The sequence below is a fragment of the Mesocricetus auratus genome, unplaced genomic scaffold (genome assembly GCF_017639785.1).
Source record: "Mesocricetus auratus isolate SY011 unplaced genomic scaffold, BCM_Maur_2.0 Super-Scaffold_15014, whole genome shotgun sequence".
Taxonomy (NCBI): domain Eukaryota; kingdom Metazoa; phylum Chordata; class Mammalia; order Rodentia; family Cricetidae; genus Mesocricetus; species Mesocricetus auratus.
The window spans coordinates 32,931,571-33,040,197 of record NW_024429186.1 but is presented as its reverse complement, the minus strand read 5'-3'; the positions used below and the strand labels follow the sequence as shown (position 1 = coordinate 33,040,197).

The 108,627-nt window shown below is 47.3% G+C and overlaps 3 protein-coding genes and 2 long non-coding RNA genes across 8 annotated transcripts; 2 read left to right on the top strand and 3 right to left on the bottom strand.

Annotated features, from left to right (window-relative positions):
* Positions 1 to 2,212: 2,212 nt before the first annotated feature.
* LOC121139297 lies at positions 2,213 to 8,887 on the bottom strand. The gene is made up of 3 exons (XR_005876217.1): positions 6,942 to 8,887; positions 6,309 to 6,406; positions 2,213 to 2,266 (listed from the first exon to the last, which is right to left on the bottom strand). It is a non-coding gene; the product is annotated as an uncharacterized LOC121139297 (long non-coding RNA).
* Positions 8,888 to 10,446: 1,559 nt separating this feature from the next.
* On the top strand, positions 10,447 to 46,613 carry Dnal1 (dynein axonemal light chain 1). 4 transcript variants are annotated; one of them, XM_040742776.1, is made up of 9 exons: positions 10,457 to 11,106; positions 22,223 to 22,314; positions 28,281 to 28,319; positions 29,277 to 29,386; positions 31,791 to 31,846; positions 36,579 to 36,634; positions 38,243 to 38,369; positions 39,337 to 39,477; positions 42,366 to 46,613. In XM_040742776.1, the coding sequence occupies exons 1-9, from the start codon at positions 10,650 to 10,652 to the stop codon at positions 42,404 to 42,406; spliced, it is 1,119 nt and encodes a 372-aa protein (XP_040598710.1). In that variant the 5' UTR covers positions 10,457 to 10,649; the 3' UTR covers positions 42,407 to 46,613. The 4 variants fall into 4 exon arrangements, with proteins under 4 accessions (XP_040598709.1, XP_040598710.1, XP_005086455.1 ...); XM_005086398.4 differs by lacking the exons at positions 10,457 to 11,106; positions 22,223 to 22,314 and adding an exon at positions 22,885 to 22,999; XM_013125489.3 differs by lacking the exons at positions 10,457 to 11,106; positions 22,223 to 22,314 and adding an exon at positions 23,078 to 23,419.
* Positions 46,614 to 49,819: 3,206 nt separating this feature from the next.
* On the bottom strand, positions 49,820 to 52,155 carry Pnma1 (PNMA family member 1). Its single transcript, XM_005086397.4, has one exon. The coding sequence runs from the start codon at positions 51,602 to 51,604 to the stop codon at positions 50,543 to 50,545; it is 1,062 nt and encodes a 353-aa protein (XP_005086454.1). The 5' UTR covers positions 51,605 to 52,155; the 3' UTR covers positions 49,820 to 50,542.
* A 1,079-nt stretch (positions 52,156 to 53,234) lies between these two features.
* On the bottom strand, positions 53,235 to 95,160 carry Mideas (mitotic deacetylase associated SANT domain protein). Its single transcript, XM_005086394.4, is given in 14 exon segments — positions 53,235 to 56,612; positions 56,896 to 57,092; positions 58,558 to 58,767; positions 59,865 to 60,014; positions 62,398 to 62,486; positions 63,183 to 63,258; positions 63,881 to 63,984; positions 64,103 to 64,245; positions 64,727 to 64,793; positions 66,710 to 67,055; positions 74,012 to 74,308; positions 75,519 to 75,683; positions 75,685 to 77,153; positions 95,030 to 95,160. Coding segments are annotated over 13 exon segments (3,255 nt in total). The 5' UTR covers positions 76,933 to 77,153; positions 95,030 to 95,160; the 3' UTR covers positions 53,235 to 56,449.
* A 2,035-nt stretch (positions 95,161 to 97,195) lies between these two features.
* On the top strand, positions 97,196 to 101,244 carry LOC121139296. The gene is made up of 3 exons (XR_005876216.1): positions 97,196 to 98,056; positions 99,696 to 100,234; positions 100,686 to 101,244. It is a non-coding gene; the product is annotated as an uncharacterized LOC121139296 (long non-coding RNA).
* Positions 101,245 to 108,627: the final 7,383 nt, after the last annotated feature.

Below are 108,627 nucleotides of genomic sequence, written 5' to 3'. Positions count from 1 at the left end.
AAGCAGAAATATTAAACTACACAAATTTAGGGATGTCCTATGATATTTATTGAAAGAGAAATCACTTAAGTGAGAAGCCAATAAAGCTGGTCCACACACTGCCCTCCAGATTGAAACTGAAACCCAAAGAGAGAGAGTCCCCTCCCCCTAGCTCCATTTACTACAGTACATTCTACGTACCCATGAACACACCCACACGGGAGTGGTCAGCACTTACGGATATGTAAAATCACTCCCTACTATTACGCTTTTAGTCTAAAGAAAAGATCTGGACTTAAGACAAAACTAAATTGTGTCAATAAACAAAATTCTCAAACATACATAAAGCATATATACATAGAAGATGATAAACAAATTATAATCTACCCATATCCTAAGCATATCTATCCCATATAAACCTAAGCTTATTTGAAAGAGATGCCCAAGTCTGAATACCTCCTTCCAATCCCAACCCTAAAATAATTGAAAACTAACACTGACAGGTGTAAACTATTCTGTAATATCAACAGTAGGGAAAGGGGGTATAGTATTCTCAAAATTACTTTCTACTGAAATGGGACGATGACATTCTCATGGGAACATGTGGGAAGAAAATGTGAGTGTGACAAGAGTCTTAAATAAATGAAATAGTCTCTGTTCAGCAGGAGATGCTTGATTGAAGTTTTTGACTGAAGTTCTAATGTTGAGGGAAGCTCTTGTCTGAAGCTATGGCCAGATTGTAGAAAGTGCACTGTATCAGTTCCTTGGGCTGGAGTTGTGCAGAATGATGCAGTCCCAAACCAATTTCAGGATGGTGCTTGTCAGGTGTAGTCGATGATGTGGGGATTGCTGTTAAGAAATTCCTTGTTCTCTGGAAAACTAATGTTAACGAAGAAAAATTCAACTTTTATATGTATGCATACAGGGAAAGGCAATAAGGAAGACAGTAAACATGAAAGAGATTAGACTTTCAGAAAAGGAACCGAGTATAAACAGATGACAGTCCCTAGTTTTGTTTTCTTCTGTCTTATATCAATGGCTCCTTGATATAATATAGAAATTCTAAATCTTATTTTAACAATATGCCAATCCAACTCCAAAGCCAGCTTCAGTTAAATGAATTGGGACTAAAGTATATAAAAAGCAAGGAAAAATGGATATTATAAGAACAAAATAGAGAGATTTAGACATTGATACCACAGTGGATTATTGTTTGTTTGATGGTCCTCTCCTTTCTTCTTCAGGTATCCATACGTCCAGTATTTTTTCGCTGTTTGGAGCTGAGTTTTCCTGTGAAGACAACAACAAAACACTTCCCTTCCTTTGTGAGGTCACCTTACACATTGTAGAATATGGCTTTGTGGATGAGCTGTCAACTTTCCTCCTTCTGAGGTATCTTCTGTTCTAATTGAATCTTGATTAATTTTGATGGAATCCAAAACTTTTCTTCTGTGGAAACGAAGGCAATACCCCTTCCCCAAAGTAACACATATCCTGGTTTCCAGACTGATGTCATCACATCCTTGGTTTAGTTGAGAAGTTTTTTCTGTAGTTCAGTGTCTTTCTACAGGAGTTTGTCCTTTTTCATTAGCATTAAAAAAGTTCAACATTAGTAAAGCATTATGTAATCCGTGTTTGGGGGTCCTTGTTTCCCCTGGCTGTTTATGAGCATATCTTTTAAGGTGGGGTTAGATCTCTCAACCACTGCTTGTCCTGTAGGATTGTGAGGTATACCAGCTACATGTTTTATGTTATAATATTTGAAAAACTGTTCCAATTTGCTGGAGACATATGCTGGAGCATTGTCAGCTTTTATTTGTGCCCGTATACCCATAACAGCCATCACCTCTAAGAGGTGTGTTACAACAGAGTCAGCCTTTTCAGAGCTGAGGGCAGTAGCCCATTGGAAGCCTGAGTACGTGTCTATGGTCTGGTGTACATATTTCAAACTTCCAAATTCTGGAAAGTGAAATACATCCATTTGCCAAATTTTATTTCTATGAATACCTTTGGGATTACTGCCTGCTGGTAATGGAGTTTGATTGTAGAATGAACAGGTCGGGTAGTTTCTTACTTTTTCCTTGGCTTGTTGCCAAGTGATAGAAAAATCCTTCTTTAAGCCTTTGCTGTTGACATGGTGTTTCTTATGAAATTCTGAAGCTTCCAACACATTTCCTATTAATAAATGATCAATCTCGTCATTACCTTGTGCTAGAGGATCCAGCAGACCTGTATGGGATCTGATATGTGCTATATATATAGGATGAGTTCTATTTCTGATTGTTTCCTGAAATTGTAAAAACAATGAGGTTAATTCTGTATCATCAGGAATAAATTTTGCAGTCTCAATGTGTGAGATGACTCTCTCTGCATACTGAGAACCCATAACTATATTGAGAGGCTCTTTAAGTATAATGAGAATGGCATACAACTCTGCCTTTTGTACAGAGTTGGAAGGGATTTGAACTACTTTACTTATATTTCCTGATTTATAACCCGCCTTACCTGACTTGTTTGCATCAGTATAGAATGTATGAACTCCAGAGATTGGTGTTTTTCTTACAATACATGGAAGGATCCAAATTGTTTTCTTTATCAAATTGATTCTCTCTGTTTTGGGATAATTGTTACTGATGGTTCCTAAAAAGTCACTGCAAGCCCTTTGCTAATATTCATTATCCTTCTGTAGGGAGGAAATTTCCTCATTTGTTAAGGGTACAACAATTTCTGCTGGGTCCTTCCCAGTTAATTGACAAGGCCTTAACTTACCTTTTAATATCAAATTAGAGATCTTTTCTATATATGTCTTCAATTTTTTATTCTGTTTAAGTGGCAGAAATACCCATTCTAGTATTATGTCTTCCATCTGCATTAACATTCCAGAGGGGTATTCTTTGGATGGCAAAATAACCAGAATGCAGTCTAGTTTTTGACCCACACGGTCCACATGTGCTTCCAATATTCTCTGTTCTAATTCTTTTTCAGCCTCAGCTGATAATATTTTAGGACTATTTAAGTCCTTATCTCCTTTTAGGGCCATTTTCAGGTGTTTTAAATCATGCCCTTCTACTCCAATAATTATCTGTAGTTGAGAAATTTCTCCTAGTAATTTTTGAAGATCATTAGAGTCTGGTAACAATCTCTTCTGATCTGTGCCTTTTGTGGTCTAATTTTCTGTAAGTCTATTTTATAGCCCAAATAATTAATAGAATCTCCTCTTTGTATTTTTTCTGGGGCAATTTGTAATCCCCAGTGAGGCAAAGTTTCCTTTACTGCCTCAAACATCTTTTCCAACATTCCTTTTTTGAATCAGCCAACAATATATCATCCATATAATTGTAGAAATTGTTTATGAATCATTTCCAAGGGTTTTTGCACAAAATACTGGCACAAAGTCAGACTATTTAACATTACTTGTTGCAACACCTTCCACTGAAATCTCCGTACTGGGTGAGAATTGTTATAAGTAGGCACTGTGAAGGTGAATTTTTCCCTATCTTTTTCTTGTAAAGGTATAGTGAAGAAGCAATCTTTTAAATCTATAACTACAATTGGCCATCCTTTAGGTATTAGAGAAAGGCAGTGGCATACCAGGCTGTAGAGAGCCCATAGGCTGAATTACCTTGTTGATAGCTCTCAGATCAGTAACCATCATCCATTTTCCAGACTTCTTTTTGATAACAAATAAAGGGGAATTCCATGGATTTATAGATTCTTCAATATGTCCAGCATTAAGCTGTTCCTGAACTAACTTTTCTAAAGCCTCTAACTTCTCAGAGGTCATAGGCCATTGCCCTACCCAGACAGGTTCATCTATCTGTTAGCCATTTTAAGGGCACGGCTTTTGGTTCCTCTGTAAGTGTGTCACTAGCATCCTGTAACTGTACAGCCTGTATAATCTGCAAATGTTTACCACAGTTCCTTACAATATTCTTTCTACCACTAACAGTTTGCTTATGATTCATATCTGACACAGGAGGAATGTTAATCTGGGTGTTTCATTGCTGTAATAAATCACAATACCAGAGATTTATAGCAATATTTGCAACACATGGCCTCAATTTTCCTCTTGGTCTTTCTAGTCCAATACACTCTACCTATCTAGTATTTGTCTTACTTGAGATAGAGTCCTGATCCCTAACAATTGGATGTTTACAACTTGTAGAGGCCATTTTTTAGGTCATAATTCTTGAGTTATAATAGAAATATCTCTTCCAGTACCAACCAACCTTCCAGAATAATGTTATTTACTTGTATTTTTAATTTTGGCCTCCTGTCATTGAAAGAGATCTGCCAAAATACACATTTTTCATTTCCTCTAGTATCAGCTGGTTCATCCTTAATAAGTAATCTGTCATCCGCAGTGCCATTAGTCTTTACAATAGGCAGTGGATCTTCTAATTGTCCTGAGAGAAATCTACAGCGACTGGGAATGACTGGACCACTTTTGATATGGGAAACTTTGAGAGACCCCTTGAGGAGTTTCCCGATTGTAGAGGGTTACCTTGTTTGTCTGTGGTCAACCTACATTCATTGGTCCAGTGTTAGCCCTTGTCACATCTCCTACACAAACCAGGAGGCTGAGGCTATCTATTTGAATCATTTCTAGGAGAAGAATTATTTCTAGGAATGCTGTGTCTACAGTTCCTACTCAAACATCCTATTCTACCACAGTTAAAATGTTTATTATGATGTCTTTTTAAACTTCTGGAGATTGCCTCTCCAACCCAAGTCTGTATCTCCTCACAGTTAGGCCATTTGCCATCTTGGTGCCTCTTTAGGCCTTTAGAAATGGCCTCTCCTACCCAAGTTCCTGTCTCTGGAGCATTATACAATCATTATCAATATTAGCTGTATACAAGATCCATTGGGCCAATGGCGCTGATCTGATCTTTAATGGCCACAGGATCCATTTGCCTTGTGAATTTGCATTTTCATAAGCTAAAAATTTTATAAGGAGTCACCTAGTATTTGAATCAGTTACCTGTAAGTCTACTGCTCTGGATAATCTTTGTAAGAATTCAGGGAACCTTTCTCTAGAACCCTGTACCACTTTTGAATATGGTTCAACTTTTTCTCCTGGTTCATGAACCTTATTCAAAGCATTATGTATGACATAAAGAAAGTGGATGTTAATCAAATTCAGCTTGGGCCTGTGAATCAGCATATTCCCCATTTGCCAAGACTCTTATCTTGGGAAGCCTCAAAGTTTTGCTTCAAGCCTTGAAGTTTGAGGGCCTTGGCTTCCTGTCTCCACAAAGCCTTCTGTTGTATTTGGGAAGAATGGTCTAGCACCACTGATATTAAATTATCCCAATCTGTGGGTGTGATCTTATTTGTTCTTGCCCAAGAATTCAACAATTCCTTCACATAGGGGCTGTGAACCCAATAAGCTATGATAGCTTGCTTTTTCCTTTCAGATCTTTCATTGGAATAGGTTCCCATTGGTAAGTGGTGGACCCATTTTGATTCCTCCGTGATGTTGGCCTTTCTGTCACAGTTACTGGAAAGGCCACCTTAGGAAGGTCTTCTAGGCATCTAGTAGGTATACCTCTTTCATTGCCTGGTGGCCTAGTGGCTAGTGCCTGATATTTCAAATGGTGAATCTTCTAAAGATTGCAACCTTGTGACCATATCATCTCTGAGCGCTTGTATTTCCTAAATGAAAAAGTGTTCCAATGACTTGATACACTCCTTGGACTTGTCAGTCAAGCGTGATTCCAAACCTTTCATACCATCATCCCTAGAGGCTCTAAAGGCATCTACCTTGCCTTCTAGAAATATCATCCTGTCTGTTAGGTGGCCACTGTCTTCAGATATAGAGTGAATTGTCTTTGTTAATTTGGTAACTTCCTCCTGGCTGGACTCTTTTGGTCATAAATGCAGTGGACATTGAAATAAATGTATCTTGAAGGTTTTTCTGATTAATTTCCAAATTATCCATTTTGGTGGCTAAGTCCCCTTTTCCTGAGGATCCTGAATTTTTTACTCTAATTTTTAAATCATTTGTACAATTTCCCCATTTACCCGAAGAGTTTGCATTTTTGTCTCTAATTTACCAATAGTTTGCACAACTTCCCTGCTTTCTGCCCTATGATCAAGTCCTCTCTTCCAGGATATTATGTGGATTATGAAGCTAATTGTTAGCATTAGATATAAATATATTTGTGGGATGTTATAATCCTCTCCCATGATGTCATTCATGTAATAAGCAATGCACCGTGAGATTATCTGCCATGGTATAGAGTAGGTAACCTTATCACAAACTTAACTACCAGAATGCCTAATTTTACCTCTAATGATCTCCCAGTTGAGAAAAGGATGTTTACCTGCAATGACTATGCTTGGCCAGCGGGTGACATAGGTGTGCCACCAAACAGCTCCTCCGTGAAACCTCAGTATTTTTCCAAGTAACCGCTGCAAGAGTCTAAACAGTTTGTACAGAAAATTAGCAAACAGATTCGGGGAGGGAAAAGCCTGTGCAGATTGGGAGACTCAGGCGGAACAGGGAATGCAGGCTGGGAGTGGGTAGGTGCGCTCGCTTTCAGGTTGGGGAGAGGGAGGGCACAGCGCTAGCTGAGCAGCTCAAACGGGGCCAGCATGTGATGACAGGGAAAGTCCCCCGCAACCAACCAAGCATCGAGGCTTCCTAGTGCAGCAGGGAGGGGAGGGGCTAGAATGGCTCTGAAGGAGCGTGCAGAAAAAACCACAGCCTTGCTGCTTTTCGGGACGCCAAGGCGTCCTGGGGGCTTGCCTCACTGAACCTGAGTTTTGGGGGCTGAGTGAACCACTCTGACACCAGCTGAAGCAGAAATATTAAACTACACAAATTTAGAGATGTCCTATGATATTTATTGAAAGAGAAATCACATGAAAAGCCAGTAAAGCTGGTCCACATGCTGCTCTCCAGGTGGAAACCGAAACCCAAAGAGAGAGAGTCCCCTCCCCCTAGCTCCATTTACCTGTGAACACATCCACATGGGAGTTGTCAGCGCTTACGGATACGTAAAATCACTTCCTCCAAGTGGTATTTCAGGGTCTTGAGGTAGCCTGATCCCTAATTTTCTGAGAAATCGCCATACTGATTTCCACATAGGCTGTACAGGTTTGCACTCCCACCAGCAACAGAGAAATGTTCCCCTTTCTCCACATCCTCTCCAGAATAAGCTGTCATCGGTGTCCTTGACCGTAGTCATTCCGGTCAGTGGAAGCCATCAGATTCTTTCGGGATGGGGAACCAAAGGCAGTCGATCACAAAGATTCAGTCTGGCCTCTTTCCAGTTGACTGCCTCATCTCTCAGGTCGTCCTTTCCCTTCATTCCCCTTGCTCTGTGTAGCAAGGGAGGGTTTGCATGCACCAGTCACTGAGTTCCCAAGCCAATGTGTGGATGGTTAGATTTAATGTTGACTCAGAGGCAACAAGCCACCAACAGTGTATATGTGTACTGTGGGTGGGCAGATCCTCCCCACAGAATGAAGTGCAAATGTCTCCTGAAACAGAGAATATGAGGTGTCTAGTAAAATCCCATGCAAGTCAACAACTAGAAATTTAGTCTTTGTTTATAGGTATAAAAGACTATTAGGAAAACCAACACGGGAATCTGAAAAAGCACAGTGAGCAAACAGAGCCACAAACTTAACAGACAATGCTCACACTTGATATCTGAGAACACTGTATACCAGTTTAGAAGAAATAAGATAATCGTAGACTTTTTTCTAAAGAAAATATCTTTTAAAAAAATTCAAAATGTGGTCAATTACAAAGCACACCCTGTTCCACTTATAAATTCTGGTAGCTGCAGGTAGACAAACTCTGAGACACCATAAGGTTCATTTCATTTAAGAATTTAGGAAGAATGGAAACAATAAAAAGGGAATGGTTCGCCAAAGTTTCTAAGCCATTTGTGCTCAGGAGGCATGTGGACTGTGCTTCGACAGACTTGGTCCTGATGCGCCAACCAGAACTGAAGCCTAAAGTCATAGACACCAGGAGACCAGCAAAAGAAACAGACAGCTCCAGAGTTAAACAGGATAAAGTTTACTGGAGACTTACAGACGGAAATGTGACAGGGAAATTTTTGCATCCTGTCATAAGATAAAGCATTTTTGCCCTACATTTGGCAGAATTGGGCTATGAGAACTGATGTAGCTAGTCCCCTCTGATTTATTACTGTCAGTTAAAAAACCAATCTGAACAGCAGAGGTGGGCACAAATTGCTTAGCTGACTGTCTCTGTTCCTCCTAAGTGCTGGGGGTATGTAACAGAATAGCCTACAAGACAGTTATAACCAAGGTACCAATAATGAGTTCAAGTTGAATCCCCACATCATAACAAAGGATGACTCTGTTATGTACAGACAATTTTAGATTAAATGGCTTCGAAATGAGATGAAAAGAAGACTTTTAAAATTCCCAGTTGTAGCCAGGCAGTGGTGGCTCACACTTAATCCCAGGACTTGGGAGGCAGAGGCAGGGGGATCTCTGAGTAGGAGGTCAGCCTGGTCTACAGAGTAAGTTACACAAAAAAACCCTATCTCAGATAACCAAAAGAACAAGAATGAAAAAGAAAAAAACCCGAATCTTTAAAAGGTGATGACTTCTAGGAGATCTTTAGGCCACTGGGAATGTACCATGGATGGAGTTGTAGAATCCTAATGTGTTTCTAAGTTGTGATGTGTACATAGGATCTTATTTTGCTATCTGGTATGCCCACTAGGGACTCCAACAACAGAGCCCCCAGATCTTCCACAAAAACTTTAAACATTTTCCCTCATAAATTAATAATATCCTGGGATATCTCGTTGCAGTAATGCAAACCTGACTAAAACAATTATCTTTTCTTTAAGTTAAAAATTATATATTTTAAGCCAGGTGGTGGTGTCACACCCTTTTAGTCCCAGCACTCAGGAGGCAGAGGTAGGCAGATCTCTGTGAGTTCGATACCAGCCTGGTCTATAAGAGTTAGTTCCAGGACAGGCTCCAAAGCTACACACACACACACACACACACAAACAACAACAAAAAGGACATTTTATTATAATAAGTCTAATACATCAATCCAGAAATGCAAAACAACTTATTACTGTTACAAGATGCAACAGTGAATATCTTAACCCCAAATTCCAACCATTGGCAATCAGATGTGTAATTCAATATGTATACAGTCCAGTAGGGACAGCTCAATGGTTAATTTACAATAAAAAATGATGACTCCTGGGGGCTGGAGAGATGGCTCAGAGGTTAAGAGCACTGCATGTTCTTTCAGAGGTACTGAGTTCAATTCCCAGCAACCACATGGTGGCTCACAACCATCTATAATGAGGTCTGATGCCTTCTCCTGGGGTACAAGCATGTACACAGATAAAAAACAAAAACAAAAAATGATGACTCCCATATACTCTAAAACGATTATCTTTTGGAAAGGAAAAAAAGTCTGAATCAGAAGAGTGACTCCTAGGGTCTGGAAGTGAGAGATCTATTTCTGAATCTTGTCCTTATAAGGATATGCCTGCCTGGTCTTGTGTGTATAAACTATCTTCACACAACCAACCTATTCTTTTTGTATGTGAGTTTGCTATGTTTCAAAACTTGTGTCGTAGAAACTTAATAACTGTCCCAGTATGGGTAGGTGGAAACTTAAAGAAGACGCTACGCTGGTAAATGGAGTGGGTCACAGCAGGAGCGGATCATCTATAATTTTCTCTTTGAAGGATGTGTGGCCTTTTTTCTTGCATGCTTTGTCTATGAGTTTGTTTAAAACAGGGTCTCCCAGACTGGCTTTGAATTACAATGATCCTCTTTGTTGTAATTTAAGAAAAGCCACGACTGAGAGAAATATACTATGCCACAGGGTTCAAGCAGAGGGTTTTGTTTTGTTTTTAATTAGGGAAAGGGATCATAAAAAGGGGGGGGAGACCAACCTCTGGGACAGGAGCAGCAGGAGATAGGAAAGAGGGGCAGAGAGAGAGAGACAGAGAGACAGACATACAGACAGACAGGGAGAGGGAGGGAGGAGGATGGGAGGGGCAGGGCCCTTTTAAAAGGGAGCATAGTGAGTGTGCACAGGTGGGCTCTTAGTGGCTGCAGCTGAGGGGTATCCTGTCAGGACCCCAAGGGCAGGCCAGTACAGATGCCTGAATACTAACACTCTTGTCTCTGGGTCATTGCACCCCATTTGAGTGCTGTTTGCTTTCCACTACCAATGACTAAATATTGCCCAATCCCCAATTTGGATTTCACAGACTTCAAAGCCATAAGACATAAATCTCTGTTATTTATACATTATCCAACCTTACATATTTACCTACGTAGCAAAAAATGCTTAAAAGTAACAGTATTTAAAAGTTGTTTGTTTTTGCAAAAACAAACAAAAACCCCTGCTACTGAATCCACGCAAGGGCCGGACTCTGCCTTGATCTTATTCACTTAGTGTCACTACCCAGCCTCAACACCACGTGAGCAGAATCCTCTGGCTGGCTGGCTCGGCCCCACTGCACCTCTGACCTCCCCTGTCAGCTCGGGAGTCATCAACCCGGTTTCTGTCTGAGGTGCCCGACTCACGGGTCAAGAACTCCCAGAGACCCGCCAGGTCTGCTCCACAGCAGGCCAGGCTCCGCTCCGGACTCGCGTGGCGCTCCCTGCGGCTTCTGGCTCCGAGCTCCAGCCCTGACATGGCGGTGACGCTGAGCCTGGAGCCCGCGGGCCGCAGCTGCTGGGACGAGCCGCTGAGCATCGCCGTGCACGGCCTGGCCCCCGAGCAGCCCGTCACGCTGCACGCCGCCCTGCGAGACGAGAAAGGCGCGCTCTTCCGCGCCCACGCGCGCTACCGCGCCGACGCCCGCGGCGACCTGGACCTGGCGCGCGCGCCCGCGCTGGGCGGCAGCTTCTCCGGGATCGAGCCCATGGGGCTGCTCTGGGCCATGGAGCCCGAACGGCCCTTCTGGCGCCTGATCAAGCGCGACGTGCAGACGCCCTTCGTGGTGGAGCTGAAGGTGCTGGACGGCCACGATTCCGACGGCGGGCGGCTGCTGGCGCGGGCGGTGCACGAGCGTCACTTCATGGCCCCCGGGGTGCGGCGCGTGCCCGTGCGCGAGGGCCGCGTGCGCGCCACGCTCTTCCTGCCTCCAGGTGAGCGGCCCTCCCTCCTGTGCTGGCATCCTAGTCTAATTTCTGGTCCAGCGTAGACCTGGCAGGGCAATCACATAATTGTATAACTTCCACTCTCCAAAGCCTGCCAGTCGCTTTAAATGGAAACTTTTTTCTAAGTCTCATCCCCTTAAGGCAGTCAACTTTACATTATTGAAATCCACTAAGTGCCAGTCACATGGATGCATTTTACGTACTGATATAATCAATAACTTATGGCTGTATTAAAAGTGACTTTTGCCTCCTTTTACATCAAACTTTCAAAGAGCCTTAAACCCACAAATGTACACAATGTTCCCTAATCATTGAAACACAGACAAATATCCCTGGCAACCCCTCCCCCACCATAAACATGGTGATGATGGTTCTCAGCCTAGGGTGATTTTTGCCCGTCCATGAAGGCATTTGGCAATATCTGCCGAGATTTTTGTTTGTCAAAAATGAAGGTAGGAAGCCGGGCGGTGGTGGTGCACACCTTTAGTCCCAGCACTCAGGAGGCAGAGGCAAGCAGATCTCTGAGTTCAAGGCTGGGCTGGACCAGCAGCCTCCAAAACAATACAGAGAAACCCTGTCTTGTAAAACCAAAAAAAAAAAAAAGAAAGAAAAAAAAGAAGGTGGAAGATGCTGTTGCCATCACACACACACACACACACACACACACACACACACACACGCACGCACGCACGCACGCACGCACGCACTCACATGAAGATAGCACACACATTTGTGGTGGCTTGAATAAAAATGGCCACCAAGACTTTTCCTTGCTGATTGCCAAAATCTGAATCCCCCAATGTCTTTTGAGCAGCTAAGGCATTTTGTGATGTGATATGTGGTGCTCTGCAGGCAAGGGGAGGTTCCCTGGTGTCATGGATTTGTTTGGAAGTGGCGGTGGCCTGTGTGAATACAGAGCCAGCCTCCTGGCTGGGCACGGTTTTGCTGTACTCGCTCTGGCTTACTTCAGATTTGAAGACCTCCCTGAATACTTGAGCGATGTGCACCTGGAGTACTTTGAAGAAGCCTTGGTCTTTATGCTGCAGCATCCAAAGGTGGGTTCCAGTGCTGTCCTGAAGGCAAAGGGGGCGTGGATGGACTCAAGGCCAGAGCCCAAGCACTCCCTCAACAGCTGCCAAGATTATTCCTATTTCTGCCCATCTTTCTATCTTAACATTTGACTGTTCAGTTCCATTCCTGACTACCATAACTCTAAAGCACTGCACCAAGAAACTGTTAACCTTGAATTCTCCTCCCACAACTGCCCAAGCAAGGCATCTGGTATCTCGGAGGTTTGAGTTTCCTCGTTACTAACACTAATGTAAGTCGTTAGTGGGAAATGTTTGTCTGACAGGAGGTATCTTTGAGACTATAGGGATGGTGTTTTGATAGTATTAAGGATTCTCATCAGTGCTGTAAGTGTTATAAAAATTACTGTCCTGGCTAGTTTTATGTCAACTTGACACAGCTAGAGTTGAAAGAGAGGAGGGAACCTCAGTTGAGAAAATGCTTCTATACGATTGGACTATAACAGGGCTTGAGAGATGGCTCAGAGGTTAGGAGCACTGGTTGTTCTTCGAGAGGTCCTGAGTTCAATACCCAACAGTCACATGGTGGCTCACAACCGTCTACAATGAGATCTTGTGCCCTCTTCTGGCCTGCAGTTATACATGCAGACAGAAAACTGTATACATAATAAATATAAGTCTTTTTAAAAAATTGAGTTGTAGGTGAGCACATGAGGCTTTTTTTAAATTAGTGATTGATGGGGGAGGGCCCAGCCCCTTGTGGGTGGTGCCACCCCATCTGGTGTTCCTGGGTTCCATAAGAAAGTCGGCTGAGCAAACCCTGAGGAGCCAGTAAGCAGCTCTCCTCCAAGATGTCTGCATCAGCTCCTGCCTCTAGGATCTTGCTCTTTATGATGGACTGAGGTGTGAAAGTATAAGCCAAATAAACCCTTTCCTTCACAAGTTGCTTTGGTCATGGTATTTTATCATAGCAGTGATAACCCTAACACCATTATTATGCTTTTATGAAGTATCTGATAGCAGAAAATTTATTTTAAATATTTTTTGTGAATGTAAGAGGAATGACACAAACTTTTGTTGCCATCTAAACTTGGAGTCTGGAACATCTAATGTTAAGGGATAAGATGTTCTGTAAAGACTGTAGGATGCTCTAACTTTGTTGGAGTTCAGGGACAACTCTAAGCAGAGCTATTAAAACCTAAATGAGTTGGACATAGTAGCATGCACCTTTAATCCAGCATTTGGGAGGCAAAGGCAGGAGGACCTCTGTGAGTTCCAGGTCAGCCAGATGATCTGGAACTGTGATGGTTTTATTAAGGGGATAAATTAAGGCCTTAGAAAAATAAGAAGTCAAAATGCATTGTATATTGACCCCTTAGGCCCTGGCAAGAGTGGTTCCTGGCCTGGGTTCTTTGTTTCGCATTACCCTGCTATGGTCTGCCTTTGGCTGGACTCTCCCACAGACTGAGGAGTCTGAAGAGTCAAGCAAATTTGTTTCCTTGGAGCCCATATGCTCTTAGTCACACTCTTAGGGTGTGGAACTCCCACATTCTTTGCCTGGCATCTCTGACCATGTGTCCAAGCCCTGTGCCTCTTCCCTGTATTGACCAGAACATATGCACTAGACCTTAAACATGTAAGCTGTGTGTCCACACATAATGAAGGCCATTTAAGGTGCACAAAAGAAGCCGTGATGGAAAGAGAAGGAGGTAGGGTGGGTTGGGATCCAGGATCTGGGGTCCATGAGGATTTTCTTGCTACATCAATACATATGTGAGTTCTGAAATTTTTTTTTCAATGCCGGACAGGGTTTCTCTGTGTAGCCATGCTGTTCTGGAAGACCGAGTTAACTCCCAAGTGCTGAGATTGAAGGTGTGCTCCACCACCCAGCAAGTTCTAAGATTTTAAATTAAGCTTGATCACACACACACACACACACACACACACACACACACACACACACACACGCACTCGCGCGGGTGGTTTTTTGAGACAGGATTTCTCTGTGTAGCAGCTCTGGCTGTCCTGGAACTTGCTCTGTATACCAGGCTGGCCTTGAACTCACAGAGATCCACCTGCCTCTGCCTCCCAAGAGCTGGCATTAAGGGAGTGCACCACCATCCAACAGTCTTACATATATTTTTATGATGATATATTCATCAAGGTAAGGAAAATAATAATTTGTTTACTAATTTAGTTTATAAGTACCTTTATGTATACTCTTTTTTTTCTTTTGTTGTTTTGTTTTGCTTTTTCAAGGCAGGGTTTCTCTGTATTGTTTTGGAGCCTGTCCTGGAACTTGCTCGGTAGACCAAGCTGGCCTTGAACTTCCAGGGAATTGCCTCTGCCTCCCAAGTGCTGGGATTAAAGTCATGCGCCACTAACACTCGGCTATGTATACTCTTAACCTGTCTTTATAAACATTAGATGGTGTACATACTCAGAAATCAATTCATTTGCCTATTAGCAGGCATGCTTAAACTTTGTAGGTAATCATGTGAGCAGGACAAGAAGTTATATTGAGCAAGGTACTTGGAGGACCACACACTTTCCACTCATGAACTCCACACTTGTTGTCTCTCCTCTCCTTATCAGGTGAAAGGCCCAAATGTTGGCCTCCTTGGCTTCTCCAAAGGCGGTGACCTGTGCCTCTCGATGGCTGCTTTCCTAAAGAACATCACGGCCACTGTCCTTATCAACGCCTGTGTGGCCAACACAATAGCTCCTCTGTATTACAAAGATCTGCTTGTTCCAGATCTTGGCTGTGACCCAACAAAACAAAAGACCACGGAGTCAGGCCTGTTGGATTTGGTGGATATTTGGAACAACCCACTGGAGGAACCTAACCGCAAAAGTCTTATTCCACTGGAAAAAGCCCAGGGACCCTTCCTGTTTATTGTGGGAATGGATGATCATAACTGGAAGAGTGAATTCTATGCTCATATAGCCTGTGGACATCTACAAGCCCATGGAAAAGACAGACCCCAGATAATCTACTATCCAGAAACTGGTCACTGTATTGACCCACCGTATTTCCCTCCCTCCAGGGCTTCTGTTCATGCGGTGTTGGGTGAAGCAGTGTTCTATGGAGGTGAGCCAAGAGCTCAGGCAAGGGCACAGGTGGATGCCTGGCAACAAATTCAAACTTTCTTCCAAAAATATCTCAATGGTGAAAAACCTGTGAAGCCCAGCAAAATATAACGTTGCAATTGTATACCAAATGTCATTTGTGACGTTCTAATCATGCAAATTCCTTTGGAATTCCAGAGCGCTATGGAGGCTTTTTGTGTGTTGGTGTGTTTTCTCTCATGTCCCCCATTGAGTGTCACCCTGACTGTGCAGACTTGAACCTCTGATCCTCCTGCTTCCAGCTCTCCAGTGCTGATATTATAGTCATACACTATCATGCCTAGTTTCAGGCATTGTCAGGGACAAAACCCAGGGCTTTGTGTATGATAGGCAAGCATTCAGCCAACAGACCTGTATCCCCAGCCCCCTCAGAAGCTTTGTGTAGGAAGCTCTGCCTCCTTGTAAGGGTTCTGCTGGATGCTGAGCCTTTGAAACAAATCACCTTCTTTCAGTGCTGGGTCTACTCTCGCCCCTGAACTTTAACTAGTGGATCTGTTTAACTCTGTACAACCAACCTTAACCTTGGCAAAAAATGTAAGAAGTCCACCTCCCCAATACTCCCCATCACTCTGCTTCCGAGGACTGGTCTGCACTGCTCTGAGCTCTCACATCCCCTTTGGGCCCTAACTGATTGTATCTGAGCCTTCAGAACCTGTCTGCTGAAGTCACACTATAAATGGAGTCTGCCTTGTTCTTACCGGTTTTTCACATGCCTGAAATTTGCTCCAGGCTTCACCCTGACCCTTAGACACCTATCAGTATACTTCTTTCATGTTTCCCATCTGGTCTGGATTACCAGTCACTGTGTGGTATTTCCCTGCTTGGGAAAAAACATGTCTTGATGCCAAGGTTTTCGTGATTATGAAATGTGAGCCAGAGCCTATGACTTTGGGCACAAAGTTATGCCCACCGAGTCACACTTTCTCTCAGTACCATCTGCTCTTATTACAACCTCGAAGATAGCTGCTTCACCCTGCTGTAGTTAAAGCATTATCTACATATAGTCCTGAGATTCCAGAGCAGACGGTCTTCCCTAAGCACAAGAAGTTCTTCCAAGTCTTCCGTACAAATCCCATGACTTTCTGGGTATACACAAAACCTCTCACCAAGCCAATAGCCGAGCTATTCCAACATTAAAACAAAATGTTCCTCAGAGGTAACAGTTATGGTCAACTGTTCATTCACCTTATATTATAATTTTCTCTGATGTGAATCCTGGGAGTCTCTACTTCAACTCATTCCTAGGCAGACCTGCTGCTGTAGAGACAGATGCTAGGGATGGGTCACTCAAATAGTTATACAAAATTTCCAACATTTGTAAAAGAAGTGCAAAGCTTAGAAATCAGTTCTCCTAAATTCTTAGTCATATTAAAAGCATCAAGTGATATAAAAGTAGTATCTCAGAAGATGCCTCCATGTAACAAGTAGATCTCAGGCTCTGCCAGTCACTATGTGATTGATTTTGAGTGAGCTGTTAATCTCTCTAACCTTCTATTTCTTTATCTATACAGTGGAGAAATAATAAATACTTCATTGAGATGTTATGATTACATCAGACAGTCCCCATGAAGCATTTACATATTTTAACCTGAAAGTATTTTTTTCCTGATGAGGATATTGAAAGCAAGAGGCATTAAAAAGTTCATCTGGGGCCAGTGGGACAGTTTGGTGGATAAAGGTGCTTGCTGCTCAATAAGTAAGCTGGATGACCTGACTTCAATCACCAGAACCCGTGGAAAGGTGACAGGTGAGAAATTGCTCTACAGAGCTGTCCTTTTACCTCCCCACCTGTCACGGCGATGCCCCAACTAGATACACATCACACACACACACACACACACACACACACACACACACACAATCACTTTAACCCTTACTCCATGAATTTCATTAACTATTTGACTCTCTCTCTCCTGAGATATTACCTTCTAATAATGCTGATTGTGGGAACTACTGGCAAATTCAAGTCAAGTTACAGCCACAGAATGAAGGCTTTGAAAGCCAAGTTGGAGAGTTTAGATGGAAACATTTTTAAAAAGTAATCATTTTTTAAACTTGCTAATAATTTTCCTTGTGACACACAGATATCACAAACCTAAAGTGAGTTCTATGACACTTTTAAAAAGGAAAACACCAAAAGGCAAGTAGGGAGTGTAACCAAGTTGAGAGTATGATTAACAATCTGCAGGAGGAGAGAAGAGGCAGGGAGAAAGGGTGATGAATGGGTACAGAGTTACAGATGGATGAAAGGGACAGGGCGTGTGCCATTCACAGCAGGTGACTAGGTCAGTTCTTCACAGGTGGTCAGCAGCCCGGAATTGGCATTTTGTGGGTTTACAGCCCTTCTGCAATTAAGGTTGGTAAACCATACACTCCATTCTGTGGTTTGGCCAGTTCCTGGGATGGGGTCCTTTGTTCACTTCCCAAGTTCTCTAGTGGAGTGCCCTCCCTGTTTATGCTTATATTTTATTTCTATAAATTTGGAGTATTTCACATCCAAGCCTTGTTGCTGTTTGTACAGCCCTGTCAAACTTGGAAACCCCGGCCCCAGCCTTCATGATAAAGCCCCGATTTTAAAAACACCTGAGACAACAAATTACCTTAATGGATAATCATGCCATCAGTTGTGGACCTTGGGCTGTCCACAAAAGGCATTAGCTGCGAAACCGCCAAAAAGGCTACAGGAGCATCTGAGAGTTTGTTCTTTCTCCTGTGTGGCTTCGGGGGCGGGGTGGGGGTGGGACTTCAAACTCAGATCATCAGGCTTGGCGACAAGATATCTCCCAGCCCTCACCTTTCTTATTCCATCTTTGAAACTCTCTCACTAAATCTAGAGCTCATGTATTTGGCTAGACTGGCAGGCCATCCAACCCAGGGACCCTCCCCATCCCCTACTGCGCCTGCCAAACTCTAGGCACAGCAGAGTTCAAGTGAGTCACACCCTTTGCCGTCTAAGCTGAGGTCTCTTAGGCATCCCTCCAACACCAGCCAAGGGAATAAATCAATGAGATATACTTCGGGTTTATTGCGACTGCTGCTGTTCTCGTTTGTTTGTTCTCCTTATTTGCTTTGAATTGTTGTTGTGGTTAACATAGGTCATTATTTAGGAGAGATATATTGGCTTGGGGAGATAAACGATATACCCAATAGCTAGGAGACATAGTAATCAAGGAGCTCACTTTATTATTGTTGTTATTGTCATTAATGGAGATTTGAGTCAGGGTCTTATTATGAGCCTGGCCTGAAACTCTCTGTGTAGACCAGGTTGGGCTCAAACTAATAGAGATCCACTTGCATCTGTCTCCCAAATTCTACCAAAGGTATGCACCATCACACCTAGCAAGAGGTTTATTCTACAACAAACCAAAAATCCCATGAGGAAAAGATTAGCTTTTTAAAAATCAAATAACTATAATGGCAACCATAATCAGAATTGGAAACCAGACTATGAAAATAATCTGACTATGGGAATTTGGTAAAATGACAATTCTAATTTGAGCTAATAAATCTCTCACCTTTATAAAATATTAACAATGACTATTGCAACTAGTTTATACAAGTTGCTAATAGTGTGATACATGACAAATTTTCTTCTCTTTCCTTCAATACACACCTTTGCTTAAAGATTAGGATTTTTTAAAAGATATTCATTCCATTTTTTCATCATTTAACATTTTAGCTGCACTTATCAGAGTCCAGATTTTCTGAATTTTGGGAAACTATTTCAATACTATTTTAAACTTTTCTCTCAATCTTCTTTTACCCAGGCCTGAAATTATTACAAACTGACACAAAGCCACATTCTCTAGTGAATAACTTGTAGAATCAATCTATTTAATGATTTTGAAAGACTTTTGAAAAAAGCAAGAAAGAAGAAAAAGGAAAGGAAGGCTCTGTTACATAATTCTTTTGTGTCTTATGGGGATATTTTTAGTCTTAAAAAACTGGAAACCCAAAACATTCTTTTCAGTTTTGTTTTTACTTTTTTGAGACAGGGCCTCTCTGTACTCTTGGCTTTCCTGGGGCAAGGGTCGAAGTAAAGAAACCACTGACATAGTCATACCATGATTAAGGGAAAGGGTTTTTGCTATATTATTATTATTATTATTATTATTAGTAGTAGTAGTAGTAGTAGTAGTGTAGATAAGAGAAAGAGCATAGCCGGGGGCATATGGGGGTCTTCCATGGCTACCTCTCAGGGACAGAGAGAGAAGAGATAGGGAGAGGAGCAGACTCGCAGCTTCCAGGGCTGTGGGAGCAGAGAAGACAGCAAACTGTTGGGAGATCCCTGCCTGTTATAGGGGTTATGTTGGAGAGCCCTGCCTGTTATAGGGGTTATGTTGGAGAGCCCTGCCTATTATTGGGGTTATGTTGGAGATCCCTGCCTGTTATGGGGGGGTTATGTTGGAGAGCCCTGCCTGTTATAGGGGTTATGTTGGAGAGCCCTGCCTATTATTGGGGTTATGTTGGGAGAGCCCTGCCTGTTATAGGGGTTATGTTGGGAGAACCCTGCCTGTTATGGGGGTCGGGGGTAGGTTAGCAGGCACAGCCTGGGAACTACCATGGGGCTCTGGTCTGTTGGAGGCTTACTCAAGTTAATGGAGAATTAAATGCCTTCTGGAGGTTGGGAACCAGTAGTACCAGATCAGAAAGTAATGGCTTTTCAAGCCAGGTGGTGGTGACACTCACCTTTAATCCCAGCACTTGGGAGGCAGAGGCAGACAGATCTCTGTGAGTTCGAGGCCAGGCTAGTCCACAATGCTACACAAAGAAACCTGTCTCAAAAAAAAAAAAAAAAAAAAGAAAGAAAAGAAAGTAATGGTTTCCTGAGGAATGCTGAGTTCTTACAGGGTCAGAGTTCAGTCTTAGCTGAGCCCAGACTGCCATTCTGGGGGGTTAGGATCTGACACTTGCTATGTTGACCAGGCTGGCCTCAAACTCAGATATCTGCCTCCCAAGTGTTAGGAGTAAAGGTACAGGACACATACCTAGCGCTCAGTGTTCTTGATACGAAATGTGTCAAAATGTGCTGAATTAATTTGCAGAGACAAGTAAATGTCTGACAATATGAAGTTGGTATAGGGGTAAATGTTCAAAGTGGGGGTTTCAAAACCAGATGTATAAATGAGGACATGGCTGCTCCAAGATACGATTGAAGAGGTTTGTTTTGTGTTTGTTTGTTGTTGTTGTTTTAATTTTTGAGACAGGGTTTCTCTGTGTAGCTCTGTCTGTCCTGAAACTCACTCTGTAGACCAGGCTGGCCTCAAACTCAGATCCACCTGACTTTGCCTCCTGAGTACGGGGATTAAAGGTGTGAGCCACCATAGCCCGGCTGAAGAGAAGGTTTTTATTCTAGATACGAGGGAGGTACACACAGAGGCATCTGGAAGAGTCCAGAGGGAGAGGAGGTAGCAGACTACAGATGACCGGGCTATGTGAGCAGAGATGGGGGGGGGGGAGCGGGGAGAAGAGAGGAGGCGAGGAGGGAGAGAGAGAGAAAAGCATCAAAGAGAGGGGACCAAGAGAGCTGGGGGAGGGAAGTCCACGAGCTGGAGACATTCAGGGCAGGGCAAGGGTGAGAGCCTACAGGTCAGCATTGCACTGCGGTATGCTAACAGGCACCACAGCTAGCATCCATCCCCAGTTTCTTTTAGACCTGACAGGAAAACAGGACATGCTCATGGTCAGAGTTTACTACTGCAAGGACAAGAGGAAACACAGATGAGTATGCGGAAAAAGTTGATTTATTGATATTAAACTATGATTATTGATTCCATTGAGTATAATCCATAGGTTGTTTTTTTGTTGGTAAAGTGAATATTCTGGCCATCTAATATGTTTCAGGACTGGATTCTCACATAAACAAAATCAGTAAGGGATTTTTGACAGGCAAGGGGGAATTCTAGTTAGTAGGGATGGGCAACGTGATTGGTCTTTGGAAAAACAGAGATTGGATATGTTACAAATATATGTTTTTATTTTATTTAATAAATGTTTTGTCATTCTTTATTTTTAAATGCATTGCATTATCTTTTTCATACTGAAATTTGTTATTCTGAAATTAAAAAAAAACACAACAAAGAGCAATCAGGAAACACACAAGCAATAACATTTTATTAGTCAGCTTGAGCTGCTGTAATGAGGATCCACAAATTAAGTGGCTTCAACAATAGGAATTTATTTTCTCACACTTTGGAACCTTGAGCTAACGAGCAAGGCACTAGCCAAGAGGTTCTCGGATGCTGGTGGTCCTCTGAGTGTCTCTACTCTTTTATTTATTTATTTTTTTTTTGAGGCAGAGTTTCTCTGTGTAGCCTTGACTGTCCTGGAACTCACTCTGTAGACCAGGTTGGCCTGGAACTCACAGAGATCTGCCTGCCTCTGCACACATTAAAGGTGTGCACCACCACTGCTGGGCTGTGTCTCTTGCTCTTACAAGGACATGGGTCCTGGATTATGACCCACTTAACTCTAAAGCTGTGTCTAGATACGGTGACATGGACATTAAGACTTCAGCATATGAATCTTGAGGAGACACAGATCTGTGGATAACAACTCCCGAACCTTTATAATACCCTTTTAAAATGGTTTTTGAACCGTCCTGTGCACTATATAGATTTTAAAGAGGACCCTATCACTTATTTTGCTTAGCAGCTTGAATCTTTACTTAAAATACCAATACCTTTGGGTTTGGTAATAGCTTCGGGTCATGAGGAACAGAATAAAGATATGCTGGGCAACAGCTCCTGGCCATAAAGAATGACTTAGCTCCAACCTGACTATCCCACTCCACCCGCAGAAACAATAGGCCCTGGTATGGAAAACAACCAATAGATGTATTTCCACAATATTTTAATAGAACCGTTATTCCATCATTTGTATATTTAATACTACTTACCTAACCAACGCTTCTCTGTTGACATTTATGTTTTCTTTTTCCTATTAAGGTTTGAACGTGTGCATGTGCTGGGGCGATTACATTCGTGCTTCGTTGATTGTTCTTCTGGACGAAGACACAACTTCAGGCTTGGTCACGAAGGTACACACGTTTTTAAAGCTTTTAAACACATACCACCAACAGCCTTCCCAGAAAAGTGGCATCAGTTGTTCGCAGCTGTGTATTTATTTGTGCAGCTCTATTTTCCATGCCCCTAGCAACTCTATTAAAACTTGCGTCTGTTTAAATTTTCTAGGTGACTTCTTAGGGAAGGAAAAAGATACCTCGGTTGCACAAAAACCAGCATTTTGTAATACTGTAAGTGTGCAGCCGAGATTTCCGGCGCCTTGGAGGATCTAGGGTAAGGAAAAGAGAAGTTCATAGTGTAGCTCTGAGTTAGACGGCAAAGCGAATTGCAGAAGGCAGTTTAACCTCTCCCTTCGGTTTTCCAGAGAAGGACTTAAAAAAATCTTTTATAGCAGGAATGCAAATGTTATCAGGAGGTCTGAAAGTTTCAAGCTTAAGGCAACATTGGCACTGGGAAAGCACGGCGACTACTCCCCCGGGGAGTTGAGCTCTGGTCCATACCAGCACGGGTGCAGCAGAGCGGGATTGGAGGATCCGGGGGGCCGCCAGCCGTCCCACAATGCCCCGCTCGCGCCACCCTAAGGGCGGAGAGAAAGGACCGCTGCCAGTGCAGCAAGCGGTGCACTCCAGAGGTGCGCCTGCGCACTGACCCCGGCGGGCCCTAGCAACCAGAGCAGTGACGGTAGCAACCGCCGGAATGGTTAGTACCCTCCAGGCCTCGCCGCCAAACCTGAGAGGAGATTGGGAGTGGAAAAGGGGGTGACTGTGGCGTGTGGAGGGTGGCGGGGCGCTGGTCCCGCGGATGGGAGGAAGGCCGGAGCAGCCGGGGCGAGCGGTGGTCTGCGGAGAGGGAGGCCAGAGGCTGACAGGAAGTTGGGTTAAGCTGGAAGGGCTGTGACAGAAGAAAAGGAGAGACAGCTGGAAATTTTCGGGAAAGCGGATTCAAGAGGGAACCGTGATAGGATGGGGGCTGTGGTAAAGGGATCTCTTCGTGGAACCCCGATTTTGCCTCTCCTCACCCCCTGGCGGGATGGCGGGGCCCGGGCTGGTTACAGAGGGCTCCTGCTGCAGCTGCGTTGGTAGCCTGTGGTGTGCCCGGGTGCCCTCGGTGGCTGTGAGGGTGAGTCCTGTTATCGGGTGGCGCTGTTAAAGGTCTCTCAGATGAATCTATTAGGCCAATATTCCTCCGGTTCCAATATGAATAAGTATGAACTTCATTGCAATGCAAATTATTGGTTTTTAATATGATAGGGGGTTCAGGAATGTTTTGAGTATGCACCTCAAGTAATTCTGAAATTGGGGAGCACACACCACGCTTTGAGAGGCGTTGCTGGTTTAGGTTTGCATTCTACCAATGGTCTATGCAAAGTTCTCATGAAGTCACGATTTTAACTAATGATGCTTGTCAACATGGAAAATGCGCGCTCTTTTGCTTACATACTTGGCATTTCAAACTATTAGTTTGAAAACGATTTCAGATCCAGCCCAGCCAAAACTATTTAGCGAAGTATGAGGTTTACCTGCTGACTAGAGATGTTGATAAAGGATGAATATTGTAGCTCCGTTGATAAGAGTGTTTGCCTGGCATGCATGAAGCTACAGATTCAATCCCCAGCACCACGAATTGTCAGGCATAGTGGCACATACTTGTTATCCCAGTACGCAAAAGGTGGAAGCAGAAGAAGCAAAAGTTCAAGGTCATCCTCGGTCTGAGATAAATACATTGTGGGGGGTGGGGAGGAGGTATCCCTCACTGGTGGAACTAGAGTAGAGCACTTTCCTAGCATGTGTGAGACTCTAGGTTGGAACTCTAGCTCTGCACAAGAAAAGAAAATAGCAAAACAGTATAATCAGCAGGCGCGTGCCTGCGTGCGTGTGTATATATATGTGTGTGTGTGTGTATGTATTTTCAGTGCTATATCAATGCATGGAAATTAAGCCCCGTGTTAAAATCATGAAGTCATGTACTGCCTCATACCAACTGCATACTGGTAGGCCTGGTCCCTTCAGGAATGAAGGCCTACATAGCACTTGATTTTTTTTTTTGTTTTTTTTTTTGTTTTTTTGTTTTTCGAGACAGGGTTTCTCTGTAGCTTTGGAGGCTGTCCTGGAACTTACTTTGTAGACCAGGCTGGCCTCGAACTCACAGAGATCCGCCTGCCTCTGCCTCCCAAGTGCTGGGATTAAAGGCGTGGGCCACCAACGCCCGGCTGCACTTGAATTTTTTTAAGTATGCCATCAGACCCTGGGACCCACATGTTCTCAAAATTTGTCCTCTGACCTCCATACACTATTGCTCATGCATGCATATTATGCATGTATGCACGAGCGCGCGCGCGCGCACACACACACACACACACACACACACACACGTTAAAAAGTTAAAAACAAACTCAGGTTTCTGGCCTTTCTGAAAAATTAGAAGTGCCATGTTTCACCATGGACATAAGTTTTGTTCACATTTAATATTACCAAAATATGCTTTTAGGTAATTGATGCAATCTTTTATTTTCTGTTTTTGAAGACGAAGTCTTTCTGGGTAGTTTAGGTTTGCCTTGAGTTTGTTATGAATCATTGGCTGGTCTCGAACTTTTTATCCACAGCCTACAGAATCCTAGGATCACGGGCGTATGCCATCATGCTTAGCAATTCTTTATTAATGGTGTATGAAATAAGGATATTATTTAATTACTGGAGTTTTTCTATTTGAGGAAGTGTAGTATTAAGGTACCTCTTTTTCTGTAAGTCCCACCAGCCAGAAATTATATTGAGTAGAAATTTTATTTTTTGTTTTTCAAGACAGGGTTTCTCTGTGTAACAATTCTGCCTGTCCTGGAACTAACTCTGTAGACCAGGCTGGCCTCGAACTCACAGAGATCCTCCCATCTCTGCCTCCCAAGTGCTGGGGTTAAAGGTGTGCGCCACCACTGCCCAGCAAAATTATGTTCTTTACATGGACTTATAATGTTCACTTGGTCTTTTAGGAATTTTAGGCTCCTATCTGTAAGAGGAACCAGTATCCTACAGCAACTTATATTGCTAGAAGTAGCTACATTGCCTCTAACTCTGTTCCAACAATGTAGTGAAATGCTCTTTCATGTGTCACTTTTGTATGGGTCCAGGCAAGGATTTCCCTGGGAAATAAAAGTAGCAGTGTTTAGTCAGAGTCTGTGTGTACTTAATTTTCCCTTTCCAGGATGCACAGAGCAGTTTTCACTTCCTCCATCATTGCATAAGAGTTCCTCTCTCTTTGTATTGTCAACAACTTTTGCTAATCTAAAGATGTATATGTGTGTGTGATATTCTTTTATTTTACTTTGAATTTTTCTGATTTTCAATGAATACAAACATTTTTTTTCAGAGTCATATCAGTTTACTGGGTTTGACTACCTATGAATTGCTAATTCATAGTTTAGTTTTTGCTAGTTAAAAATTTTTATTTGTGAATTTTAGTAGATGTTGTCATAGTCTTTTATTGGTTTCGAAAGGAAAATATCTTCTTCCAATTTTGTTGTTAACTTTGTCATGGTGTGCTTCACTTATTGAAGCATTTGTGATAGCAGTGGTTTATTCTTTTCTATATAAACCATCATCTGCATTTGGTGACAGTTTAATTTCCTTCTTTAGATCATTCCAATTTGTAGTTCTTTTATTAAAACATTGACAAAGCAGTGATAATGGACATCCTTGATGTGTTTGGGATCCTAAAGAAAATTACTTTAACGTTAATGTCCAAGTTAGTCTATATTGTCCATCTTATTTAAAGTAAATGTCCTCTACACATACATGCATATAACCTGATACCATTTACTAACCTCAGTGTTAGTCTTTTAAAATAATGTTTGCCTTTTTTTTTTTTTGGTTTTTCAAGACAGGGTTTCTCTGTATTGTTTTGGAGCCTGTCCTGGAACTTGCTCTGTAGACCAGGCTGGCCTTGAATTCACAGAGATCCTCCTGCCTCTGCCTCCCAAGTGCTGGGATTAAAGGCGTGCACCACCAATGCCCAGCTAATGTTTGCCTTCTAATACATTACTTACTTTGCTTATATTTACTTATCTTTTTATATTTATTTATTTTATGTATGCATATGGTATACCTATGGTTACATATATATCATATTTATACGTATGTATGTACATATTTTATATACACACATCTATATCTACTTCTTTTAATAGATGTAAGTTCTAGAAAGGCAGGAATCTGTTTTGTTCATTGATATGTCAAAAGCAAATAGAAAGCCAGATGTGATGGTGCATACTTGCCATCTCAGAAAAATACAACATAGAGCAATGCTTGTCACATAGTAGACACAAAATGAACAGTTATTGAACTAAATGAATAAGGAATTCCCTCAGGTATGATATTTATTTCAGGCTTTTTGGCTTTTATCTAGTAGGGATTTCCTTTTAACTCTCAACTGACAGTTATTACTATCCAGTGTAGACATTTATGTCTTCCTACACTTACTCAAATAAACATGTCCCCCTTAATGCATTAGCTAATGATCGATGCTTACAGATTGGTCTGTTTTGTCTCCAGCCTTCTTGTATGTATTAATACAGCTTAATAGAGCTCATTATCATTTACAGTTCTAGACTCAATAGTTTTTTTTGGTCAGGTTATCCTTTGCAGACATGAAAAAGGAGTATTATATTAAATAAAATTAAAATCTTCTAAAATTTTACCACATCTATCTTGCCACAGTGACCATAAATTGTTCCTAATTTGAATATGCACTGACTTTCAATATTAAGACATAAAAGAGAGCTGGGCGTTGGTGGCGCACACCTTTAATCCCAGCACTTGGGAGGCAGAGGCAGGCGGATCTCTGTGAGTTCAAGGCCAGCCTGGTCTACTGAAGGAGTTCTAGGATAGCCTCCAAAACAATACAGAGAAACCCTGTCTTGAAAAACCAAAAAAAAAAAAAAGACATAAAAGAGATATAGAATCAGTGAAACAAGATTTATTTTACTACTCAGTGATAAGAAACAATGACATCCTAAAATTTGCAGGCAAATGGCCAGAACTAGAAAAAAAACAAACAAACATCCTAAGAGAAGGTAACCCTAAACCAGAAAGACAAATATAGTATGTACTCATTTGTAAGGGGATACTAGACATAAAGCAAAAGATGCCCAGCCTACAACAGTCCACAACCCCAGAGAAGCTAGAACCCTCCTCCAGAAACAGGTGGAAGCAGATGCAGAAATCCACAACTAACCAATGGGCCAAGCTCCTGGAGTACAATCGAAGTGAGGGAGGAGCGATAATATGAACAAAGGAGTCAAGAGCATGATGGGGAAACCCACAGAAACAGCTGACCTGAGCTAGTGAGAGATCACTGACTCAGGTCTGACAAATGGGGAACCTGCAAAAGACTGAACTAGACTCCCTTAATATAGGTGACAATGGTGTGACTGGGACAATATATGAGGCCACTGGAAGTGGGTCCAAGACCTAACACTAATGCACAAACTGACTTAGTGGAGCCCAGCCTAGACACAGGGGTATGGGAATGGAGAGGTGCCTTGTCCTGCCCCGAGGAGATGATGGGACAGACCTAGTAGACTTCCTTGGGGAGGCCTTACCCTTCCCGTGGAGCAGATGGGAGGAGGGGGCGAGTGGGGAGGAGCGGGAGGAGAGGAAGGAAGGGGAACTGGAATTGGAATGTAAAAAATAAATTAATGAAAAAGCAAAGAAAAAAGGATTTATGTTAATATTAGTACTGAAAGACGTACCTTTTTTATAGACTAACTTGGAGTGAAATGTTTGAATATCACACAGTAATTTCCGTATTTTCTCTAAAAGGTATTTAAAGAAATCACCTGGCTGTCAGGAGTTAGTCATGTTTATATCTTAGAGTTTCAGAGAGCGAATTGAGGCCTGTAATTATCACATTACAAGTGAGTCCACAATGGAGCGTAAAGATAGCTCTGCTTCTCCTACCTTCTCCCCACTTCGCTTTCTTTCTTTTCAAGGCAAAAGCAACAACAATCAAAGAAGCCCTGGCCAGATGGGTGAGTAGATGGGTTTGTCCTTCTTTCAGAAACTACAAGGAACATTTTAGGCTCTTGTTTACATCTGACCATTCAGCACAAGAGATTCTTTTGATTTGGGGACAATATAAATATGTACAAGTGCCTATATACCAATATGCCAGGCAGATTGGGGAAAAGATGCATACAGTGATGGGTTTTCAAATAACAACACCCCTGGTTGTGATAGAGTTCTGCTGAACATTACCACTGGGGAAAACTGGACGAATGATCTCTTTGAGGATTTGTGTATGTGTAGTACTGCGGGTGGATGGAACACAGAGCTTCACACATGCTAGGCAAGTGCACCACCGTGGTGTACACACCTAACTCCTGAATTACCATTTTCACCACTGACCCAAGCATCTCTCCTGCTCCATAGCTAGATGAGGATAAAAGTCTTTCAGTAGCTTAGGTATCTGGGGAAATAGCCAAAAGTGAGTAGAATCATGAAGTACTTGAATTTTATGTTGGTGCCTACCAGTTTCTGTGTTTATTCTAACTGCGTTTTAAAGAGTCATTCTTGGGGCTGAGGAAATGGCCCAGTTGTACAGTGTTTGCTGCAGGAGCACAAGAACCTGAGGTCAGCTCCCCAGCACCTACATAAAGCACTGGGTGCAGTAGCACCTATAAGTCCCAGGGTGGAGGAGATAGAGACAGGAGGATTCCCGGGGATTACCAGCCAGTCTAGCTCCATCTGGGAGCTCCAGGTTCAGTAGGGGACACTGTCTTAGAAATGAAGGTAGATGCCAGGGTATGTACAAATGTGGCTGTTAAGGCCAACAAGTACACATTCCAGTAAGTGAATGGTGAATAATAACCCAAGTTTAATAATAATAATTATTTTGAAACAGACATCGAAAGGCCTTGTGAAATTCTGACTTCTTTGGTTCCTCATTATTACCAAGGATCACTTTTGTGAAATTAATTTTTCCATAGGAAGAAAAGACTGGTCAGAGGCCGTCTGAGGCCAGAGAGATAAAGCTGTATGCCCAGATCCCCCCAATAGAGAAGATGGATGCGTCCTTATCCACACTTGCTAACTGCGAGTAAGTTCCCCTTTCTCATCCTCCGATTATTGCTGTTTTCCTTCCTTTTTGTACACAAACTCGTTTGCTTTCTGTAGTCTTTGTTGTTGTTGCTTATTGTAGTTTCTCCCCTGACAAAACCAAATGTGAAAATTTGTTGGTTTATGAAATTGTTGATAGAGTGACACTGAATAATACAACATTTTTCTGCACAGTTTTTATACAATGTTTATAGATAGAAGTTTCCTAGTCTTTTGAGAGAAACTCAATAGCACAATAACTTACTGCTTTGTTTTGCAGTCTACTTCCTAAGCAGGGGGGTGGAATTTAGCGTTACTCTGGGGAACTTATCAAGACTCTCAAAATAAGAACTAAAAATAAAAGGACTGGGGAAGGAGACTGGAGAGATGGGCCAGTAGTTGCCAAACATTAGTAACTGGAGTTCACATCTCCAGAACCCACATCAGTGCTGGCTAATTCCAATCTCAAAAGGAAGAGGCAAGGACTTCTCAGAGAAAGCTTGCTGAATCAGTGAGCTCGAAGTTTGATTGAGAGACCCTGCCTCAATGAATAAGGTGGAAGAGGGATGGAGGATGATTCAGACGCATGAGTCCTCAACATTAGGCTCCACCTGTGTGTACACCTGTACAACACACACACACACACACACACACACACACACACACACACACACAAATGGTGAAAAAGTGGGCTGAGGTCATCAAACTCGCTAGTACTTGCCTATGCAAGGCCTTGAGTTCCACCCCATGCAGCAATAAAATAATAAAACAAAACCTATCAATCTATTGATTTCTCTTGTAAAACTACCCAAGACCAAAGTGATGTTTATTTACTAGATGCTTGAGATGCCTCTTAAAAAAATAACTTTAAAATACACTTCAAAATATAATAAATATGAAAAAAGGAACTAACACCCACCTAAGTTGCAATATATTGTAAGACTAGTATTAGCCCTTTGAGAATACCCTAATTAGGCTGGGTATGGTGGCATATGCCTGTAACCTCAGCCCTTGGAAGGCTGAGGCAGGCGAATCATTAGCACAGGACCAGATAATGAGATCCTGTTTCATAAAAGCAAACAAAAAGTTCTAATTGGGATCAGATTATACTGTTTTTGTAATCTTATTTCCTAGGACTTTAACTGCCAAGTTGATATTGACACTATATATATATATATATATATATATATATTCAAGTTGATATTAATTCTCATAATTTATTTTCTAAACATTCTGTCAGTTTTTAGCAGGGTTCTATGGCTAACTTGAAAGTTGTACTCTGATACATCATACCCATATTTTCACACTTCCTTGTCTCTTGTCAAGGCTATAGAGTACTCTAGAGTTCCTGGGGCTCCTTCACTCTGTGCTTATCGAATTGTGATTCCTTCACTTGCCCTTTCTGTAGGAGATAAACCCAATCCCAATTTCACAGAAGCAGGGGGTCTCTTAATGAAACCTCAGTGTCTTATTTACAGTAAGCAAATTGGACCGTTCTTAGACACATCTGTGATCCTATTAGAGAGTTATCTTTGAATCAAAGGAAAAGCAAGCATGTTTAGTTACTGAGTACAACTTGTTCCTTGTGATGAACTAGAGAAAAAAATTGTTTGCTTCAACTATGACTTCAAAGTAATCAAATGTTTTTATCATGGAACTATCTGAAAGGCAGTGAGTTTGGGGCCTATGAACCACACAAAGCTCCTCATAAGCCACTTAGAGTCAGGCTGTTCACATTTTTTGCAGACATCTTTTGGACAGGCTGCCTAAAGAGAAATTAAAGAGTTCCTTCCAAGCCATAGCCTTAGGTTTAAAGGCATTCCTTTAACCACCAGTAGTGTTCAAGAGGGGGTGAGTGAGCAGAAAACATGCAGCGTTGGCCCTTGACTTACCTGGTATGTATATAGTAATTGCCTTTGCTTTTTCAAGCAGATTAAAAATGAATAATTCCTCCTCAAGTCAAATCACGAGGGTAAGATATATGTTCTAGGGTTTTAATTTTGACCCTGCCACCTTGTAACTATGTAATATTGGGAAAGTTGCTTAACAGCTTTACACCTCAATTTTATCTGTAAAATGCAATAAAAATAATATCTCAGAAGACTATGAAATATTCAATCAAAGAATACATATACTAAATATTTAATAGGTAACACCAAACTGCCCTTAAAAAGTTTGTTTTTAATTCTCTATAATGAGTATGTATTAACTTTTATAATCAATGGGGGGAAAGATTTCAAAATGAAGGAATAAATTCTGCAGATGAAGGGGAAAGTGGATTCAGTATAAAAAGAAACATGAATTAAAAATCTTCCATGGGCTATTACTGTTACTATTCAGAAATAATTTCTGACATTCCACTTAGGTTTTTAAATTGATTAATGTTTTTCTTTGTTCTTTTAAAGGAAGCTTTCCCTGTCTACAAACTGCATTGAAAAAATTGCCAACCTGAACGGCTTAAGTAAGTGACCCTCAGGAACAGATGGCTCTCAGCTTTCTAGTTATTGGAGCAAACATTCCAGAAACATGTGTCATTCCAGATGCTGGCACCTGTTTCAGTCACAGTACATGTCAGATGACAGAGACTAGATGTAACCATGTCTGAGTTTGGTTATCCAAAGAAAATAAGAGATGGCATGAAACCTGAATTTTTAAAGTTCCTTTAAAACTTACATGGAGTTAGAGTTGACTGACTGAGACAGCCAGATCTTCTGTTGTGTTCACATTTGTCTTGTTGGTGTTTTGAACTTGCTGTGTTTAAGCTGTCAGCCCCCACCATCCCTGTGTTCTCTCTGCTCCTTACTTCCTCAGGTAGTTCATGGCTGCTGCAATGTGGTGACCTAAACGACAGAGTGTGTTCTCTCAGTTTTACAAGTTGCAAATATGACACTAGTTTCACTGAGCCACAGACCAAGCCTTCCCTGAGGCTTTTAGGAACAATCTTTCTCTTACTTGTTCCATTGTCTGGCGGCCCCCACGTTCCTGACTTCTGACTTCATGGTGCCAATTTCAGCTTTTGTGATCAAAGGACCTTCTAATCTGTCTGTGCTAAGTCCTTGCCTTACTCCCGCCAGGACACAAGGACACTCGACACATCAGATAGTAAGGATGACCCCATCTCAAGATCATTGCTTCCTTTCTTTTTCTTTTTGTTTGATTTGTTGGTTTTTATTTTCCAAGACAGGGTCTTACTATGTGACTCTGGCTGTCCTGGAACTCACTCTGTAGACCAGGCTGGCCTCGAACTCACAGAGATCCTCCTGCCTCTGCCTCCCAAGTGCTGGCTCTATCACAAGATCTTTGGACACATCTACAAAGGACATTCCTGCCCTACAAAGTCACAGTCACGGGCTCCAGGGATTGGCGTGTAGGTATCTTTGAGGGAGCCATTGTTTAGTCTATGGCACTCCCTGCCACACCAAGCCCTGCTCCAATCTACCACCGAGTCCTGTTTGTTCTCTTCTGTGAGGGTCCTCTGAGGTGATTGCTGCTTTCCATTTCCAGGAGTGGAGTCTTTGATGTAGAGCCTCATTAGCTTCCTCCTAAGTCTTGCAGAAAAAGATTGAACTTATTATACTACCCTATAAATATACAAATCAAATGTGTATGTGTAAACTGGCATAGTTTGGAAAACAGCATATGACCTTGTAGCATAAATTCTAGTGTGAATTTTAAAACTTGATTTATTTTCTTTCTTTTTTCTTTTCTTTCTTTTCTTTGTTTTTTTTTTTTTTTTTTTTTTTGAGATAGGGTTCTCTGTATTGCTTTGGAGATTGTCCTGGAACTCACTCTGTAGACCAGGCTGGCCTAGAACTCACAAAGATCCACCTGCCTCTGCCTCCCATGTGCTGGGATTAAAGGCGTGCACCACCAATGCCTGGCTGATTTATTTTCTTAATGTCAACCATAACACAGTAAATTTGTGTGTCTCTATGTGTTTTGAGTGAGTGTCCATATGTGTCAGTCAGAGGCCAACATTGTATGTCATTCTTCAAAAGCCATCTACCTTGCTGTGAAAAAAACTTTCTTTTACTGGCCTGCACTGGCCTGGAGCTGGCCAAGTTGGCTAGGGTAGCTTGCCAGCCAGCCCCAAGGGTCTGCTGACTTCCCCTCACTAGATCTGGGATTACACATGTACAACACACCAGCTTTTTTTCCTGACTTTTGGGAACCAGACTCAGGTTTTTGTGCTAGCAATTAACTGTCCACCCAGCCTACAACACACTTAATCGATCTCACGACCTATTAAAGGCTCTTGCCTGTTTGCCCTGAAAAGCACTGCCTAGGACAGTATTTCTGTTCTTCAATTAACTGTCCTTACTGACGCCATACTTCTCATTCTGAAAATACCATTGTCCCAGATCAGAGACCGTTTAATCATTCATATTTGCCTAATAAAGATTTAATGCCTAATGTTGCAGTCAGTCATCTAAAAGCTTATACTGCCCTTGTCATTCTCAAACATAAACATATCATTCTTTTCTTGGCTTGTTTGTTGGTTTTCTTTGTTTGTTTGTTGTTGTTGTTGTTTGAGACAGGGTCTCACTATGTAGCCCTTTCTGGGTCAAACCTATAGAGATCCAGCTGGCCTCAAATAGAGATCCACCTGCCTCTGTTTCCTGGGTGCTGGGAGGAAAAGTGTGCACCACCATGCCTGGCCATACCATTCTTTTTTGTACATTTGCTTAGAAAGTGCTTCTCATGAGTACAGCCTCATCATCTCCCAAGAAAAACCCTGTAAGAAGTTAAGTCAGCCCGAGAAGCCAGGTAACAGAGGACCCTAAGAGAAATGTACATGGTTCTGCCTAGGAGGGAGAATTAGACAAGAGCTCCTGAGTAAATTAGGAGCATGGGGGGGAGAGGGGAGAGGGGAAGGGGAGAAGGGAGGAGGGAAGGGAAGTGGAGAGGAGAACATGAAGGAACGAGAAGGTCAAGTTGGGGGAAGGACAGAGAGGGAGAGCAAAGAAAGAAATATCTTGATATAAGGAACCATTACAGGATTATTGAGAAACCTGGTCCTAAGGAAATTCCCCAGAATACACAAGGATGACCCCAGATAAAACTCTAAGCAATAGTGGAGAGGTGGACTGGACTGGCCCTTCCCTGTAATCATATTAAGGACCATTGTAATTGTCAAACCTTCATCCAGTAACTGATGGAAGCAGATGCAGAGATCCACAGCCAAGCACTAGGTCAAGTTCCCGGACTCCAGTCAAAGAAAGGGAGAGTGATAATATGAACAAAGGTGTCAAGACCATGATGGGGAAACTCATAGAAATAACTGACCTGAGCTAATGAGAGCTCACCAACCTGGACTGACAGCAGCCGGACCTGCATAGAACTGAACTAGACCCCCTGAATGCAGGGGATGGTGGGTGGATTGGGCAGTCTATGAGGCCCTTGGCAGTGGGACCAGGATCTATCCCTAGTACATAATCTGACTTTTTGGAGCCCATTGCCTATGGAGAGATACCTTGCTCAGCCCAGTCACAGAGGGAAGGTCTTGGTCAGGCCTCAATGTGGTGATGGGACAGACTTTGTTGACTCCCTGTGGGAGACCTTACCCTCTCTGAGGAGCAGATGGGGGGTGGGGTGAAGGGAAGTTTTGGGGAGCGGGATGAGGGGAGAGAGGGAGAACTGGGATTGATATGTAAAATTAAAAATAAAATTAAGTTAAAGAAAATAAATTAAGGTCAGGATTAAGAATGCCACATTAAAGGCCTCCTCCTCCCTAGGGCTTCTCAGGTCTCCACCATCATGATCACTCCCTTGAGAATATTTATAATTTACCTTAGATTTTAATAATATTTACCTATTAATGCAGTCCATGTGAAGACCAGCTGAGTTAATCAATATAAAGTATAGAACTATATATCGTACATATAAAATGACGACTAAAGCTGGGTGTGGGAATGTACATATATAATTTGAGCTACTTGGGAGGTTGAGGAAGGAGTTTTGAGTTTGAGGCCACCATAAGCAGCCTTTACAGGACCCTGTCTCAAGAATGGGACTTTTTTAAAGAGAGGGGGACTGAAGCTAGGCATAGTGTCTCAAGCCTATAATCTCAATACTTGGGAGGCTCAGGCAGAATGATCACTGCAAGTTCAAGGCCAGCCTAGACTACATAATGAATTATAGGCCAGCCTGGGCTACAGAGTGAGACCTTGTTTCAAAATGGGGGGAGGCTGATGATGAGCTTCAATGGTGGGATGCTTGCCTGATGTATATGAGGCCCTGGGTTCAGTCCTGAGCACTAAAAATAAATCCCTTGCCCGGGTGAAGATTAGCGATGGCTTTAGTTGGGAACATGTTCTGTTGTGTGGAGCCCCCACAACTGGAAACACAGCGGCTGGGAAACCCTCCTGCCTTCATGTCAGTCAGACCCTTACCCCATGATGAATGCCAAGGGAGTCTGTAGCAAGGAAGATTGACTTTGACTAATGGTTTCAGTTTTCAGCCAAGCTCATCTAGGTTGTTGCTTTGGGCCTGAGACAAGGTGGTGACATGGGAGGATGTCACTGCAGACAAAAGTGGGCATGCTTCCCGAGAGAGAGGAAGGGGCCAGGAACAAGGCATATCTTCCCAGAGTACACCCACGTTGGCCTGTGTCTCCCCCTTAGTCCTCACTTCCTGTTTCCCACCACCTCCCACTGCTGCCGTGTAATGAGATCAAATTCATCATGACCCAGGCAGTTCCCCAAAAGTCCATCTCTGAACGCAGCTGCATTTGGAACTAAACCTTTAACGCGTGAGCCATTTAGGGGGCTGTCTCATATCCTAGCCATAGACAGCGTCTACCCCAGTCTACTCTGCACCCCCATCCCTCACTACCATCGAGTGTTCAGGGGAAGTGTTAATCATTACTGGGCTTGTGTCTAAGGTGGTGCCTTTGTTTCCCTTTTTACTGACTCATTAATAACTTAGGCTAATTCAGGTTTTTCCTCTCTTGGATTTCTCTGTAATTGAAGTAACCTGCACCGGTATGGAGATGAGAGGTCCTGCTTGTGGGGGCCTGCTCCAAAGCTTGGCAGCAAATATCTGCTGAGCCATCTTGCCGGCTCCGTTACCTGTTTTGTAGTAGAGCCTTGAAACTCACTGTGTAGAGACATTTATTCTGTAACATTTCTACTGACTTAGGATAGGTGTGTGTGTGTATTTCTCACAAACAAAATGCTTTCTTTCCACGACAGAAAACTTGAGGATTTTGTCCTTAGGAAGAAACAACATAAAGAACCTCAATGGACTGGTAGGTTATTGTTTAATTTTTTAAAAAGCATATGCTTTTTATTATAAAATAATGTTTTTATGTTGTAGAGACTTTACAAGTAGAAGGTCAAATATGACAAGTCAAAGCCCACTGGTGCTTGCTTGGCTGTGTTGAGGAGTCTGTAAGGTGACATTGTACCATACATGCTATTTTGTATCCCTTTTTATTTGTATTAATTTATTTTTGCATTGTATTTGTTGTATGTATGTGTGTGTGTGTGTGTGTGTGTGTGTGTTTATGCTTGTGCCATGGTATGAATGTGGATGTTGGAAGACAACTTGAGACCCACATGTGGGTCCTAGGACTTGAACTCAGGTCATCAAACTTGGCAGAAAGCATGTGTATGCTCTTAGTGGCTGCAGCTGAGGGCATATCCTGTCGAAACTCCAAAGACAGGCCCGAATTCTAACATACATGGCTCTATCATTAAGAGCACTGGCTGCTCTGGTAGAGGACCCAGATCTGATTCCCATTCGTATGTGTTAGCTCACAACAGTCTATAACTGTAGTCCCAGGTATCTGATGCCCTCTCCTGTCCGCTGCTGGTACTGACTGCCCATGCACAGGCACACATGCAGTCAAACACTCACACACATAAATAAAAATGAGGGTTTTCTCAAGTCCCCGGCCCACTGTGGAAATACTGTCCACCAAAGTCTTGTATGCGTGAGTGAGTTCCTGCTTGGTTATCTTTCTCTCGTTCCCTTCATAAATTCCTGCTACCTATCTGTTGCCTATCTGTTTTCTCCTTGGCAAAACATTTATGACTTTTCCTGAGTGGTTACTCTGGAGAAATTTGGGAATCACTGTGTTACATTCATGAGTATAATTCCCTTTGGAAATCTTAATAGAAATGCATTAAATATATAGATTGATTTGAAAAGAATTGATGGCTTCGTAGCAATGAAGCTTCTTACAGGAAGATTTACTCATTTTGTTTTTCTTCTTCATAAAGTTATATACGTTTTCATTCCTATAAGACCTTCTACATTTCTTGAACAAAAAAATGTATTCCTGAGAATTTATAATTTTCGTTGCTGCAATGAATGGGGTGACTTTTCTTCCATAAGTAGTGGTATATTCGCTAAAAGTCTATTTGTTTTAGCTGGGGCTGTAGCTCAGTGGTAGAACACTTACCTTACATGTGTAAGGCCCATTTAAGCCCCAGAGCTGCCTGGGGGGATGGGACTATTTATTTTATATAACTGGGTAATCAGTTACAAACAGTCTTAAGTATTTAGAAATCATGCATTCTAAAGTCTTATAAGAAATGTTATATTATTTTATTTTACTTTATTTTGGTATTTTGAGATAGGATTTCTCTGTGTGACAGCTTAGACTGTCCTGGAACTCACTCTGTAGTGATTTCAGTAGTTCTTGAATGTTTGTGAAGCAATCAGAGAACGGAGTTGAGATCTACTTAATAGGAGGAGGGAATGTTCTCTTCCATTCATTTCATGGACTAGAACTTCCACAGAGAACAGAGAGGTCTCGGGTCTCTTTAAAGCCATTCCATATGTTTGTAAGGAAAGAGATAGGCGCGGAGGGCTAAAATCAGGAATGTAAGTCAGATGCTTTCTTTTCCAGGAAGCAGTAGGAGACACCTTAGAAGAACTGTGGATCTCCTACAATTTTATAGAGAAGTTGAAAGGGATCCATGTAATGAAGAAACTGAAGATTCTCTACATGTCTAATAACCTGGTAAAAGACTGGGGTAAGCTGAGAGCAGTGATCGCTAGTCTCCCGCCTCCCGCTTATAGAAAACAGGCAGCAGGAGCTGGGCATGCCTTCCATGAGCCCCCACACTCAGGAGGCTGAGGCAGGACAGGGTTTGAGGTGGTGAGACTTACCTCACAACACTAAAAGAGAAAGCACCCACTTAGGGGAAAATGCATAAAACAGGAACCTTTGTTTCTAAACACAGAGGAAAACAGCTTTGGGAATAACTCTAGGAATTCCCAAGTTTTAAATACAAGAAGTATATATTTAACTATTTACACGCGCGCACGCACACACACACACACACGCACGCACAGTGACTTTACGGTGAATGTGACTGTGTAAGTCCTGGACCTGTGAGTCATGGAAAAATGTATCATCCAAAGGAAGTTCATTTAAATTCAGTAAGCATGGAAGACTGACTCAATGCCTACATTGCTTTGCTCTTTTAGCATGCTATTCTTTCAGCACGCTCTAACACTCCGCTGTATACGCCCTGAACTCTGCCAAAGACTTGGAAACATTCTGGATGGGAACATTGTTCCAACTTCTCAGTTCACAGCTGAGAGGGGAAATGTTTAGCTAAATATTTCTGCAACTGTTGTAAGTTCTGTAATAAGGATTTGAATGAGTTGCTTTGGGAATTCAGGGACAAAGGCCGGCTGGTGTAGCCTCCTCTGTGCAGTGCCTCAGAAATTGATTTGCTGTTCTTTTCAGCACTGACCCTTCTCTGTTCATCCCATCATTAGAGCAGCATTAAAGGTAGAAGAGAGGTCTGCATTTTCCCTCCTATCCCATAATTTCCTCAAAAGATGACTTGATAAAGTTTTCCTTCGTCTTCAAAATCTCAAAGCACTGTCCTGCATAGTCACAGATGGAGTCGGGATTGAGCTCTGTCTCCAAAACCCTATTAGTTTGACTCCCCAGTTTATCAGTGTGGACAGAGTTCTTTGTACTTGCAGCTGAATTTGTGAAGCTGGCAGAGCTGCCATGCCTGGAAGACCTGGTGTTCGTAGGCAACCCCCTGGAGGAGAAGCATTCTGCTGAGGGCAACTGGATCGACGAGGCAACCAAGAGAGTGTCTAGGCTGAAGAAGCTGGATGGTGAGTGGCTCTGGGCTAGCTGGGCACGTCCTGGGGACGAAACCTGAAAATCTGCCAGGGAGCAAAAGAGGAGCAAAACTGGAGAAAAGACAAGTTGTCTCTCATTGTTGAGGCCATTTCTGTCCTCTGTGATTTGATCTTACAGTTTTAGGCCAAGTATAATGAGAAATTCCTAGGAATTTTAGACTGGTACAAAGATCACCCTGCGCTTAAATCTTACAAGAAACTAGACTTATTCCCAAATTATAAAAATACTATTTGTGGAATATGTAGGCATAAATGACAAGTAGTTGATCTTCACAATTAAATCAGAATTACATTGTCCCCCTACTTCTTCCCCACATATGAAAATCTCAGTATAAATTCATTTTGACTTTGAACTCCACCTTCCTATCATCTGGGCAATCAAAATATTTAGTATAACATTCTTTCTTGTGTGCTGAGTTTTTGCTTGTCTTTTGAGACAGGGTCTTACATAGTCTGGGCAGGCCTAGAACTCCCAGCGCAGTTCTGGGCTAGCTGGAAACTCACAAGTTCTGGGACTAAGGGCACATACCCAGCTATCATAAGACATTCTTTTTTTTTTTTTTCCGAGACAGGGTTTCTCTGTGGCTTTGGAGGTTGTCCTGGAACTAGCTCTTATAGACCAGGCTGGTCTCGAACTCACAAAGATCCGCCTGTCTCTGTCTCCCGAGTGCTGGGATTAAAGGCGTGCGCCACCAATGCCCGGCTCATAAGACATTCTTAATATCTCTCTGGATGATGCCATCGTTATAGAACAAGTCATGAGGAAAACTTACAGGTCAGAAGCATCGATTGTCCCCATTCCCAAAACTCCTGTTGACTCCTCCAGACCGTTCCCTGCCACTGCCGTGCTGTACACCTGGCTTGCAGAAATGGTCTTTTTGTTGGTTTGTTTGGTTTGTGTTTTTGAATGAGATCTGTGATGATCTTAGGTGTTCATTCCCTCGCAGTAGTGTTAAACACCAGAGCCCGAGTTCCCCATCGCAGACCTTCTTAGCCGCCGTCCTCGGGATGTCTTGCACACTCCTTCCTGTTGTTCTGTGTCTTTCCACTAACTGGTCCTTCCAGCCTTCTTAAGCTATCCAGAGACAAAAGTAAGGCTGTGGTCTCTCCTGCTTTCTAGTCTGTCCCCACCCTAAAACAGTCATGCACACAGCTGACAAACCCAACTGACTGACTGGGAGAAAGAGTACCCAGTGACGGTGACTGCCATACTGTACCAAGGGCGCATAGGGACAGTCACACTCAAAATAAAGGACCTGACCACTCATCCCTCGTCACTCGTCTCTCCTCGCCATCCTTGCTTCACTGTGCTGGGTTCAGATCCTAGCACCCATGTAACAAGCTAGGGATCCCACAAACACCTATAACTTCAGCTCTGAGGGATCTGGCACTGTCTTCTGGTCTCTAGGGACACTATATTCATGTTCATAAACCCACAGGGTCTACATTAGGGGTTCTGTTTCATTCTTTTGTTTATTTTTTTGAGAAAGGATCATGCCATGTGTAAGTGGAGTTTCTCTGTGTCTTCACAGTCACAGAAACTTCTTGGTAATTATAAATGTTTGACCAATAGCTTAGGCTTGTTACTAGCTAACTCTTACAACTTAAATTATCCCATTTATATTAATCTACATTCTGCCACTTGACATTACCTCTCTTTCATCTTGCATTTCCTATTTCCTCGCCATTTCTGGCTGGCGACTCCTCTTCTTCTTCTTCCCAGTGTCCTTAGTGTGGCTTTCCCACCTAACCTTATCCTGTCCAGCTACTGGCCAGTCAGCTTCTTTATCACAGCCACATATATTTATACAGTGTAAAGGAATAGTCCACAGTCATGAAAAATAAAAAGTAGGGAAATTAATAACTTTAAAGAAAAAGCAAGGTGGAAAGCACCCAAGAAGCCATACCTAATGTTTTTCTCTAGCATCCACATGTGCATACACACGCATGTGCACCTGCACACACATGAACACACACACACACATACAGATGGACACAATAAACTAAGGTTTCTTGTGCTCTTTGCAGCCCTTCATTCCTTCTCCCCACCACCTAGTCTCTGCTGCTTTCTGCCTCTGGATCAGTCTGCTCCAGAGCTCTAGATGAACAATGCCAAATGTGTCCCATTCTTCTCTAGACACATACCTAGGCATAAAATAACACGATGCAAGAATAGTCATGAAGCAGACAGGCTCCCATGAAACTAGTGATACTCTAGTTCCCAGACTGTACGGGAGTGCACAGTTAGTCTTGTGACCCTTTAAATAATTCAGACTGCATTTGCATGAATGAACGAAGATGACCAAGAGTATAGTCCAGTGGTAGAGTGTTACTTAGCATGTGTGAGGCCCTGGGTTCAATCCCCAGCACCAAATAAAGAAGGGGGACAATGGAGAAAGGAAGAGGAAATAGAAGCTACATTAGAGGCTTGAATTTCAGCCATTCTCTGTTCATCTTTGCTTGAACTCTAGAGGCCCTCTGAGTTCATTTGTCTTCACTTCTTCTAGAGCTGTGTAGAGAAAGTGAAATCCTTCCCATAAGAATGAAACAAGCCAGGTGTGGTAGCACACACCTTTAGTCCCAGCACTCAGGAGGCCAAGGCAGACCCACCTCTGACTTCAGGGCCAGCTTGGTCTAGTGAGTTCCAGACATCCTGTCTCGAAAACAAACAAGCAAACAACAAAATAATACAAAACAAAAACAATCCAGTACTCTCAAAATGGAGATTGGAGGATCTCTGTGTTCAAGTTCAGCCTGATCTAAATAGCAGGTTCCAAAACAGCCAGGTCTGCACAGAGACACTCTGTCTCAAAAGACAAAAGAGAAAGGGACCAGAAATAATATTTTCTTTTTCATTCTAGGTACTCCAGTAATTAAGGAAGATGAGGAAGATGAAAGCTAAGGCCATACTTTAGACTTTATGTTAATTTATTTAAATGTTATGAGAACAATAGATGTTTTGTATAATTGTCTATTTTAAAGATTTTGTGAGGGTACAGTTCTTAAGATAAAACACATCTCTCACTTCCATATCCTTTAAAAACCCTATTCAGAGTTTCTCCCTCAAACCAGCAGCATTGACTGTGTCCAGTCCACCTTTGGAAACTACCAATTTCCTGGTTCTGTCCAGCTATGGACCATATCACCTGTCTCCTAAAATTTACACACCAGTCATTTCTAACAGCAGAGGGACTGTTTCTGTACTCAGTTGCTTAGCATTTTTTTAGGCCAGGCATTTTAAAGGTGTATTTCAAGTCTGTAAAGGTTCACGTCCTTATAAGCACAGAAGCGCAAATGCACCTCCCCACTGGCTCAGAAGGCAGCGTGGTGACGGAAGCATTCCTGTTAGAACACAGCTGTCCCTGCAACCAAGAGTCTGATGGAAACGCTGGTGAAAAAACAAGAGTGACTGGCCTGTGTCTTCTCAGCTCCTGCTATAGTTACTTCCTTACTGTCAACTGGAATTTAGGCTGTGCTACATGGTGGTCACTTGAGTCATTATGTACAACCCTATGATCCCCATCAGTGTCTAACGCAACTGGCACAATCAGTCCTTTGATAGTAATGTTAACTCTTGTAGACCTTGCCTTATGCAGATTTTAAAAAAGAATTTCTCATATGTTTAAAGCAGTAGTCAATAGTTCTAAGTATCTACCCCTGAGATTTATAAAAACTTTCCCCTAATGATTTAGCCCAATGCCCTTTGCTTTATGTCTATAAGGGTACAGACTTAAAGACTGAATTTGGTACCTCTAAATAAATGAAATAGTTTTTCTAAATATATTTTTGAGAGGATCTAAGATAAACAGTTCTTAAAGTGTATCATGTAAGTAGTGTCGAGGGAAGAGAGAGATGTTGTGAGGTGGATCCCAGGCAAATGGCAATGCGTTGGAGACTGTCTCTGGTGGAACGCTGTAGGTGTCTTAGCCTCGAGTCGGCAAAGCAATAGTTAGGTGTGGAGATTATGGTTTATCATGTGAGAAAAATATTCTGAAAAATGTCAGCCACCAGATGGAGTCTTTAGTGGGCTGTATGGAAGCATCAACTGCAGAAAAGAAGTCAGGACCCCGCCAAGTTGTGTCTAAAGTCTCAGCAGAGGCTACGCTTCCCGTTCCCGCCTCCCTGTGACTCCTTCATAAGCAACCGTGGAGAAAGAGGAAAGTCGTTCTTTTTAAAGATTGCATAAGTAGTCTTGATTTGAGCAATTGATCATTTCAGTAAGAATGACTTTATTCCTCTAAGAGTCACACTGATCCAAAGGGACCACTGCTTTGACAATCAGTCTAAATGCAAACAAGAGTGCCTCACCTTGGGCTGCAGATGGCTCAGAGGCGGAGAGCACCAGTGTGGAGGGTCACACCGCCTGCAGCCCCAGGGTTCTGTGCCCTTTTGGGCCTCTGGGGGATCGGGCACACACATTACACAGACACATGGAGGCTAAACACTCATACACAGGAAATAATGTATTTTTAAAAAGAATACCTAGTCTAATACCTTATATGCTTTTTTTAAGCTTTTCTGATGGGAAGAAACTTTATCCTGCCACCGAGCTTAAACATTCAAAACCATTGGCATTTCTATTGTGACACACAGGGGTGAGACTTCATTCTCCCTGGTGATGCAGAAGTCTTAGAAGCTGAGAGGGACACTGTTGTTACTTGTAGTTTGCACAAGGCAAGCCCTGTTGTTATGTACGGCCATACTTTCTGAAAGGTACCCTGGGAGTGAGTATGGGGAGTGGATGACTTCATGCTGGATCTGTGAAATGACTTACAGTAAACGTGGTTTTGGTTTTTTCCCCGAATTATGTAATTGGGAACCCCCCCATTTCTTAATGTCATTTAATCAGTGGATCTCAGAGATGTGTAAGGTGCTTTTCTGTGTCCATTTCTCACAAAAATCACTTTTGGCTCTTCTCCATAAATATTGGAATGATTTTGATACATCTGTTTCTGGAATTAAAGCCAAATGCACTCATTTAAGAAATGGAACGGAAGGCTGGATATACGAAAAAGTTCAGGATATTGTCTCAGATTATTCCTTAAGTCATCTGTTACTGTGAAAAATGTAGTTCATATAGGGTGCATTTGGCTTATGTTGTTCAGATTGGAGATTGGACCACCTTGGAATAGATGCTTCCTGTGTTCACCTGAACTTCTGCTGTTTTGTTAGTGGTAGAGTGCTGGAATCAGCCCAGTATTTTCATTTTTCACAGTCAATACGATGTTAGTAGACCAGAATTCTACTTTCTGTGTTTTCTAATGCTGAGCTAATGGCATATTCTCTAGCCAGCCCTTGGAAGGCTTTTGTTCTCTCTGCTACCTGCACCAGAGAGCCTCAGTATCGGCACTGTTTACATTGGATTGCATAGCCCACTGTTGTGGGCTGTGTATTGTAGGCTGTTTAGCCACAACCCTGTCTCCTACTCCCTAGATGCCTCCTCTCTAGTTATGATAGCAGAAGATGGCTCCAAACATTGCCCACTGTCCCCTGGAGTGGGGGAGGGGATGACAAGGACACAACCCCGTTTCTTGTTCTAATATTCCTCTGTCTAAGCCTTGTTCATTGTAACCCTGTAGTCCAGCACTGCTACAATTATTGTGAGAAAGTGACATCGTTTACCACCATGACTGGAGATGATCAGTAGTCTGCCCTCAATTTCAGTGGGCCACACAGTCTTAGAAACTCAGGCCTGGATGCTCCACCTTCTCTCCGAAGGGTTTCAAGTTCAGTTACGTGTCCTCTTCTGTGTTCCCTGCTCATCTTAGGACAGTGATTGATGGTTTAGGCTATCTCACGGTCAACAAAATCCAACTATATGATAGATTTTACTCTGTTTCCAAAGCTTAATGTTTGGAATATACTTTAGAAAATGTATCACCATGCACACATTCTTTTGCAGACTGTGTCAGTCTTTTATCTACACAGTGCTGCGTTCAGTTGCTCACGCATGGACATTAGCTGCTGCAGACGTCCAGTGCCACTGAGTACAAGGATGCTGTGCAACAGGTCAGTGACTTAGCAGCTTCCTGCAGGTGCCCTACATGTGGCTCTGGGGTGGAAATCTTTTATTGAATAGGTGTTCCTTCTGATACCTTTACCAGTGGTCTGAAAGCAAAATAAGGAACAATGAGAACTAAATCTGTCATTGGCTCAGAATTGGGATCTCTTACCTGGGCTTTTCTTAATGTTAAAATGAAAAGGCAGATGGCCTCCCAGAAAGTTTGGATTTAATCATTCACTTTGAAAATGGGGGGTGGGTGAGTGTTCTGAGTTGTTGTCTCTGCCTGAGGTTGTAGTTCATAGCTCCCTGAGGCTGTGAGCGGTAAAGCCGAGGTAAAGGGAGAAAACCGATTGCAAGCTGTTTTGCCACAGTCAGCCTGGGAGCTCACGCTCTATGTGGGCTGGCAGAGTCGAGAGTGATGAAGCCTGGCAGTGCAGCAGGGTGGAGCTGTTTCCTTATCCTTACCCAGTGCGACACACTCACCCACCCCAGCAAAGTACACGTGCTGAAATTTAAAGCTTAGGGTTACGTTAGAGTCGCTCAACTTTCAGAAGTCCATGGTTATGTATCTATCCCTGCCTTTATTCATCATTAGTTGTAAGAAAGGAAACTGAAAGGAAAAAGCTAGACTTCTAACCTAATATAAACTGGTTCACTTGACACGTGGAGAAATTATAATCAGATTCTCATTAATTTCCCATATTGGGCAGATTACAGAGACAACAAAATTATGATCTAACAAATTTAGCAAGGAGGTAGAAAGAATAAACTATTTTTTTAGTAGATTTGCACTTTAAAATTGTGAGTGTGGCTGATGGTGGAAACTACTTCCAAAGGAGAGGTGTGTGCTACCTAGCCTGCATACAGGTGTTCCAGGCTCAGACTTAAGGCCTTGCCTACTCAGCTGAAATTGCTGTCTGTCTTTATGGTCAGTTAAGGCTTCCTGCCTTTCCTGTTTGGGCTGCTGTGTCCAGGGTCATCCCTCTGGGAGGGTGTAAAATAGCATTCCTATTCAGAATAGAAACTGTGGGTATTTTCTGTCCATATCTAGATTTTTTTTCATTTGTTGTTGTTGTTTTGTTTGTTTGTTTTGGTTTTTTTCTTGGGTTTTTTTCAAGACAGGGTTTCTCTGTATTGTCTTGGAGGCTGTCCTGGAACTCGCTCTGTAGACCAGGCTGTCCTCTGACTCACAGAGATCCGCCTGCCTCTGCCTCCCAAGTGCTGGGATTAAAGGCGTGCACCACCAACGGCCGGACTTCATTTGGTTTTTCGAGGCAGGTTTTCCCTGGCTGTCCTGGAACTCACTCTGTAGACCAGGCTGCCCTTGGTAGATCCGCCTGCCTCTGCCAGTGGTAGAGTTAAAGGCACGCGCCACCATACCCAGCCCATATCTAGATTTTAAAAACTCATTGTGGTGTTGGCTACATTACATAGCTAAGAGCTTAGCTTCTGGATCACTGGGAGATCCTGTGGGAGGTCACTGTGATGCTGTTGCCCAGTGGGACCCTGGTGGCCCTCAGTGGTCAGGGGCGCCATTCCCAAAGCCTTGGCTTCTAGAACCACGTTCATTCTGAAGGACATTTTAACATCAGTTAAAGCTTTGGTAACAGTCTTTTATACACAGGACTTTTGTAGCATGAATTTATGGCTAAACTTATTGTGTGTTAAATTATTTAGTTAATATTGAGTTTCTGAATGTTCTTTTGTGAAACTTGTTTTAAAATAGTAATAAATCATGTTATTTTATAAAAAAAGAAGTTCTTTGGTTATTATGTTTTAGTTAACATAGAATGACTCCCATGATATTTGATCTTTGAAGCAATTCAGCTTTTGAATACCATGTGGTGATAGGTTCAGGGAAGAGACAGAGATGGTGGAGGAGAAGGAGGGAGACAGCAACGGGGGTGGGGTGAAGAGACGCTTAACTGTTATTTATTTAGTTTTTTGAGACAAGGCCTCCGTGTGCAGCCCGGGGTGTCTTAGAACTCAGTATATAGACCAGGCTGATCTCAGACTCAGAGATCTGCCTGCCTCCCAAGCGCTGGGATTAAAGACCTGCTTGTAACCCCGCTGAACTGATTTCTTTCTCACTTACTACCAGAGAGACTGCCCTTCCCCGACTTTCTAGCTCTCCCACATTGTGTCCACTGAAGGGTGCTTCCAGGGACAGCAAGTTCCTCCTACACCTGGCCAGCCCTGGTAAAGGTGAGCGGAGAGTCAGGGTGAAGCCAGCCGTATCAGCACCACACACTTTGCCACTGTATAGTCTGTGCTATCAGCCAAAACATATCTTGTTACAGACTCGAACTACCATGCAGTTTCTACTCTCCCACAGCTCTTTCTTAAAAACCAGAATTTAAAATTTCCTGAACTTACAGAGAGAAAACCTCCAATCAGGTCATAACTAGTTACTTTGAATTCACTGTTGCCTAGTACAAAGAATGTGTTCATCAGTATCTCAGGAGACTGAGGCAGGAGTTCAAGGATAGCCTAGGCTACAGAGGAAACTCACCTCAGAAAGGCTGGAGAAGAGGGAATGACATCTGCGATCCTGCCATTACTTTATGTATTAAATACGGATTATGCACATGTAGATACGCACAGCTGTCATGTCTAATAGTAAAAACACCTTTCCTCATGGATGTAATCAGTTCTTCAGCTATTAAAAAAGTATAGGCTAAGCATGGTGGTACAAGCCCATAATCCGAGCACGAGAGGATGAGGCAGGAGATTGTAATTTCAAAGCCAGCCTCAGCTATATAGCAAGTTGCAGGACAGCTTGCTTCCTCTATACAATGTGAAACTTGAGACTGTGTTAAAGAAAAAGGATGCGGCTGTAACACAGTGGAAGAGTGCTTGGCCCGCACACATGAGATCTTAGATTCAGTCCTTGCTACTGAACAAAACAATGTAGCAACCACCGAGTGGAGGTTGCAATGGCAGGATGGTGTGGGATGGTGAGATGCGGGAAGTGCTATGCCATCATGGCTGCCAGCTTGGGTTTGATCCTCACACCTGCGCGGTGGAAAGGAGAGCTGACTCCTCCGAGTCATCCTATGTCCTCCACATGTGCCCACACACAGAAAGTGCACCATGCCCCTGTGGGAAATATGCAGGATCCACATTTGTTTGAAGAATGTGTATCTAAGTACAGGAGTTGGGAGTGTGGTTGGTTAGCACATGAAAGCGAAGTGTATGTGTGTGTGTGTGTGTGTGTGTGTGTGTGCAAAGTTTAAGAAATAGAGCCTTATGTTGAGGGACCCTCGTGGTAGAAGGAGATAATGGATCCTGCAAGTTGTCCTCTGACCTCCACAGGCAAGCCATAACACTCACAGCCACATCATACACACTGTTTTAAAAAGAAAAGTCTGGGAAAACACATCAATATTAGCATCCATAAATTAATATTCACAGTTAACAAATGGCGCCAGTCTGTCACCCCTCCAGGGCCTCCATGCCGCAGCGCTTCGAGGACAGTCAGTCATGTGCTTTGAATTGTTGCCCGAGCTCTGATCTTAAAACCTATGAGAAAGCTGCACAGCACTTCCGGATTGATGCAGGAGCTCAGGGACAGCATCTTCAGTCACAGGATCTCTAGAGCCAAACAAACAGGTTTTTTAAGCCTTTCTCTTTTCCATGAAACAAATGCTCACTTTGAACATATGTGACTCAACCATATTTCTTCACTGAAACAAGGTGTTACAGTCACAAACTGAAAAGGGTTGCTAGAAAACCTAAGCCCCATTTCAATTTTTTTGTCAGATTTCATAGAAATATATTTTCATCTCTTCAACCATCATCACTTGCCTTGAAGTCTTGCAAAAACAGAACCCACTAAAAGGAATTGCAAAAGCCGGTTGTGACAGCACGTGCCTATGATCCCAGCATCCACTAGGAAGAGGCAGGGGGTCACAAGTTCACTACTAGCCTGAGCTAGATAGTGAGACTGTATCTAAAAGATAGCTGGGTGTGGTGGCTCACACCTCCAACCCTGGCACTGTGGAGGCTGGAGGCAGGAGGATTGCTACAAGCTTGAGGCTAGCCTGGGCTACAGAGTGAATTCCAGGCCAGCCTCGGCTAGCTACAGAGTGAGACTGTGAAAAAGAAACAAAACAACAGCCAAGGAACCAACAACACAAGAATGTGTAGCTGATGTTGCAATTTAAGCTCACATATCAAGGAGATTAAAAAAATTTTTTGACATGAGCAAAAATCCTTGTAAGAGAAAAAGTATACAGAGCTGAGTTACACCAAAAATTTTTATACATGTCAGGAAAAAATTTTTATACATGTCAGGAAAAAACAAGATGAGAATTTTCAATTTTTTATTTGTATACATCTATTTGATAACTTCAAATTTAGAACACTTAGCATCAACATGACCAATAATTAAATGACAAACAATTAAAGTGGGAAAAAATGTATCTTGTTCATGGCAATTCCCCCTGACTTATATTTGTATCTTACACCATGAAAAGTAGATTGTGCCACTCCATAAAATCACATTTTTTCTAATGTCAATTTTAGTTCTAGAATACTTGACCAGTAAAGTGAGTCTGATGTTGAGCCATGAGGAATTAGAAATCTGAATTTTCAAGATAAGCAGCATCATCTAATAGACAGACTCACATTCTTCCCATGTATATAAATTAGGGACAATGTACAGTAAAACTATCCACAATATTAGTAACAAAAGTAACAGTTTGTACCATACAGCCTTCAAAGCAGGCTTGCACTTTCACAATCACCCTGACAGGAAGTGTCACAGAGTCACATTTTTTCACAACTGTCAAAGATGTCACCAGGAGGACTTGCGTCAAGCATTCGTTTTAGGCAGTATGACCTACCTCTACTGTTGCAGCTCTGGCCAATCACAACTCTGTGACTGCTACACGAATATGCAGGCCTGACTCCCTTATCCCATCCCTCAGAAAACAAAACAAAACAAAAACAGGAGGCTAGGCCTTTACTGTGAGAGGCGGGCTTGCAAAACCCGCACAGGGATAACAAAAGCAGCCAGACCAATGGAGGGATTCAAAAGTGCCCCTCCAGGCCTAGTTGCAAGAGGGCTGCCTCAGCCTCCTCCTCTTCCTCCTTGGCTTCCTCCTCTCGGATCTGTACCAGCAACTGGAAGAGGTTGGGTGCCGGTCGCTCCGCAGCCCCGGTCAGCCACAGTTGCCTTCGGATGGCGCCACTGTGATTGGCCCCCGCAATGACCTGCTCCAGGCGAGCCTGGTTCACATTATCTTTATCAATGGCCCCCTTTTCCACTACCTTTTGCAGCAGAGGCTCCAGACGAATGACGTAAGAAGACAACTTTTCTCCGGGGTTCTGGTAAGTGTTCAGAAATCTGACCTGTGTGTCTCTAGAGCTCTCTACGCTCCCAAACACCTGCTCAAGAGCCTTCAGGCATTCTGCGGTGGTTATGGCGGGGTTGTTGGCCTTGAGGATGCGAATGACATCAGCAGCAGGGCCTCTCAAACTCTCCATCAACCGCCGTCTCTTTTCTATATCAGACACCTGCCATTCTTCTATGACCTCATTCGAGTGCTCCAGCCAGGAATCAAAGGTCTCCTCGCCAGGCCCGGGAATGTCCCTCCCAGAGAACAGCGTCAGCTTCTTATACCATATGGATTCAACAAGAGGCTGAATAACATTATCCAAAAGATAGTTGAGCATATCTGCTGGCATTTCTGGGCCTGGAGCGGCCGCAGGGTTCTGAAACCCAAGCACACGAGCAACATCTTGCACGGTCCATCCTTCCCTAGCTAGAAAGAGGTGCAACCTCTCCAGAAACTCCGCATCGGAAGTAGGGGGCTTAAAGAACACTTTCCAGAGCCCGCCTTTGCCTGGCATCTCTCTGGGGATCAGCGAGTAATCCACGGCCCCGGTGAGCTCTAACAAGGCTGCCTTCGCATTTTCTTCCCTCCAGAACATTCTCCCCAGTACTCGATAGGACACTTGGGGCATCGCAGCTTGCAGGGTCTCTTCGATTTCAGCCTCATCACAGTTTACAGGGATCCCCCAGACCAGCAGGGCTCTCTGAGAGTTCACATCCATTCCCCTGCACCAGTCTTCCAGAAGCGTCAAGGCCATTTCGCCCCACTATTAAGGGTGCCAGTTCTACAGACACCGCCTGGACTGGCTCACGGTGCCGTAGGACCTAGGACAACACAACATGCCTCCCTCCCCCGGGTAGGCCAGGGGGCGACAAGCGTCAAGCAACCACAATTACCAAATGACACCAGAGTCCAGTGTCGTCCCTTGCGGATCCCAAAGTCAGTGTCGGGAGCCTCGGGTCACTCCGCTAATCAAATGTCGCCCTCTTTGGAACGAGCAGGTGCGGGCTGGCCGCCGCTGTGCCTGGCCTCACGCCATGGAGGAGAGAAGCGAGGCTGGCGGAAGGCGGCGGGCTCCAGGAGGAGCCGGCCGGGTGCGGTCGCGGGGTGTGGCGGCTCCTCCCGCTGCTCTCCGGCCGCCCGGTGGTAGGCGCGGGCGCAGGGTCACGCGAGGCGGTGGCTTGGAAGACGCGGCGAGAGGCGGTACTCGGGACCCGCGGCTGCGGCAGCTGGCGATCACCGGGGACCGAGGCCTCAGGGCGCGGAAGGCGGGAGGCCGGCTGGAGGCAGCTCTGCTCAGCGTCTAGAGCAGCGCGCTCCGCAACGGCCGCCGCCGTGCAGCTGCAGTGCAGGGCGGGGCCGACCCGCTCGTCAGAGTCGCCGTGGCAACCGTGTCCATGACGACGCGAGATGCGCCGGCTCCAGAGGATCTGGCGGTTGCTATGGTACTGAGGGGCTTGAGGAGTCTATTCTGTGATGGCGCCCCCTCCCCCCGGCCCGTATCTCCCAGATTCTTTCTTAACAATAAATATTGCAAAGCATCGTTTTCTTTTTTTTATATATCTGATTTTGCTGTGAATTTAAGTTGGCCTTACTGATATGCATCCACATGACGGACTTGTCTCCTCATGTTGTTCATATTCACTATGCTGCCTACGAAAACACTCAGTACTGACTTTGCGTACCTCCTGATCACACGCCACAGCTGCTGTTCCTCCCCTAGGAAAGCAAAAGAGAGAATCCCATCTCCAGGTTCCTGTGAGACTCACTATCCTTTCTTGCCTAAATTTTGTATATAAAAACAACAGAACGCTGCTGCTACTTCTTTGTAGCCAGGCAAACTGCAAACACTTTTGTTTCTTGGTATTACTGAGTATTTTGGAGAACAAAAGAGAATGCTTAAGGCTCAGAAAGGTAGGGTAAATCATCTTCACGCAAGGCCTGTCAATCCCAGCTGATAAAAACATCCCTATAAGGAGGTAGGGGGCAGCATGGTGGCGCACACCTTTAATCCCAGCACTTGGGAGGCAGAGGCAGGAGGATCTCTGTGAGTTTAAGGCCAGCCTGGTCTACAAATTGAGTTCTAGGCCAGGCCAGGTTCCAAAGCTACAGAGAAACCCTGCCTCAAAAAAACAAATAAACACACACACACACACACACACACACCACCCCTACAAGAATATGATTCGGAGGCTGGAGAGACAACTCACTGGTTAGGAGCATTCCAAAAGACCTGGGTTCAATTCCCAGCACCCACACGGCAGTTTGCACCTGTCTGTAACCCCAGTTTCCAAGGATCTGACACCCTGGCATTGATATGCATGCAGACACAGCACACAAATGCAAATAAAATAAATAAAAATTAAAAGGACAAGGCATTCAACAGCGAATTTTTTAAAATTTTATTTAATAAAAGGTCTTAAGATACAGAACATTCAAAAGTAAATAAGTTACATAGGTACATTACAATCACAGCAAGATTCTCTTTAGTGTATTAATTATTTTTTATAAAAAGCACACAAAAAATAAAATTTTCAGTCTGGTCTATCACAACTGTACAGCAAAAGAGGTAATATTTATATATATGTACACTATTTAATATGTAACAGTCTTTTTTAAAAAGAGTGCCACAGGCAACAAACACATGAAAGGCAGTGTCTGATCATTTTGTTGTAAAATAAAAGGAATATGCTTATTGTATGCTAGTAAAATATTTGTACAATAATTACAGACTGTCAAGGCTGTTCCTGTGCTCTGTCCTCTCCAACAAGGCCTTCAACTTAACAGACAAATGAGGAAAAGTTCTAACAGCTGCAATTTTTTTTGAGGCAACAAACACAGCCACATGTGGGTTAGACACAACTTTTTTTTTTATAAAAATATGCATACTTCCCATAAAAACCTAAGGAGTTAGGCTTTGCCAGTCTACTAATAAATAACAACCCAGAAAAGTGAGCCCCAATAAAAACATTTAAACAGCTGAGGCTTGAGTATGTGTAGTAGTCCTCCTTCATCTGTAACATCTGGCACGTAAGAAGAAAGAGGTTAGGTCACTGAGGCAGTTAAACATAGGCAATCCCTTTAGACGTGGGCGGCACAGGACCCCTGTGCCAGGGGAGGGGGTGGCAGAAGTGTGTACCTTAGCTGTGAGGGGCTGCCGAAGGCCTGGAGGACAGCAGTAATGGCACCGTCTCCTTAGATGGGAAAGAGACCCCGAAGTGGCCAGAACACAGGCACTGTGTCATGTCATGCCCTTCGCTGGGTGCCGGTGGAGGCTGGGAGACAGGCAGGTGAGGTGGTCTAGGAAGGCTAATATCAAGCTGAAGTGGTTACCTTTTCTTTAAGCAAAAGCTCTGAGCAGTAATAATAAAACAACAAAAACCAAGCCCAGTGTGTTCGTGTGAGAAAGCACCAGTAAGGATGTGCCCGTGCCAGCCTCTGCGGCTACGCGCCACAATGGACCTGCCCTACAAACAGCGCAGTTTGCACGCTGCTCCCCAGAGCATGGACTCTTCGAAAACTGTCTCATGAGATCACCACCGAAGGGTAGCATCTTCATTTTTTCTGGCTATATTCAACTGGTCTAGTCTCTGTGAACTTAGAAGGGTAGAATTGCTTTTTTATTATTAAGATTTCTAAGGACTGGTTGGTACCGCTGGGCAGAAGAGTCTCGTGTGGCTGAAGATGTCGGATACCACATATCCAAAGGGCCTGAGCCAAATACGGTTTAAATAGAAAAAAAACCTTGGGAAACATAAGTAGCACTTTGGGGCTAAGCTGTGAAGGCACTCATTATACAAGTGATTCAGGAGAAAGCCTAAATTTGTTGTCCTCTTGCTTCCAGAGGGTACCAGATTTTTGAAATCTCGAGGCTTTGAGTTTGTAGAAGCCTATGGAAAAAACTAATGGTGACGCTGAATGCTTAGGTAACCATCCAGGCATCTAGGGGGGCATTTTTGCTTTTTTCATATACAGCTCCCATAGAACCATACTAATGCATAAATGAATGTAAAAACTACCAATAGTGCATAGCTTAAAAACGAAACACCACGTCTATTTCCAGTTTCCAACAGGGCTGCGTGCCATCTCCTAGGGAATAGTGAAAGAATCCTTTTTAGCTCTTAACATGTTGACCACTCAGACACATCCACGCAGACATTTTTCTGCACAGCTAAAGCTGAGTAATAATATCAGAAAAATACTTAGGCCCCCTATGGAACTGGCAAGTGAACAGATCTCCAGAACATTCTGGCCCTTCAGGAATTTCATGCCAAATATGGTTTCTTCAAGCCAGAGTCCAGGCTGATAAACAAAACTAGGATTCTGGCCTCCCGCCAACTCCCTCAAGCATTTTGAAAGTACAGAAAGGGCAGGCCAGGAACGGCCTTTGACCTCACCCACATCTTCCAGTTTCCTGTGACTTTAATGACACTCCCCACCTTCCCAGCCGGTTCAGTACTATTACCATTCCTACCAGTAAGAGAACAAGGTAAGGGACACTAGGGCCTTGGAATGGGGGTGGGGATGCCAAGAAGGTGACTTATTTTGGGATAAATGCACTTGGACCTCTGGAAAGCAAGAGGCCCCTGGTCCCTGAGGATGTTAAAAATTAAATATTAAGAATAAATAAATAGTTCCCAAATGACACAAGTCAAGGAATGAAGGCTCCTGGCTAGTCTAGTTAGGGGATATCCCCTCCCAGGGAAGGATCCAGAAATCTCCAGCATGCAGGACAGGGGGTGGGTGGAGGGAGAGGCTGTATCGACACCTAGTGGGGTGCATTGGGCTAGGTGGCAGCTACCAAGAGCAGGGACCGCCTGAGGCTCCCTCAGCCGCCTCTAGGACCCAAAGGGATAAAATGGTAGGCAGCAGGAAGAGTCATCGGGCTTGTCAAAACCCCCTGGCCTGGTTCTGCATCCTCTGCACAGTTCCCTTCCATGCAGCAGGCTGAGAGCAGGGACATGAACAGCGAGCGGTCCCTTCCCCAGATGTCTGAGAAAACTAACTGTTCCAGCCCCAGACGGTCTGATAGCAAGCAGCAAAGAGGTTGAAACTACCCTCCGACACTCCTGGGAGGTGGTGACCTGAAGCCTGACCACCGGAGCAGCCCGGCATGGCTGCAGTTGTACGGGAACAACAGAGGTGCTAAGGCCGCCGTTCTCTGAGGAGTCCTTTTGTTTGGGGGTTGGGGCAAGGTTTGCACAGCCTTCCAGGTCCTCTGGGGGAGGAGGAATAATCTGCCACGGGGTGAGCTTGTGCTTGGCTTTCCATGGTGGCTTACTACGGTCCAGGCAGGAAAGAGGCAGAGACTCGAAAAGCCTGGCAACCACAGAGACCCAGAGGCAGCTGCAGAGCCCTCCCCCTTCCAAGGGGCCTGGCCTCTCGGGCTCCGGGAGAGCAGAACAACTCGACCAGATACTGAGAGACCTGGATCCTGCAGCCCTTAACACTGTCCTCGGCCTTTGTAAATAAAAAAGCCTGTTTATTTTTCATTATCGGATTTGTTTTGCAGAGCAAAGTCCACGTGACCCTCTCCTGGCTCCCTCTAGAGGTTCCCGGGTGCAGGGTGCGGGGCGAGGCCAGTGAGAGGTCCAGCGGGGTCTCAGCCCTTCTCGCCCTCGCCGCTCTCTTCCCTCAAGGCCTGCTGGTGCACCGCTGCTGCAGCTGCAGCCTCCTTCTCCTTCAGCCTCAGAGCCGCCGCCTTCTTCTCCTGCTCCGCATGACTCTTCATGTGAGCGCTGCGGCTCTTCACCTTGTAAAACACCCTGCAGTGGGCAGGAGGGGCTCAGGTGAGAGCAGGCCGGGGTTGGGGTGTGGCACCCTTCACTCAACTTAACTCCCTCTAGCTCCAACCTGTCTACCTAGCCCCCACCTTCACCCGTCCCACTTGGAATGGTGCCCCCCCCTTCAAACCATGCCTGCCCGTGACGTCATTACCCTGGAAACCCACTGAGCCAATGAAAAAAACAGATCCACGGCGCCCTATCCAGGTCCTCACCCCAACACTGGAAAAGGTCCCTGTGGGGACAAGGCAGGGACATATCTTACCTGCCGCATTTTTTACAAGGGAAAGTGTTCTCCTGGTTTTGGGTTTTACTAGATGCCTCCGGCTTCTTCTTCTTCTCTGTGAAAGGCAGTGCCCTTCGTGACTTCCCCGGCCCCTCCCTTGGCTTCTCTGAGGTCTGAGCACCCGCAGGCCCCGGGGCATTGGGTTCGTGGCTCCGGAGAATGAGGACATCATTGGCCTGGAGACAATCAACAACAAGAGTGTGCTTTAGAGGCAAGTGTGAACTCTGTGTGCATTCTGGCACCCCAAGAACAGAGGGTCCTAAACACTCACACATTCCTGCCAAATAGTCACCTAGTAGCCCCCTTCCAGTGACAGGACCCCCGGCTGCCTCTAGCTCAGTCACCAAGAGGCTGGCCCAGGAATTCTGTGCCACACCTTGGCAGCTATAGGCCTGAATACTACTGGCTCTGTGTCCATGTTTTCCGACATTTCTTCATGCCAGAAAGAAACGTGTTCCCATGATGTGTCAGGTCTAGGGAGACAGGTCCTCAGGAGCCCTGTCTCCAGAAAGTTCCTAGTGTAGTGAAAGGAAAAGATATGATGTCAGCTGCTGAGGAAGCACTGCTAGGAAAAAGAAAGGGTGTCATGAGAGAGGAGGGCCCGCGGAGGGCACTGCTATGGCCAGGATCCCCAGATGGCCATCAGAAGTGATAAATACGCCAGAGTCACCCTCCAAGTGTTCAGAGACAGAACTAGACAGTGCGGACACCGCACAGCCTCCGACGGGGTCAGCAAGCCGAGAGGAAGCAAGCAGCTGTGTTTGGCTGACAGGTGCTCGGCAGGCGTAAGTGTGGAAACGCACTCCATCATCTCCCACGCACCCCATCATCTCCCGTGCACTCCATCATCTCCCGAGCACTCCATCTCCCAGCATTCCATCTATCTCCCACGCACTCCATCTCCCGCGCACTCCATCTCCTGCCTTCCTGGGAGAGCTCTCCTGATGGGAACCACAGTGAGATGCCTTGCTTAGCTGGTGAAGGGGACAGAGCACTCCACAAAGAAAGGCCTGCGGTGTGACTTCAGGCAAGTCAAATGGCATCTCTGGACCCGATTCCCCATCTGCTGAGTGGGAGTTAGCATTTGGGTGGTTATTATGAGGAATTAGCGGTACAATGGACACGAAACACTCAGCAGAGAGCAAAAAGGACCAATATCAGTATTCTCACAGTCTCAGCTCTACTTCAGACATCATGTCAAGCGAATGCGTTAGGGGCAGCCATGACTGAACTACAGCCTATGAATGCTTCCTCCATGTTGCATACATATAATGGGTTTTCACAAGGCCTTTTCCTTCTGACTGTTCAGACACAGACACACCCACCCACACCCACATACACACGAGTGCATATGTATGTATGTATGTATGTATGTATGTATGTATGTATGTATGTATAAATTGCAAACAAGCTACATTCCCTCCAATCTCAGTTTCCTCATCTGTAAAATGAGATCCATAATAACCCTTACCACACAGGGTTGAGGCCCAAGTAAGCTGAGAGCATAAAGCCCTTGGTCCACTTCCTGAGTTATAACCACAAGAATCACGATGGTCTTGCTCTGTAACCCCACCCACACCCCCAGGCCTAGCTCTGCCTTCCGGGCCTGAGCTGGGAGAGTGAACCATGGAGGTGACTTACCGCCTCATTGGCCTGTAGTGTCTGCGTAGCTTTGACAGCAGCGGCCCTCCGGCTGCGCTCTCGCCCCTCTTCCTGCTCTCCCTTCTCCTGGGTTTCCGGCAGCTCCTCCCCCTCCTTCCTGGGCTCCTTCACTTCTCTCTTAGGCTCCAGCCTCTCTTCACTTGGGGACTCTCTTCTGGGAGGAGGCACCCTTGGGAACTTCTGAGAAGTCTATGGGGGACAAGCATGAGCTCAGTCATTCCAGAGAGCAGACTCTGAATCCAGCCAAGGTGTCACAGCACCTGCTGGTCCTGCCACCCTACCCTGGGCCAGGGGAGCCTCCTATACTAGGACTCCGTCATAAGTCACAGCCCTCCCATGGCAGTCTTGACCCTGGGTGCTCTCGGGGTGAGACAAAGCCAGGGTTGGGGGGGGAGCATGCCAGGACCCACAAGCCACCTGGTCTCCTGGGGAGATGCCTGGAATCTTCTGGGCACCCTTTGGGCAGGGTGACCTCAGAGTGTGCCAGGCAGGAGCTCTGAGCTCCCTTTTAACTATGTGACATTTTCTGTATCTCCACTCCCCATTTGCAATATGGGGACCAAATTACTCCCTGGTCTCAAAGTAGCATGCCACCAAGTATGGCCTTGTAACTCAAGAGACAATGTCAAGGCGATACACTGCACAGCATGAAATCCCAGCATCTTTCAAGGACGAGGTCCAGGTTAGTGTTAATGTGCCTCTTCTATGTCCCCAGACCTGGTGATCTGTGTCAAAGACAAGTCGGCCCTGTGCCTCAGAGTCCTGGCAGGCAATTACAGCGTGGAGCTGGCGTTTAGTAACGGTGTTTGGTTTTCTGTGTACTTGCCTTTCCTGGCACCTTCTATTTATAGGAAACAATACTGGTTATCTATTTATGATTGCAATATAAAGCTTCCCTTTTGAGAAAAAAAGAGTCGACTCAAAAAATGAATAACGACAGTAGCATGGTGCACGACAGAGTTAGTGGCAGTGGCTTATGTTAGGGCACAGGCAGCAGAGTCATGGCGCAGGAAGGGCCAGAGCTCAGAAGTGACGTCAGCGGTTTGCTCTGAGGAGACAGGAAGGTGACACTGGTGCTGCAACTCTCCAGTATTCCTCGTCAGAGCCCATCACCAGGACCCAGCAGCTGCTAGGGGGGAACTCAAAGGTTAAGGGCCTGGGCTGCCAGCTCCTGGGGGGACTGTCAGGGACCGGGTTTCCCTCTGCCTGCCATCTGTAAACTCCAGGAGAGTCAGTCTGGCCTCGAGCTTCCGGTGCCAGGCAGCAGAGGCCGGGAAAGGACTCACCTTCACGTCCACTTCAACGTCCTCCTGGGCTGACTTCTCATCCCGTGTATCCACGTCACCAAAAGTGAGCGTCCCATTGCGGCCAATTTTCACCTGCTTCTTGTAAGTGTAGTAGAACTCCACACACTGGGCCACAGTCTTGGTCTGGATCTGAATTAAAGCCAGAACTGAGTCAGAGGGAGCTGATGTGGCTCACTTTCTCATCTCTGAACGCTCCCCTTAGCCTTAGGCACAAAACTAAACCCAGTGCTGGGCTGTGGTGATGCACCCTTTAATCCCAGTCCTGGGGGGGAGGCAAAGGCAGGTGGATGCCTGTGAGTTCAAGGCCAGCCTGGTCTACAGAGCAGGCTCCAGGACAGGCTCCAAAGCTACAAAGAAAAACCCTGTTTCAAAAAAAACTAACAAGGGCTGGAGAGATGGCTCAGAGGTTAAGAGCACTGACTGCTATTTCCAGAGGTCCTGAGTTCAATTCCCAGCAACCACATGGTGGCTTACAACCATCTGTAATGAGATCTGGCGCCCTCTTCTGGTATGTGCAGACATACACGGAGGCAGGATGTTGTATTCATAATAAATAAATAAATCTTTAAAAAAAAAAACTAACAAAAAAACCATTTCTCAATGCCCGCTCTGCAACCAGTGTAATTAATGGAGGCTTCTGCACCACTTCGGTGAGTAACACCTGAAGGACAATAGCGAAATTTCTGGGGAGATGTCAGAGGGCTGTGCCATGAGAAGCTGCACTGGGCCAGCAAGACTGCAGGGGCTCAGGAGCCTTGGTTGGGTCAGCATCTGCACCTGTGGTATGAATGACTGAGGCTTCTTATCCCCCAGCTTCTCAGAAGTTCACATGGCTCCTCCTGTAGTCCTCAGGTAAAATGGGGCTCATCACCCCAATTTCTGCTTTCTGACGCGTAAACGGTAAGTGAAGTGATGCTCGGACAGCTAGCTCATCCCCATGGGCATCTCAATATGCAGTTTAAATTGCTTGCCAAAGCTTAGGGCAGTTTTATATGAAAAAACCCCATGTCCCTGTACCGGGGATTGAACAAGCCAGGCAAATGCGCTACCATTAAATAGTACTCCCAACCCAATCCCCCCTCCCTTTTTTTGAATTTTGATACAAGGTCTCATTAAGGTAACTAGGCTGGCTGGTCTTGAACTCACTTCAGTAGCCTAATCCTCCTGCCACACTTTCCCAAATAGCTGTGATTATAGGCCTAGACATCCCCAGGCCCAACAATAGCTTACTTTCAATGATTAGCTGAAACAGAGAGAATGAATAGAGAGATGTGTGTATTTCATGGTGGGTGTTTAGATGCAGACAGAGAAAGAAGAAACCAGGACAAATGGTAAAACCAGTAAATTTCAACAAGGCTTTTTTTTTTTTACAAGACAGGGTTTCTCTGTATTGTTTTGGAGGCTGTCGGTCCAGCCCGGCCTCGGACTCACAGAGATCCGCCTGCCTCTGCCTCCCAAGTGCTGGGATTAAAGGCGTGCGCCACCACCGCCAAGCCTTCAACAAGGCATTTTTTTTTTTTTTTTTTTTTTTTGGTTTTTCGAGACAGGGTTTCTTTGTGGCTTTGGAGGCTGTCCTGGAACTCGCTCTGTAGACCAGGCTGGCCTCGAACTCACAGAGATCCGCCTGAACAAGGCATTTTTTTAAAATTTTATTTTATACGCATTTATTGTGCCTGTATGTGTGTCTGTGTGTGGGTGTCAGGTCCCCTGGAACAGGAACTGCAGACAGTTGTGAGCTGTACTGTGGGTGCTGGGAATTGAACCCAGGTACTCTGGAAGACCAGCCAGTACTCTTAACCTCTGAGCCATCTCTCCAGTTCCCAGCAAGGCATTTTTAATGGGTGTTTGTGGAGTTACTCTTCCTTCTCCATTTAGTAAATGGGCATCTTTCCACATTCAAAGCCGGCTCCAGTACAACAGTGTAAAACTCCCTTCATCAATCTGGGGAATGGTTTCACTCCTCTCCAGGGAGTGTAGCCAAGTAAGGAAGAGAAACGTCATGTCGGGGAAGATTCAGGGAAAACCCAGAGAGGAAGCAGAAGGCCTTCCTAGCCTTGCTACTAACTGCCACCAAAGGGCTATGCACCCTAAGCACTCTCCTTCCTAATTTCTGCTTTTTCATGCATGAAGAGTGCGTGGTGTGATGCTACAACCATGAGATCATCCCTGCGGTCCTCTCAGACTGACATCTGTCCTCCCATTTCATAGATCTATCTGACCAACTGGATTTGGTTTGAGCAATACATTCCCACAGGTTTTCCTGCCCCACCCCATCCCACCCCGCCCCGCCCCGCCCCGCCCCGGGTTTGCCCACATCTAGGCTTAAAGTCCTGCCTGGAGAGCTCAGAGGTCAGCGGAGGATCCTCTGTGCAAGCTGCGGTTTACAAAGCTGTCTCTGGAGCTACCTGATAGCAGGGATCTAACCGAAGTGATGGCTGGAACTCGGACACACTAGGCAAGCATCCTGCCATCTGGCCACTTGGTGGGTGACCCCGTGCTTGCCCCTGCTCACCAGCTTCTGCACCAGGAAGAAATCCTTCTTATAGATGGCGATGCCCTGGTTGAACAGCTTCCTCTCAGCTATCTTCCACTGATCAGAGCCTAAAGAGTAAAGAGGGTACCAGGTTTTGTGATCCGGGCAGGAATGTGAGCACCTGCACTGTGCGCATGCCTCTGAGCCACTGAAGGTGAGGCCACCCACATCTGCTTGGGTCACTCCCTACCAGCTTCCTGAAGCCTCACTCCCCTTGCTTGTCAAACGGGATGGACACTAGAGCTTGTCTTCCTAAGTCTAAGAAAGACTAGATGCTATAAGGTGGGAACAACCTTTTGAGACTCTGTGTGGTACAGACAAACATTGACCTAATAGAGGCTCAGCAACGGTAGCTACTGGGATTACAGGATTGTACCAGTGTCCCCCGTATAGTACAGCGTCTAAACTAAGACAAGCACTCCAAGGTTTAAAACTTCCGGGTACCTGAAATCAGTTGACTGCTCTCCCTAGGTCTCCGACCTCTGCACCCAAGACTTGGGCTTTTTTTTTTTTTTTTGCATGGATTGCCTACCCACTTCATGCTTCCCCTCTAAGGGCATGGGGAGTCCCAACCTGGCCTTGATATTAGTTTCCTTGCTCTGACTTTCGGCTGGCTCTCCCTGTCCCCACTCCCATTCAGGGCTGTGACTCAGCACTGAGCAGAGTCCCGTCGGTGCTGGAGACCCCTGAGGCTCTGGACCACATGGCCACCCCAGTCGGGCCCACCTGTCTGTCAGATAGGCCCACCTGTCAGTCAGGCCCACCTGTGTAGTGATAAGTTGCCAGTGGGTGATTGTGAGGCCTCACAGGCTTCTTCAGCAGCAGCTTACTCAGCGCTTCCTGGAGGAGAAGAAAGGGCTGTCAGGAAGCTGAACAGTCGCAGTGAAGGGCGGAGTATCCTTGGCCTGGGCAGCATGCAAAGGGCCTGTGCAGGCCTCCAGGTAGAGCAAGCAGTTACTCCTGCCCGGCATAGTTCTATGAGACAGGACATACAGGGGGATGGCAAAAATCACAGGAAGTGGGGCTGCTGAGGAGTCGGGCCGGGAGGCTACTGCAGGAATGCTCAACCCCCAAAGCAAGTAGCGTGGACACAGCGCGCCCTCCGTGACAATCGAGAGTGGGAGAACGGACCTCCCTAGGACCAGAGTTAGACCAACAGTAGGACCTTGCATACCCAGCTAGGGTTTAGGCCAAACCCCAACATCCTCTTCCTTGGTCAGACCCCTCGTAACTTCCTCAAATCACCATGCCAAAGCACCCTAGTACCAGGGAGGCTAAGACAAGGTTGATGATCGTGAGAGGAAAAAGAAACACGCCCTTCCCCCCATTAGAACATTTGCAGAAGAGCAAATGTAAATCAATAAAATTTTACACCCCAGGCCTGGTCCTGGCAACAGAGAGGGAGGGACCGGAACCAGCTTTCCTAAGGGACCCTCCCCCCAAATTTATGAGGCTTTCTTACCAGGATGTCCCCCCTAGACTCATGGAGATAGTGCAGGGCCAATTCCTGGTTGGTGCCAGCACCAGGGAAAATGCTTGAGCAGGCAGCTGTCAGCAGGTCATCCACTGGATTCCCAGGAGATGGAAGGACAACAGGAAATCATGTTCAATGCTGGGCCTTGCAGAACCCAGCCCGCCCATCTGCCCACCAGCCTGCCATGGCCTGCTCCCTGGAGGTCTCTACCTTGCCTCTGTTTCTCCCAGCTGCTCTCAAGATGCTCCCATGGCTGCCACACCAAGTCAGCCTTATGGGGGTCTGCAGCTGCCAGAGCTCGGTCTCTCATCATAGGAATTTCGGCCTGGAACCGGGTACCAACGTTGATCCGTCTGTAGGGGCAGAAAAGCAAGGAGTGACGCCTCATCTTGTGGAGACGGGGAACCTGACTTTCTCCCTCGGATGTGTTGGAAAAAGTACAGCTGGAAGGCGCTGAATGCAGGCAGCAAGGCCAGAGCTGGGTGTAGTGAATCTGGCATCTGGTGTGATCAGAAAAGCAAGGCCCAGAGGCTAAAGGGTGGAAAAGCTACTCCACATCTGACTGATAAGGAGAGGCTCTTGGAAGCCCCACCCCCACCCAGCTCTCCCTGCTAATAAATTCAAGCCAACCTGGACCTTCCCTTTCTTCTCCCTACAGCTTCCATTCACAAGCAGGAGAGACAGTAGAGCCTGGGACAGACGACAGAAGCCCAAAGAGACTGCCTGTCTGTGTGCAGGCCTCACAGAAGCCCCCTCTTGCTCCAAAGCTAATCTGCAATGCATTAGGCCCACCTGGAACCCACACGCCATGGGCCTGGGGCAGACTGCACTTACGGTTCGATGCTCACAGGGGTGGCCTCCCCCATCACAGAGAGCACGGGCGGGGTGACTTCAGAACTATCTACGGACAAAGAGCATATTGGTTAGTGACCCCTTCCTCCCTTCAGGAAAGCACTCCCGTCCTAGGTGGCCGTCCTGCATGCCTAAGAGTCACAGTGGTGACTCACTGAGTACACTTGGAACAGAGGCACCCTGTCCTTGCTCTGCAACCTGATGACTGTGCAACTTGGGCACTTTATTAAATATGTGGGCACCTCAGTTTTCACATCTGCAGAAAGGGGCTATTTCTTTCTGTCTCCTGGGGGTAATGAGAATTCTGAATTAAGTAAGAACCTGGCACTCTGACCGGGCGGTGGTGGTGCACGCCTTTAATCCCAGCACTAGGGAGGCAGAGGCAGGCGGATCTCTGTGAGTTCGAGAGGCGGATCTCTGTGAGTTCGAGGCCGGGCTGGGCCGACAGCCTCCAAAACAATACAGAGAAACCCTGTCTTGTAAAACCAAAAATAGAAAAAAAAGGAAAAAAAAAAAAAAAAGAACCTGGCACTCCAAGACCATTAGCTATATTGTTAGCACGACCACCTGAGCCCAGATCCTGCTTCTAGGAGCCTCCACTCCACAAGCTTCAGTATAAAACTATGTTTTACTTTCATTCTAGCAAAGAGGCTGAAACTGGAGGCACACCAGGGAGATGGGAAGGGGGTCTCTTAAAATTATCTTCTCATTTCCTCTCTGACTTTTTTTTGCCTCACTCTCATCCAAGTTAATCTTAAGGTCAGACTAGATCAAGGCACACCCTTACTCAAAACAAGACCTCTGTTGTGTTTCTCTGCAGCGTCAGACAAAACCTGAAACCCTCAGCTGCTCAGGGCAGTTCCCCATGTGTCTGTGCCTCCCTCGGCCCAGACTCTCGACCCTCGAGGCCCACTAACCTCACCCCCTCGTTCCCTCTGCTCACCCCCACTCCACGCCTGCAGCGCCCTGCCTGCCCCTCCCACTCTGGAGTTCAAGCTTAGCTCGGTCTCCACCACTTCCCAAATTCTTTCCTTATCTAGCCAGGCTTCTGCAGGCTCAAGTTTTGTGCCGGCCCCACACTGCTGGGAGCCTGACTTTCTGTCTCGCAGACTTGTCAGTTCCCTAATGATCCTCCCTGCACTTCCTTTAGACTCGATTCCAGCATCCCATATAGTCTTGCAGCCTGCACAGGATCCATTCAAGAGTTTACACCCAGGGAGCAGCAAACACTTGTTGGGCAGACTGACATCTTGGCTGACAGTCTGCTCTCTTCAGTGATTTCCAGCACAAACCGAGCCAGGGAGAGAAACTTCCTGAGGAAAAAAGTCTAAGCCTGCCAGCACAGGGCAATTTCCATCCACAGACACCAGGAGGCACCAGAGAACCACACCATGGGTGAGCTCTGGGGTCAGAGGTTAACTGGGTGAAGAATGCACCCGTGTGATGCCACTGTAAACGATCAGGTGATTCCATTTTCCAAGGGAAAAGAACAGCTTTGTGAAATGGACATTTTTAATTTTTAGGTCTCATAACACCCAGGCCTGCTTTTGTCCAAAATGACTGCTAGACAGGCCCAGGAGACCAGGTCAGTCACTTAATATAAACAGTGCTAACAGATCTGATCCCTACCACAACCAGGGGAGGTACCTATTAGGTTAACCATAGGAAACTGCTGTGTGTGAATCTAATAGCTGAATATCAGCAAATCCACCATCAGCCAAGTCTGACTAATCTAACCCCTGCTGAATAATGAAGGAACACAGTTAGGTCTGGGCAGTTGGACTTGCACAAGGGACATGATAATAAACAGTGGGACAGGGATGAGAATCCAAGCGGGAGGACCATGCCCTACCACACCCTGGGAGGGGGACACACAGAAGAGATCCCGCCTCCCACCTCCAGCCCCTACACTGCACTATCTCTCCCTGTACATTCCCCCACCACCTCAGCCACAAGATCACTCACTAGAACGGAGCAGGGTACGATGGGCACTCTTTGGCGTGATAGGAGGAGGGGCTGGGATGCTGCTGGTTGATACGATGGCATTGAAGTAGAGGCCGGAGCCTTCCCGAACGGGGCTGAGAATGGGGGGCGGTGTGTAGGGGGGCAGCTCAAAGCTCCTCTCAGAAGGGTGGTCAGCTAAGCGGACAGGAGAGCGCAGATGGCTCTGGTAGGGGGTGATGTTGGAGTAGACAGGAGGGGCAATGAAAGTGCCCGCCTTGGTGGGGATGATAAGGGGCTCGGGCCGGGGCCGCTGCTTTGGTTTCCGAATGGAAGGCTCCCCCTCCATCTTGGCATTTGGGTCTTCAGCCTGGAGGTGCAAACAGAACAGAGAGACTCAGTTTTTCGTGTGTCCCCAGAAACCTCCGGTCTTGACTGGAGCCTGCCAATGTTATCTCTGAAACTCTCTGCCCGACGCACCCACCAAGACAGCCTCAAAGACGAGAAGGCCCCCAAATCCAGCCTGTTGTCTCCTGTGGCAGATCCAGGTGAGCAAATGCCACCTAAAGGCCAGGAGCCACCTGGTCTACATTTTGTTTAAAAAATAAAAATTTTTTTAAAAAGGAAGGAATCTTGTCAAAATCTAAAAATTATTCTTAATTCTAAATTTGGGTTCCGGGCCATAGCTCCCAATCAATGCTGTAATGTATCCAACAGGGAACGTGCTGTTGGGAAAGGGCCCAGACGCTTAGATCTATCACCTTTGCTGGTTATTTAAACAACAGATTCCGTGTACATCTTCACGTTTTTATAAAAATAGACTGAATTTGTTTTTACTTGTGTATACATATATGTCAGTGTGTCTGCCGCGCGCGCGTGTGTGTGTGTGTGTGTGTGTGTGTGTGTGTGTGTGTGTGTGTGTGTGTGTGTGTGTCCGTCCGTCCAAGGAGCTCATATGAGGTGGTCATGGGTTGGCTCAGTAGTGCCTGAAACCAAACTCATCTGTGGAAGAGCAGCAAGCGCTCCTAACCACTGAGCCATTCTTCCAACCTCCATTTTCATTTTTGTTTTTTAACTTATTTGTTTGTTTGTTTTTTGGTTTTTCCGAGACAGGGTTTCTCTGTGGCTTTGGAGGCTGTCCTAGAACTAGCTCTTGTAAACCAGGCTGGCCTTGAACTCATAGAGCTCCACCTGCCTATGCTTCCCGAGTGCTGGGATTAAAGGCGTGCACCACCACTGTCCGGCCCATCTTCACTTTTAATGTGGAAATAGAATAGGAAATGCCTACCTGATCTGGCAGCAATGAAGATTAACATAAGCTAGTTTGGGAAAATTAATAAATCTATTTGCTTCTGTGTAGGCCGAATCCAGGGCCTTGTGTGCTAGGCATGCACCCTACCACTGAGTACAGCCTCCAACTTAACATTCAGAGCCTCAGCCTGGAGAGGGAAACAGAATGAGGATGGCTCAGCCTCCTGTATAGTAATATGAACTAATGTATGGAAATCCCGTGGTTGTAGTAACATTCCTGCTACTACTATTAAGAGGCCAGACTCTGCATGGGATAGAAGCCTGCTTTGTGTGCCAGAACCTGAGCAGGGAGTGAGCCCACAGAAGGGAACAGGTGTCTCTGCTCCTGCAGAACATTAACTCGTGAGTATTAGATCTGCTACTGCCAGAGGCTAGCCCACCCATGATGTCAGAGGCTGGCCTCCCTAGCCCACACTTCGTCTCTATGGTATGCCTTATGGGCGTCTGCACAGAATAGAAAGCAGGGCCTAAACTCTCAAAAGGGAAGCAAACAGCTTTCAGGAGTGAGCAGCCCCTAAAGCATCTCTGGCACAGTAAACCAAGTCGGTCATGGCGACTGAGGCTATCCCTGCTCCAGGGATCCAGTCTGCATCTGAGGCCCTAGCATGACCTCTCCTCGTTCCTGTGTGCCCTTGCTTCCCTTGTACTAATTAGGATGAACTGAGAACATTCATCCCTCTGCCTTTAGGGAACAGGACTACACAGAAAAAAAACTTCAGTAGAGCTATGCTGGCTTTCAACCCAACACAAACCAAACATCTAGGAAAAGGGGATCTCAGCTGAGGAACTGCCTGACAAGTCTGTGGGGCATCTTCTAACTAATGTGTGAGGGACTAGCCCACTGGGCAATCCACCCTGGGGGTGCTCCAGTGTTCTTTAGGAAGGCAGGCTGAACCAGGCGGTGGTGGCACACACCTTTAATCCCAGCACTTGGGAGGCAGAGGCAGGTGGATCTCTGAGAGTTCAAGGCCAGCCTGGAGTGAGCTCCCGGGCAGTCTCTGAAAACAAACAAAAAGGCAGACCGAGCAAGCCAGGAAGCAGCAGCCTCCATGCCTCTGCGTCAGCTCCTGCCTCCAGGCTCCTGCTCTCCCTTCAAGTCCAACTGTAAACAATAAGATGAAATAAATTCTTTCCTCCTCAAGTTGCTTTGGTCAAGGTGTTTGTCACAGCAGCAGAAACTAAGTAGAACAAGAACTAAATGCCTCCCAATGTGCTAGCAACCCCATGCAAAACCAGCTCCAACTATTCGTAGGGAGGAGATTTAAACTGTTTGAGTGTTTTTGACTTTTAAGGTGTGGTAATGCTATTGAAACTATTTTAAAATGAAAAAGGAGGGAGGGAGATAGGGAAGGAAGGAAGGAAGAAAGGAAGGAAGGAAGGAAGGAAGGAAGGAAGGAAGGAAGGAAGGAAGGAAGGAAGGAAGGAAGGAAGGCAAACAAACATACTATACACATGTATTCAGATGCAACCCAAAAGGATTTGTGGGTGAAATGTGCCTCAAAATAACTCAGGGTAGTGAGAGTACAGTTGAAATAAAACAGGCTGTATTTAGCTGGGTGGTGGTGGTGCACACTTTTAATCTCAGCACTTGAGAGAGGCAGAGACATGCGGATCTCCGTGAGTTCAAGGCCAGCCTGAGTGAGTGCCAGGACTGTATTTGATAGGGCTGTGAAAACTGGGTAAAGATTAAACATTCATTCACTAGACCCTTCTCTGTTTTTATGCATGATTGCAAATGTCAATAGTACAATGAAACATAAAATAAGCAAATAACAAAATATAAGCGCCCCGTCCCCCCACAGCCTGCCACAGAATGAGACCCCAGAGAGCAGACAGCCCTGGGCTAACTATCCTACAGTATCTCACAGTAATCGTGGAGCCCTCTAGTGTAGCAGAAACCCTCACAGGCAGAAACTCATGATGCAGTCCAGGGCTAGCTCGGCTGCTAGCTGATGTCAGTGCTCAGGTTTGCAGGTCTGCAGGCTCCTTCCCACACTCTCAAGACAAGCTGTCTCCAGCACTGACGATGGAGGTGGAGCCTAGGACCTGCCCAGGCCAGGCCAGTGCCCTACCACTGCACCGCACCAAGTCACCAGTGCACCCCAAGCAGGCCTCAAAGCCTCATATCAACAGTATTGAGAAGGTGGAAATTGAAGTCCAGATGGTGTTTGGAGGCAAGGAGGTGATTGATTAGGTTTAGATAAGGTCATTACAGGGGAGCCACCATTGCTGAATCCTGGGTGGCCTCAGAGGAATACAGAGACCACAGACAGAGGCAGACACATGTGTTCCCTATCTGTTTCTCTGTGGGGCTCTGCAATTATCTTGAAACTCTGCCTGCAAGTGATTATCACCAGAAAAGGCGCCTGGACTTTGTACCCCTAGAACAACAAGCCAAACTAAAACTCTTCATCATGTTAGCCTGCCTCGGGCGTTTGGTTATAGGGATTAAAAGCAGACTAATAGCTCTGGACTTTTCTGGTCCTGTTTCCTCACAGATGAAATGGAGGTGCTGACTAGGTAGTTGCCCGGGCTCCTCCTCACCTACTCTCAAGACAAGCTGCCAGGTCTCTAACACAAACTTTCCCCCAACCACAGAGCAAGACCTCAGAGAGCTGATAAGCTTGAATGAATTACCTCACAATAATCTTTTTCCTATTATGGAGAAGAGGCAAGCAGGCTAGCTCTCTAACCAAATAAGTGGGAAATCTGAACTGGATAGAAAAGACATACCCAAAGATTCAGAACAAACAGCTTGACAAAGAGTTACAGACCCAAAGACCCGGGGTGGGCGTGGGGTCATAGAGATGAACCCCACATCTGAGCAGCCTTAAGTCTGTAGGTGAATCCTATTACTGCAAGAAGCACCTGCGGGAGGAGGAGCTAAGGACTAAGAGTCTCAACGCCTTCAAGAGCGACCAGAAAAAAGACTGAGCGGAAACAGGCTTGTCCCTAGCGGGAACAAAGTTTACCCCATTCGATCTGTTTCTGATTCGGTAAAAGTGACTCGGGATTGCCAGGGCCATTTGCTAGCCACCAGGAGTCAAGATGAGCGCCCTCTTGAAGAGCATTGGTGGGACCTTGACACACGCACTCAAGCAAGCATGCACTGACTTAGATCTGGCAAATAAAATAGCATATAAAGATGAATTCTTGAGCTGGGCGGTAGCAGTGCACACCTTTAATCCCAACACTCAAGAGATAGAGGCAGGCGGATCTCTGTGAGTTTGAGGCCAGCCTGATCTACAGAGGGAATTCCAGGACAGCCAGGGCGTTACACAGAGACACCCCAGCTCAAAAAACAACAAACAAAACAAAGATGAATTCCTCTAGAAGGTGGAAAGAGGTTATAAAAGGTTTTAGAATAATGTCTAAGGAGATGTTAACTGAGTAATACTGAAGGGAAAGAAGATTTCATAGGAAAAAATAAGTATAGGATGCCAAGGGACACGGCTCAGCGAGGAAAGTACTTGACACTCAAACACGAGATCTGAGTTTGGATGCCCAGAACCCACATTAAAAAAGCCAGATATGGAGCCGGGCGTTGGTGGCGCACGCCTTTAATCCCAGCACTCGGGAGGCAGAGGCAGGAGGATCTCTGTGAGTTCGAGGCTAGCCTGGTCTACAAGAGCTAGTTCCAGGACAGCCTCCAAAGCCACAGAGAAACCCTGTCTCGAAAAAAGTCAAAAAAAAAAAAAAAAAAAAAAAGCCAGATATGGTGACAAACATCTGTACTCTCAAGGCTTGGGAGGTGAAGACAGGAAGATCCCTGGGGCCTCCTAGCCAGCCAGTCTAGCTGAAGCACCAAGGTCCCAGGTTCAGAGACATCCCCCTGGTCATCACAGCTGCACATACACAAGCAAGCAGTCTGTACACATCTGTACACATACGCACACATATACACTCTAACACGCAAGCACTGAGTTACTTATTCATTTTCAAGATATCCAGTGCTAAGATGATAGAAGAACAAAACCCAGTAGGGGTACGGAGAGATGGCTCAGCAGTTAAGAGAACTGATTGCTCTTCCAGAGGACCCAGGTTCAATTTCCAGCATCCACATGGTGGCTCACAATTCTAATCCAAAGGGACCTGACGCCCTCTTCTGGCTCCCATGGGCACTACTCCCATGCATGGTATACAGACATACATGCAGGCAAAACATCCATTTACAGAAAAATAGATAAAAGTAATAAATGAAGAAAAGGAGCAGCAGAAATATTAGGAGTAGCTTTGTGCTGGGAACTGGTACAAAGAGCTCCTGACCTAGCTTTCATTGCACAGTTCCAAAAGAAGCTGTGGCCGGGGGGCTGGAGAGATGGCTCAGAGGTTAAGAGCACTGGCTGCTCTTCCAGAGGTCCTGAGTTCAATTCCCAGCAACCACATGGTGACTCACAACCATCTGCAATTCAATCTGGTGCCCTCTTCTGGCGTGTAGACAGAACACTGTATATGTAATAAATAAATAAATCTTAGAAGAAGCTGTGGCCGGGTCACTTGTAGAGATCCAGGTAAGATGCCTACTAAAATAACCACTAAAAGTAATTAAGTATATAACTAATCTGTTGTTAACAAAGGAGAGATGGGAGTGACGATCCCAGTCAATTTAAAGCATGGAGGTGGGGAGCAGATCATCGCAAAGGCAGGATGATGTAGGCAGAGAGCTAATAGCAGGTGACAGGGGTTCAGCCAGGTCTATCAGTAATTACACTAAGCAGAGATTCTATCAGCGGAGCCGCACTCCGTGCAGACAGAGGAACGGCTGCTGCCAAGGGCTGGAGCTGCAGTGAGGATTGGGAAGATGATCAAAGGAAACATAATTTCAGTAAAAACAGGATATAGAAATTCAGGAGGCCTATTATTGTACAGCATGATGGCTTTCATTGCTCACTGTATTAATTTATTTCTCTTAGAAATATTGCTAAGAGACCAGACCTTAAATGTTCTCACCACAAAAAAAAGGGTGTGTGTGTGTCAGGTAATGACTATGCTAATTAGCTTGGTTTAGCAGATCTACTATACACACACACACATATAACATCATATTGACTACACACACATATATGAAACATCCTATCATAGACCATGCATGCCATTTTTATTAATAAGCAAATAGAAAAAATGAAAATTGTATTGGTGTTCTTCTTAAAAGATAAAAGTCGTTAGGCTAGAAAACGTCAAACCGCAATTGTATGCTACTTGGAAATATTCCTGAAGGTTACAGAGAAGATAAAAGTGGAAGGACTCATCAAAGGAATGCTAGATGAAAAGAAGCCTCTCACACTCACCCGGTCTAAATGTGCACACACCCGGAACATCCTACCAAGACATACAAAACCAATGGCAGAGGTAAGAGAAAAACTACAACCACAGTGTTAGTGGGAGATTTCAGGTGCTTAGCTCAGAAGTGAACAGAACAAGTGAACACTTCTGCACCCCAGGAGGCAGCTCAGGGCCTTACCAGGGGCCATCAAAACTTCCTGACCTAGATTTTCCCCAGTAACCACAAACTTCAAGCATGAAACTCATACCCCCTATGTACCTTAGTACAAGTTTGAGTTGGAAAATAAAAACAGTATCTCGGCCGGGCGTTGGTGGTGCATGCCTTTAATGCCAGCACTTCGGGAGGCAGAGGCAGGCGGATCTCTGTGAGTTCGAGACCAGCCTGGTCTACCGAGCGAGTTCCAGGACAGGCCCCAAAACAATACAGAGAAACCCTGTCTCGAAAAACAAAAAAAACCCAGTATCTCCCTGACAAGTGGAAAGATGGATTAGTTGTTGAGAGCACTGGTTCCATTCCTAGTACCCACATGGTGGCTCCGACTTCCCATAACTACAGTTCCAGGGGCTCTGACACGGTCTTCTGGATTCTAAGGCATCGCATGCATGTGGTAAACAGACATAAAACAAAGACAACAATATCTCCCTGCGTTCCTTGGAGCACCTACTGCTTCCCTTAGAGTCTTTGAAGCTAGAAGCTCTGGCGCTGGAGGACTTCGGTGAGCAGCCTCATACCTGAGCTGGCGCATCCGTCCCCGGGACTCGTGACCGCCTGCGGGTCACGATGACCGATGGCTTGTGCTCAGCGGAGTACTGTTCCAGACCCTTCCCGTCCTCATCGACACTTCCCGCTTGGGCCACCTCAGCGGGATCCACAGCCCGCACAGGGACAGACACCGGGATGATGAGGGGCACCATTCCACTCTCCTCCCGAGCTCTCTTGGCAGCTAAGGCGGGTTCAGAAAACTCCACTCCGCATTTGGCAGTTGAGGCCAGCACACTTTTCCGCTTCTCCTCAGAGCCATTGGCATCCTGGAGAAGAGGGAGATTGGGGGGAGGCCGTGAGGTTCAGAAGGCGAGTCCCCATTTGCTGACCTAGGACTCCCATGCCCATTCAACCCAGCAACTCAACCAGTCACTCTTTGGTCTTTGACAATTTGGCCCTTTCCTGAGCCACCCCTGTTCCTATACATGTCAGATATTCTCCAGAACCTCTTTCTGCCTGGTTGTGCCACCCTGGCCTGAAGTAGGCCATTCCAAGTGGTCATTTCAGTCCACAAATAGCTTCAGGCATTTAGCACCTAGCATACAGGGTGTGACATGTAACAAGGCATATTGCTGTGGCAAGATGAAGGGAGATCTTTGCAGCTATTTCCTCATGGGTATCTGACTGGAGTGAAAACCCTAAAATTCTGTAGCCTCCTGACTGACAACCTGGACCTAAAGGCAACAGTGGCTGCAACTTCTAAGGAAGGACAGAGTAAATGATGATCAAATGGGAGGCGTCTGTCTGGACTACATGGTCCTGCAAATTCCCAGTTGGCTCAGTTTCTTTACAGAAACCTGGGACAAGTGACTACCCTTGCTGTTGCATTTGATAAGAAGTCACTTTTGAGCAAGTATAAAATAAAATTGAAACCCCAAGGTAACACAAGCGCTCAAATTCTGTTTGGTTTTCCTCCCTTTCCGACTTTAAAAACTGAACTTTATTGCAATGGACTTATAGCCAAACAAACCAACCCGTTTTAGATCACAGTTAATGATTTTGACATGCATCACCTTGGTAACCACTCCTGAATCATAAAATACTGGCTCCCAGTACCCCCTACTCCCAACCCTCAAGTTCCACACAAAGAAGCCAACAATCTCTGACCCACCACCCCCGTATGGAGAAACCTCAGCATCCCTGCAGGTATGGGTGCTTCCAGTAGGGATTTTCTGAATGAAGAACTTTAATTTCCTTTAAATAACTGCAAAATTGCCCTATAAGCCTTAGCATTGCCAGGTGGCGGGCCAGTGGAAGGGACGGCACATGTCTTTCCAGCACTTGGGAGGTAGGCGGATTTCTTGTGAGTTCAAGGCCATCCTGGTCTATAGAGCAAGTTCCAGGACAGCCAAGGCTACATGGGGGGAAGCTCTGTCTGGGGGGGGGGGGGAGGGACACAGACGGGACACCTAGCATCGTTTATTTCCCACTCCACCCCAGAGCCTGCCCGATACCGGCTGCAGCGCTCATTCTCACCTGCAGTGAGGCCAGCTCCACCGCCTTCTGGGCCAGCGTCAGCAAATTGGCCTCCTGGGAAGCCCTGCGCCTCCGTCTGGTGCTCTGGATCACCCCACCTCGTATCATCTGTCCACAGTCCCCTAGGCCCCCAGCCCTCATGACCTCCTCGTTACCCATGGGGGGGAGCCTCCCGCTCCCGACCGTTGGGTGCTAGTCTCTCGCCATCAGCCAGGAGCTGTGACTCCCTTAGTTCCAATGGGAAGCCCAGGGCTTCCGGGTGGGGCTGCCCCAGGGAGCCTGGTGGTGGCTGCTGAAGAGGCCAGGGGTGAAGGAACAGATTGCCTGTGGGCTCCTGACCAGGTTGGGTGCCAGCTCCATCGAGGGCGTTGGAAGGCAGAATCCCCTCCTTGGACAGACGGCGGGAACGACGTGGGAAGGCCACCTGGGGTTGAGGTAACACAGGCTGTGGGGCGGAATCCTGCAGGAGGGCCTTGCGCAGCTCCGGGTTCATATCCGGGTTGTGAGGGAAAGGGTAGGGGGCCATGCTGTGATGAGGCAGGTGAGTCTGTCCCAGCGGCCCACCCGGTGCCAGGCCAAAGTCCTGGGCTTGCTGGGAAGGTGGCTGGTGCATGGGGTAAAAGTTCTCAAATAGTGGCATCTGGGACAGGGCTGCCGGCTGCTGCTGCTGCGGCTGCTTCTGAGGTGGGAAGGAGGCGCTGGGGTTGGAGGGCTGCGGGCCCTGTCGGAAGACCTGGCGGTTCATCTGGTGGCCAAATGCCAGTTGGAAGGGTTGCAAGGGCAGCGTCTGGTTTGGGGGCTTCTTGGCTGCATGGAAAGAGTTCAAGGGTGCTGGGGGTCTCCCCGCCTCCAGCGGCAGCTTCTGCGGTACCATGGGCTGCACCGCATTTCCATAGTGATCCAGCTGTGGACCCCCGGGTTTGCTCCCCTTCAGTGCCTCAGGGTGGTTATAGTAGGGAGAGCCCCCCACACCTGGATGAGGGCTCCCTTTGGGTCCACTGTAGAGGGACAGGTGGCTCCATGCAGGGTGGGGTGGAGGCTGGCCAGGCTGTTGCTGCCAGCCACTGTCACTGATGCCTACGCCTCCTCCACGCTCCAGGCCCCGCCCTGGAACCATCACTGAGTTGGGCCACTTTACTTGGGCTTGCTGGGACAACATGGCTGCCGTGGTCCGCTCAGATCCGTACACCACGGAGTTCAGCAGAGTCAGGCTGTTGGGAGGAGGCAGCTCCACAGGCTGGGTGGTGGAGGCAACGCCTGTTGCTTCGTGGGCCTCGTACTGTTCCTCCTTCGCTCTGAGGGACTGTGGTGGAGCCTTCAGGGGTGGTGGCTGTTCCTTGGAAGCTGGCTCCTGGTCCCCAAAAGGGCAACGCTTGCGCTTATTCTGAGCCTTGGGCTGGGCCTGGAGGTTCATGGTGCGGCCAGCTAAGGCCTGGCAATGAGACCCCTTCAGCAGCCGCCCATCCCTCGGGAGAAGGTCCTGCTGGAAGCCTGGCCCCAGTCCCAGTCCGAAAGCCAGTGAGGGCAGAGGAAAACACAGGAGCCAAGAAACGTCCTCTGGTCCTTCCTCTTCTGGAGAGGCCCTTGAGCTCAGCTACACGCCCCCGATCATGATGCCACACCAGGTCCTGGAGCCTGCAGAGGAAAAAGCAGAGACAGCCATCAGCCACAGGATCCCTGAGTATCAGTAGTGTCCCCCTGCCTCAGGTCACTGTACACAGGGGCCAGGAGTGCAGCAGGGCCAGGGACAGTATTTAGTATACTGTCACCCTCCTCTTGTCCCACCACCTTCTGGCTGGACTCCAAGTCTGCGGCATTCGGTGTGTAATTTGAGCCCTGTAAAAGCGACACATGCTGAGGGACCACATGGAGTTGACATGTAGCCTAGGCCCCAAGGCAAGCTGAGAAAGGGGAAAACAAAGGACAAACTAAGAACCTTGTCCTATTAAACTAAGTTCCAGCACTGGGCAGCCTGGAATCTTCCTCAGGCCACCGCCATTGCCAACACTCCACTTGAAGACAAAGGAAGTTAGGAAACAGGGACTGTTCCCAGTATGGCCACCCATTCTTTGTAGCTACAGCAAGCTCTTGCAAAGCCTAGGGCCCAGAGAGCTAGGCTTGCAGCCTTTTATGCTGAGGCATGTAGGTGAGGCCCCACCCCTGGGAAGAGCTGCTGGGTGGGGCTCTGGCTGTCGGGAGTCTTTCTCAAACTAGCACAGAACCTGTTTTGCAACTCTGGCTGGATGGGGGCCCAATTTAGTCTAGTAGCTGGTCAGCAGCTGGGGCCGGCTGCCACCTCCTTCCCCTCCACTGCTAAAGAGCAGCTGGCTAAAGCAGAATCCAACTCAAATACAACGGGTGCAAAGTTCTAAAACTCGGTACCCAAGACTTCCCGAGATGTGCTCAGTGTTCTGCTTCGCCATAATTTTGGGGATAGGGTAGCTGGGATGGGGGCTTCATATGTATGGAGCACATGTTGCAGGCATGAATCAGACTAGATTCTTCAACCCCCTCTAACTTGATGTTTTCAACGATTGTTTGGTTTGGTTTGGTTTTTCGAGACAGGGTTTCTCTGGAACTCGCTCTGTAGACCAGGCTGTCCTCGAACTCACTGAGATCTGCCTGCTTCTGCCTCCTGAGTGCTGGGATTAAAGGTGTGGGCCACCACCACCTGGCTGTTAATGACAGTTGTCATTGCTACAGAAAACAACCCAGGCCTGTATTTTACCACATGCATAGCTGCTTGCTATATCATTAAACTTCTGTTCTTTCTTCAGATAAACTTTTGTTCATTCCTTTAATTTGTTTTCTTCCTGGGAATTTAGTAAGAGTAGGAAGTATAACAGTCCACCTCTTCCCCCAAGATTCTGGCCTTGGGACTCTAAGGTAGGAAGACTAGAGGCAGGCAAAGATGAACCCGCAGATCCTGGTTAAGTTCTGAATGCAACAGACATGTTAGCAGGTGGGGCAGTTCCCAGAAAACCAGCAGGAACAGACCAGGCGTCACAAGTCCTGCCCACAACAAGCCCTGCCCATACCTAGCCTGGTTCCCCTCCCAGACACCCGGTGCTATCGCTGCTCTGCAGGTTTCCGAAGCAGCTCCGAGCCAGGCTCCGGGACTGGCCGGCCTGCCAGCTTGACTGCCTGACTCACGGAGGCTCCCTCCCTCTCTTTCACTTTCACCCAGCACCCAGAAGGGGAGCAACTTCCTCCTCCATTTCCTTCCTCGGCTCCCGGGCCCTGAAGACGGTGCAAGCCACTTCGTTTGTTTCCATTTGCCTATAAATTGCAGGGAAAGGGGGCCAGAGTGGCACTGAGGTACCCTAGCTCCAGCAGTAAGGGAAGAATTTGGATAGGAGCTCAGAGCAGAGGGCCAGAGTAACAAGCTTTTTAAACAAATCTTCCTTTTGCTTTTTAAACCCCCATCCTTGGGCAGCCAGATCAATTCACAGCAGAGAACCAAAGTCAGAGAGGGAAAATCACCATGGGGTCTCCATGCAGCTGAAGGGTGGGACCGAAGAGTTCCACCTCTCTGAGGGAGACCCGAGTCCGGCAAACTAGAAATAGAAATACGCATGTGTCTGCAGCGAGACTGAGGAAGAAAGCACATGTGAGAGGGAGGAGACAGGACAGAGGGAAGCCCAGCAGGCCATGTGCCTCTAGGGGGCTGCAAGCTCAGGGATGCTCACAGTCATTTGTGGGAGCCGCGGTATGGGCTTTGGGGGCCTGGGACAGGGGAAGGCCCACGTGGCAGGCAGGCACGGGTGCACGTGCAGACATGTTCCTGTCGGAGGGGGCCTCGGCAGGGGAATGGCTATTCAGTGCCTGGTGCAGGTTTGGAGGACATGAGGTGGAGTCTGTGGAGAAGAGCTCCAGGGTTTGGTTGCTACTGCCCATGGATCTGGGGGGTGGCAGGGGAGACATTCAGTCAGAAGGTGGGACCAGTTGCCCTGCTGCCTACCCTGCACACAAGGGAGAACCCACCATTCAGCACACCACAACAGGAGAGACGACTTCCTTAGAAACATGGGGGAGGGGAAGAATCACCCAGGAGTTCTTGCTGCAGAGATCTCCACCTCTTTGCCCTTCCTGCACTGCAAGCAGGCCACAAACACACAGGCCCAAGGGAACAGGGTGCTTGGGACCTATGGGGACTAGGAAGGGCCACCTAGGCAGCCACACTCTAAGCAGCCCCAACGGTAATAATTCGGCCTGCCTGCGCCAGGAGGGTCCAAAGAACTTTGTATTTTGTAAAATTCCTGTTATCAAGCATGGATATTTTTAACTCCCATTTTGTAGGTAAGCTGGGGAAGGCTTACAGGAACAAGGTAATTTGCCTATGGTCACACATGATCATGTCACCAGGACCTGAAGTCAGGCATGTCAGACTCAACACACACCACTCTGTGTTCACTTTTCTTTGGGCCAACAGCAAGGGCTTGCTGGACACAGACAGCCTCTTCACTAGTTCCAGACACTCCCCTCCTCCTCCTATTTGAGTTCTGCAAACATAACTGAGACCCTCAGTCGTAAGAGGGGCAGGGAAGGGGCCTCACCACAAAGAGCAGCAGGTGTAAGGTCAGTTGCAGGAGTCACGGCGCTGGCTACGCCATGCCTGGGTTCCCCCACACTGGCCCCTCTCGCCCCAGCTCAGTCTTGGTTGCTGTGGGGCTCTCAGAGTACCCTGGCACCTCCCACCCTTGCGATTGGAACAGGCCTGAGCCACTTCCTCTGTTTTTCCCGTCACACCCTCTCTCCTCAGCCCTCAGGTGTACGTCAGTCAGCCTGACCTTCCTCGAAGCGAGGAAGAAGGAAACCACCTTCTCCAAAGGCTGCCAGTCAATGGACCAAATCCCCAAGGTCCAAGAAGAGGGTGTAAGGAGGAAGCCCTTCCGGCGGGCCACCCCTGGGACCAGCTGCAGGGCCTCTGACGAGGGATGCAAGATCGGCAGAAGGAAACCAGCAGCGGCCAAGGGGCCCACACACGGCAACCACAGTCAGTCTGTGTGACTGCCTGTCACGCTCCCTTCTCCGGTCCCATCCTCTAGGGGCCTCTCTGCTGCAACCAATCTGACCGGAGAGCAGCAGGTCTACCCTAGGCTGGAAACAAAGCCAGTGTCACCGTCAGTGGCCTAGGCCCAGTGAGGCTCTCAGAAAGATCTATGATGAAAAGCACTTTCTACAGGGGGGAGTGGGGGGAGGCAGGGTGCACCAAGAAGAAGAAAGCAGTGCTGATCCCACATATGGGTTTCACAGACACATAAGACAGTTCTAGAATGTCCTTGGGAGCTCTGTGCTAATGGCTACACTCTAAAGAGATGATGGCCCCTCAAGTGGCATAGCAGCCCTCCTGAATGCCCAACTGTGACTGGGCCATCCACAACAGTCTACTTGTCCCTTCCACGCAGGGGAGAAGGACCCATTATGGCCACTGAGAGAGGATTGGGCCACTCACTCATCAGTCACCTGGGCCATGCATTGTTCATCTGAGACACAAGACTGCAGTGAGTCACAGAGACCAGGGAGGAGGCACCCAGCTTGATCCAGGGGCTCAACTCCAAAATGAAGACAAGAGCCAGCTAGAAAGTCCTCCTAGCTGTTAGGGGGGGCTAAAAGTTCCTACTCCAAACGATTCACTTTGAGGCAGAGTCTTACTATGAAGCTGGGGCCAGTCTTGAAGTCTATACCCTCTTATCTCAGCCACCTGAGAACTGACATTACAGATATGTGCTGCCACCCCCAGGTCCAAGTCCTACAAGTCCAGCTCAAGGAAACAGGGATACTCAGAGCTTGGGGTCTCCCACCAAGTAAAACACAAACGGGGTACTCTACAAGACCCTGATCTCCAAGCAAGCCATATCTCTGAGCTCTGAACAGGCTGCCCTGGGCAAAGTCTGAGCTACCTACCCTGTCCCAAAGTCCCCAGACTGTCTCTCTTAGCACTTCTTGCATGAAGGATAAGGTCAGGCTCGTCAACCTACTCTTCCGCTGAGCCTCCAGGTCTCTGATTAGGCCATGTCCTTCATGTCCACCCTTTGCATCTGACCATGACCCTCCCTCTCATCCTATAGCCACTGCTCCTCTGGGAAGCTCTCTGACAAGCCTGGAAGAGGGACAGAGACAGCAGCGAGCTCATCACTTGCCTGATCCCACCACACACCTGTGTGTCTGGTTCCTCATCGCTGGTGCACACCCTTGGGCCTTGACACTCGATCTGGAACTGCCTAGTGGGATGTCCAAGACTGCTTCCAGGATTTGCACTTTAGAACTTACCCAAGCAAAAATGCTCACAGCCAGGTATCCAGACTGGGATCCTGCCTAGACTGAGGCCAGTTTATCTCCCTGATAGGCAGCAGAGCTCCCAGGGCTGCTGAGGCGACAGAAAGAGCCCACGATAGAAAGGGCCCACGTTAGCTCTCCTGACAACACACACAGAGTGCACGTCCTCTCGAACAAAGTTGAACACAAGTCCATCTCCAGTGTCGGGCCCATGAGTCATTTGCTCCTGGACCATCATTCACTGTCCCATACTACATGCAAGCCACCTGGAAAAGTACCAGCTCGCCTGCCCCCAAGGCTTCTCACCCCTGCCTGGGCCATGGCCAGGAACACAGGCCCTTAAGTCTGTTTACCTCATGCCCTGACATGGTTTGGCTGGGTCTCAAGACACTAGATCTGTCTAAAACATTAAAAAACCATGCCAAGGGACCCAGCATGGCCTAGCTGGCCCCCTAGTCCAGGTTCACTTCCTGAATGGCCCTTTCTCAGATAACTGAGGTCTCTGGCTACATCCAGGCTGGGTAAGTGTTCTGAAAATGCCATCTTGAGGCAGGCAGAGTTGTGAAGTCTTGGATAAACCTTCCCTCTAGACACAAAGTATCTATCATTTCCACTGCAACAAGAAGTTCACACTCAGGTCAAAGAACCCAATTTCTCCAGACCACTGGATACAGAAGCTCTGTTCTCAAGGAGTTGCAAGCCGGTGAGAAAAGAGGCTTTGATGTGTAAGGTTTTGGGCTGCCTGTCACAGCCTCCAGAGAGCAGGGAGAGCAGAGCAGGCAGGGCGTCTGTGACTGACCCATTGCCCATCAGAGTCCCTGGATCACCCTTTCCCCAGACAGAACTTCAGCTCAGAGATGCAGAACCTAGGTTGACAGACTGGGGAGGGAGTCTCCAGGGTCTCAGTTCCGAAGCTGGCCAGGCTCAAAATCTTGGCCAAGGTTCAAGCTGAATACAGTATGAGCTTTGATAGCAAAGAAAGGCCAACAGTTGAGTTGCTTTTAAAGGATATGTGAAAGGGGAATCCTCGACCTGATAAGACACTCAGGGTTCCAGCCTAAGCAACAACCTTAATTGCCTCCCTCTCCCATTGCCCCACAAACACCATCGGGGGCCAGGATAACTAATTCCCTTTCATGGGGGGGGGGTCATGCACAGAGAAGTGCTATTGGGGCCCAGCAGAGGACCAAGCATCCAGACTACATAGCCCCCACTGAGGGACTGACTGGCCTCTTGCCTTACTAGACAAGGGTTACCACCTTGTCTAGGAAACCCTTCTCAAAGAACTCAAGGTCCAGAAGGAAAAGGGTGACACTGACAGTGAGTGACACACTCTCTAAGAAAAGATAAGGCTGGGCTGGTGGCTCAGTAAAAATGCTTGCTGCTCAAGTAGGAGTATCTCCACTCGGATCCCCAGAGCCCATATCAGAAGCTGGGCATGACAGGGCACCCTTAATCCCAGTACGGGGAGGTGGAGACAGGAGGACTCCTGGGGCTTGCCAGCCCGCCAGCCAGTCTAGCCAATTCTCAGGCTCCAAGTTCAATTAAGCCATCTGACTCAAAACAGGTAGATATGAACGGGGGAGACACCCAGCACTGACCTCCACACTCACAAGTGGCCGTGCTCCCTCAGCCCCAGAGAGAGACAGCACTGCGGCCATGCCCTCCCTCACAACACCAGAGGCTGCCCGAGTGCCCCGGTGCCAACCTCGGCCGTGAGCCAAGACACAGAGGAGGCCAGTCACAGGGGCCTTGCTTACCACCGCCTGCCCTGCCTCCTCCCCAGTGCACACCCTGCTGCAGCTGTGCAGGTCTGCCTGGGCCCCTTCATCCACTCGCCGGGCATTTGACGGCACTGGCTGCATGCCAGGCTCTCGGGAGACACAGTGGAGCTTCTAGTGAAGTGGACAGAAAAAGACCCAGGAACACACATCAGCCACAGTGCAGGGGAGAGGCAGGGCTAGGGATAAACCCAAGGGACAGGTGGCCCGCAGGGAGTTCCCTCTTTGAGCCTCTAGACAGTCAGCTCTCCTGTCTGTCTCCAGCACATATTGTCATCACCCCTACTGACTCTTCATGGGGTTAGAAGCAGACAACAGAGGAGTGGATGGCTCGTCAGGGAACAGTCTCTGGTCTGACCATTTCCACTTCCTGGTTTCTGCATCTGAGGAACTTATGGGCTACAGACAGGACACGGGAAGACATGGAACAAGCATCGGCCCCAAGATACTAGCACTCCGTGCGTGCCCAAGGTGTGCAAGATACTAGCACTCCGTGCGTGCCCAAGGTGTGCAAGCACTGCTTACTTGTATAAACACTACTTGCCAACTGAGGCACAAGGAGAGGATGACTCTGAAAAGTAGCTTTCCCGTGCGTGTGAGGAACCAGGCTTCTGACTCCAGATCATATAGCTGCCCACACCATCATGCTCTGCAGCTGTCCGCATCCTGCAGTGACCCTCAAATCCACCCTGGGAGGAAACCCGCAGTTCTTCATAAAGAGCCCAAACAGTGTCAAGTTCTGGGGGGGAAGAGATGGCGAGTCAGGGCCTGGTGTGGTGACGTTCCCTAAAGACCGTCACTGCCAGAGTAGTTTCAGTGTAAAAGACACAAGGGTCCCAAAGAGCCCCGGGTGGACTTTGCTTAGCAAACCCTAGGATGACCGTGACTCTTAAAGAGCCCAAGGTCCAATTGGTGCCCATGTTTATGGACCTCTTAAGGTGTGGGCAGCATCTCATTTTTTTTTTTAATTTTACAGGCCAGGAATGGAATACTCAAAAAAAAAAAAAAGTAAAACAAAAAAGTCAGTAATGAGGAAAATATAGAACAAGATATAACAATGAAATGGCAAAAAAGAGACATAATTCCTACCTTAACAACTATTTAAAATGTCAATGTGTTACAGGCTCCGATTTAAAGCAGTGCTTAAAAAAAAAGGCAGTGGTTGGCAGAATTTCTTAAAGGTTTACAAGATATTCTTTCTATTACCAGACTTAAATAATTTGAAAATACAGAATGGAAAGACAGTAGCACTCTGAGAGGCAAAGGCATGAGGATCTCAAAGAACTTGAGGCCACCCTGCTCTGTATAACCAGTTTCAGGCCATCCAAGGCTACATTGTAAGACTCTGCCTCAGCCCCATACAGTTCCAGGCCATCCAAGGCTACACTGTGAGACTCTGTCTCAGCCCCATTCCAACCCCAAAGAAAGAAGTGCCAGGAAGATGGCCCACTCAGTAGTGTTTGCTATAGGCTTGAGGACCTGAGTTCAGATCTCCAGCACCCACATAAAAAGCCGAACACAGCAGCACACACCTGTAACCCAGACAGAGACAGAGGACCCCTGAGGCTTGCAGGCAGAGGCTGGAGGATCTCTGTGACTTCGAGGTCAGCCTGGTCTACAGAGTGAGTTCCAGGACAGCCAGAGTTGTTACCCAGAGAAGCCCTGTCTCAAAAAACAAAACAAGAAAAAGAAAGGAAGAAGGAGAGAGAGAGAGAGAGAGAGAGAGAGAGAGAGAGAGAGAGAGAGAGAGAGAGAGAGAGAGAGAGAGAGAAAAGGACTGAAATTATACAAAATATGTTCTTTGATCAAAATGAGCTAAAATCTAAAAGCAAAAGTGCATTTGAGAAATGTATAGAAAACAAAGGTTCAGAGGCCTGTTCATGCTCTCCTGTTTGTAAAGGCCACTTCCTCCTCAGCCCATGCTCTCCATGCATGGTGGGTCTTGAACATCTGCAAGCACGAAGGTATCTTCTTCCCATTCCTCACACCTGACACATGGATTCTGGCACAAAGCCAGGCATGGTGGCACACACCTTTAATCCCAGTACTCAGGAGAGAGGAAGGGGGATCTCTGTGAGTTCTAGACCAGCCAGAGATACACAGTGAGACCCTGTCTTAAATAAATAAATAGCTTCGGAATGAAGCAGACCTTGCATTAATTATGATAGGTCATCTTGCAGCTCTCCTCTTCCCTGGAGAAATGGCCACTCTGTGGCCAGCCTACAGAATGTCCTAAATCCACTTCCTTCCCAAAAGACAGGAGCTAACATTTACAGGACACCTGAGCCAGGTGCTGGGCAAACCCTGATTCATGACCATCCATCCTTGCAGACCATACAAGGACAGATCCCGTCCTTTCAATGGAGGGAAGCTCAGAGTCCGCTGTCAATGTTGCAGAAGCAAGACCCAAATGCTGTCTGCCTGCAAGGTCCCTCCTCTTCCCACCATCCCATACCTGTAATTCCCAGCTTGGCCTCTGCTTTCCTCCTACCCCATCCCAAGGATGCTCTTCCTGGGCAACATTTTCAACCAGGGTGTGGTATATCACACTCTTCTCAAGAAACGATCCAAATCTTCTAGAAGTAGGTCCCTATTGGGGGTGCTGATAAAAAAGCTCCTGAAAGTCGGGAGAACCCAGAGAGTGGGGAGAGAGGATCCCGCAGAGGTAGGCTGGAAGCTGAGGGTCAGCAGGATTTCGGTCAGGTAAAGGCAATCACATCAAGGTGGCTTGGGCCTCTCTCCAGAGCCAACTCAAAGCAGAGCTCAGCTAGGAAAGCTGAACAGATTCCAAATATCAAGGGATGTCCATGTTCACACACCCTAACTCCTCATTCAGCACAGTAATCCAGAGAAAGAAATAAATTTGTCTTAGAACATACAGCCAGGAGTACAGCAGAGTTCCAAGATTAAGGACTTAAAAAACAATACTTCATGCCTCCACTTAAGAAGGCCCCAGCTCTCTTGGCAAGACTCCGAGGAAACCTGGGACCAAGGTTAATCGTACCACTACACAAGTACAGCTTCAACATTGTAGCTTCAGGGAGCTGCCGTGCAAGCATGGCACTAGGAACTATTTAATCCTCAAGCAATCCTCTCCCTCTTTTCCAGCAACAAACCTGAAAAATTCCAAGGGGTCAAAGGTCAGAAGGGCACAGCAGCAACTCCAGGACTGGAGCTGGGATTGCCTATCTCAATAACTCTTTCTGCAAACTTTATCCTTGAGTCTCAGACCTGGCCTCTCCTTTGGATGCCACAGAGCCGTTCTGAAACTGATTACAGCAACACTAAGTGAATAGAAACATCCTGGAGACTAGGAAAACCACCCAGCTGTTCCAGAAGTATGGCTGGCTAGGAAAGGCCCAGTGGGTGAGTAGCTCTGAAGAGGCTACGGTGACTCCCATGCCTGGGATCCTACAGGAGATGTGTGTCATTTCCTTCCAGAAGTCACACGATTCCCATATTCTCCAGCACTGCATCCACAAGTGACTTCAAAATAAAGCCTGCTCTCCCCAGGCCTTCAGATACCCCAAATGCCCTCTCCTGGTACCCCAATCAGTTCCATGCCCAAGTTCCTTTGAGCACCTATGGTCCCTAGTACCCAGGAAATGAGCACCAGACCCAGCCACAGGCAATCACATCTCTGCATGGGGTTCTATGGCTTCTTCTGAGAACTTGAATTTTTAAATAAAAGCTGTTCATGGCACATGTGAAACAAGGGAAAGGGAGATTAGTAACCATATTCATGACCGATGAGACAAAGTAAACTGACCATGAACCCATGGTCACTTGTCCCAAGGACACACAGGCGACTACTTCAGTAGAGCTGTGACGAGAACTGCCAAGCGGGTGGCCACACATTTGGTACCTGACTCAGTCACGGTCTATTGCTATGAAGAGACACCATGACCAAAGCAACTCTTATCAGAGAAAGCATTTTATTGGCCTTGCTTACAGTTTCAGAGGGTTAGTCCCTTATTAGCATGTAGGGGAGGATGTCATAATTCAGGCAGACATGGTGCTTAACGAAGAAGTAGCTGAGAGTTCTACATCCAGACCCACAGGCAGGAGGAAGAAAGAGACAACGGGCCTGGCTTGAGCTTTTGAAACCTCAAAGACTTCCAGTGGCACACTTCCTCTAAAAGGCCACACCTCCTAATCCTTCTCAAATAGTGCCACTCCCAGGTGAGGAAGCATTCAAATAGACGAACCTTGGGTAGGGGACGGCATTCTTTTTTTTTTTGGTTTTTCAAGACAGGGTTTCTCTGTGGCTTTGGAGGCTGTCCTGGAACTCGCTCTGTAGACCAGGCTGGTCTCGAACTCACAGAGATCTGCCTGCCTCTGCCTCCCGAGTGCTGGGATTAAAGGCGTGCGCCACCACCGCCCGGCCAGGGGAGGGCGTTCTTATTCAAACCACCACGGCACCCTTCAGACCAGGTCCTCAATGACTGTTTGGCTCATCTCTCTCAGCTTTGGGGGGGTGAAGCTGGGAGTCTGATGTATGGGTCCTAAGCTTCCACCTCCCAGGTTTTCCTGTCAGCCAGCTCTAGTTACCAGGCTTGGTGTGAAAGTGAATGTGTTCCCTGATCCTCCCAGTGACCAGGAAGCACAGAAACTGGCTGCTAGGAAATCAGGATTCACAGCCTGGCTGCCTGGAACCTATCAGAGGGCTGCACGGTAGGTGCAGAGATGCCCATCTTCCTTACCCAAGCATCTTGTCAGCATCACCCTTTCTCAGGCCTGGTCAAGACGCAGGACCTCTGCCAAATGCTGGCACATTCCCTGCATTTCTCCCGTCTCTGAGCAGCTGCTATAAGCCCTTTTCTCCTCTGTTGATTTATTCTTTATTGTTCCTGAAATACACCCAGAGGCCTTTGGCATGCCACACCAGGCATCCGCAGAACATTCAGCCTAAGCCCCAAGTACACATCAACCAGGCACCCTGGGACCTGGGCCAAGCCAACAGGAATGATAGGCTCTAGGGTCAAACCCAGCAGTCAGGAAGACCCAAGATCCCACCTAACCCCTGGTCTGTGGTCTCCAGAACTTTTCTTAGGACTGTAGAGGCTGGGGTATATTTGAGAAAGAAGACTTCTGGAAGGCCTAAATTAAGCCTCAACACCCCGCTCCCAAGCATGTATGAATGGTCCCACAGCATGTATGAATGGCCCCACAAGCATGTATGAATGGCTCCGCAAGCCTTAGACCCAAGCTCCAAACTGGGCTTCTGGTTGCCCTGTGAAGAATGGGGAGGGAGGCACAGAGGGATCTTTCCAGCCCTCCTCAAGCCCAAATATCTTCCCTACCAATCAGTCCAGCCCTGCCCTAATTCTTACCATCTCCCTGCATTCCATGGGTGAAGTGCTGTTCCCGTGCATATGAAAACAGTCACAAGAAGAGTAGGCTATGTGGTAAGAAGGCTGGACAGGGTGCAGTGTGCAGCCTCTCCTTTGTAAGCCTCCTTATCAGTCAGCGGGCACAACAGTGCTCACGCTACTGTGTGATTAGACAAGGGAGCACAGAGATGAAGCGCCTGCACAAAGCGAGACCTCGATAAATGCTATTTCCTTCCCCCTTTTGCTGGGCCCGGGAGAAGTGAATGGCTGGCCTCTCTCACCTTCACAGCTGGCTGACAGCAGCTCTGGGCAGGCCGGGCAGGCCAAGGAGACAAGGAGTCCCAGCAACAGTGGTGAGCTCTGCAGACGTGTAAGACATCTGGTCAACAGATTCAGGAGAGAGGGCTGGCAAGAATTCCAGAGCCCACACACCACAGGCCTCCTCCTCGAGACTCAACTGTGCCGGCAGAGCCTACGGGGGCACAGTGGGACAAAAGTATTTCCCAGAGAACACTGGCGGGGGTTGCAGGCCCACCGGGATGGGTGGTCACCCTCCTGGGCTCAGCTTTCGGAGGGAAGGCGCCAGGCCTGAGAGAGGCTAGGCAAGGGCGGCCACAGGAAGGAAGACCAGGGACGGCGATGTTAAGTCTGCTCTAGAACGCAAGCAAGCCTGCTCGGAAGCCATGGCGGTGAGTGTGCCACAAGTGGAAGTGCCCGCCTGCTTATTTTTGGCACTTCTGTCCAGAGCCGGCAAAGACAGGCCACTGCTGGAAATGTGGGAGTGCTGTTTACTCCCAAGTGTGCAAGCGTGCAGCGGTGACGGAAGGCACACAGCAGCCGTGTGGAACGGCCTTTACCCCCTTTCTTCCCCTCCTAGCTGTCACTGTGTGTGCACTGTGTAGTCTGGGTACTTCTGCTTTCCCTTAGATCCAGCTCTACGACCACACACACACACACACACACACACACACACACACACACACACACGCACGCACGCACGCACGCACGCACGCACGCACGCACGCACGCACATCTATGGAGCCCTGAGAAGTCCCAGCCACACCCAGGAGCTGAGACACTATTCCTCTGTGTTCTTCCTGCACTGCAGTCAGCCGTTCCAACTTTCAAACTGGGAGGACAGTGACCCTGAGGGTGACACCGGATGTAAGCACATCCCCCTTCCCACTCTCCCAAGGTGAAATGGGAACTGGCAACCCCAATGGCCTCCCTATGTGGTAAAGAAGAAGTTTAGCTAGATGCCCCCAAGTGTTTCCCGCTCTGGGATAACTCCCCCAAGCTAGAGGAGCCCAGGATTATGAACTAAGACCAACTGAGGCCTCAGACCCAGTGAGGTCATGTGAGGACACAGGTGTTTGCCCCGGGAGCTGCCCCAGGCTGGGAGGGAGAGTTTGCTGGGAGGAGTTTGAAGCCCAGGCCCACCTGGGCAGCACAGGCCTCTGTCTGCACTCCAGTGGCCTTCCCTTCCCAACTGGCAAGTTTTGGCAACAGTGGGCTGGACTTAGGGCTTCTATCTACCCAACATGGGAAATGCCAAAGCCCGAATCCCCTTACCGCATTCTTTCTACTCTGGAGTCCATCTTCCCTAGGAATCAGGATGGCCTCAGGGAATCCCGGGCTGGCTGCACGCCGGCAGGACCGCCCTCCCTTCCAGCTTGGGTGAGCAGACCTCACCCAGGCTGTTCCCCTCCCCCCCTTCCTGAAACTTGGAGGAAGAAGCTAAGCCTGGAAAAAGCACCCTCAGCCACAAGCTCCCTGTGGTTTCGAGAAAGGCGAAGGGAGCAAGGAGCACCTTCCCTGGCTGGCCACAGTATGAGGCGCCATTCCAGGGGAGAAGAGCAACGGCTGCCAGGGAAGAGAGGGATCAGACACCCCGGATCTCTCTACCAGCCTCCCCACTCGCCCACCAGCAAAAGGCTCTGGCAGGGAGACCCCTCCCCACCCAACAAAACCTCAGCTTTGCTGACTCCTTCCTATAGGCTATTCCGGTACTTCTCATCCTTGCTCCTGCTTCGGGAGGGGAAGGGCCAAGAGGCGCTTGAGTGGGACAACTCCCACCTCAACTCCACCCAAACGGGCAAGGGAAAAAACCCTAAGTACCTTGTCCTAGGCTGCAAAGCACCTATGCCCACCCAGGTGAGCCGTTCAGCCCGAGGCCTGGGAGGGTAAGTTCCCCAGAGCACAAGGTGACCTCTGGGAAACCAAGCTCTTAACTCTCTTCTCCAGGGACAGTCTCTTGTAACAGCATGGACCTGGGCAGCCTGAAGTAAACCACTTGTAACCCAAGGAGTTAGAAAGCAAACTTCATTTGAGCAAGCTACAGCGGCCCCCACACTGCTTTCCCACCACAAGCAGAACATCCTTCATTTCCTCCTCCTCCCCAAACAGGAGCTGGACCTGCCCCTAGTGAACGGACAACTAGCATTTATTACAGACCTACTTCCTATCAGCCCGTCGATTTGCATTTATTACAGACCTACTTCCTATCAGCCCGTCGATTTGCATGCGTAATCCTGTCCCACCTTTATGGCCACTGTACAAAGTACTACTCTCCTCTCCATTTTACAGAGGAGAAAACTGAGGGTCAGGAAATTAAGCAGCAGCAAAGCTAGAGTCCAAGCCTGGGGCCATTCCCATACACCCACCAGGCTCCCTTCAGTCGCTGCCAGGCGACGGTCCACACACCGTCCAGGAATGGTGCTGCACTGTGGAGGCAGAAGTGGGCGCGGACGAGCTTTGCTTGATGGCTCTGGAATTCGAATTGATGCCCCCCCCATCTGTTACAGTTCCCAAGACTGTGAGAGCTCGAGTAAGTGTGCAAGAGGTAGGGGTGGGAGGAGGGTGATCTAGATTCCAAAGAGCAGCCTCCAACACAGAAGTTATGCCGTAATGTTTCTGATTCATGAAATGAGCTCACAGTCTCAGTGTCCCGAATGCTGCTTCGAATGCAAACGCAGGTCTCCCTGCTAAGAACTGGGAGTTTCAGCATTCCCAGTCCAGGGTGCAGTTTCCTCCAGCCACTCAGGGAGTTATGATGAGCAGAAGCAATTTCTCCAACAAAAAGCCACCACTGGCTGCATTTCCTGCAGTCTCCAATGAGTCAGGAAAAAGTAGAGTTCCCCCACACATACACCACACAGACAGACACAGACAGACAGACAGACACACACACACACCCCCCCCACACACACACACACACAAAGCGAGCCAACCTGTCCTAGCCAAATGAAATGGCCGGTTTAGCAGATCTCCAAACAGGAAGTTCTACAACTCTCATTGTGAGGTCCCTGTGGGGTCAGGATGACAGAAACACAGGTTCCCTGAGGCTAAATGCAGAGTGGCATCAAGGAACAAGATGTACCAACCAAACACCAGTATCACTTGTGGTGGACTGGTCCTCTTGAGATGAACAATACAGTGAGGTGGTCCCTGCAGGAAGGGAAGGACTCACTGGCCTTTAACACAGCAAATCCCCTGTGAGTTCGAGAACAGCCTGGACTACCAAGTGAGTTCCAGGACAGCCTCCAAAGCCACAGAGAAACCCTGTCTCGAAAAAACAAAAACAAAAAAAAAACCACAGCAAATCCCATATAGCCCAACCAGGATGGCCTTGAATTCACGAGCTCAAACAATTCTCCCACGCAACTGTCCCACACCCACCTTCCGAGTATCTGGGACTAAAGGAGGGTGCCACTAACCTTGGCAAGTGCTTTTTTTGGGAGAGGGGAGGTGGAGATGGCTCACTCAATTACCTAACAGGTACTAAACTCTTACTAGATGCCAGGCATTGTGGAAACAGCAGAAGCTTTCAATGCTTTGCATGTATTAACTCAGAATCCTCACATCAACTCTATGAAAGAGAGCCTATGTTTCTGATACCATCTATATGTGCAAATACAGCAGCAGTTGGATTTCAGAAGAAGGCCTTCAGCAGTGACACGTGAAACAGGACTAAAGGGACAAGCAGCATCTCCCAGCTCCTCATGTCCTCACCCAGCATCAGCAAACTTTTCTCTGGAATAGCATACTATCAAGGCTAAACATATGTGGTCCGGCCAGGCGTCGGTGGTGCACGCCTTTAATCCCAGCACTCGGGAGGCAGAGGCAGGCGGATCTCTGTGAGTTCGAGGACAGCCTGGTCTACAGAGCGAGTTCCAGGACAGCCTCTAAAATAATACAGAGAAACCCTGTCTCGAGAAACCAAAAAAAAAAAAAAAAAAAAAAGTTTGTGGTCCTGGCTCACTAGCCAGGTGACTCTCCATCTTTTACCCACCCGACAAGACTGTCCCCAGGTTCTGCAGCCATGGGCAGCCCTCAAATGCATATACAACTGCATGTTCCCCCCCCCCCTTCCACTTATTAAAAGCAGCAGCACAGGATTTTAAAACTAAGGCTATTTTTAAAATCCCATGTTTAAAAGTTAAACTTTCATCCTTCCAGGCATTCCAAGGAACTCTTTCTGGAACTGTGGGCTTGGGGCTGCCACAAAGACAGCCGAGAGGCCTTTCCCAGAGCAAACTGTAAACCTGGGGACAATCTCCAGACTCTTTTCACCCCTTGACCCCTGGGAGCTCCAGACCAGAGAAACCAGCCAGAGGCCAATGCAATTAGAATGGAGACTGGGCCAGGGCTGTGCAATGAGATGGTTTATCACAGTAATTGAATGTTTACACCCTGCAGAGCAGCAGGGAAGAGAGGCCCCAGAAGTTCTCAACCGAATTGTCTGTCCCTTTGGGTTCTGGAGTCATCTGACCAGGCCAGGCCGAAAGAGGGCATTTCTCTGAGGCTAAAGGTGCATACTTTCCCTGATTACCTCTGGTCTCAGAACGACGGTTTCACCCCCTCACCTGAGATACAATTCCATCTTCACCAGACCATCTTAGTCTAAAACTTCAGGGTTAGGATAACCCAGGCCTCCAGGCCAGGCTCCCAGTGCTCGATGAAGCCTCTTCCCCCGTCCCCAGGCACCATGATCCTCTCCACTCACGTGCCACGAGAACCTCAAAGACGAGCCACTGCTCCCCTATCCTGCCTCCCCTGAGCAAACAGGTCCGAAGAGGGACAGTGGAAACAGGAAGTAGCCGCCGAAGTTGTAGCCAACAAAGTTTAAAACAAGGCAAGAAACTTCCCCTTTCTTCTCTCTAGCAGCTCAGGCCAGAGATGGCTTGGAACACTCAGTGGCCTCCCATTTGGATGCCAGAAGCCTCCTCCAGGTCTGCCTTGGTTCTGAGGCTTGGAAGCCCCGGGTACCCAAAGTTCTTCAGTTTCCCAAAGTTTTTTTTAAGGCCTGGGGGGGTGGGCGCAGCAGAGGTCCGCATGCCCCTCATTGTGCGCGTGTGAGGCGGGGGAATGATTAACTCCAACGAGCCCGCCATATGCAGGGCCCAGTCGAACCCGGGCTCCAAAGCTCACGACAAGCACCATGGAACACAAGACCCGGCCACGGACGCGGGCGTGCGGGGGCGGGCGAGGCAGATGACAGGTCTGAGGTGCACCAGCATGCGGGGTGAGGCGGCTCCACGCTCGTCGTCCGGCCCGCGCTCTCTCCGAGCTCCAGCCTAGGCCTCTCCAGCCCTGGCCTCAGTTCCCCGTCCCCATAACACCCCCCCTCCCCGAGGTCTGTCCCCGCAGAGTCCCCGCGCAGACACAGCGCCCGCTCCAAGTTCTCGCAGCTCGCGAGCCTCTCGACGCGCCTCCCCGGCCCGTGCCGCCAGCGAGTCCCTGCGGTCACCACGTTTCTCTCGCGCGCGCAGGAGCAGCAGCCGCAGTCCCCAGCCGCCGGTGACGGGTGTGGAGAGGCTCGGGAGGGCTTTCCAGCCGGGGCCGCGCCTGGGTGGGCGGGCCGGCCGCGGGCGAGCTGCGTAGCTGCACAAACACGGCGGGGCTGCGCTGCACACGCAGCTGCGGGGCGCGGGCCGGGCGGAGGAGGGCTACGGTGGCCCACGTACAGGCTCCCGCCGCCCCGCAGGCCGCAGAAGTTGGCCCCCGGGGACCCCCGCGTGTGCAGAGCTGCAGCCACCTCCTGCACGGTCGCCCCGGGGTCTCCTCGCGGGCCGTGCCGCCTGCAGGCCTCGGCCGTCCCCCGAGCAACACCACTTACCCAGCTCCCGCTCGGCCTCCGGCCCCAGCAGTCTCCCTTCCTGCCGCCGCCGCCGCCGCGGGTCGCCTCCGAAGAGCCCAGCCGCCTGCACGCACTCCCGGATTTTAAAAACAAACAGGCGCCGTCGCCTCCCCGCGGCGTTCGCGAGGCTTTCGCCAAGCCCGCGCCTCCCGAAGCTGGGAAGTTTGCTGGCAGGGCCCGTGCGGGACGTGCGTGCTGTCACCCACTGATCGAGACACGGCAGCCTCGGCGCGCCTCGCGCCCTTACAGTCCGCCTCGAGAGCGCTCTCCCTCCCTGCGTGTCACCCCCAGTCCTGCGATGCAGTGTCAGGATTGCACGACTCTGACTCATCGGTTGAGCTCACAGCTTGAAAAAAAAAAGGGGAGAGAGAGAGAGAGAGGGCGGGAGGCAACAGCGAAGGAGGAGGACTCGCTGGCGTGCTACAAAGGATTGCACAACTCGAGGCTGGGAGCGCCGAGCACCCAGTGGCTGGCCGGCGCGCGCGGCACGGCGGCGAGCAGGAACCAGCTCTACCACTTCATCAGCACAACTGTCTCTGGGCGGCCTCTCCGCCTGCAAGCTCCGCGCCGCCCACTTCCTGCGACCAAATAAGGCCTGGGAGGCGTCTTTAAACCTCAGGGCGGCTGCCGGGGTTGGGGATTTCCAGCAGACCTCACCTCCACTTGCAGAGGCTTTGGCCACCCTCCACCCCAAGCCTAGGCCTGAGCCGCCCCCATCCCCCACCCCCCCACCCCATGGCTCTTCTGTGACCAACAGGCCACGCGGCTTGTTTCTTGCACACCAAGGTCAGGAGGAGACAGTGACGAAATGTTTGGAAACCCATCCAGCCTGCCAGGAAAGAGTGTGTGTGTGTGTGTGTGTGTGTGTGTGTGTGTGTGTGTGTGTGTGTGTGTGTGTGTGTGTGTGTGTGTGTGTGTGATGGTGGAGAGGGCACAAGTCGCTCTCCTCCACAAAGAAAACGGTGGCTTTGGGGACAGTAAAGCATGCACAATCCTCTCTGAGGCACTTTATTAGCAGCCTTGCTGGGTTTCGATTTCTAAGCACCAGCCTGCCCATGGTCTGAAGGTTGTAGAGAAACCAGCCCTGTCCCTATAAAGGACTCATGTGACCATTGCTTAGGAGATGAAAAGCTCCTGGGTTGAATTCTCACAACTCAGGCCTAAGTTGGGCAGCGTTGACTCTAGGCCACATCCCTGCCCTTCTCCCCCTTGCTTTCCTTAAACGGCCCTGACATAATTTTCTGGTCCTAGCCTGTGATGCCTCTCTTCCTGTTTGATGAATGATGGGAAAACTCAAGAGGTCTTCCAGAGATGAGGGAAAGTCAGATGTCTTTTGCTGTTTGGATGTTGTTGCTTCTTAAGATGAGTCAGAAGGTTTTTCCTTTGAAGGAAAAACCACTGAGGAGCACACTGTGTTCTGAGAGACACTTTCCCCTGCGACCCATCCTAAGCGTCAGGTGCATCCCTTCCTGTCTCAGAAGTGGAAGGGCAGCAGAATCGTTCTTGCCCTGAGCTTGCAGGGCCTGGGCCTTCACCTTACCTAGAGAGTGGATGACACAGACAACAGAGGACATGGCTTTCCCAGACACCCCCTTCCACCTCTCTGCTGGCCTCACTGCTACCTGTGTGCATCTGCACCTGGATGGCACTCCTTCCCCCAGAGGAGTCATGACAGGCAGGCCAAAGAATTTTAGCTACGAAGTACCAGCAAGCATGTCAGGGGACTAGACCCGATGACATCTTAAAAATCTCCTCCAGTTTAAGATCCATGGTTTTGTGATTGTGGAGCCTGGGGAACCCCTTTCTACAAAGAAGAGTCCAGACACCCTGTCCCAGTTTAGCATCTGCCAGGACGCCTCCCCATGCAGCCACTGAACAGCTGTGTGAGCGTAGTCTAACACTCTCATTCATCGGATGGGAACACAGATCAGAGAGCTTGCATGCCTTGCCTAAGGTCACAGGGTAACTCAATCATCTGTCACCTCTCTTCCTCCAGTGCCCCAAAGAGTAGGTCACTGACCAATTGAGGTACACAGCACCCCCCACCCCCCAGTACAGGCTGACTCTCAATGCTCCTGGCAGAGGCCAGGTCTAAAAATCATTTTGGTTTTTCCATTTGCAGGGTTCTTCCTCCCTGTGGCAGGCAGCTCATCCAGGTGAGAAAGACAAAAACACACACTTGGTTTCCAGTGTCCTTCATTAAACCTCACCTTCCTAAGCGCTCAACCCTACAACTAACCAGAGCCTGCCCAGAGGGAGCCCCTAAAAGACAATATAAACCAGTCCCAGGACATCCCCCCAAAAGACCTAGGTGGGGAGCACATTCCTAGAAGAGTCTGCAACCATACAGCCAGGCCTCACAGGAACCGGTGGGAACCACTGCAAAGAGCACTGTTCAGCCTGGTCTCAGGGGCTTCCTCTCCCACCACACAAACTGCTGGGCCTGGCCCAGAGGTCGCATGGGAGGACAGGCAGGTGGCAAGATGGAGAAAGAGAAGTCGGTGGCCCTGAGGAAGCCACCTACCTTGAACAGCACACTTCTGCGCTCAGCTAGACTTCTGAATCTGGGCCTCCTCAAAAGGAGAGGGGCTGCCCTGGCATGGTAGAAGCCAAGCAAATAGGGTGGCATGGAGGAAGCTGCAGCCGTTCTGGGAAAGCCTTGGAGGTCAGTCTTCCTGCAGATATGACAAAGCAGAATCACTGACTTGTGAAGTGAAAGTTTTGGTTTTAGAAGCTCTGGGCAACCAAGAAAGTATCCTTTTAGAGCTGGGGGATGGAGGTAGAGGGGTAGGGAGGTGTTCCTGAGACTACCCAGAGAATGCCATTTTTTCCTACCCCCCCCCCACTTTACAAACCACAGGGAAGAGAGAAACACAGGGCTCCAGGTCCCTGCATGTCTGCCAAGAAACACTCCAGGAATCAGAGAATCCAAGACTGAATTCCCAGATCTGCGTGCAGCCTTACAGAGATTTCCTGGGATGATGTCAACTCTCATGACAGCTCAGAGTAAGATAGCACTCCCCTGAGTGGCCATCACCTATGTCCACATTAACCTGTTTGGGGGAGGGAGCAGGATACAAGGCTAGAGAGGAGGTTCCCCAATTAAGAACACTTGTTACTCTTGCCGAGAAGCGGGTTTGGTTCCCAGCATCCACATGGTGGTTCACAGCCGTCCATAATTCCAGAGGGTATGACACCACAGGCACATGGCACTCATCTGGTGCGCACACACACACACACACACACACACACACACACACACACACAGAGGCAAAAGCGGTCATACAAATGGAAAAAAGAAATTATTTTTAAAAATCTCCCAAGGGTGAATTCTATGGTACATGAGTTAAATCACAGTAAATGTTATAAAGAATGGGGAGGGGCTTGCAAGAAGCCCAGGGTCCTTCTACCCACCTCTCTACCGCCATTAACTTCCTGTTGGCATTGTTCACTACAGAATAATGAAGAGGTTTGTTTGTTTGGTTGGCTTTGTTTGTTTGTTTGTTTTTTCAAGACAGGGTTTCTAGTATTGTTTTGGAGGCTGTCCTGGAACTCGCTCTGTAGATCAGGCTGGCCTCAAACTCACAGAGATCTGCCTGCCTCTGCCTCCGGAGTGCTGGGATTAAAGGCATGCGCCACCAGCGCCCGGTTGAAGTGTTTTAGCACTGGGATGTAGCTCAGTGCACGAGGGCTTGCATTTAGATGCTAGGGGAAGAATCGAGGGAAGGAAGGGAGGGGTAGGTGCACTCCTCTGATCCCAGAACTCAGGAGGCAGAGGCAGGAAGACCAAGAGTTTGGGGGCAGCTTGGGCTACATACTAATACTGTTTTTAAAAAAGTTTTCTTGCCAGGCGTTGGTGGCTCACCCCTTTAATCCCAGCACTCGGGAGGCAGAGGCAGGTGGATCTCTGTGAGTTTGAGGCCAGTCTGGTCTACAAGAGCTAGCTCCAGGACAGCCTCCAAAGCCACAGAGAAACCCTGTCTTGAGGGAAAGAAAAAAAAAGTTTTCTTCTCCCCAGTCCCCAAGTTTGCGTGCTTCTTTCTCTGTTCCTTCCTTCTCCACTGAAGTCAGAACACATGGAGTGTTAGTGTACGGTAAGTCCACAATGCCAGGTTCCTTCTGTCCCTACTGCTATTTCCCTTTGCAAAATAAAGATACTATCTTTAGGATCTGCTTGCCTAGAGTTACAAGGAAAGAGAGAGACAGTTGTAGGAAAGATAGGAAAGCAGGACTGAGTGTGGATCCTGTCTAAAATAAATCTGTGCAATCTTGGGACAGTTGTCAAGAGCCTCTCTGAGCTTTTTGCTGTTGTTTTACCTATAACAACTCCACCATATTCTAAGGGGTTATTACTGTTATTCCTCAGTATGTATTCCTCCCACCACTTTCTCCCTTTCAAGAACTTAATTCCAGGAAATATCCTTACACACACACTCCCACCCAAAATGGCCCCGTTGGTCCTAGGATGACCTCTGCTGGGCTCCACCAGAGGGACTACTTCCAGTGTCAATATGGTGTCTTACCTGAGATGGCCCTCCACAGCTCCCCCACTCCCTGCCTTTTGTATCCTTTCTACAACACTGAGAGTGTGGGTTGATTAGGGACACCCCTCTGATGGCTGTGTCTTCTTCTCATGCCTTACCAGGTCCTCTCTGAACGAGAACCAACCCAGTCACAAACTTAGGCTGAGAAGCCCCCGCACGTTGATCTGAGAACCAGGGACCCTCCTCCTTGGTTCCCAGTTACATCACCTGTTCCGGGGAATGCCTGCAGCAGCAGCCCCCAGCTGTCTGCATCCCTGGATACTTCCCACCTGCCCCTCCCCTACAGGCCTAGCCAGGTTCCAGTGCCTTTGCCAGGCCTGAGAGACATCTATAGAAGTCCCCAGTTGCTGCTGTCACTCTGGGAGAGACGTCTGGCTGGGTGCAGCGAGAAGAACAAAACAGGTGTGGCTGCCAGGGAGGGCTGGCCAGCAGGCCAAGGGACAGAGACACCCTTTCTTCAGCAGCAAGAGCTGTCAGCTTCAGCACAGCCCCAGGCTCACTCCAGAACCAGCCCTGGACAAACTCCCTTGTTGGCTGTTGGCTAGAACTCAGCTTCTCTACATCATTGCGTGAGCCAGGAAGGATCCCCAGAGACCCAGTGTGTGCAATGGAGCCTGCTTTAAAGTAAAAACAAATACTGGTAAGTCACAGACTGGAATCCAAAATTCATAGTCTAGGGAGTATCCAGGTCAAAAACACAGGTTAAGGACCTGAGTTCAAATCCTGGCTCACACTAGCCTGGTGACCTTGAGTAGGCTTACCTACACTGTTGCTCGTCTGCAAAGTGGGGACAAGATAGTTCTAAATGTCCGGCCGACACTAGCTCTTTGATTTGTGGTGGTTATCATTTTCCTCACTTCTAGCCATACGCACCGTATGATCCACAAGCCACCAGAGTGCCCATTCCTCAGTAGTTCCTACCACCTACTGCCTAAAGCTGGGGTGGTGAACCAGACTGCTAAGACACTCGCATTCTCAGGACCTTCTAATACCATCCAACTTCCCAGCCCCAGTCCCCGCCCAACACAGACAGATGACCTGAGCTTCCTAAGATGTCTCCTCCTCACTCTTCCTTCTGCCGTGGTCTGCAGGTAACCCGCGCCCAGGTCTCCCAGCAGTACTTCTAAGACGCCTTCCTTCATTCCTCCAAGCAAGGGAAGCTGATGTATGCATGGTGCACTTTACCAGGCTGGCGATTGAGTGCTGGCTAAGTGGTCACCACTGCCCCCACCAAAGGAGCCTCTGACAGGACAGGCTAGAGTGTCTGTGCTGCAGGGCGGCCTGTGGGCTCCAGCTGCCGCGTACTTTGCTTAGCTTCTGTTTCCCTTCCTCTTGACAGCACTTCCTCTGCAAACCCCTGACGCCCAAAGCCCTCTTAGATCTGTTTCTACACAGTGGTCCTTGGGTTTTCTTCCCTCCATCATGTACACATCATCCTACTCTGTCTGCTTGCTGACGTCTCTAGCTCAGAGCAACATGGGCCAGATCAGAATTCCTCCAAGGCACAGCTAAGATCTCGGTAACCCTGATGTCTGCGCAGTATATGCACTCGGTGGGTGCTTGTGAATACTTTTGGCAAGAACTTAAATAAAACCATATGTAGGAAGATGGCAAGTAATCAATAAATGGATCATAATTTCATTGCTACTTTCATCGCTATTCCATTTGATTGATTCTCTGGTGTATATTACGCCCATTTTAGCACCTCTGAAATCAGGGCGCTGTATCGGTTTGGTTGGATTTTGGTTTCTGTGTGTGAGAGAAGATCTTACTATGTTGCTCAGGCTGATTTCAAACTCCTGGGTTTAATCCATCCTCTTAATTCACCTTCGAAACTGGTCCCATAGGCCTATGTGTATGATTTAAGGACCATGATTTTCTTTTCAATATTTTTTTTTTTTGGTTTTTATGAGACAGGGTTTCTCTGTATTGTTTTCGAGGCTGTTGGTCCAGTCCAGCCTTGAACTCACAGAGATCCGCCTGCCTCTGCCTCCCTAGTGCTGGGATTAAAGGCATGCGCCACCACCGCCCGGCTTTTTTTATTATTTTTAAAGAGTGTTTGTGTGTGTATCAGTATATGAATATGAGTACAGGTGCCCAGGGCCCAGAATGGGCATTGACTCCTCTGGAGCTGGAGTTACAGGTGGGGTGAGCCACTGATATGGGGACCCAGCTCAGCTCTTCTTCAAGAACAGTATGTGTCCGCCTCCTTACTTGCTGAGCCAACTCTCTGGCTCCATTTTCTCTTTTTAGCTTGACATAAAATAACAGTACATATTGGAATCAGTGCTTCTTTAGGTTCAGCGGCACACGATATTATTGTTATTACTGGCACGTGGTCTCCTGGGTCCTAGAGCCTACAACATGAAGTCCACTGTGTTACGAGGCCTCCTATCTAAGCTAGGTAGCTGGCAAGCATTCAGGCTCTCATAAAGTAATCTACAATGTTCCATGGAAATGAAAGACTCCTGTGTCCAGGTACCTCAAAAAAAGCCCAATGAAAGCAGGGTCATAGCATGGGGTGCAGACTGAACTTGAGCAAAGATCTAAGTTTGACTCTTCCTCAGTCTTCTGGATGATCCTACACAGGACCTACCTAACACATCTGTCAAGGGCACCCTGGGAGGAAGCCATGATCCCCATTTTATAGACAAGGGAGCAGAGGTTGGAAAAGGCAAAGCTACTCTCTCCCAAGGTCATAGAGATCCAATTCAACCTTGGATTCAGATTCTATTTTTCCCAAATAAGAAAGCTGAATAAAATGAGGGATATAGACTGGACCTGGAAAGTCATTCTCCATCTCAGACATATTTTATCTAACCCACATAGTGTCTTTTTTCTTTCTTTCTTTCTTTCTTTCTTTCTTTCTTTCTTTCTTTCTTTCTTTCTTTCTTTTGTTGTTGTTGTTGTTGTGTTTCGAGACAGGGTTTCTCTGTGGCTTTGGAGGCTGTCCTGGAACTAGCTTTTGTAGACCAGGCTGGTCTCAAACTCACAGATATTCACCTGCCTCTGCCTCCCGAGTGCTGGGATTAAAGGCGTGCGCCACCACCGCCCAGCTGATCTCTCATTTTTAACTGACATTACTACCAAGTTTTTGGCTTTGGTTTTTTAATCAAGAGATTTAGAGACTGGGGAACTCACTTGGCAGCTAAGAGAACTGACTGCTTTTCCATAGGACCTGGGTTCAATTCCCAGCACCCACATGGAGGCTCACAACTGTCTGTAACTCCGTTCTAGGGATTCAGATGGCTTCATCTGGCCTCACTGAGCATTGCACACAAGTAGTACACAGACAGATACACAGGCAAATCTCCACATGCATAAAATAAAAATAAATAAACCTCAAAAATTTAAATAAATCAGAACATTTAATCTGAAAATTAAGGGTTCTGGTTTGTCATTTAAAAAAAGTTGCAGCCAGGTCATGATGGCACAGGCCTTTAACCCCAGCACCAGGGAAGCAGGCGGATCTCTGTGAGTTCAAGGCCAGCCTGGTCTTCAGAGCAAGTTCCAGGACAGCTAGGGCTACACAGAGAAACCCAGTCTCAAAAAAGCAAAAAAAAAAAAAACAACAACAACAATGAAAACCCCAAACAAACAAAAGCCAATCAGTTGGAGCACTGACTACATCTAACTTCCCTTGGAGAAGGAGCGGGTGGTATAGCAGGGAGGCATGGCGGTCACTCTCGTTACACACTACACATCTAATCTTCTGCTGTTCCTGGTCCTTCCTCAGCCATGGGCGACTGTCATTTATCATCTCACCTGCTCCACTTGTCATTTCGTTCCCCCGGTTCCCTGCTGGCCTTTTCAGTGCATAACCCTAGACCAGGTGAACTCCAGGCCCTCTCAGCTTCCAAAGCCTGAGGTTTCTCTCCAGGCACTCTCTGGGCAGCCACCCACCAAGCAGGTCACCTCTGGACCTCCTGCCAGAGCTCCCCAGACAAGCCCCTGCCCCCTTAACCTCCTACCTCTACCTCAGGGCTCCCCTGGGCCTGTCACTTGTACACCCCACCCACAGCCACATCCCCATATCTCACCCCCCACTCCACCCCCCACCCCCGGCAGTCAAAGGCTGAAGGCCAGAGTCACTAGAGTGGTCAACCCCTCAGGTGTGAGGGTGAATCAGACAAGATTGTAGAGAAGGCCCCACCCAGGCAGGGAAGGAGGAAGGACTTTGTATTTCCCAAGAGAGAAGCCGGAGATATATGTGAGCAGGGTTTCTGTAGTTGAAGGAGATGAGCAGGGTTTGACACATGCGGAAGCACAGAGAGCAGATCGTCAGGAGGGAAAATGTAGTCTCAGCAGCGATTTTAGGATATGCAAATCAGAATACCATTAAGGCCCCATTACAGCTGAGTCAACTTGAAAATAAATAAATATTTAAGACAAGAAAGCTGCCGTTGGGAGGGCTGTGGGGAAACAGCCATACACACACTGCCGTGCTACTGTAATCTGCTTAACCCTTTCCTAGAATGAGCCCTGACATTGTATTGCAAGGATCTAAGACTCTGATGGGGAAATTATGAAAACAATCCAAAATACCAGCAAACACAGTTGGAGTAAGATGCTCACAGCAACTGTTTATAGAGCTGAGAAATGGAAATCTACTTTGATTATGGTATGGCGTGATGAAATGTGAATGGGCTCGATTCACGGACCAATCCGAGGAAATCACTTGAAGTGACAAAATTAGCCCAAAGAGATGTGTAAAGGCAGACTTGCAAACAGACGCCCACAGGAACATCAGACGCAATCAGGTGAGAAGTCTGAACAGAGCAAATTGTTGCTGTGTAATGTTTGTCCTGTCAGGCTGATGAAGACGGTTAAAATGACAAGGATTGATGACGAGCCTGAGCAGGATGGTAAGCCACAGATCAAATTTCTTCAAGGTACAATACCCCTGGGCCAAGGTCCCAGAGTGGGCAGATAGGCTCAAGCCCCAGGCATGGAGATGAGGGCAAGAAAGGAACACAAACAGGTAGGGGGCAGGGTTAGTAGCTGTGGGCAGAAGGACCCCAGAACCTTATCTGGACAATCTGAAAGACACCTGCCACAGAAGAAATGAAGTTACCCAAATAAACCCACACCATTTAACCTCCAGCATTCTCCGAGCTGACTCTTATCTGCATGTGTACTCTCAATTTTACTAATACCTTGTTTTAGCAGCTTCGAAGGTGATACCGGAGCTCTTTGTGGGCTAGCCTAGGAACCCAGAAACCATTTATAGCACTGTTTCTATGGAAATGTGTTTCAAGCTTCAAAAAAAAAACAGAGCAGCTGACAAGTCTGGGGCACACACATGGTCTCTAAATTAGGGAACTGAGATGGGCTGGTCCTGAGCTCGGGAAGATGGCCTGCTGCTTAGATTCTGCAGTAATTACCATTCAGCCACCATCAGCGATCAGAGCGGAGCTCACTGTCAGTCAGGAGAGGGTGAGGATGGAGCAGAGCACCTAGGAATGGACACTGTGTGCAAGGGAGACGCGATAGCCTGGATCCTGATTCCAATCACACGCACAAACATGCTTGCCCCAGAAGACACGGTATCCTGAAAACCCCTCGAGCATCCAGGCAAGCCCTGACCGAACCCACACTTTTTCCAATTCCTCTTTGATCTGGGCAAGCCTCCAGCCACAAGGCCCTTCTTCAATCTGATCACAGACCGAAGAACTCCCAGATCTTGGACAGTTCTGGAATTTGGTTTTAGCTGACATATGCTTAGAATAACAGGATCTTAGATAGGTCTGGACATATTCAAGCCTATCTCAAGTTCTGTTACAGTGGCCCTTGTTTCAGCAAGCTCCAACCTGCCCACTCAAGATAGCCCCACCTCCCCTAAGACTTCAAACCCTGCCAAGGAGTCTCCACTTCCTTGCTGGGGTCACAATCCTGGGCTGGTCACAAGGAAAGGACAAAGAAAGGGTCTCCAAACAGAAACAACACACGTCAAAAAAGTGCCCCACTCTGAAGGAAAGGCTTCACAACAGCAGGGCCGTCGGCAGGGCCCCACACATTCAGAAATGCCCTGATTTGACAAGGTGATCGGAAAAAGGGTGGCTCTCATCGGCAGTTCAGCATCAAGTGGCAAGCTGGTGACAATATGGGGACTCAGACACTCTCTTTGATGAGCCAAAGGTGGACCGGATGGAGGTGAAAGCTTCATATGACCAGCACGGAAAAAAAACCAGCTCTAAGTTTAATGTGAAAATATGAACAGGGGACACACCCAAGACACTACCTCACTGGGGCCCCACCTGGCTGACGCTGGACTGTGGAGGTCAGCTTGTAGAGCACACCCTCCTGCTACCAATTAGGGAGTGCAGAAGAGAGAGCTGCTCTCACCACCTGTGGCTAGGGCTCCCAAGTGTGTGGGTGCCTCAAGGGCTACATGCTCATTCTGCAGGCTGGTTCTTTGGAAACTGAGACTTAAGCAACCTGCTGGTCTCTGAGCCACCTGGAGTTGCAAGTACCAGCGGCAGGAGGCAGGGTCCTCATGCCATGGAACCTAGATGGTAGGCGGCTAGCCAGCCTGTTTGGTCAGGTCGATCTGAATTCCCCAAACCCATCATACAGCGACAGCGATCAGTAAGTCAGAGCAGTTGGTTTTTTTTTCTGATGGTAACAGATGGGAGGCTGGGAGTCCCTCCCTGACTTTCCCACCCATTCCCAAAGTCTTCAGAGTTGCAGCCTAGTCTTTTCAAAGGTGTAAATATGCAAATACCCCAAGCATAGCCTCTTCACCTAAACCCAGCATTTGCATTACATCAATTCATACTATGGCCAAGCACTCAAGATCTTTATGCATTCACCTAGTATATACATAGGCAGTTTTGTGTTTCACTTATTTTCATCAGAATTATCAACATTCTCCCATGAATTAGCATCATCTTCATATTAATGCAGCACAAGACTCCCCAGCGTCCAGGTATCATAAATTATTTAGCCACATGGAACCCCAAAGCTGCGAAACATTTTCTTGCTATTTTAAACAACATTGTCACAAATATCTTCATGCTTATAGCTTTCTGTTCCTTTTTAGAGCAATTTCCTTAGAATTAATTCCCAAGAATAGCACCAATATGTGAAAGGCAATTAGCATTTTCTTACAGCTTCAAGCTTGGCATTTAAAAATATATATTGTTCCCTGTGAGTTAATAGGGTTGTCTATTTTCCGAAGTTCTCTTGGCGATATTTCTCAGTTCCAGCAATCGGGGTGCACCCTCTCACCTTACCTCACCTCTGCTGCCCAATGCTAGACTTGAACTCAGAGCTTTGTACATACCTATCTCTCCCCACCCCTGAGTGTGTGTGCGTGTGTGCGTGCCTGTGCACACAGCCAGTATGCCCCAGGGATCCTCCTGCCTCTACCCCATGCCCAGGCCTGTAGGAATCCAAACTCAGGTCCTCACGCTTGCTCAGCAAGTACTCTTACCTGCTGAGCTATCTCTCCAGCCCCCTGAATATCTTAAAATGCATGTTTTCCAGGGTTGGAGAGATAACTCAGCAGTTAAGAGCACTGGTTGCTCTTCCAGAGGACCCCAGTTCAAGTCCCACCAGCACCTACACGGCAGCTCACAACTGTCTATAACTCCAGTTCCAGGGGATCTGACATCCTCATACAGACACACATGCAGGCAAAATATCAATGTACATAATAAATAAATAAATAGTTTATTTGTTTGTTTTGTTTTTCGAGACAGGCTTTCTCTGTACTGTTTTGGAGGCTGTCCTGGAACTCACTCTGTAGACCAGGCTGGCCTCGAACTCACAGAGATCCACCTGCCTCTGCCTCCCGAGTGCTGGGATTAAAGACATGGGCCACCAACGCCCGGCTAATAAATAAATAGTTTTTAAAGTTCATGATGGTTAGGTCTTCTGTGGGTTGGGCATCTGGAGTAATAGCCTATGACTGAATGCCCTGTGACATTGGAGGTGGCACATCTGATTCGTTGATAACATACGTGCATATAGAACTGATAAAGAGACACTTAGGGGGCTGCACAGTAGAGGACTGGGTGGGAAGAGAGAAGGGTGGGTCCCACAGAGATAAAAACCAATGCAGTGTCTGTACACTGACCATCTTAAAGTAAGCCGAAACCCCTCTGGACTTTAGACTCATAGATCTGCAAAGACGGGTTCCTAAAAGGCAGAGGAAACACCATGTGTATCTAAGGTTTGGAAATCTATCTAGGAACAACATAAGTTGTGCACTCACTATTGAACAAATAGGCAATGCACTCAAGTTCTGCCCAAGGTTACCTCAGCTTCAAGAAATACAGTCCAGTTCAACACCCATAGTGAGAAAGATGTTTCCCACAGTACTGTCCCGGGGGCATACAGACCCAAGGTGTCTATCTGGTGAAGGACTGCCGCCACAAAACCCCCGGTTCTCACCACAAAGCACCATGGCAACCACATGGCAGGCGGCATCCCCAACTGGGAAGGACCTCATGTTCCACATCATTTTACAGACTCACAAAGGTCCCAAGTTTCTGCTTTGGGACTCATGCTACACCCTGAAGTCACTGTCGGGAAGACAAGTTTCTCCCCATCTTCTAACAGGAAGAGCGACTAGACTGAGCAGGGCCTTCATCTGAAAGAGCCCTATCTCTCTTCCCACAGTGGGCTGACTGGTTCTCCCTCATTCCCCCTGCAGAGCCAGCAGACTGCCGTGCAGGAGAACTGAGGGGCCTCCGAGGGCAGCCAGGATTTGTGCTTCCCCAGGTAAGGCAAGTCTGCTACCTTCAAACCAGTTCGTCGCCACAGACCCCGGGTCAGGATGCTTCATCTGAGTCCTTCCCAGGGTGGGCAAGGCCAGGTGCTGTGATTCGTACACTCTAACTCCCTTTTTGCCCTCACCATGGTCTTGGAAGTCTCCAAGAAACAGCAGGACATCAAAGGGTCATTTGCAGTTGCAGGAACTAAGGGAGAGGTGAGGGGGGTGGGGGAGGCTGCCCTGCAGACTACCTGCTCTGCATGTACACCTGACCACCTGATCACCTGACCGCCAAGTCCCATCCCACTGCACCC

What these genes read in the sequence shown, in the direction of transcription:
- Pnma1 (XM_005086397.4), bottom strand. Translation starts at nt 51,604, where the DNA reads ATGGCCTTGACGCTTCTGGAAGACTGGTGCAGGGGAATGGATGTGAAC.
- Dnal1 (XM_040742775.1), top strand. Translation starts at nt 10,650, where the DNA reads ATGGCGGTGACGCTGAGCCTGGAGCCCGCGGGCCGCAGCTGCTGGGAC. An exon ending in CACGCTCTTCCTGCCTCCAG is followed by an intron (nt 11,107 to 11,970) that starts GTGAGCGGCCCT and finishes GGTGCTCTGCAG; the next exon opens with GCAAGGGGAGGTTCCCTGGT. An exon ending in TTATGCTGCAGCATCCAAAG is followed by an intron (nt 12,174 to 14,741) that starts GTGGGTTCCAGT and finishes TCTCCTTATCAG; the next exon opens with GTGAAAGGCCCAAATGTTGG.